The sequence below is a fragment of the Pleurodeles waltl genome, chromosome 4_2 (assembly GCF_031143425.1).
Source record: "Pleurodeles waltl isolate 20211129_DDA chromosome 4_2, aPleWal1.hap1.20221129, whole genome shotgun sequence".
NCBI lineage: Eukaryota > Metazoa > Chordata > Amphibia > Caudata > Salamandridae > Pleurodeles > Pleurodeles waltl.
The window spans coordinates 1071250011-1071390092 of NC_090443.1; the positions used below are offsets into that span (position 1 = coordinate 1071250011).

Here is a 140082-nt window from a genome sequence, read left to right on the forward strand (position 1 = left end):
GTTTGCAATGGAGGCCGGTGTCAGGGATGCATTGTGCACCTGAGGCGGTGTCATTTTTGATGAGCACCGAGGCTGTGGTGCAGAATTGTAGCATTATTGTTGAGGCTGCAGTCAACGAGGGATGCAAGGAGCTGCAGCCCGAAAAAGTGTTGCGCAGGGTGGTTCCGAAGGCAATGCACCAGTCCCAAGATGCGGCGATGTTTAGTCTGTTGCGCTGGTTCTGATCCTCGCAGCAGTGCCAATGCATTGGTTCTGCTCTTGCAGCAGAGGATGTGTTGGTTCCAATGCAGTAACACCTTAGGCCCACTTCCAAGGATCCAGTATTGGGGTGGCACCACTTGGCAGGGCAGACTCACAGATGGCAGAATCCAGGTGCAGAAGCAGGGTGGTTGGAAGTCGTTTATGTCCCTGAGACTTCAGATCAGGAGGTCAGCCAGCTTTCTCTTGGTGTCACACTGGGTTCAACTGATGCAGGTCAAGTCCTTCACACCCAGGCTGTGGAAGAGCAGGCAGCAGGGCAGCACAGCCGGTCAGTGAGTCCAGCAAAACAACAGCACAGCAGAGTGGCAGTCCTTCAGCAGCACAGCAGTCCTTCTTCCTGGCAGAATATTCACAGGTGATTTGGTGGTGTGTCAAACGTCCAGTAATTATACCCAGTTGGTCCTTTGAAGTACGGGAGACTTCAAAGATAGGCCTTTTAAGTGCAAAGAGGTTGTACCCTTTCTCCCCTGGCTCCAGACTTACCACAGAGGGTTCGGCAGGTCTTTGTGTGGGGACAGGGCACAACATATTCAGGTATAAGTGAGACTGTGTCCAGCTCCCCCCTCCCATCTTCCCAGGATGGCCCATCAAGTCACACCTAAGCTCCCATTGTATGTGGGCGTCTAGAGGGAATACACAAAGCCCAGCATTCACCCTTGCCAAACAAGTGATCAGAGACAGGCACTATGCACCAAATAGCTAAAGTCAGAAAATGCCAACTTTCTAAGTGTGGCATTTTCAGAATTGCAATTTAAATCTGACTTTACTATAAGTTGTGATTTTAAATAGTGATTCCAGAGACATCAAACTTGAAAAATGTATCTCTTCCAGATTGCAAATTACACTTATAAAATGTAATAAGGTAATCCCAATGCTATCCCATTGAAGAGACAGGCCTTGCTGTAATAAAAATACTTTGGACGTTTTTCACTAACAGGACATGAAAAACTTAAACAGACATGCCCTTCCTTTTAAATATGTTGCACCCTGCCCTCTGGGTTGTCAAGGAACTATCTTAGGGGTGACATATGTATAAAAAGGGAAGGTTGGGGCCCGACAAAAGGGTTATTTTGCCAGGTGAACATGGCAATGTAAAACGGCACACACAGGCTCTGCAAAGGCAGGTTAAAGGGCTTCTTAAGTGGGTGGCTTTATCAGTGCTGCAGGCCCACAGGTATCATTACATTTACAGGCCATGGGCACATGTAGTGCACTTTATTAGGGACTTATCAGTAAATTAAATATGCCAGTTGGGGAGAAGCCAATATTGCCCTGTTTAGGGAAAAGAGCACAAGCACCTTAGCACTGGTTAGCAGTGGTAAAGTGCACAGAGTCCTAAAGCCCGGAAAAACGAGGTCAGAACAATGGAGGAGGTAATCAAACATTTGGGGGAGGAGACTGTGATAGGGTCTTACCATGGAGGACACTGTCCATCAATGTTATAACATGACGTCAGACCAGTCAGGGAAGTGCTTTAGAAATAGTATACTATTTATTCTGTTGTTTTTTTTAAATGGCTGTGGTCTGCCTGTTTTTATTGTCTTTTCCTTGTGTTTCACTTTCTCACGTTGTGCCTTTTTCCTAGGTCCTCTGCTTCCTTCCGTTTCCATTGATCCGCGGGCTCTGGGAGTAAAGGGAAAACAAGAAGGACAGGGTCAGGTAAGTGTTGTAGGAGGCTGGACTGGCTTGTAGTGAGTACCAAGGGGTACTTGCACCTTGCACCAGGCCCAGTTATCCCTTATTAGTGTATAGGGTGTCTAGCAGCTTAGGCTGATAGATAATGGTAGCTTAGCAGAGCAGCTTAGGCTGAACTAGGAGACGTGTGAAGCTACTACAGTACCACTTAGTGTCATATGCACAATATCATAAGAAAACACAATACACTGTTATACTAAAAATAAAGGTACTTTATTTTTATGACAATATGCCAAAGTATCTTAGAGTGTACCCTCAGTGAGAGGATAGGAAATATACACAAGATATATATACACAATAGCAAAAATATGCAGTATAGTCTTAGAAAACAGTGCAAACAATGTATAGTTACAATAGGATGCAATAGGGAAACATAGGGATAGGGGCAACACAAACCATATACTCCAAAAGTGGAATGCGAACCACGAATGGACCCCAAACCTATGTGACCTTGTAGAGGGTCGCTGGGACTATTAGAAAATAGTGAGAGTTAGAAAAATAACCCTCCCCAAGACCCTGAAAAGTGAGTGCAAAGTGCACTAAAGTTCCCCTAAGGACAAAGTAGTCGTGTTAGAGGAATAATGCAGGAAAGACACAAACCAGCAATGCAACAACTGTGGATTTCCAATCTAGGGTACCTGTGGAACAAGGGGACCAAGTCCAAAAGTCACAAGCAAGTCGGAGATGGGCAGATGCCCAGGAAATGCCAGCTGCGGGTGCAAAGAAGCTTCGACTGGACAGAAGAAGCTGAGGTTTCTGCAGGAACGAAAAGGGCTAGAGACTTCCCCTTTGGTGGACGGATCCCTCTCGCCTTGGAGAGTCGTGCAAAAGTGTTTTCCCGCCGGAAGGACGCCAACAAGCCTTGCTAGGCGCAAATCATGCGTTTGGCGTTTTTTGGACGCTGCTGGGGCCCAGGAGGGACCAGGAGGTCGCAAATTGGACCTGAAGAGAGAGGGGACGTCGAGCAAGACAAAGAGCCCTCACTGAAGCAGGTAGCACCCGGAGAAGTGCCAGAAACAGGCACTACGAGGATGCGTGAAACGGTGCTCGCCGAAGTTGCACAAAGGAGTCCCACGTCGCCGGAGACCAACTTAGAAAGTCGTGCAATGCAGGTTAGAGTGCCGTGGACCCAGGCTTGGCTGTGCACAAAGGATTTCCGCCGGAAGTGCACAGGGGCCGGAGTAGCTGCAAAGTCGCGGTTCCCAGCAATGCAGCCCAGCGAGGTGAGGCAAGGACTTACCTCCACCAAACTTGGGCTGAAGAGTCACTGGACTGTGGGGGTCACTTGGACAGAGTCGCTGGATTCGAGGGACCTCGCTCGTCGTGCTGAGAGGAGACCCAAGGGACCGGTGATGCAGCTTTTTGGTGCCTGCGGTTGCAGGGGGAAGATTCCGTCGACCCACGGGAGATTTCTTCGGAGCTTCTGGTGCAGAGAGGAGGCAGGCTACCCCCACAGCATGCACAAGCAGGAAAACAGTCGAGAAGGCGGCAGGATCAGCGTTACAGAGTTGCAGTAGTCATCTTTGCTACTATGTTGCAGGTTTGCAGGCTTCCAGCGCGGTCAGCGGTCGTTTCCTTATCAGAAGGTGAAGAGAGACATGCAGAGGAACTCGGATGAGCTCTTGCATTCGTTATCTGAAGTTTCCCCAGAGACAGAGACCCTAAATAGCCAGAAAAGAGGGTTTGGCTACTTAGGAGAGAGGATAGGCTACTAACACCTGAAGGAGCCTATCAGCAGGAGTCTCTGACGTCACCTGGTGGCACTGGCCACTCAGAGCAGTCCAGTGTGCCAGCAGCACCTCTGTTTCCAAGATGGCAGAGGTCTGGAGCAACCTGGAGGAGCTCTGGACACCTCCCAGGGGAGGTGCAGGTCAGGGGAGTGGTCACTCCCCTTTCCTTTGTCCAGTTTCACGCCAGAGCAGGGCTAAGGGGTCCCCTGAACCGGTGTAGACTGGCTTATGCAGAATTGGGCACCTCTGTGCCCAACAAAGCATTTCCAGAGGTTGGGGGAGGCTACTCCTCCCCTGCCTTCACACCATTTTCCAAAGGGAGAGGGTGTCACACCCTCTCTCAGAGGAAGTTCTTTGTTCTGCCATCCTGGGCCAGGCCTGGCTGGACCCCAGGAGGGCAGCTGCCTGTCTGAGGGGTTGGCAGCAGCAGCAGCTGCAGTGAAACCCCAGGAAGGGCAGTTTGGCAATACCAGGGTCTGTGCTACAGACCACTGGGATCATGGGATTGTGCCAACTATGCCAGGATGGTATAGAGGGGGCAATTCCATGATCATAGACATGTTACATGGCCATATTCGGAGTTACCATGGTGAAGCTACATATAGGTAGTGACCTATATGTAGTGCACGGGTGTAATGGTGTCCCCGCACTCACAAAGTTCAGGGAATTGGCTCTGAACAATGTGGGGGCACCTTGGCTAGTGCCAGGGTGCCCTCACACTAAGTAACTTTGCACCTAACCTTTACCAGGTAAAGGTTAGACATATAGGTGACTTATAAGTTACTTAAGTGCAGTGTAAAATGGCTTAGAACTAACGTGGACGTTATTTCACTCAGGCTGCAGTGGCAGGCCTGTGTAAGAATTGTCAGAGCTCCCTATGGGTGGCAAAAGAAATGCTGCAGCCCATAGGGATCTCCTGGAACCCCAATACCCTGGGTACCTCAGTACCATATACTAGGGAATTATAAGGGTGTTCCAGTAAGCCAATGTAAATTGGTAAAATTGGTCACTAGCCTGTTAGTGACAATTTGAAAGTAATGAGAGAGCATAACCACTGAGGTTCTGGTTAGCAGAGCCTCAGTGAGACAGTTAGGCACCACACAGGGAACATTTACATGCACACCTATGAGCACTGGGGCCCTGTGTGACAGGGTCCCAGTGACACATACATATAGGCCACAAACCTATGAGCACTGGGGTCCTGACCAGCAGGATCCCAGTGACACATAACAACCATACTGAAAACATAGTGTTTTCACTATGAGCACTGAGGCCTGGCTATCAGGATCCCAGTGAGACAGTGAAAACATTGACAAACACCCTGACATACACTCACAAACAGGCCAAAAGTGGGGGTAACAAGGCTAGAAAGAGGCTACCTTCTCACACAACCCCCCCCCAAACGAAGGACAATAAGGCTAACCTTGGCCAGTTGAGACTTTATTGTCTAAGTGGTGATAAGTAGAGAGTAGCTCTGCAATAGACTGGTTACTCCCTTTATCATCCACTATATGGTTACTTCCCTGTGGGGATGTAAACCACCCTGTTTGAAGTTTTTTAGCTAAGCAACAATGTGAAGATGTATTTTCAGAGTTTCTATCAGTAAGTTTTAGTTTAGAGCAGTGGGAATTGTCCACTGAACCTATTTGTAGTGATGGAAATGTCAGACAGGGATGCTGTCTCAGAAAAGCCATAGCTGGGCAAAAACTTTGTCCATCTGGCTGGAAGAGAGAACAGGGATGCTGTTTCTCTTGAGTTGGAGCAGGGCAGGGATGCTGTCCTATGAGCTCCACACTAGGGCAGGGATGCTGTTCTAAGTGTTGTGAGGTAATGCAGGGTTTCTGCACTAAAGTTTCTCTGGGAGGGTTGGAGGGATGCTCCATGTTAACTAAAATGGTGCTGTTTTTCTCACCAATGTTAGTTATCCCACAGAGAGGTACTTCCACCTCAGGGAGTCCAGCTTTGCCAGCTGATGATTCCCTTGGAACAGGTGCCACCCCAGGAGAGGTTTCTCCCACCACAGGAATAGTATCCTGAATGGTAGGGTGGTTAGGGGATACTGTGATACCCTTTTTACCTGTTGATGGAGAGGGATCCTCAGTTTTCAGGCCTTCTCTCCTTTGCTTTTTCATTTCACTTGAAATGAGAGGGAACAATTCCTCAGGGATGCCCAGCATGGCTGCATGGGCATAAAACTCTACATCAGCCCAACCTGAGGCCTCTAGGTCATTACCTAAGAGACAGTCTACAGGTAAGCTAGGTGATACCACCACCTGCTTAGGGCCAGTAACTCCACCCCAACTAAACTGAATTATAGCTAAGGGAAGAAACTTAGTGGAGTTATGGACATCAATAATTTTATACTGTTGTCCAATGATGTGTTGATCAGGGTGCACTAGGTTTTCAGTCACCAAAGTGATACTGGCACCTGTGTCCCTGTAGGCCAAGGCCTCAACACCATTTATTGAAACTGTCTGCCTGTACTTATCCATTGTAAGGGGACAAGCAGCCAGTGTGGCAAGGCCAATGCCACTAGGTGTGACAGAAACTGTCTTGGGACTGACTACCCCAGTTTCTATGATGGACCCATAAGTGAACCCAACTACACCCTTTGCTTGACTGTTGCCAGCAGTCCCACCACTAGTACCACTACTGCTAGGGGCACTAGAGCTTGATGTATTAGTGGTGGTAGGCTCAGGGGGTTTACCTGGACAGGACTTATCCCCTGGCCTATGGCCTCTGTTTTTACACACAAAGCACCAAGGCTTTTTAATGTGTGCAGGTTGGGAAGAAGAGGAAGAATTTGTTTTATCCCCACCCTCTGAAGAGTGTTTAAGATTTGAAGTGGGATCTTTGGTTTTACCCTTATCCCCATGCTTATCTTGAGATTTTTCACCATCTTTCTTCTTATTGCCATCTTTGTCACCCCCTGTATGAACTTTTCTGTTCACCCTTGTTCTGACCCATTTGTCTGCCTTCTTTCCCAATTCTTGGGGAGAGGTCAGATCAGAGTCTACCAGGTACTGGTGCAACAAATCAGACACACAATTATTAAGTATATGCTCTCTCAGGATTGTGTTATACAGGCTTTCATAATCAGTAACTTTACTGCCATGTAACCACCCCTCCAAGGCCTTCACTGAATGGTCAATGAAATCAACCCAGTCTTGTGAAGACTCCTTTTTGGTCTCTCTGAACTTTAACCTGTACTGTTCAGTGGTTAAGCCATAACCATCCAGGAGTGTATTCTTAAGAACTTGGAAATTATTAGCATCATTTTCTTTCACAGTAAGGAGCCTATCCCTACCTTTTCCACTAAATGATAGCCATAGGATAGCAGCCCACTGCCTTTGAGGGACATCCTGTACAACACAGGCCCTCTCAAGTGCAGCAAACCACTTGTTAATGTCATCCCCCTCCTTATAAGGGGGAACTATCTTGTGCAGATTCCTGGAATCATGCTCTTTTGCAGGATGACTATGGGGAATACTGCTGCTGCCACCATGGGTATCTAAACCCAACTTCTGTCTTTCCTTCTCTAATTCAAAAGACTGTCTATCCAAATCCAGCTGTTGCTTTTTAAGCTTCAGTCTGGTTTGTTCCACCCTCAACTTATTGAGTTCCCTCTCTAACATTCTGTCATCAGGGTTGGTGGGAGGGACATTCCTAGAAACAGAGCTATGATGGGAATGAACAGAAGGAGACCTGTCCCTTACAGAAGCCACCCTAACAGCTTGGTTAACAGAAACATTACTACCAGTATGGTGAGAATAAATGTTTTTGCTATGATGTGAGACAACACTATTTATTTGGTGTGGCTCATCATCATTACCATCTATGCTAGATTGTCTAGTAATGGGCAGGCTAGGAAGTTTCTTTCCTGAATCTTTTCCTGGGGGAGTCCCTGAATCAGATTGGGAACTATTAGGTACTTTTTCAACAGATGGGGCACCTATGGCCTTATCCTGTTCTCTAAGCATGTTAAGTAACAGTTCCAAGGAAGGATTCTTCCCTACACTCAAACCTCTCTCTATACAGAGACTCCTTGCTCTTTTCCAGCTAAGGTTGTCATATGCAAGTTTGGACAGATCAACACTTTGGCCTGTGCCAGACATTTTTTAGAGAGAGTTAAAGTGATAGAAAAAGAGAAAAAAGTTTTCAGAACTTTTTGGAAAGACAGAAAAAACTTTTTAAACTTTTAAGAACTTTTTGAAAGTTTAGAAGTACTTTTCAGCACTTAGAAAAGAGTGAAAAGAGGAAATGCAAAACTTTTTGGCTATGTGTATATACACTGACCTTGTTTTGTATATTTTTCTCTTATGAAAAGTACAATGACAAGAGTGGTAAGTAGTCTCAAGCACTTATCCCACCACTGCACAACCAATGTAGGAGGCTGGACTGGCTTGTAGTGAGTACCAAGGGGTACTTGCACCTTGCACCAGGCCCAGTTATCCCTTATTAGTGTATAGGGTGTCTAGCAGCTTAGGCTGATAGATAATGGTAGCTTAGCAGAGCAGCTAAGGCTGAACTAGGAGACGTGTGAAGCTACTACAGTACCACTTAGTGTCATATGCACAATATCATAAGAAAACACAATACACTGTTATACTAAAAATAAAGGTACTTTATTTTTATGACAATATGCCAAAGTATCTTAGAGTGTACCCTCAGTGAGAGGATAGGAAATATACACAAGATATATATACACAATAGCAAAAATATGCAGTATAGTCTTAGAAAACAGTGCAAACAATGTATAGTTACAATAGGATGCAATGGGGAAACATAGGGATAGGGGCAACACAAACCATATACTCCAAAAGTGGAATGCGAACCACGAATGGACCCCAAACCTATGTGACCTTGTAGAGGGTCGCTGGGACTATTAGAAAATAGTGAGAGTTAGAAAAATAACCCTCCCCAAGACCCTGAAAAGTGAGTGCAAAGTGCACTAAAGTTCCCCTAAGGACAAAGTAGTCGTGTTAGAGGAATAATGCAGAAAAGACACAAACCAGCAATGCAACAACTGTGGATTTCCAATCTAGGGTACCTGTGGAACAAGGGGACCAAGTCCAAAAGTCACAAGCAAGTCGGAGATGGGCAGATGCCCAGGAAATGCCAGCTGCGGGTGCAAAGAAGCTTTGACTGGACAGAAGAAGCTGAGGTTTCTGCAGGAACGAAAAGGGCTAGAGACTTCCCCTTTGGTGGACGGATCCCTCTCGCCTTGGAGAGTCGTGCAGAAGTGTTTTCCCGCCGGAAGGACGCCAACAAGCCTTGCTAGGCGCAAATCATGCGTTTGGCGTTTTTTGGACGCTGCTGGGGCCCAGGAGGGACCAGGAGGTCGCAAATTGGACCTGAAGAGAGAGGGGACGTCGAGCAAGACAAAGAGCCCTCACTGAAGCAGGTAGCACCCGGAGAAGTGCCAGAAACAGGCACTACGAGGATGCGTGAAACGGTGCTCGCCGAAGTTGCACAAAGGAGTCCCACGTCGCCGGAGACCAACTTAGAAAGTCGTGCAATGCAGGTTAGAGTGCCGTGGACCCAGGCTTGGCTGTGCACAAAGGATTTCCGCCGGAAGTGCACAGGGGCCGGAGTAGCTGCAAAGTCGCGGTTCCCAGCAATGCAGCCCAGCGAGGTGAGGCAAGGACTTACCTCCACCAAACTTGGGCTGAAGAGTCACTGGACTGTGGGGGTCACTTGGACAGAGTCGCTGGATTCGAGGGACCTCGCTCGTCGTGCTGAGAGGAGACCCAAGGGACCGGTGATGCAGCTTTTTGGTGCCTGCGGTTGCAGGGGGAAGATTCCATCGACCCACGGGAGATTTCTTCGGAGCTTCTGGTGCAGAGAGGAGGCAGGCTACCCCCACAGCATGCACAAGCAGGAAAACAGTCAGGAAGGCGGCAGGATCAGCGTTACAGAGTTGCAGTAGTCATCTTTGCTACTATGTTGCAGGTTTGCAGGCTTCCAGCGCGGTCAGCGGTCGTTTCCTTATCAGAAGGTGAAGAGAGAGATGCAGAGGAACTCGGATGAGCTCTTGCATTCGTTATCTGAAGTTTCCCCAGAGACAGAGACCCTAAATAGCCAGAAAAGAGGGTTTGGCTACTTAGGAGAGAGGATAGGCTACTAACACCTGAAGGAGCCTATCAGCAGGAGTCTCTGACGTCACCTGGTGGCACTGGCCACTCAGAGCAGTCCAGTGTGCCAGCAGCACCTCTGTTTCCAAGATGGCAGAGGTCTGGAGCAACCTGGAGGAGCTCTGGACACCTCCCAAGGGAGGTGCAGGTCAGGGGAGTGGTCACTCCCCTTTCCTTTGTCCAGTTTCACGCCAGAGCAGGGCTAAGGGGTCCCCTGAACCGGTGTAGACTGGCTTATGCAGAATTGGGCACCTCTGTGCCCAACAAAGCATTTCCAGAGGTTGGGGGAGGCTACTCCTCCCCTGCCTTCACACCATTTTCCAAAGGGAGAGGGTGTCACACCCTCTCTCAGAGGAAGTTCTTTGTTCTGCCATCCTGGGCCAGGCCTGGCTGGACCCCAGGAGGGCAGCTGCCTGTCTGAGGGGTTGGCAGCAGCAGCAGCTGCAGTGAAACCCCAGGAAGGGCAGTTTGGCAATACCAGGGTCTGTGCTACAGACCACTGGGATCATGGGATTGTGCCAACTATGCCAGGATGGTATAGAGGGGGCAATTCCATGATCATAGACATGTTACATGGCCATATTCGGAGTTACCATGGTGAAGCTACATATAGGTAGTGACCTATATGTAGTGCACGCGTGTAATGGTGTCCCCGCACTCACAAAGTTCAGGGAATTGGCTCTGAACAATGTGGGGGCACCTTGGCTAGTGCCAGGGTGCCCTCACACTAAGTAACTTTGCACCTAACCTTTACCAGGTAAAGGTTAGACATATAGGTGACTTATAAGTTACTTAAGTGCAGTGTAAAATGGCTGTGAACTAACGTGGACGTTATTTCACTCAGGCTGCAGTGGCAGGCCTGTGTAAGAATTGTCAGAGCTCCCTATGGGTGGCAAAAGAAATGCTGCAGCCCATAGGGATCTCCTGGAACCCCAATACCCTGGGTACCTCAGTACCATATACTAGGGAATTATAAGGGTGTTCCAGTAAGCCAATGTAAATTGGTAAAATTGGTCACTAGCCTGTTAGTGACAATTTGAAAGTAATGAGAGAGCATAACCACTGAGGTTCTGGTTAGCAGAGCCTCAGTGAGACAGTTAGGCACCACACAGGGAACATATACATGCACACCTATGAGCACTGGGGCCCTGTGTGACAGGGTCCCAGTGACACATACATATAGGCCACAAACCTATGAGCACTGGGGTCCTGACCAGCAGGATCCCAGTGACACATAACAACCATACTGAAAACATAGTGTTTTCACTATGAGCACTGAGGCCTGGCTATCAGGATCCCAGTGAGACAGTGAAAACATTGACAAACACCCTGACATACACTCACAAACAGGCCAAAAGTGGGGGTAACAAGGCTAGAAAGAGGCTACCTTCTCACACAACCCCCCCCAAACGAAGGACAATAAGGCTAACCTTGGCCAGTTGAGACTTTATTGTCTAAGTGGTGATAAGTAGAGAGTAGCTCTGCAATAGACTGGTTACTCCCTTTATCATCCACTATATGGTTACTTCCCTGTGGGGATGTAAACCACCCTGTTTGAAGTTTTTTAGCTAAGCAACAATGTGAAGATGTATTTTCAGAGTTTCTATCAGTAAGTTTTAGTTTAGAGCAGTGGGAATTGTCCACTGAACCTATTTGTAGTGATGGAAATGCCAGACAGGGATGCTGTCTCAGAAAAGCCATAGCTGGGCAAAAACTTTGTCCATCTGGCTGGAAGAGAGAACAGGGATGCTGTTTCTCTTGAGTTGGAGCAGGGCAGGGATGCTGTCCTATGAGCTCCACACTAGGGCAGGGATGCTGTCCTAAGTGTTGTGAGGTAATGCAGGGTTTCTGCACTAAAGTTTCTCTGGGAGGGTTGGAGGGATGCTCCATGTTAACTAAAATGGTGCTGTTTTTCTCACCAATGTTAGTTATCCCACAGAGAGGTACTTCCACCTCAGGGAGTCCAGCTTTGCCAGCTGATGATTCCCTTGGAACAGGTGCCACCCCAGGAGAGGTTTCTCCCACCACAGGAATAGTATCCTGAATGGTAGGGTGGTTAGGGGATACTGTGATACCCTTTTTACCTGTTGATGGAGAGGGATCCTGAGTTTTCAGGCCTTCTCTCCTTTGTTTTTTCATTTCACTTGAAATGAGAGGGAACAATTCCTCAGGGATGCCCAGCATGGCTGCATGGGCATAAAACTCTACATCAGCCCAACCTGAGGCCTCTAGGTCATTACCTAAGAGACAGTCTACAGGTAAGCTAGGTGATACCACCACCTGCTTAGGGCCAGTAACTCCACCCCAACTAAACTGAATTATAGCTAAGGGAAGAAACTTAGTGGAGTTATGGACATCAATAATTTTATACTGTTGTCCAATGATGTGTTGATCAGGGTGCACTAGGTTTTCAGTCACCAAAGTGATACTGGCACCTGTGTCCCTGTAGGCCAAGGCCTCAACACCATTTATTGAAACTGTCTGCCTGTACTTATCCATTGTAAGGGGACAAGCAGCCAGTGTGGCAAGGCCAATGCCACTAGGTGTGACAGAAACTGTCTTGGGACTGACTACCCCAGTTTCTATGATGGACCCATAAGTGAACCCAACTACACCCTTTGCTTGACTGTTGCCAGCAGTCCCACCACTAGTACCACTACTGCTAGGGGCACTAGAGCTTGATGTATTAGTGGTGGTAGGCTCAGGGGGTTTACCTGGACAGGACTTATCCCCTGGCCTATGGCCTCTGTTTTTACACACAAAGCACCAAGGCTTTTTAATGTGTGCAGGTTGGGAAGAAGAGGAAGAATTTGTTTTATCCTCACCCTCTGAAGAGTGTTTAAGATTTGAAGTGGGATCTTTGGTTTTACCCTTATCCCCATGCTTATCTTGAGATTTTTCACCATCTTTCTTCTTATTGCCATCTTTGTCACCCCCTGTATGAACTTTTCTGTTCACCCTTGTTCTGACCCATTTGTCTGCCTTCTTTCCCAATTCTTGGGGAGAGGTCAGATCAGAGTCTACCAGGTACTGGTGCAACAAATCAGACACACAATTATTAAGTATATGCTCTCTCAGGATTGTGTTATACAGGCTTTCATAATCAGTAACTTTACTGCCATGTAACCACCCCTCCAAGGCCTTCACTGAATGGTCAATGAAATCAACCCAGTCTTGTGAAGACTCCTTTTTGGTCTCTCTGAACTTTAACCTGTACTGTTCAGTGGTTAAGCCATAACCATCCAGGAGTGTATTCTTAAGAACTTGGAAATTATTAGCATCATTTTCTTTCACAGTAAGGAGCCTATCCCTACCTTTTCCACTAAATGATAGCCATAGGATAGCAGCCCACTGCCTTTGAGGGACATCCTGTACAACACAGGCCCTCTCAAGTGCAGCAAACCACTTGTTAATGTCATCCCCCTCCTTATAAGGGGGAACTATCTTGTGCAGATTCCTGGAATCATGCTCTTTTGCAGGATGACTATGGGGAATACTGCTGCTGCCACCATGGGTATCTAAACCCAACTTCTGTCTTTCCTTCTCTAATTCAAAAGACTGTCTATCCAAATCCAGCTGTTGCTTTTTAAGCTTCAGTCTGGTTTGTTCCACCCTCAACTTATTGAGTTCCCTCTCTAACATTCTGTCATCAGGGTTGGTGGGAGGGACATTCCTAGAAACAGAGCTATGATGGGAATGAACAGAAGGAGACCTGTCCCTTACAGAAGCCACCCTAACAGCTTGGTTAACAGAAACATTACTACCAGTATGGTGAGAATAAATGCTTTTGCTATGATGTGAGACAACACTATTTATTTGGTGTGGCTCATCATCATTACCATCTATGCTAGATTGTCTAGTAATGGGCAGGCTAGGAAGTTTCTTTCCTGAATCTTTTCCTGGGGGAGTCCCTGAATCAGATTGGGAACTATTAGGTACTTTTTCAACAGATGGGGCACCTATGGCCTTATCCTGTTCTCTAAGCATGTTAAGTAACAGTTCCAAGGAAGGATTCTTCCCTACACTCAAACCTCTCTCTATACAGAGACTCCTTGCTCTTTTCCAGCTAAGGTTGTCATATGCAAGTTTGGACAGATCAACACTTTGGCCTGTGCCAGACATTTTTTAGAGAGAGTTAAAGTGATAGAAAAAGAGAAAAAAGTTTTCAGAACTTTTTGGAAAGACAGAAAAAACTTTTTAAACTTTTAAGAACTTTTTGAAAGTTTAGAAGTACTTTTCAGCACTTAGAAAAGAGTGAAAAGAGGAAATGCAAAACTTTTTGGCTATGTGTATATACACTGACCTTGTTTTGTATATTTTTCTCTTATGAAAAGTACAATGACAAGAGTGGTAAGTAGTCTCAAGCACTTATCCCACCACTGCACAACCAATGTAGGAGGCTGGACTGGCTTGTAGTGAGTACCAAGGGGTACTTGCACCTTGCACCAGGCCCAGTTATCCCTTATTAGTGTATAGGGTGTCTAGCAGCTTAGGCTGATAGATAATGGTAGCTTAGCAGAGCAGCTAAGGCTGAACTAGGAGACGTGTGAAGCTACTACAGTACCACTTAGTGTCATATGCACAATATCATAAGAAAACACAATACACTGTTATACTAAAAATAAAGGTACTTTATTTTTATGACAATATGCCAAAGTATCTTAGAGTGTACCCTCAGTGAGAGGATAGGAAATATACACAAGATATATATACACAATAGCAAAAATATGCAGTATAGTCTTAGAAAACAGTGCAAACAATGTATAGTTACAATAGGATGCAATGGGGAAACATAGGGATAGGGGCAACACAAACCATATACTCCAAAAGTGGAATGCGAACCACGAATGGACCCCAAACCTATGTGACCTTGTAGAGGGTCGCTGGGACTATTAGAAAATAGTGAGAGTTAGAAAAATAACCCTCCCCAAGACCCTGAAAAGTGAGTGCAAAGTGCACTAAAGTTCCCCTAAGGACAAAGTAGTCGTGTTAGAGGAATAATGCAGGAAAGACACAAACCAGCAATGCAACAACTGTGGATTTCCAATCTAGGGTACCTGTGGAACAAGGGGACCAAGTCCAAAAGTCACAAGCAAGTCGGAGATGGGCAGATGCCCAGGAAATGCCAGCTGCGGGTGCAAAGAAGCTTTGACTGGACAGAAGAAGCTGAGGTTTCTGCAGGAACGAAAAGGGCTAGAGACTTCCCCTTTGGTGGACGGATCCCTCTCGCCTTGGAGAGTCGTGCAGAAGTGTTTTCCCGCCGGAAGGACGCCAACAAGCCTTGCTAGGCGCAAATCATGCGTTTGGCGTTTTTTGGACGCTGCTGGGGCCCAGGAGGGACCAGGAGGTCGCAAATTGGACCTGAAGAGAGAGGGGACGTCGAGCAAGACAAAGAGCCCTCACTGAAGCAGGTAGCACCCGGAGAAGTGCCAGAAACAGGCACTACGAGGATGCGTGAAACGGTGCTCGCCGAAGTTGCACAAAGGAGTCCCACGTCGCCGGAGACCAACTTAGAAAGTCGTGCAATGCAGGTTAGAGTGCCGTGGACCCAGGCTTGGCTGTGCACAAAGGATTTCCGCCGGAAGTGCACAGGGGCCGGAGTAGCTGCAAAGTCGCGGTTCCCAGCAATGCAGCCCAGCGAGGTGAGGCAAGGACTTACCTCCACCAAACTTGGGCTGAAGAGTCACTGGACTGTGGGGGTCACTTGGACAGAGTCGCTGGATTCGAGGGACCTCGCTCGTCGTGCTGAGAGGAGACCCAAGGGACCGGTGATGCAGCTTTTTGGTGCCTGCGGTTGCAGGGGGAAGATTCCATCGACCCACGGGAGATTTCTTCGGAGCTTCTGGTGCAGAGAGGAGGCAGGCTACCCCCACAGCATGCACAAGCAGGAAAACAGTCGAGAAGGCGGCAGGATCAGCGTTACAGAGTTGCAGTAGTCATCTTTGCTACTATGTTGCAGGTTTGCAGGCTTCCAGCGCGGTCAGCGGTCGTTTCCTTATCAGAAGGTGAAGAGAGAGATGCAGAGGAACTCGGATGAGCTCTTGCATTCGTTATCTGAAGTTTCCCCAGAGACAGAGACCCTAAATAGCTAGAAAAGAGGGTTTGGCTACTTAGGAGAGAGGATAGGCTACTAACACCTGAAGGAGCCTATCAGCAGGAGTCTCTGACGTCACCTGGTGGCACTGGCCACTCAGAGCAGTCCAGTGTGCCAGCAGCACCTCTGTTTCCAAGATGGCAGAGGTCTGGAGCAACCTGGAGGAGCTCTGGACACCTCCCAGGGGAGGAGCAGGTCAGGGGAGTGGTCACTCCCCTTTCCTTTGTCCAGTTTCACGCCAGAGCAGGGCTAAGGGGTCCCCTGAACCGGTGTAGACTGGCTTATGCAGAATTGGGCACCTCTGTGCCCAACAAAGCATTTCCAGAGGTTGGGGGAGGCTACTCCTCCCCTGCCTTCACACCATTTTCCAAAGGGAGAGGGTGTCACACCCTCTCTCAGAGGAAGTTCTTTGTTCTGCCATCCTGGGCCAGGCCTGGCTGGACCCCAGGAGGGCAGCTGCCTGTCTGAGGGGTTGGCAGCAGCAGCAGCTGCAGTGAAACCCCAGGAAGGGCAGTTTGGCAATACCAGGGTCTGTGCTACAGACCACTGGGATCATGGGATTGTGCCAACTATGCCAGGATGGTATAGAGGGGGCAATTCCATGATCATAGACATGTTACATGGCCATATTCGGAGTTACCATGGTGAAGCTACATATAGGTAGTGACCTATATGTAGTGCACGCGTGTAATGGTGTCCCCGCACTCACAAAGTTCAGGGAATTGGCTCTGAACAATGTGGGGGCACCTTGGCTAGTGCCAGGGTGCCCTCACACTAAGTAACTTTGCACCTAACCTTTACCAGGTAAAGGTTAGACATATAGGTGACTTATAAGTTACTTAAGTGCAGTGTAAAATGGCTGTGAACTAACGTGGACGTTATTTCACTCAGGCTGCAGTGGCAGGCCTGTGTAAGAATTGTCAGAGCTCCCTATGGGTGGCAAAAGAAATGCTGCAGCCCATAGGGATCTCCTGGAACCCCAATACCCTGGGTACCTCAGTACCATATACTAGGGAATTATAAGGGTGTTCCAGTAAGCCAATGTAAATTGGTAAAATTGGTCACTAGCCTGTTAGTGACAATTTGAAAGTAATGAGAGAGCATAACCACTGAGGTTCTGGTTAGCAGAGCCTCAGTGAGACAGTTAGGCACCACACAGGGAACATATACATGCACACCTATGAGCACTGGGGCCCTGTGTGACAGGGTCCCAGTGACACATACATATAGGCCACAAACCTATGAGCACTGGGGTCCTGACCAGCAGGATCCCAGTGACACATAACAACCATACTGAAAACATAGTGTTTTCACTATGAGCACTGAGGCCTGGCTATCAGGATCCCAGTGAGACAGTGAAAACATTGACAAACACCCTGACATACACTCACAAACAGGCCAAAAGTGGGGGTAACAAGGCTAGAAAGAGGCTACCTTCTCACACAACCCCCCCCCCAAACGAAGGACAATAAGGCTAACCTTGGCCAGTTGAGACTTTATTGTCTAAGTGGTGATAAGTAGAGAGTAGCTCTGCAATAGACTGGTTACTCCCTTTATCATCCACTATATGGTTACTTCCCTGTGGGGATGTAAACCACCCTGTTTGAAGTTTTTTAGCTAAGCAACAATGTGAAGATGTATTTTCAGAGTTTCTATCAGTAAGTTTTAGTTTAGAGCAGTGGGAATTGTCCACTGAACCTATTTGTAGTGATGGAAATGCCAGACAGGGATGCTGTCTCAGAAAAGCCATAGCTGGGCAAAAACTTTGTCCATCTGGCTGGAAGAGAGAACAGGGATGCTGTTTCTCTTGAGTTGGAGCAGGGCAGGGATGCTGTCCTATGAGCTCCACACTAGGGCAGGGATGCTGTCCTAAGTGTTGTGAGGTAATGCAGGGTTTCTGCACTAAAGTTTCTCTGGGAGGGTTGGAGGGATGCTCCATGTTAACTAAAATGGTGCTGTTTTTCTCACCAATGTTAGTTATCCCACAGAGAGGTACTTCCACCTCAGGGAGTCCAGCTTTGCCAGCTGATGATTCCCTTGGAACAGGTGCCACCCCAGGAGAGGTTTCTCCCACCACAGGAATAGTATCCTGAATGGTAGGGTGGTTAGGGGATACTGTGATACCCTTTTTACCTGTTGATGGAGAGGGATCCTGAGTTTTCAGGCCTTCTCTCCTTTGTTTTTTCATTTCACTTGAAATGAGAGGGAACAATTCCTCAGGGATGCCCAGCATGGCTGCATGGGCATAAAACTCTACATCAGCCCAACCTGAGGCCTCTAGGTCATTACCTAAGAGACAGTCTACAGGTAAGCTAGGTGATACCACCACCTGCTTAGGGCCAGTAACTCCACCCCAACTAAACTGAATTATAGCTAAGGGAAGAAACTTAGTGGAGTTATGGACATCAATAATTTTATACTGTTGTCCAATGATGTGTTGATCAGGGTGCACTAGGTTTTCATTCACCAAAGTGATACTGGCACCTGTGTCCCTGTAGGCCAAGGCCTCAACACCATTTATTGAAACTGTCTGCCTGTACTTATCCATTGTAAGGGGACAAGCAGCCAGTGTGGCAAGGCCAATGCCACTAGGTGTGACAGAAACTGTCTTGGGACTGACTACCCCAGTTTCTATGATGGACCCATAAGTGAACCCAACTACACCCTTTGCTTGACTGTTGCCAGCAGTCCCACCACTAGTACCACTACTGCTAGGGGCACTAGAGCTTGATGTATTAGTGGTGGTAGGCTCAGGGGGTTTACCTGGACAGGACTTATCCCCTGGCCTATGGCCTCTGTTTTTACACACAAAGCACCAAGGCTTTTTAATGTGTGCAGGTTGGGAAGAAGAGGAAGAATTTGTTTTATCCCCACCCTCTGAAGAGTGTTTAAGATTTGAAGTGGGATCTTTGGTTTTACCCTTATCCCCATGCTTATCTTGAGATTTTTCACCATCTTTCTTCTTATTGCCATCTTTGTCACCCCCTGTATGAACTTTTCTGTTCACCCTTGTTCTGACCCATTTGTCTGCCTTCTTTCCCAATTCTTGGGGAGAGGTCAGATCAGAGTCTACCAGGTACTGGTGCAACAAATCAGACACACAATTATTAAGTATATGCTCTCTCAGGATTGTGTTATACAGGCTTTCATAATCAGTAACTTTACTGCCATGTAACCACCCCTCCAAGGCCTTCACTGAATGGTCAATGAAATCAACCCAGTCTTGTGAAGACTCCTTTTTGGTCTCTCTGAACTTTAACCTGTACTGTTCAGTGGTTAAGCCATAACCATCCAGGAGTGTATTCTTAAGAACTTGGAAATTATTAGCATCATTTTCTTTCACAGTAAGGAGCCTATCCCTACCTTTTCCACTAAATGATAGCCATAGGATAGCAGCCCACTGCCTTTGAGGGACATCCTGTACAACACAGGCCCTCTCAAGTGCAGCAAACCACTTGTTAATGTCATCCCCCTCCTTATAAGGGGGAACTATCTTGTGCAGATTCCTGGAATCATGCTCTTTTGCAGGATGACTATGGGGAATACTGCTGCTGCCACCATGGGTATCTAAACCCAACTTCTGTCTTTCCTTCTCTAATTCAAAAGACTGTCTATCCAAATCCAGCTGTTGCTTTTTAAGCTTCAGTCTGGTTTGTTCCACCCTCAACTTATTGAGTTCCCTCTCTAACATTCTGTCATCAGGGTTGGTGGGAGGGACATTCCTAGAAACAGAGCTATGATGGGAATGAACAGAAGGAGACCTGTCCCTTCCAGAAGCCACCCTAACAGCTTGGTTAACAGAAACATTACTACCAGTATGGTGAGAATAAATGCTTTTGCTATGATGTGAGACAACACTATTTATTTGGTGTGGCTCATCATCATTACCATCTATGCTAGATTGTCTAGTAATGGGCAGGCTAGGAAGTTTCTTTCCTGAATCTTTTCCTGGGGGAGTCCCTGAATCAGATTGGGAACTATTAGGTACTTTTTCAACAGATGGGGCACCTATGGCCTTATCCTGTTCTCTAAGCATGTTAAGTAACAGTTCCAAGGAAGGATTCTTCCCTACACTCAAACCTCTCTCTATACAGAGACTCCTTGCTCTTTTCCAGCTAAGGTTGTCATATGCAAGTTTGGACAGATCAACACTTTGGCCTGTGCCAGACATTTTTTAGAGAGAGTTAAAGTGATAGAAAAAGAGAAAAAAGTTTTCAGAACTTTTTGGAAAGACAGAAAAAACTTTTTAAACTTTTAAGAACTTTTTGAAAGTTTAGAAGTACTTTTCAGCACTTAGAAAAGAGTGAAAAGAGGAAATGCAAAACTTTTTGGCTATGTGTATATACACTGACCTTGTTTTGTATATTTTTCTCTTATGAAAAGTACAATGACAAGAGTGGTAAGTAGTCTCAAGCACTTATCCCACCACTGCACAACCAATGTAGGAGGCTGGACTGGCTTGTAGTGAGTACCAAGGGGTACTTGCACCTTGCACCAGGCCCAGTTATCCCTTATTAGTGTATAGGGTGTCTAGCAGCTTAGGCTGATAGATAATGGTAGCTTAGCAGAGCAGCTAAGGCTGAACTAGGAGACGTGTGAAGCTACTACAGTACCACTTAGTGTCATATGCACAATATCATAAGAAAACACAATACACTGTTATACTAAAAATAAAGGTACTTTATTTTTATGACAATATGCCAAAGTATCTTAGAGTGTACCCTCAGTGAGAGGATAGGAAATATACACAAGATATATATACACAATAGCAAAAATATGCAGTATAGTCTTAGAAAACAGTGCAAACAATGTATAGTTACAATAGGATGCAATGGGGAAACATAGGGATAGGGGCAACACAAACCATATACTCCAAAAGTGGAATGCGAACCACGAATGGACCCCAAACCTATGTGACCTTGTAGAGGGTCGCTGGGACTATTAGAAAATAGTGAGAGTTAGAAAAATAACCCTCCCCAAGACCCTGAAAAGTGAGTGCAAAGTGCACTAAAGTTCCCCTAAGGACAAAGTAGTCGTGTTAGAGGAATAATGCAGGAAAGACACAAACCAGCAATGCAACAACTGTGGATTTCCAATCTAGGGTACCTGTGGAACAAGGAGACCAAGTCCAAAAGTCACAAGCAAGTCGGAGATGGGCAGATGCCCAGGAAATGCCAGCTGCGGGTGCAAAGAAGCTTCGACTGGACAGAAGAAGCTGAGGTTTCTGCAGGAACGAAAAGGGCTAGAGACTTCCCCTTTGGTGGACGGATCCCTCTCGCCTTGGAGAGTCGTGCAGAAGTGTTTTCCCGCCAGAAGGACGCCAACAAGCCTTGCTAGGCGCAAATCATGCGTTTGGCGTTTTTTGGACGCTGCTGGGGCCCAGGAGGGACCAGGAGGTCGCAAATTGGACCTGAAGAGAGAGGGGACGTCGAGCAAGACAAAGAGCCCTCACTGAAGCAGGTAGCACCCGGAGAAGTGCCAGAAACAGGCACTACGAGGATGCGTGAAACGGTGCTCGACGAAGTTGCACAAAGGAGTCCCACGTCGCCGGAGACCAACTTAGAAAGTCGTGCAATGCAGGTTAGAGTGCCGTGGACCCAGGCTTGGCTGTGCACAAAGGATTTCCGCCGGAAGTGCACAGGGGCCGGAGTAGCTGCAAAGTCGCGGTTCCCAGCAATGCAGCCCAGCGAGGTGAGGCAAGGACTTACCTCCACCAAACTTGGGCTGAAGAGTCACTGGACTGTGGGGGTCACTTGGACAGAGTCGCTGGATTCGAGGGACCTCGCTCGTCGTGCTGAGAGGAGACCCAAGGGACCGGTGATGCAGCTTTTTGGTGCCTGCGGTTGCAGGGGGAAGATTCCATCGACCCACGGGAGATTTCTTCGGAGCTTCTGGTGCAGAGAGGAGGCAGGCTACCCCCACAGCATGCACAAGCAGGAAAACAGTCGAGAAGGCGGCAGGATCAGCGTTACAGAGTTGCAGTAGTCATCTTTGCTACTATGTTGCAGGTTTGCAGGCTTCCAGCGCGGTCAGCGGTCGTTTCCTTATCAGAAGGTGAAGAGAGAGATGCAGAGGAACTCGGATGAGCTCTTGCATTCGTTATCTGAAGTTTCCCCAGAGACAGAGACCCTAAATAGCCAGAAAAGAGGGTTTGGCTACTTAGGAGAGAGGATAGGCTACTAACACCTGAAGGAGCCTATCAGCAGGAGTCTCTGACGTCACCTGGTGGCACTGGCCACTCAGAGCAGTCCAGTGTGCCAGCAGCACCTCTGTTTCCAAGATGGCAGAGGTCTGGAGCAACCTGGAGGAGCTCTGGACACCTCCCAGGGGAGGTGCAGGTCAGGGGAGTGGTCACTCCCCTTTCCTTTGTCCAGTTTCGCGCCAGAGCAGGGCTAAGGGGTCCCCTGAACCGGTGTAGACTGGCTTATGCAGAATTGGGCACCTCTGTGCCCAACAAAGCATTTCCAGAGGTTGGGGGAGGCTACTCCTCCCCTGCCTTCACACCATTTTCCAAAGGGAGAGGGTGTCACACCCTCTCTCAGAGGAAGTTCTTTGTTCTGCCATCCTGGGCCAGGCCTGGCTGGACCCCAGGAGGGCAGCTGCCTGTCTGAGGGGTTGGCAGCAGCAGCAGCTGCAGTGAAACCCCAGGAAGGGCAGTTTGGCAGTACCAGGGTCTGTGCTACAGACCACTGGGATCATGGGATTGTGCCAACTATGCCAGGATGGTATAGAGGGGGCAATTCCATGATCATAGACATGTTACATGGCCATATTCGGAGTTACCATGGTAAAGCTACATATAGGTAGTGACCTATATGTAGTGCACGCGTGTAATGGTGTCCCCGCACTCACAAAGTTCAGGGAATTGGCTCTGAACAATGTGGGGGCACCTTGGCTAGTGCCAGGGTGCCCTCACACTAAGTAACTTTGCACCTAACCTTTACCAGGTAAAGGTTAGACATATAGGTGACTTATAAGTTACTTAAGTGCAGTGTAAAATGGCTGTGAACTAACGTGGACGTTATTTCACTCAGGCTGCAGTGGCAGGCCTGTGTAAGAATTGTCAGAGCTCCCTATGGGTGGCAAAAGAAATGCTGCAGCCCATAGGGATCTCCTGGAACCCCAATACTCTGGGTACCTCAGTACCATATACTAGGGAATTATAAGGGTGTTCCAGTAAGCCAATGTAAATTGGTAAAATTGGTCACTAGCCTGTTAGTGACAATTTGAAAGTAATGAGAGAGCATAACCACTGAGGTTCTGGTTAGCAGAGCCTCAGTGAGACAGTTAGGCACCACACAGGGAACATATACATGCACACCTATGAGCACTGGGGCCCTGTGTGACAGGGTCCCAGTGACACATACATATAGGCCATAAACCTATGAGCACTGGGGTCCTGACCAGCAGGATCCCAGTGACACATAACAACCATACTGAAAACATAGTGTTTTCACTATGAGCACTGAGGCCTGGCTATCAGGATCCCAGTGAGACAGTGAAAACAGTGACAAACACCCTGACATACACTCACAAACAGGCCAAAAGTGGGGGTAACAAGGCTAGAAAGAGGCTACCTTCTCACAAGTGTTTCTTGTTTTATTTGGGTTTCTTTCTTTCTTTATCTTTACCGCTATAGTAGTTTGTGCATGCAAAAGGGGTAAGTGGTTCTTTATGTGCTACTGATCATGCTCTGATATCACCGAGTCTGTGCTTATTACTTGTGTTTCTCAGTCTCTCACTTACCTTAGTGTTCCCCAGGAGATGTTTTCCTTCACCTCATTGCCTAGTCAGGCGTGTCTTGGCCCTTCCGCCTCTTTCCTCCTTTGCCCCCCCCTAATACTGGCCCCAGATGACCGTGCAAGCAGCCACATACCTGGTCAAGCCACGTCCCTCTTGGGACGCGGCGGGCCCCTCCACATTTCCCAGATCTTTTTGCATCAGCCTGCTCCTTCTCTGCTTGTTCTTTGTCTCCATGGCAGCTCTCCTTTGTCGGCTCGGTCTCCAGATCCCGGCCATCTCTTCCTCGGTTTGCCTCTTCCTTCCCCTTCCTCACATCTTGTCCTCCCGCTCCACCTTCCGCCTCCGAGTTCTCTCTCTCTCCTGCAACGTCAGCCCACCCTCCTATGCGTGCCGACAGCTCTCTCTTGTTCGTCCCCCTGGGGCACTGGAGGGACGGATCGGGGCTCTTCTTCCTGCTTCTGCCCTCTTCCTCTGATGGCTCCCTGCCACAGACACTGACGCGTAGGCTCTCATTATTCTAATGAAACTGCTGGATTTTGAGCAGCAGAATTGCCCGCGGTGTGGGAGACTAAGGGGGTCATTCCGACCCTGGCGGTCCATGACCGCCAGGGCCGGGGACCGCGGAAGCACCGCCAACAGGCTGCCGGTGCTTCCTGGGCCATTCTGACCGCGGCGGTAAAGCCGCGGTCAGAAAAGGGGAACCGGCGGTTTCCCGCCGGTTTACCCCTGGCCCAGGGAATCCTCCCGCCATGGGGATTCCGACCCCCTTCCCGCCATCCCGTTCCTGGCGGTTTTTACCGCCAGGAACAGGATGGCGGGAACGGGTGTCGTGGGGCCCCTGGGGACCCCTGCACTGCCCATGCCACTGGCATGGGCAGTGCAGGGGCCCCCTAACAGGGCCCCATAATGATTTTCAGTGTCTTCTTTGCAGACACTGAAAATCGCGACGGGTGCCACTGCACCCGTCGCACCCCAGCAACTCCGCCGGCTCCATTCAGAGCCGGCTTCATCGTTGCTGGGTCTTTCCCGCTGGGCCGGCGGGCGGCCTTTTGGCGGTCGCCCGCCGGCCCAGCGGGAAAGACAGAATGGCCGCCGCGGTCTTTTGACCGCGGTGCGGTCATTCGGCGGTAACCGCATGGCGGGCGGCGGTAGGTTGGAATGACCGCCTACGTCTAACCCACTGCGGGTGACACCTGCCGCTCCAATCCAGGTTTTGCTCCTGCTAACTAGCAGTGCCTCATCTCCATCCAGGGATAGGGATGACTGGGCAGCCGAGCACATGACATACTTGGCTTCTCAGGGAAGTCGTGGTCACTCAGGTCTCATCCGGTTCTCTCATTCACAGTTCAGTCTCATATATAAATGACATACAGAGGCAGTATATGTTTCAATAATGCGTTTAAGAAAATGACTGCATCTTAGATAGCAAATCATGAGCTGCAATAACCAGGACAACACAACATGACAGTATTAGAATTGTGACCAGGAGAGTGAAGCATTAAAACAATGCTAATATATTGTCACTACAATCAGTGGACTAATTCCTACCTAGGCTTAGGATAGAGCACAGCATGTTAAGCTCTAAATCTGCCCTTCAGGTTCCCCCGGGAAGACATCAACCCCCATACCTGAGCAAAGGCCTGCAGTCTGCGTTAAAATCTGTAGTGAAGCATTCGGTAATCAGCATACAGTCGTGGTTCCCTGGCTGCAATCTCCCTCTAACGTGTAAGGGACTAGGAAGTGTTTTTATAACACAGCTGATGTTCTGAGAAAATGTCCCTATGTAAGGATGTGTATTTTCTATGAATGTTGGAGACTAAACTCCTACCACGTTCACCGGCAGTGTACCGTGCTGTAGCCTTGTAAGAAGCACAGAGTGATCAAGAATGTCTTGTTTGAGAACAGAGTGCTGGCCTAGGCAAAAACAGTTAGATAGACGAGAATAAAACAAGACTGTAAAAATGGTTCTTGTAACAATAATAAGACGAGGCTGAATAAAATATATCTAGGTTAAAGTGCACAGCAGCCTAGTGTGTTAAAATAACGTGCATGGAGCTATGAACCATGAAACCATGAAAATGGGGAGATCTACCCAACTCCTTGGGAGTTCTCTTCACTAAGGCGGAAGACCGTGGAGAGACCATCAGCATTGGCATGGTCTAACCCCGGACGGTGCTCCACTGTAAAGTCCATTCCCTGTAAGGAGATGGACCACCTCAACAGTTTGGGATTTTCACCCCTCTTCTGCATGAGCCATCTAAAGGGCCTGTGGTTTGTCTGAACCTGGAAGTGAGTCCCAAACAGGTAGGGTCTATACTTCGCCAGTGCCCAGACCACAGCAAAAGCTTCTCTCAATCGCTCTCCACATCTGTTGAATTAGTCTCCTCCTAAAAAAGATTATGGGTTGATCTAGGCCCTCTTCATTCAACTGTGCTAAGACCGTCTTATGCCATACTCTGAAGCGTCCATCAATCAAATAATTTCTTAAGCGCACTACTCTCCCGTTAAGGTCTCAAGCCGCTGGGGAGGAAAGGGCAGGTTACTTCTCGAAAAGCTATGTTTTTAGGTGCTTTTTGAAGGTTAGGAGGTACTGGGTCTTGCGTAGGTTGGTGGGGAGGGAGTTCCAGGTCTTGGAGGCGAGATGGGAGAAGGATCTGCCGCTGGAGGTGGTGCGTTGGATGCGGGGTACGGTAGAGAGGGCGAGGTCGGTGGAGCGGAGCTGGTGAGTTGGTATGTGGAAGTTTACTTGTTCATTGAGATAGGCCGGTCCAGTGTCGTGGAGGGCTTTGTAAGCGTGGACGAGGACCTTGAAAATAATCCTTTTGTTGATGGGCGACCAGTGTAGGGATCTGAGGTGGGTTGATATGTGTTTGTGGCGAGGGAGGTTGAGGATGAGCCGTGAGGCTGCGTTCTGGATTCGCTGGAGTTTTCTTTGACGTTTGGCTGTGGTCCCTGCGTAGAGGGCGTTTTCGTAGTCTAGTCTACTGCTGATAAGGGCATGGGTGACTGTTCTTCTTGTTTCTAAAGGTATCCATTTGCAAGTCTTGCGTAGCATGCAAAGGGTGTTGAAGAAGGAGGATGATATGGCGTTGATTTGCTGGGTCATTGTAAGGAAATGCCTCCTTGGCATGGTTACCCCCTAACTTTTTGCCTTTGCTGATGCTAAGTTTTGATTGAAAGTGTGCTGGGTCCCTGCTAACCAGGCCCCAACACCAGTGTCGTTTCCCTAAATTGTAACTTTGCTTCCACAATTGGCACAGCCCTGGCACTCAGATAAGTCCCTCGTAACTGGTACCCCTGGTGCCAAGGGTCTTGATGCCAGGGAAGGTCTCTAAGGGCTGCAGCATGTCTTATGCCACCCTGGGGACCCCTCACTGAGCACATGCACACTGCCTCACAGCTTGTGTGTGCTGGTGGGTACAAAATGACTAAGTTGACATGGCACTCCCCTCAGAGTGCCATGTCAACCCCACACTGCCTGTGGCATAGGTAAGTCACCCCTCTAGCAGGCCTTACAGGCCTAAGGCAGGGTGCACTATACCACAGGTGAGGGCATATGTGCGTGAGCACTATGCCCCTCCAGTGTCTAAGCAAAATCTTAGACATTGTAAGTGCAGGGTAGCCATAAGAGTATATGGTCTGGGAGTTTGTCAAACACGAAGTCCACAGTTCCATAATGGCTACACTGAAATCTGGGAAGTTTGGTATCAAACTTCTCAGCACAATAAATGCACACTGGTGCCAGTGAGCAATTTATTGTAATATACACCCAGAGGGCATCTTAGAGATGCCCCCTGAATACCAATCCGACTTCTAGTGTAGGCTGACCAGTTTCTGTCAGCCTGCCACACACCAGACATGTTGCTGGCCACATGGGGAGAGTGTATTTGTCAATCTGTGGCCAGCAACAAAGCCTGTACTGGGTGGAGGTGCTTCTCACCTCCCCCTGCAGGAACTGTAACACCTGACAGTGAGCCTCAAAGGCTTACCCCTTTTGTTACAGCGCCCCAGGGCATCCCAGCTAGTGGAGATGCCCGCCCCTCCCGTCACTGCCCCCACTTTTGCCGGCAAGGCTGGAGGAGATAATGAGAAAAACAAGGAGGAGACACCCACCAATCAGGACAACCCCTAAGGTGCCCTGAGCTGAGGTGACCCCTACCTTTAGAAATCCCCCATGTTAGTTTTGGAGGATTCCCCCAATAGGATTAGAGATGTGCCTCCCTCCCCATTGGGAGGAGGCACAAAGAGGGTGTAGCCACCCTCAAGGACAGTAGCCATTGGCTACAGCCCTCCCAGACCTAAACACACCCCTAAATTCAGTATTTAGGGGCACCCCAGAACCTAGGAACCTAGATTCCTGCAACCTGAAGAAAGAAGAAGTACTGCTGCCCTACAAGCCTGCAGAGACAACGGACGACGACACCTGCTTTGGCCCCAGCCCTACCGGCCTGTCTCCAACTTCAAAAACCTGCAACCAGCGACGCATCCGACAGGGACCAGCGACCTCTGAAGCCTCAGAGGACTGCCCTGAACTAAAGGACCAAGAAACTCCTGTGAGCAGCGGCTCTGCTCAAAACCAGCAACTTCTTTGCAACAAAGAAGCAACTTCCAAAGACTTCGCGTTTCCCGCCGGAAGCATGAGACTTCACACTCTGCACCCGATGCCCCCGGCTCGAGATCCAGAGAACAAACACCCCAGGGAGGACTCCCCAATGACTGCGAGCCTGTGAGTAGCCAGAGACGGCCCCCCCTGAGCCCCCACAGCGACGCCTACAGAGAGAATCCAGAGGCTCCCCTTGACCACGACTGCCTGTAACAAAGGACCCGACGCCTGGAACCAGCACTGCACTTGCAGCCCCAAGGATCTGAAGGAACCAAACTTCAGCGCAGGAGTGACCCCCAGGCGACCCTCTGCCTAGCCCAGGTGGTGGCTGTCACGAGAAGGCCCCCCTGTGCCTGCTGCGCCGCTAGAGTGACCCCCAGGTCCCTCCATTGATTTCTATCTGAAACCCGCCACCTGCTTTGCACACTGCACCCAGCCCCCCTGTGCCGCTGAGGGTGTGTTTTGTGTGCCTACTTGTATCCCCCCCAGTGCTCTACAAAATTCCCCTGGTCTGCCCCCCGAGGACGCAGGTACTTACCTGCTGGCAGACTGGAATCGGAGCACCCCTGTTCTCCATAGGCGCCTATGTGTTTTGGGCACCTCTTTGACCTCTGCACCTGACCGGCCCTGAGCTGCTGGTGTGCTAACTTTGGGGTTGCCTTGAACCCCCAACGGTGGGCTGCCTATGCCCAGGAACTGAGACTTGTAAGTGTTTTACTTACCTCACAAACTAATCTTTACTTATTTCCCCCAGGAACTGCTGATTTTTGCACTGTGTCTACTTTTAAAATAGCTTATTGCCATTTTAACAAAGACTGTATATGATATTGCTTTTACTCAAAGTTCCTAACTTACCTGTATGAAGTACCTTGCATTTTATGTGTAGGCCGGTTTGTTGCAGGGCCTACTCTGCCTTACATCCTTCTGTTCAAGTCATTCCCTCTGGGGAACGGACCCACTTCCACAGTGACAGGACATAGTCTGAATTGCCTCTTGTCTGTGTCTTTACCCATTCTCTCTATTTTGGGGTTAGCTCTGGAATTCGCCACAAGGCCCTGGACCGGCTCACCTTGTTCCTCTCCGAAAGAACCCAAAGAGTTTGCCTCCCTCCTCTCCGGTCTTCAGCCACCAAGATCATCTGTGGGGTCCCCCAAGGATCTTCCCTCAGTCCCACCCTCTTCAACATCTACATGGCTCCTCTCGCCAACATCCTCCGTCCCCACGGCATCACTATCATTTCATAAGCTGATGACACCCAGCTAATCAAAGGAGCTAAGTTACAGGCTTCTTTGGGTTCAGGGTGCCTGTCTGCTGTGTTAGAGTGGGGGTTTAATACATCTTGTAGTAAACACCCTTCTTCCACTCTTTCTTCTGTTAACTGAGGAGCCACCCACTCACGTTTAACAGTTGCCTGACTAGCCAGGACTTCTTGTGGGTCAGGTTGGACCTTACGAGTGCCACTTTTGGAGCTCTCCCCTACTGGAGCAGAATCTCTTTGGCTTGCTGGAACCTTGGCTAAAGGTTGTCCACCCTTCCTACTCTGTTTTCTTTTTCTTCTGGGGCCTACTTGCAGTTTCTGCAGGGGTAGCACCTCCAGAATCCTTGGGAGAGGACTGGCACTGGACCAGTTCCTCTCTTGGGCTCTGACTAACCTCTGGGTAGTCATTTCCAAGGAGACAATCAAGTGGGAGGTCTGTACTAACTATCACCCTTCTCCAGCTAAACGTCCCACCCACTTCTATAGGCACAAATGTCACAGGCCAATCAGTGACCCTGTCTGGGCTAACTCTTACTCTGGCAGTCTCACCTGGGATGTACTGGTTTGAGAACACCAGCCTGTCATGCACAATAGTGTGACTGGCACAAGTGTCTCTCAGGGCAGTGGCTGGGATTCCATTCACCAGTAGGTGGTGGAAGTGTCTACTTCCCTCTGGAATCTCCAACTCACCTGTTGGGCCCTTTTTCCAGTTGAAGGCTATGAAGACCTCCTCATCTGAGGAGTCATCCCCAATGGCTACACTGGTCACCCCTGGGATTTTGCTAGGGGGTTTGTTTTTGGGACAAGAAGTGTCCTTGGTGTGGTGCCCTGTCTGTCTACAATTTTGGCACCATGCCTTAGTGACATCCCAGTTCTTAATCTGTGACCCACCTTTGTTTTGGGTTGTGTCTTGGGGCCTACCCACCTGGTTTGGTTTTAGGGGGCCTACAGAGGACTCTTTTTTTTGTTTCTAGTGTCACCCACTTTCTCCTGGGGAGGCTTTGTAACCCATTTCTTTTGGTCACCCCCAGTGGAAGTTTTGGTTACCCTAGTCTTGACCAAGTGGACTGCCTTCTTTCGCAATTCTTGGGAAGAAATTGGACCTAGGTCTACCAGATATTGCTGCAACTTTTCAAATTCATCCTCCTGTTCACTAATTTCCTCATCTGAAGGATTAACCTCAGAGGGGTGGTCCCTTTAGAACTGCCAAAAGCTCCTGGAGCTGTATTTTGGTAGGGTTGGATCCAGTCTGTATTTTTTTTAGCTTACAGAGAGTCCTTATCTCTGGCATCCTTATATGCAGGTAAGGTGTGAGGTTGAGTTCCACCACCATCTCATCTGTGCTAGACATTATTGTAGGAGGCTGGCCTGGCTTATAGTGGGTACCTTGTGGTACTTACACCTTGTGTCAGGTCCAGTTATCCCTTATTAGTAGGTTAGAGGTGTTCTAGCAGCTTAGGCTGATAGAAGGTAGCTATAGCCGAGCAGCTTAGGCTGAACTAGGAGACATGCAAAGCTCCTACTATACCACTTATATCATATAGCGCTATATCATAAGAAAACACAATACTCAGAGTTAATAACAATAAAGGTACTTTATTTTAGTGACAATATGCCAAAAGTATCTCAGAGGATATACTCCCTTAGGAGGTAAGTAATATACACCAAATATATAGACACAAACCAAACTCAGGTAAGTAACAGTTAGAAAAGTAGTGCAAACAATGTAGAACACAATAGAATAAAATAGCGTGAAATAGGTCTAGGGGCAACACAAACCATATACTCTAAAAGTGGAATGCGAACCACAAATGGCCCCCTGGCCTAGTGTAGTGTGTAGAGGGTCGTCGGGAGTGTAGGAAAACACTAAGGGTGTCCAAGATACCCCACCCCAAAACCCTGAAAAGTAAGAGTAAAAGTTACCCTACTACCCAAGAAAGACAGTAATTTCGAGATAGGGGATTCTGCAAGGACAACAACTGACTGCGGACCTGGGGACCTGTAAAGGAAGAGGACCAAGTCCAAGAGGCACGCAAGTGTCCAGGGGGGGCAGGAGCCCACTAAACCCCAGATGAAGGTGCAAAAGGGCTGATCTGTGCCCTTCAAAGCATTTCAGGAGGCCAGAAGAGGCTACTCCTCTCAGGCCCTTAACACCTATTTCCAAAGGGAGAGGGTGTAACACCCTCTCTCAGAGGAAATCCTTTGTTCTGCCTTCCTGGGACTGGGCTGCCCAGGCCACAGGGGGGCAGAAACCTGTCTGAGGGCTGGCAGCGGCGGTAGCTGCAGAGAAAACCCCAGAGAGTTAGTTTGGCAGTACCCGGGCTCTATGCTGGAGCCCCGGGGATGCATGGAATTGTCACCCGAGGTATTGGGGTGACAATTCCATGATCCTAGACATGTTACATGGCCATGTTCGGACTTACCATTGTGACGCTACATATAGGTATTGACCTATATGTAGTTCACGCGTGTAATGGTGTCCCCGTACTCACAAATTCCGGGGAATTTGCCCTGAACAATGTGGGGGCACCTTGGCTAGTGCCAGGGTGCCCTCACACTAAGTAACTTTGCACCTAAAGTTCACTAAGTGAGGGTTAGACATATAGGTGACTTATAAGTTATTAAGTGCAGTGTAAAATAGCTGTGAAATAACGTGGACGTTATTTCACTCAGGCTGCGGTGACAGTCCTGTGTAAGAATTGTCTGAGCTCCCTATGGGTGGTAAAAGAAATGCTGCAGCCCATAGGGATCTCCTGGAACTCCAATTCCCTGGGTACCTAGTACTAGGGGATTATAAGGATGTTCCAGTGTGCCAATGAGAATTGATAAAATTAGTCACTAGTCTGCAGTGACAATTTCAAAAACAGAGAGAGCATAAACACTGAGGTTCTGGTTAGCAGAGCCTCAGTGATACAGTTAGGCACCACACAGGGAACACATACAGGGCATACTTTATGAGCACGGGGGTCCTGGCTGGCAGGATCCCAGTGACACAGGCAAAAACAAACATACATACAAGTAAAAATGGGGGTAACATGCCAGGCAAGATGGTACTTTCCTACACTGGGTATCTAATTAATGAATGTAGTACGGCTTGCTGTGCCTGGGTCTGTAATTAATGATGATGGTTTACTTGGCAGTGCATGGGTCCGTTATGTATGAGACTGGTTCAGCTAGAAGTGCCTGGCACGTACATGAAAATCCGGGCAGTGCATAAATCAGTAAGTAATTGACCTGGTGCCCTCTGCAGTGCCTGGGTGTGCCAGTAAAGAACCAGCTGTCAGTGCCTGGGTGTTCTTAATAAACATGGTTCGGAAGACAGTGCCAGTGTCTGTTATTAACAAACAAGGCTGAGCTGGCAGTGCCTGGGTCTGTAATTAACGAATATGATTCGGCTGGCAGTCCCTGGGCCTACAATTAATGAACATGGTTCGGCTGACAGTGCCAGGGTATACTAATAATGAACCTAGGGCCATATTTATACTTTTTGATGCAAAACTGCGCTAACGCAGTTTTGCGTAAAAAAAATTTGCGCTGGCTAACGCCATTCTGAAGCGCCATGCGGGCGCCGTATTTAATCAATGACGTTAGCCGGCGTTAGCCGCCGGCGCTGCCTGGTGTGCGTGGAAAAAAACGACATACACCAGGCAGCGCCGGCGTAGGGGGATATGGGGCTTGGGCGTCAAGAAATGGGGCAAGTCAGGTTGAAGCAATTTTTTTGCCTCAACCCGATTTGCGCCATTTTTTTTCACTCCCAACCCCCATAGAAATGACTCCTGTCTTAGCAAAGACAGGAGTCATGCCCCCTTCCCCAATGACCATGCCCAGGGGACTTCTGTCCCCTGGGCATGGTCATTGGGCATAGTGGCATGTAGGGGGGCACAAATTAGGCCCCCCTATGCCACAAAAAAAACACTTTACCTGAACTTACCTTAATGTCCCTGGGATGGGTCCCTCCAGCCTTGGGTGTCCTCCTGGGGTGTGCAAGGGTGACGGGGGGTCCCTGGGGGCATGGGAGGGCACCTCTGGGTCCTTCAGAGCCCATAGGTCCCTTAACGCCTGCCTTTTGCAGGCCTAAAAAACGGTGCAAAAGTGGCCGTACGTCATTTTTTTTGACCCGCCCACTCCCGGGCGTGAATTTTGCCCGGGAGTATAAATCCGACGCACATGCCTCGGAGTCGATTTTTTAGACATTAACGCCTACCTTACGCAAACTCCATGGACTTTGGCGCTAGACGCGTCTAACGCCAAAGTATAAATATGGAGTTAGTTTTGCATCGAAATTCCGTCAAAAAAAAACAACGCAATTCCGGCGCAAACGGAGTATAAATATGCCCCCTAGTTCATCTGGCAGTGCTAGGGTTTGTTATTAACGAACCTGCTTCAGCTGGCAGGACCAGGGTGTGTTTTCAATGAACTTGGCACGCTTGGCAGTGCCAGGGTGTGTTATTAATTAACCTGCTTCGGCTGGCAGTGCCAGGGTTTGTTATTAACGAACCTGATTCAGCTGGCAGGACCAGGGTGTGTTTTCAACGAACTTGGCACGCTTGGCAGTGCCAGGGTGTGTTATTGATGAACCTGCTTCGGCTGGCACTGCCAGGGCTTGTTATTAATGAACTTGGCACTCTTGGCAGTGCCTGGGACTGTTATCAATGGACATGGCTCTGCTAGCAGTGCCTAGGACTGTAATTGAGGAGTTTCGTTGGGCTGGCCATACCTGGGGTACCACCCCCCTGGGCCCTGCGTCGTCCAGCCGGAGCCGACTCTGCTGAGAGAACATATCCAAATCTCCCTGGTTAGCCTAGCTAATGCCTCAGAGTCCTAGCCTGCAGCCAGCGCGCATGCGCAGCACTGTTCGGACTGAACTACGCATGCGCACTCTCAATGAGTTACTCCTACACAGCCTCAAGAGTACAGTGCGCGTGCGCAGCATATTTCCGGAATACACTGCGCATGTGCATCCGAGGCCTACTAGTTTACTGCGCAGGCGCAGTTTCTGGCACAGTCGTGCTCGCTGCGGAGTTACGTATCCGGAAAAGAAAGTTTTCGAAAATGACGCATTATGCGTCTTGTAGTTAACACGTCCCCTGGTTTCTTAGGACAGACACCGACTGACGGGGTCAGGGACGGAGGGCATCAGTACCCTCACAGAGTTAGAAGAGAGGGACTGTGTCTGCTCACAGTGTATGTGCTCTGGTAGGTCACTTCCGTCTTGAGTCTGGGACGAGGGAGGGCTTCAGTAGGAAACGGCGACGTCACTTCCGGCCCCACTCTTTGTGTATTACCGGCTTCCGTGGGGGTGCGGGTCTGTTCATGTCCATAGCCTGGAGGTGTCTTCACAGGGGTCCCCTCGGTGTTTACCACCCAGCCCCTGGAGGAGGAGAGAGCCTGGGGGTGTCTGCCCCACCCAGGAGGAGGAGAGAGCCTGGGGGTGTCTGCCCCTCCCCAGGAGGAGGAGAGAGCCTGGGGGTGTCTGCCCCACCCAGGAGGAGGAGGAGAGAGCCTGGGGGTGTCTTCACAGTGGTCCCCTCGGGTACCGGCTCCCAGACTGCTGGAAGTCACCCCACCCCTCCCCAGGAGGAGGAGAGAGCCTGAAGGTGTCTACCCCACCCAGCCCTAGGTGGAGGAGAGAGCCTGGAGGTGTCTGTCCCACCCCAGGAGGAGGAGAGAGCCTGGAGGTATCTGCACAAGGATCCTCTCAGGTACTGGCTCCCAGACTGCTATAAGTGTTTCCCACCCCAGCCCCAGGAGGAGGAGAGAGCCTGGGGGTGTCTGCCCCACCCAGGAGGAGGAGAGAGCCTGGAGGTGTCTACCCCACCCAGGAGGAGGAGAGAGCCTGGGGGTGTCTACCCCACCCAGGAGGAGGAGAGAGCCTGGAGGTGTCTGCCCCACCCAGGAGGAGGAGAGAGCCTGGAGGTGTCTGCCCCACCCAGGAGGAGGAGGAGAGAGCCCTGAGGTGTCTACCCCACCCTGCCCCAGGAGGAGGAGAGAGCCTGGGGGTGTCTGCCCCACCCCTGGAGGAGGAGAGAGCCTGGGGGTGTCTGCCCCACCCAGGAGGAGGAGGAGAGCGCCTGGGGGTGTCTGCCCCACCCAGGAGGAGGAGGAGAGAGCCCTGAGGTGTCTACCCCACCCTGCCCCAGGAGGAGGAGGGAGCCTGGAGGTGTCTGTCCCACCCAGGAGGAGGAGGAGAGAGCCTGGAGGTGTCTGCCCCACCCAGGAGGAGGAGGAGAGAGCCCTGAGGTGTCTACCCCACCCTGCCCCAGGAGGAGGAGGGAGCCTGGAGGTGTCTGTCCCACCCAGGAGGAGGAGGAGAGAGCCTGGAGGTGTCTGCCCCACCCAGGAGGAGGAGGAGAGAGCCCTGAGGTGTCTACCCCACCCTGCCCCAGGAGGAGGAGGGAGCCTGGAGGTGTCTGTCCCACCCCTGGAGGAGGAGAGAGCCTGGGGGTGTCTACCCCACCCAGGAGGAGGAGAGAGCCCTGAGGTGTCTACCCCACCCAGGAGGAGGAGAGAGCCTGGAGGTGTCTTCACAGTGGTCCCCTCGGGTACCGGCTCCCAGACTGCTGGAAGTCACCCCACCCCTCCCCAGGAGGAGGAGAGAGCCTGGGGGTGTCTGCCCCACCCCACGAGGAGGAGAGAGCCTGGAGGTGTTTGCCCCACCCCAGGAGGAGGAGAGAGCCTGAAGGTGTCTACCCCACCCAGCCCTAGGTGGAGGAGAGAGCCTGGAGGTGTCTGCCCCACCCAGGAGGAGGAGAGAGCCTGAAGGTGTCTACCCCACCCACCCCAGGAGGAGGAGAGAGCCTGGGGGTGTCTGCCCCACCCCAGGAGGAGGAGAGAGCCTGGAGGTGTATACTCCACCCTGCCCCAGGAGGAGGAGGGAGCCTGGAGGTGTCTGTCCCACCCCAGGAGGAGGAGAGAGCCTGGAGGTATCTGCACAAGGATCCTCTCAGGTACTGGCTCCCAGACTGCTATAAGTGTTTCCCACCCCAGCCCCAGGAGGAGGAGAGAGCCTGGAGGTGTCTACCCCACCCAGCCCCAGGAGGACGAGAGAGCCTGGAGGTGTCTGCCCCACCCCAGGAGGAGGAGAGAGCCTGAAGTTGTCTACCCCACCCAGCCCTAGGTGAAGGAGAGAGCCTGGAGGTATCTGCCCCACCCAGGAGGAGGAGAGAGCCTGGAGGTATCTGTACAGGGTTCCTCTCAGGTACTGGCTCCCAGACTGTTATGAGTGTTTACCACCCCAGCCCCTGGAGGAGGAGAGAGCCTGGCTGTTTCTGCACAGGGATCCCCTCCAGTACCGGCCCCCAGACTGTTAGAAGTATTTATGACCTTTCCACCCCAGCTCCAGCAGGAAAAGAGAGCCTGGAGAAGTCTGCACCACCCATGCTTAGGTAGGAGACTGTCACCTCTGTCTGATTTGTTTGTAGAAATAAACTGAATGAACCTGGAAGCAATCTGTGCCAGGAACTGTGCTGAGCCAGCCGTTTCTATCCAGGGCTGTGAGGCCTCCATTCCAGCCCTAGGGGAAGAGACCCTGGGTGGGCTGCACCGTGGAATGGAGTGAGGTAGAGTAGCATACAGTAGAGTGGCGTTGAATACAGTGGCATTGTGTGGAGTGGGGCAGACTAGCACTGTGTGTAGGGGTGTAGAGAAGAGTGGTGCACAGAGTTCAGTTGCATAAGTAGAGGGACATAGAGTGGTACAGAGTAGAGTGTGTAGTGCACTGGGGTAGAGTGCATTCACATAGACTAGAGTGATGTGTTGTGGAGTGTGGTGGTATAGAGTGCAGTGGCTTAGGCGTGGTATATAGTGCAAAGTAGAGTGGAGGGTCTCTCAGAAGTCAACAAGAACCACTATGCTAGAGGACTTGTAAATGGAAATAAGTACAGTTGACCACTTTGGCGTTGCAAAATAAGGGCAAGTTACAGTACAATGGTAACATCACAAGGGCCTCTGTTACAGCAGCCAAAAGGAATTCCTAACCAGCTCTTCCCAGGGCTTCCCACGTTTAGAGGGATGCACGCCTGGGGTTCAGAGAGACTCTGCAGCATAGCGCTGCCAATGAGACAGGAGGAGGCGTGCTGAAGGAGAAACACAGCAGAATGTTTCAAGTTCAGAAGAAGTCTCTTGAAAGCATGAATACATCTCAGGGCACAGAGGAAGGGTTAACAGGCTTGAATATTATTAAACAGTACAGGGGACCTAATATTGTGACAATGCACCATCGGCACAGCCAGGAAAGATGACCTAAAAGGGCAAGGATATTAAGAACCAGAAAAATAAAGAGCAAATCTGCCAAAATATGGTGAAAGGAGACAAGGGTGGGTGGTTAGAGGCTAAGAAGCCATTGAAGAAAGTGCTTTAAGTGACCACCTATCTGTTTCAGGAGCAGAAATGAGAGGGTGTGGTAGTTGTTGGGTCTGCTGCTTCACATTGCCTATGAATTACTGTTAGAAATGGGGTCCCTAGTTGGCAGTCGGTTTGCACCCTGTCCAAGTATGGACCCTCACTCTAGTCAGGATAAGGGGGATACCCGCTCAGATAACTCCTGCTCACCCCCTTGGTAGCTTGGCACGAGCAGTCAGGCTTATCTCAGAAGCAATGTTTAACACAGTGAAAACACTACGAAAGGACACCGCTCCAGTTTTAGAAAAATAGGCAATATTTATCTATTTAAAACAATACCAAATACGATAAAAATCCAACGTACAGTAATAAAAATATGAATTCTGCAAGATTTACTCAAAAATACAGTTCCTTGAAGTCAATAGTTCCACCTGAGGCTATCACTGCATTGTGATCAACAAAACCAACAGTTCAGGCCGGCCGCTGCGTCCCAGGCAGGCTATGGTGTCGGTAAGACCTGCAAACAGTACCTTGGTTTCGTAGGGCGTTGTGATCCTCACGGTGAGCTCCAGAGAGCGGCGTCGCTGACGTCCCGGTGTCAGTTCCAGAGTCGGTGCAGGAGTCGTCAGGTCCTTGAAGTCACATTCATTGCGATTGTACTCCGGGTTGATGAAGTCAGGAGCGCTGGCGTGGATGGCGTCAGGGCTGTGGTGCGAGGCGGGGCGCTTCGACTTGCGGTCCCCAAGGTCACGGTGCAGGCAGCGGCTCGGTGAACGTGTCGAGCGGTGTCGGTGAGACCAGGACTGCGGTGTGAAGTGGGGCGGTACAACGTGCAGTCGTTGTTGCAGAAGCGCTGTCGGTAGGCCCAAGCCAGCAGTGTGGGACGGGACGGTGCTTTGTGACCCTCACAAGCGGTGTCCACAGGCCAAGGTGCAGACAGTGATGCCGGGTGACGAAACTGGAGTTGATGGTGCTGCAGTCGGTGGACCGGGGCTGCAGTGTGGGACGGTACGGTGCTCCGTGCTCCTTACAAGCAGTGTCCATAGGCCACGGTGCAGGAAGCGGCGCCGGTATCAGCAGGAGCGACGTTGTCGGGGAGGCCCAGGCTGCGGCGTGAGCAGGCGATGCTGGAGTGCGGGCCCACAGGTAACGGTGCGAGCAGCAACTTGGTGAAGTCTGATGACGGCATCGGTGAGACCAGGGTCGCAGTGCGAAGAGAGGCCATGTGACTCCGTGCGGCGTCGGCAGGTCACGGTGCAGGCCGGCATCAGCGGTGTTGCAGTGGTTTCTCCTCTTGAACAGCACTACACACAGTTCCCAGTGCTGCAGGTTGAGGAAACTGAAGTCTTTGGTGTCCCTGAGACTTCCAACAGTAGGTGAGCTCTACTCCAACCCCTTGGAGAACTCTCTCAAGCAGGACACACATCAAAGTTCACCCTTTGCACTCTTTTCAGGCAGAAGCAGCAACTGCAGACCAGTCCAGCAAAGCAGCACAGCAAAGGGACAGTAGTCCTCCTCCAGCTCTTCAGCTCTTCTCCTTGGCAAAGGTTCTTCTTGATTCCAGAAAGATTCTACAAATTTGGGGGTTTGGGTCTTCTTCTTATACCCCTCTCTGTCTTTTGAAGTTGGCAGACTTCAAAGCAAAGTCTCAAGTGTTTGTGAGATCCTTCCTTGTCCAGGCCAGGTCCCAGACACACACCTGGGGGTCAGAGACTGCATTGTGTGAGGTCAGGCACAGTCCTTTCCGGTGTGAACGATCACTCCTCCCTCCCCTCTAGCTCAGAATGCTCATCAGGATATGCTGGCTACACCCCAGCCCCCCTCTGTGTCACTGCCTAGAGAGGTGCAAAATAGCCCAACTGTCAAACTGACCCAGACAGACAATCCACAAACAGGCAGAGTCACAGAATGGTTTTAGCAAGAAAATGCCTACTTTCTAAAAGTGGTATTTTCAAACAGACAATTTAAAAACCAACTTCACTAAAAATGTATTTTTAAATTGTGAGTTTAGAGACCTTAAACTCCACATTTGAATCTGCTCTCAAAGGGAATCTGCACATTAAGGATATTTAAAGGCATCCTCCATGTTAACGTATGCGAGAGAGATAGGCCTTGCACAGTAAAAACCGAATTTGGCAGTATTTCACTGTTGGGACATATAAAACACACTAGTATATGCCCTACCTTAAACATACACTGCACCCTGACCCTAGGGCATACTTTAGGGGTGCCTGACATGTAGTAAAAGGGATGGTTTAGGCCTGGAAAGTGGGTACACTTGTCAAGTCGAATTGGCAGTTTGAAACTGCACACCCAGACACTGCAGTGGCTGGTCTGAGCCATGGTTACAGGGCTACTAATGTGGGTGGCACCACCAGTGCTGCAGGCCCACTAGTAGCATTTGATTTACAGGCCCTGGGCACCTCTAGTGCACTTTACTAGGGAATTACCAGTAAACCAAATATGCCAACCATGGAAAACCAATCAACAGTACAATTTCCATAGGGAGCTCTTACACTTTATCACTGATTAGCAGTGGTAAAGTGTGCAGAGACAATAAACCAGCAAAAACAGATCTGAAAAAATAGGAGGAAGAAGGCAAAAAGTTTGGGGATAACCCTGCAAAAGGGCCATTTCCAACAATTACTAATGCCTTTTTTGTCATCATCTCTTATTGCTAGTGCCATGATTAGTTTAAAGAGATATTGCGTATTCTACACCGTTCATTGTCTTCTTATGGATTATTCTAGTCCTTTCCTAGGTTAATGTAAGAAATTGGAGTATTAGTTGAAAGAACACTCCTCAAATAAGAATCACAATCCTTATTAGGGTTCACCAAAAATGCCATTAAATAAACCTGTGCTTAACCTTTGGCCTGCTTAGTACAAAGCAACTATGCATAATTTGGAAGCAATCTGTAAAGTATTTATCCAGTACCAAAACAGTAATAAAGTGAAAAAACAACACAAGAAAGATCCTAAGCCAATTTAGACAAGCATTGATAAAGCCAATAGGTTTTGCTTATGCAAGAGCTATTGGCTTTGCCAATGTCTTTTAGCCTTGTTGTAGAGTAGAGTGGACTGGTTTAGAGTAGAGTGGAATGGCGTAGAATACACTGGCATGGAGTAGATTGGAGTGGAACAGACGACTGGAGTGGCTTGGCATAGTGTAGAGTAAAGTGGCACTGTGTGGAACGGGGTGGCTTAGAGTGGAGTGGTGCAGCGTAAAGTACAGTGGTGCAGGGTGGAATGCAGTTGCATAGAGTGCAGTAAAGTACAGTGGTGCTGGGTACTGCGGTATAGAGTGGTGCTTAGTAGCGTGCAGTGGCACAGAGTGGTGCAAAGTAGAGTTGAGTGGTACAGTGGCACAGAGTTGCAGTGGTGCAGATTTCAGTGGTGCAGATTAGAGTGCAGTGGAACTGAGTCAAGTGCAGTATCATAGAGTGTAGTGGCATAAAGTAGAGTACCATTGTCTGGAGTGCAGTAGAGTGGCGTACACTATAGTGGAGTAGTGTAGAGTGCCGTGGCATAGAGTAATGCAGCCTATAGTAGAGTGGGATAGAGTGCAGCTGTATAGAGTAGAGTGCAGTGGCAGAGCACAGTAGAGTGATGCACCGTGCAGAGAGTCCAGTAGATTCCCAATTGGTTGACAGTGGCAGAAGTAAATAACACTAATGCTTTCTATGGTGGTAGTGTGGGCGAGCAGTTAGGCATTTTCAGAGGATGCTGCTAAGCATTTGTTGAACTCATAGAGGCAATAAATGTGACACTCAAAGAATAAATCCAAGACCCATTTAGAAAAAGAACACTTCTTTTTATAAATATTTTAAAACCAAAAACGTTGCAAACGAGTAAGTACTGATTGCGTGTTTAAAAGTTACAGCTAAGTAAAGAGTTCAAACCTGTGCGTCTGTACGCATAGTGAAATCCAATGGAGAGAAAAGCCAACAGTGCATAAAGGTAAGCACCATTAGTTTTGGGGGTTCACGTTCTGGAATCAAAGATGTAGGGGCCCAATGTCCACAGTACAACCAGCAGTTTGTCGGGAGCTCCTCAAATTCCACAGAGAGCAGGGGGCTGGTGTGGTTGTAGCTGGGCGCTATATAGGAGAAGGGGGGGGTCATTAAAAAACAAGCTGCACAGAGGAAACAAGTCAGAGAGCTCCAATCAGGGACTTGGGTCGCAAGGGATGTTAGAGCAAGGGGGCACAGCCGGGTGACCTGGACTCATGCCGGGCAGCAGAGTGGATAGGGCGGATGGGCTCTGTGCAAAAGTGCTCCTCCTGGTCAGGGTCAAGCCAGCTGGCAGGCAAAATCAGGACAGCTGGGTTGCTCACAAGGTGGGTCTCAGTGATGCTGACGTCCTGCGATGGCTGCTTGGTCCTGGTGCTTAAAGAATCCCGACTAGACTCTCGCTCTTGGTGCTTGGTTCAGGGCTTCCAGTACCCCGAGGATTGGTGCTGCATGGCTCTGGTTGGGTTCTGCTGTCATCACAATTGGTGGGGGGACAGTCCTGGTCCTCCATAGCATGAGTACCTACCCCTGGTAGTCTGGTGTCGGTTGGGGCTGGAGAGCTGCAAAGCGGTGGACCAAACTCTGCTTCTTTGGTGCCTGCGGGCTGCAGGAAAGTAGCGCCTCTACTCTAAGGGAGACTAGTGGTGGTTTTGAAGTGCTGGCTGGCTGAGGCTTTGGTAGTTACCCAGCTTGTGGGACAAGTCACTGCAATTGTCTAGAGAGGTGTGTAAGGAAATGCCTCCTTGGCATGGTTACCCCCTGACTTTTTGCCTTTGCTGATGCCAAGTTATGATTGGGAAGTGTGCTGAGGCCTGCTAACCAGGCCCCAGCACCAGTGTTCTTTCCCTAAACTGTACCTTTGTCTCCACAATTGGCACACCCTGGCATTCAGGTAAGTCCCTTGTAACTGGTACCCCTGGTACCAAGGGCCCTGATGCCAGGGAAGGTTTCTAAGGGCTGCAGCATGTCTTATGCCACCCTGGGGACCCCTCACTCAGCACAGGCACACTGCTTGCCAGCTTGTGTGTGCTGGTGGGGAGAAAAAGACTAAGTCGACATGGCACTCCCCTCAGGGTGCCATGCCAACCTCACACTGCCTATGGCATAGGTAAGTCACCCCTCTAGCATGCCTTACAGCCCTAAGGCAGGGCGCACTATACCACAGGTGAGGGCATAGGTGCATGAGCACTATGCCCCTTCAGTGTCTAAGCAAAACCGTAGAAATTGTAAGTGCAGGGTAGCCATAAGAGTATATGGTCTGGGAGTCTGTCATACACGAACTCCACAGCACCATAATGGCTACACTGAAAACTGGGAAGTTTGGTATCAAACCTCTCAGCACAATAAATGCACACTGATGCCAGTGTACATTTTATTGTGAGATACACCCAGAAGGCATCTTAGATATGCCCCCTGAAAACATACCCGCCTTCCAGTGTGGGCTGACTAGTTTTGCCAGCCTGCCACACACCAGACATGTTGCTGGCCACATGGGGAGAGTGCCTTTGTCACTCTGTGGCCAGGAACAAAGCCTGTACTGGGTGGAGGTGCTTCTCACCTCCCCCTGCAGGAACTGTAACACCTGGCGGTGAACCTCAAAGGCTCACCCCCTTTGTTACAGTGCCACAGGGCATCCCAGCTAGTAGAGATGCCTGCCCCTCCGGCCACTGCGCCCACTTTTGGCGGCAAGGCTGGAGGAGATAATGAGAAAAACAAGAAGGAGTCACTCCCCAGTCAGGACAGCCCCTAAGGTGTCCTGAGCTGAGGTGACTGACTTTTAGAAATCCTCCATCTTGCAGATGGGGATTCCCCCAATAGGATTAGGGATGTGACCCCCCTCCCCACCGGGAGGAGGCACAAAGAGGGTGTAGTCACCCTCAGGGCTAGTAGCCATTGGCTACTAACCTCCCAGACCTAAACACACCCCTAAATTGAGTATTTAGGGGCCCCCAGAACCTAGGAAGATAGATTCCTGCAACCTGAAGACGAAGAAGGACTGCTGAGCTGAAGGCCTGCAGAGAAGATGGAGACACCAACTGCTTTGCCCCCAGCCCTACTGGCCTGTCTCCCCACTTCAAGAAAAACTGCAACAGCGACGCGTCCCCCAGGGTCCAGTGACCTCTGAACCCTCAGAGGACTACCCTGCATCTAAAAGGACTAAGAACTCCAGAGGACGCGGCCCTGTTCCAAAGAAACTGCAACTTTGCAACAAAGAAGCAACTTTTAAAGACCACACGTTTCCCACCGGAAGCGTGAGATTTTCCACTCTGCACCCGACACCCCCGTCTCGACCTGCGGAAAACTAACTCTACTGGGAGGACTCCTCGGCGACTGCGAGCCCATGAGTAGCCCCAGAGTTGACCCCCCTGAGTCCCCACAGCGACGCATGCAGTGGGAATCCAGAGGCTTCCCCTGACCGCGACTGCCTGCTTCAAGGAACCAGACGCCTGGTAAAGACACTGCACCCGCAGCCCCCAGGACCTGAAGGAACCGAACTCCAGTGTAGGAGCGACCCCCAGGTGGCCCTCTTCCTAGCCCAGGTGGTGGCTACCCCGAGGAGCCCCCCCCCCTGCCTGCCTGCACCGCTGAAGAGACCGCTGGGTCTCCCATTGAAACCTATTGCAAACCCGACACCTGTTTGCACACTGCAACCGGCCGCCCCTGTGCCGCTGAGGATGTACTTTCTGTGCCTGCTTGTGTCCCCCCCGGTGCCCTACAAAACCCCCCTGGTCTGCCCTCCGAAGTCGCAGGTACTTACCTGCTGGCAGACTGGAACCGGGGCACCCCTATTTCCATTGAAGCCTATTTGTTTTGGGCACCTCTTTGACCGCTGCACCTGACCGGCCCTTAGCTGCTGGTGTGGTAACTTTGGGGTTGCCTTGGACCCCCAACGGTGGGCTACCTTGGACCCAACTTTGAACCCTGAAAGTGCTTTACTTACCTGTGAACCTAACAAATACTTACCTCCCCTAGGAACTGTTGATTTTTGCACTGTGTCCAATTTTAAAATAGGTTATTTCCAAAACTGTACATGCTATTGTGATGATTCAAAGTTCCTAAGATACCTGAGTGAAATACCTTTCATTTAAAGTATTGTTTCTAAATCTTGAACTTGTGGTTCTTAAAATAAACTAAGAAAATATATTTTTCTATATAAAAACCTATTGGCCTGGAATTGTCTTTGAGTGTGTGTTCCTCCCTTATTGCCTGTGTGTGTACAACAAATGCTTAACACTACCCTCTGATAAGCCTACTGGTCGACCACACTACCACAAAATAGAGCATTCAAATTATCTCTTTTTGCCACTATCTTACCTCTAATGGGGACTCTGTGCACACTATTTCTTACTTTGAAAGAGCCAACTTCCTACAAGGTGCAGGCAGTGTTTTGCACCAAAATGTCCACAGCTCTTCTGCTGTTCTCATCAGACAGTGCCTCTTCTTTGTCTGTCTTCTCTTGATCTGTCGAATCTGAATCTTGGGTTCAGAGGTGCCACCTAAATCACAATTTAGGGGCATTACAGGGAGTGCTAGGCAGCAGCCAATGGGTTGCCTACCTTTGGGGTGACTACACCCTTTATATGACCACTTCCATTGGGAAGTGGGCATAACCCTATAACAGTACTTTAATCCAAAACAAGATGGGGGGATTTAAAAAGAGGTGTCCACATCAGCTGGTCAACCTTAGGGGTGGGATTAGCCTAAGATGGGCACCCCCCCTAATCGTATTAATTTTCCCACCTGTCTTGCAAAAAGTGGGTCAGGATAGGAGGGTGATCATCTCTGCCATCTGGAGAGACTTGGGTCACATCACAAAAGAGGCTTGGCCTTTGAAGCTTTCCACCCTGAAATGTCCATCCTGCCTGGCAAAGGTGATAACACCTCCACCCAGAGCAGGCTTTTGTTCCTGGCCTATGGGAGTGCTGGCTTTCACCTAAGGAAGTTAGAAATCTGTCTAGGATGTCTACACTGGTTTAAACCAGTCAGTTAAGTTACTAGCGACCAGGTAGGTTTTTAGAGGGCTTAGTGCATGTATTAATAAATCCATCACTTCAGTAAGTGTTTATTAATACAAGATTTTTGATCTGAAACATCCCTGGTTTCAGTGAAGCATCATGTGGCTGGGGAACTCATAATGGCTTCCCTATTCACTTACTATGTCTAGGAATTAACAACGAGATAATGGGGGCATATCTGCTCATTGTAGGAGGCTGGCCTGGCTTGTAGTGGGTACCAGAGGTACTTACACCTTGTGCCAGACTGGTGTCACATGCACAATATCATAAGAAAACACAATACACAAAAGTACTAAAAATAAAGATACTTTATTTTTATGACAATATGCCAAAAGTATCTCAGCGAGTACCCTCAGTATAAGGATAAGAAATATACACAAGATATATGTACACAAACCAAAATTATGCAGGTTATAGCAAGAAAAGTAATGCAAGCAGTGTAAAGTTACAATAGATTGCAATAGGAGCACATAGGTATAGGGGCAACAGAAACCATATACTTCAAAAGTGGAATGCGAACCACGAATGTACCCCAAACCTATGTGATTTGTAGAGGGTCACTGGGACTGTAAGAAAACAGTGAGGGTTAGAAAAATAGCCCACTCCAAGACCCTGAAAGGTAGGTGTAAAGTGCACCTACTACCCCCAGAGAGCAAAGAAGTTGTGATAGGGGGATTCTGCAGGAAGAACAAACACCAGCAATGCAACAGTGGATTTCCGGACCTGAGTACCTGTAAGACAAGGGGACCAAGTCCAATAGTCGCAACAGTGTCGAGAGTGGGCAGGAGCCCCGGAAATGCCAGCTGAGGGTGCAAGGAAGCTGCCACCGGTTGGAAGAAGCTTGGCGTTCTGCAAGAAAGAAGAGAGCTAGGGATTTCTCCTTTGGAAGATGGATGTCCCACGTCACGATGAAGCTTGCAGAGGTGTTCCCACGCAGAAAGACCGCAAACAAGCCTTGCTTGCTGCAAGGGTCGGGGTAAAGGTTTTTGGGTGCTGCTATGGCCCAGGAGGGACCAGGATGTTGCCACTTGGAGGAGGAGGAGACAGAGGGGGCGCCCAGCAACTCAGGGAGCACTCACAGAAGCAGGCAGCACACGCAAAAGTACCTGAACAGGCACTCGGAAGGAAAGTGAACCGGAGTCCACGCGAAGTCACAAAAGTGAGTCCCACGATGCCGGAGGACAACTCAGAAGGTTGTGCACTGCAGGATAGAGTGTCGGGGACCCATGCTTGGCTGTGCACGAAGGAAATCCTGGAAGAGTGCACAGGAGCCGGAGCAGCTGCAAATCACGCAGTACCCAGCAATGCAGTCTAGCGTGGGGAGGCAAGGGCTTACCTCCACCAAACTTGGACTGAAGAGTCACTGGACTGTGGAAGTCACTTGGACAGAGTTGTTGAGTTCCAGGGACCACGCTCGTCAGGATGAGAGGGGACCCAGAGGACCAGTGTTGCAGTCTTTTGGTGCCTGCGTTAGCAGGGGGAAGATTCCGTTGACCCACGGGAGCTCCTGGTGCCAGGAGGAGGCAGGCTACCCCCAGAGCATGCACCACCTGGAAACAGTCGAGAAAGCCGGCAGAATGCGGCGATACAAGGTTGCTAGTAGTCGTCTTGCTACTTTGTTGCAGTTTTGCAGACGTCCTTAGCAGTCAGCGGTCGATCCTTTGGCAGAAGGTGAAGAGGGAGATGCAGAGGAGCTCTGGTGAGCTCTTGCATTCGTTATCTAAAGAATTACCCAAAGCAGAGACTCTAAATAGCCAGAAAAGGAGGTTCGGCTACCAAGGAAGGAGGATTGGCTACCAAGAGAGGTAAGAGCCTATCAGAAGGAGCCTCTGATGTCACCAGCTGGCACTGGCCACTGAGAGCAGTCCAGTGTGCCCCCAGCACCTCTAAATGCAAGATGGCAGAGGTCTGGGACACACTGGAGGAGCTCTGGGCACCTCCTCTGGGAGGTGCAGGTCAGGGGAGTCTTCACTCCCCTTTCCTTTGTTCAGTTTCGCGCCAGAGCAGGGCTGGGGGATCCCTAAACCGGTGTAGACTGGCTTATGCAGAGATGAGCACCAGCAATTTGCCCATTAAAGCGTTTCCAGAGGCTGAGGGAGGCTACTCCTCCCCAGCCTTCACACCTATTTCCAAAGGGAGAGTAACACCCTCTCTCAGAGGAAATCCTATGTTCTGCCCTCCTGGGCCAGGGCTGCCTGGACCCCAGGAGGGCAGAAACCTGTCTGAGGGGTTGGCAGCAGCAGCTTGGCAGTTCCCGGGTACTATGCTAGAGACCCGGGGATCATGGAATTGTCCCCCCAATGCCAGAATGGCATTGGGGGGACAATTCCATGATCTTAAACATGTTACATGGCCATGTTCGGAGTTACCATTGTGACGCTATACATAGGTAGTGACCTATGTGTAGTGCACGCGTGTAATGGTGTCCCCGCACTCACAAAGTCCGGGGAATTTGCCCTGAACAATGTGGGGGCACCTTGGCTAGTGCCAGGGTGCCCACACACTAAGTAACTTTGCACCTAACCTTTACAAGGTAAAGGATAGACATATAGGTGACTTATAAGTTACTTAAGTGCAGTGGTAAATGGCTGTATTTCACAGCCATTTACCACTGCACTTAAGTAACTTATAAGTCACCTATATGTCTATCCTTTACCTTGTAAAGGTTAGGTGCAAAGTTACTTAGTGTGTGGGCACCCTGGCACTAAAGGTGACGTTATTTCACTCAGGCTGCAGTGGCAGGCCTGTGTAAGAATTGTCAGAGCTTCCTATGGGTGGCAAAAGAAATGCTACAGCCCATAGGGATCTCCTGGAACCCCAATACCCTGGGTACCTTAGTACCATATACTAGGGAATTATAAGGGTGTTCCAGTATACCAATGTGAATTGGTAAATTTAGTCACTAGCCTGTTAGGGACAAATTTGGAAGTAAAGAGAGAGCATAACCACTGAGGTTCTGGATAGCAGAGCCTCAGTGAGACAGTTAGTCATAACACAGGTAACACATTCAGGGCACACTTATGAGCACTGGGGCCCTGGCTGGCAGGGTCCCAGTGACACATACAACTAAAACAACATATATACAGTGAAAAGTGGGGGTAACATGCCAGGCAAGATGGTACTTTCCTACATAGAGGTAGCCTAAGACTGTGGAGGACCCACCAAAACTGCTGCGTTCAAGGTTTGAGTCAGTACTCGAGCCCATATCACTTATCATGAATATATAGGTCTAGTGGTATACCGTCTGTTCCTAGGGCATTTTTCTTGGAGAGTTCTTGAATACCCTCCCTGACTTCCTATAGTGTGAATACCAGCTCGGAGGAACCACCCTCCAAATCTTCTCCACTGCCATCGTTATTGAGGGGGACACTACAATAGGTACCCTCTAAGTGAGAGACCTTAGACTAATACACTAATAAGGGATACCTGGGCCTGGTGCAAGGTGTAAGTACCCCTTGGTACTCACTACACGCCAGTCCAGCCTCCTACACTCTATGATTGTTCCTGTATTCAACAAGCATTTGCAATTCAATAAGTTGCACATTTGTGAGAGTTATAAATGCCAAATTGCACTTTTCTTGCCACAAAAATTGGTCAACCCTGCCTCATAATTTGGTCCTTTCCTACCACATAATTCCATTGGCCCTGCATATACCTAAAGCACTTCCTTTTACCTTCTTCCTCTCTCTGCAGCAACCACCCAATCATTTTATTTTTCCAATACTTGTTCTCTCAGTGCAAAAGGAAGCTGCTGTCATTTTCTCTCCTAGTGACACTGATACTAAAAATAGGAAAGGGCACATGAAACTTTGATACTTTCTGTTGATGTCTTGGGTTGAGTGGTCCAGATAAAGTAACTATCCTTTTTTTTTATTTATTTTTTTATATATAAACTTCTTTTAATTGAGTTTGTATCAGGATCCACCAAGATAACAGAGAGAAAAATACATTGCAATTCCAAACTTTGTCTTGAATAACTTCCCCAGTGGTTCCCAGAGAAAGCAACAATGAGACTAGGTAGCTATGCAAATTCATTCAATAGGTGATTCAAGAACAGATTTACCCATGATTGTCTAAAAAGAATTCACCCCAGTTCGAGGACATTTCTTTACCACTTCCTTTTCTACTAGCATATCTCATTTCTTGATTTCTGACTTGCATCATTTTGCTCCGCCATTCTTGAGCGGTGGGAGATAACTCAGAACGCCAGTTTCTTAACAAGAGAGATCTGGCAATCACAGTGGCGATAAAAACGAGTTTCTCCCACCTGGAAGGGAGCCTTGCCTCGGGGTCGAAGCCTAAGCACATCAACCGGATACTGGGAGTTATAATGACCTGAGCCATAGTTATTAGCATCCTGAATATTCCATCCCAGTATTCCTGTATACATCGACATGTCCCAATCACATGTATCCAACCCGCCACCCCTACTGCCTTACAGCGAAAATAGAGATCAGGACAGCTGGGCACCACACGGGATAAGGCTTGCCGGGTTCGATATAATAGCCATTTACTAAACAATATCATTCTATGCCAGTTCGCACCTCTGAGAAATTTAGGTGATTAATTCTCTCCCAGCACTCACTTGAAAGATCAAAGTCCTCCTGACGAGCCCATTTTCTTTGTGCCTTTGCCCCAAGATCGACCTAATCCCTGTCTACCAATAACCTTCTCCACGACCCGGCACTCCTTATTCCAGGAGGATCCACCAATTCTGAGACTAACGCCTGGGCATTAATGATTAAATTGATATCGAGGTCCCTTAGACTGTGTAGCATAGTATTATAGGATCCCACCAAAAGAAAGTCATTTTTGACAACCATCTGGATGTTTTCAGGAGTTTCCCTGTTGTCATTGATGCGAAAATCCACGATTTTACTAAATCCTGCATGCCCCCACCTTCTTACTAAGTCTGCATTGAGCTGAGCGCCAGAGCGTAACATGAACTGTGTAAGAGGGGTGTAGAAAAGCAAATATAGGATTGAATACTTTCTAAAAAAAAAAAATGTGATTTTCTCTTAAAGAGCCATTTAAGAATCTTATAGCAAACTTTTTGGGGAGATTTCGCCAAAAGTGCTGGATTCCGAATATCGTGCTCCCTACATATTAACTCACGAAAGTCATTAGAGAATGTACAACCTACAGATTGTTCTGCTTTAAAACTAGTTAAATAATGCGCAAAAAAGGCAAAGTAATAATCTTTAAAATTGGGCAAAGCTAACCCCCCCCTTTTCTTTTATCCGCATATAATGTGCTTAATGCAGCTCGAGCCTTCTGATTTTGCCAAATAAATGGGTGAAACATATACTTTAGCTTTGTGTTAAAACACACGGGGTGGCAGAGAACAGAAAATTAAATAATGGTAAAACTGACATTTTGTTCAATGCAATTCGACCTAATTTAGAAAGGGGGAGAGGCCTCCATCGGGCAAGCAAAGCCTGAGTTTTCTAGAGCAACGGGCATAAATAAGGTCACGCAGGTCTCCTATATCGGCTGAAAAATAAACCCCAAGTTATCTCTTTGGCCTCGCATTCACACAATGTCTTAATTCAGGGAGCAGTTTAATAGAAGAGGTGCCACACAGAATAATATCGGTCTTACTCATATTAATCTTGTAGCCACAAATTTGCTCAAATTTGGCAAAAACATTAAAAGCCGCTTCCTGGGAAGTACGTTCTTCATCTTAAAACATAATGATATTGTCAGCGTAGAGTTTAATCTTCCCCATTGACTCTAAAGGGGGTTGAATCTGACTATTTTGTCTAATTTTAATGGCTAAGGGCTCAATGAAGAGAGCAAAAAGTATAGGAGATAAAGGGCAACCCTGCCGAGTCCCCCGTTGTACTTGAAGTTGACCAACACATGTGGAATTAATAATAATATTAGCTTCATATTTTGAATACAACCTTTGAATTAGTGCAGAGACCTGAGAGGGCACATTATAGCTAGACAGTACTGCGAAGAGTGTATCCCATACAACCAAATCAAATGCGTTTTCCGCATCTAATAAAAGAACGATGGCAGAAATCTTATTCGAGGCAAAATAGTCAAGGTCCTCAGCCACAAAATGTGTATTAGTTGCAAGTTGCCGACCAGCTATGAACCCGTTTTGATCGGGATGCACCAGTTTATTGACGACCCCGTTGAGCCTATTAGCCAAAAGTTACGTAATAATTTTATAATCTGTATTTAGCAAAGAGATTGGATGATATGCATTAGGATCTTCCCTGTTCTTATTCTGTTTGGGAAAACTAACCAAATTCCCTGAGTGCCAAGAATTGGGACTCTGTTCGCCTCTAAGTAGGACATTAATTAAAGACAAAAAATCGTCAATGAATGCTTTAATGAAAGCTTTATAAAATTCAGCCGGAAAGCCATCAGGTCCACAAGCCTTCCCCGTAGGGAGGTTCTTGACAACCTCAAGGAGTTCTAACTTCGTAAACGGCTGTATTAGAGCATCGCTGTCTTCTTCTGTAAGACTAGGGATATCCAGCTTCCCCAAGAATTCCTTAATAGATCTAGGGTCAGTATCCTGAGCATGGCTGTAAATTCGCCTATAATGCTCTAGCATAATTTCATCCACAATTCTGGGGTCAGTATGTCTAACCCCGGTGATAGGGCATCTCAAGGCATGTATGATATTACTAGCAATTCGATCCCGAGCCTGCCATGCCAAAAATTTGCCTGTGAAATTACTCTCTTCATATACCTTTTGTTTATAAGTCTGATATCCTATATCACCCTTCTTGAGAAAATTGTTGGCCAGTGTCTTTTTAGCTAATTCAAAAGACTTTCTATTGTTTTCCGAAGGGGCATGTAGGTAAGCAATTAAACACCTTTGCACTGCCTCATCCAGAGCCCTGGCTTGTTGTCTCTGAGAAGATTTGTCTGCTGCCTCTTTGGCGATTACCAAGCCCCTGAAGAAGGCCTTAACTAAATCCCAGATTATAGCCGGAGTTGAAGATCCCTGATTACGTTTGAAAAATTCACTTATTTCGTTCTTAGAAATCTGTACCCATCCCTCATCTTGAAGAAGCTGCTGGTTAAAGACCCACCTTCTAGTCTGAAACTTGGGGACTTCCGAATAAAGAAACACTTCCATCACCAGGGAGGCATGGCCTGTTTGTGGGGGCTGCCCATCGCCAGTACCAGTTGCAAAAAATGTGGGCATTACGTTCGATGATTTATTGTCTTTCAAGTTACAGATTAATCATTTGGTCAAGGTCTGTTTTTGCACACTAAAAATTCTTAAGAAATGTCTTCATCTTTTGGACGTCCGGTCGTACTGGCTTTGGTCACTTCTAGACTGGACTACTGTAACTGTTTGCTGCTCAATGCTAATAAATCCTCTTTGGATAAATTGCAGTCTATTCAGAATGCGGCGGCCCGTCTAACTTTAAACATGCCCCATTCTACCTCTGCTGCTAGGTTTGTGACATCTCTTCATTAGCTCCCAATTAGGAAGAGAATCATGTTTAAAACACTCTGCCTTACGCATAAAGCACTTCAGTCGTTGGGATGTGATTATTTGAAATCCATCTTGTTGTTTTACCAACCTCCGAGACTCCTGAGATCTGCTTCTAAATTTACGATCAAGGTCCCACGCTGTAAAAAAGCGAGATGGGGAGATCGCGCTTTTTCCCACTCTCTATGCGACAAATACGGAACCATTTGCTCTTTCGGAAGTACCTTAAAACCAGGCTTTTTGCAAACTAATTATTAGTGATAATCTGGATTTGTTTTTCTGCATTTATGGTCTGCATAGCGCTTCGATGCTTCCACCGGAATGCGCTCTATAAATAATCTAATACAATACAATCTAATACAATACAATACAATAAGCCAGAGTGCCGCACTGACTGAGTCTTAAAGTGCAATGTTTAAGATATCAGAAAAAAATCAATGCGAGAGGTGCTTTTGAACCGGGTTGAGATGCACGTATTCTCTCTCTCATGGGGGGCATTCATTCTCCAAGGATCACACAGCATCAACACTTTGACATAGTCTTTAAAGATTTTGGCAACTCTAGGCTTTTGTTGTTTCTTACCCCTAACAGTGGTATCCAAAATTTGAGCCTGAAGAAAGTTAAAATCCCCTCCAATAATAATTTTACCTGATAATTGCAAAAGGGACTGGAACAATCCTACAAAAGGAGCTGGATCATCTAGCAAGGGTGAATAAAAGCTAACAAAGACAAATCTTTCTTTGGCAATTAAACAGTGCACCCAGCACCATCGTCCTTCAGGGTCGCAAAGAAAGTCAAGCAGCTGTGCATTGAGGCCTCTAGCTAGAAAGACCTCAGCGCCTCTATGGGCTGCTGAGGCTGCGGCAACCATCTTAAAATCGTCCATCTCTTTAAACATGTGGAAGCCCGAAACTTTTTTAACTGGGAAATGAGTTTCCTGTAAAAGAATAACCGAGGGATTTAGGGCAGCTACCCTTTCTTCGATTACATACCTTTTCCTGCGATTATTTTACTTTTTTGACATTTCAGGAAACTATTATTAATGAAAAATTCAACCTTGCCATCGAGTTCTCATAGAAAATCTAAGAGGAAATAAATGATCTAAACCTAGTCCAATTAACATCAACCCCCTCTATAACCTTAGCCATTCTGAAATACACGTAGCTACTATTTAGTGTGGAAAACCAGGATCCTGCACCCCTTATCAACCCTCCCTCCACCCACCCCCAACCCACACACCCACCCTTGGGTGGCCCAAGCCAGGGGCCTTCCCGTCTGAGCAATCCGGGGCCACCCTTTTTTAATCGGGTTCCTTGACATGGCGCCCTACACCATAGACTCAAAAAGGACTGGAGTATAAGTACCATAAAGACGTATTTGATTTACACTCTATGAAATCCATCTTTCTGAAGCAGCATTTCCCCTCTCAGTGCCAGGTCTATCCTCCTTCCCTTAATCATATTTCCCACCATCCCCTTACCCCCTGCCCCGACTGCTTCTGAATTGAATGCAACAAAGTCTTAGCAGCATCAGCTGTATTAATTAAATTAGAATGTCCCTGAAAAAACACTTTAAGTTTAGATTGCTGTGCAAGTCCTGCCGGAGCACCGGCTTTTTGGAATGCCGGAATCATCCCTTTCAATTCTCTCCTCCGATGTGCAGCCGCCACAGACATATCTGAAAAAATTTTGAAGGCGAAATCGCCAGGAACCTGATGCACTTTACTCTTAGTTGCTTGTTGAAGAATGCGTTCCTTGACATGAAAATCACCAAAATTGACGAGGATAGTTCAAGGATACTTTGCATGGTGTGACTGTACTGCGGGAACCCAGTAGGCCCGCATGATGGTAAGATCCAAATGTTTATTGACTGGTTCAGAGAGAACATGCTGCAGGATAAGGTCCGTGATTAAGTTTGTGACAGTTTGTCCATTTTCACCCCCCTCCAGGAATTCCTGTAAATCTCAATTTTGATCTACGTGAGCAATTCTCAGCATCATCTAGCTGGATCTGTAAGTCTAACAAATCAGCTTGACATTTTGCCACTGACGGTTCCACAGAGATGCGAGCATCCTCCAGGTCATATACTCACTGTTCAATCTCCTTAATGCGTGAGTTAAGTTGCTGTATATTACTCAAAATTAAATTCATTTGCGATTCCGTTCTCTGATTTGCCTCGTTTTGCGAAATTTATAAGGCTTTTAACTCAGATAAGATCTGAAGGAGCAAATTTTCCAAAAGGATATCGGAGCTTGCCTGGTCTCTTGGTGCATGAGAGAACAAGCCCATTTGAAAGTTCTGCTGATCCTGGGCCGATTCAGGGGGTCCATTAACGGAGGAGTTCGAGGGGGGCCCGGCTGTAGTGCTTATCCCTGATGCAGAAATTGACTTGCAGGACTCGCGAGAGAGATCAAGTAGAGAGCTTCTTTGCCTGAGGAGCAGAGGCAGAGTCACTAGTCCATGCAGGAGCACTGCCCTTTTGGCCCTTCACCAGTCCAGAAAACATAGGATAGAGTATTTTGGAGCCTGCGCCCATATCCAGAGCCCAACTGTGAGTAACTTCGGCGTTACATCTCAAGGCTGATTGATTCAGAGGTGGGCTAGCCTTATTAAGTGACTGTAAATTTAAATCCAATTCCAAGTCCGGGCTCCTAGCCTCTGCCAGCGGAGAGTCAGAACCAGCATTTTGCGAGCTAGTCATAGAGAGCGATAAGCTGTGAGGAGAAGTATCCCTAAGAGCTAAATCGATAGTCGGTGGAGGGACGGTATTTGAAGACAAATCCATATTCAGGTGATTGTCGGATGGGGCTGGGCGCTTTGTTTTAGCAGTGCGAGCAGCTTTAGGAGCCCTAGAAGCAGGGCGTCCTTTTCTCTAAAGATAGTGCGGAGATCGGGGCATTATACAGCGCTGCTCCTTGCCCTTACAAGCGACATGCAGCCCCCTTCCTCTCCCCACCTGCGCAACAGGCTTCTGAAAAAGAAAACTGGCCTTGCGCCAATTTGTGCTAGAAAAAAGTTTTTTCCGGGGGTCAATGTCCTTTTAACCAACTGCTTTCCAGCACTCACAATGTGTAAATGCGCAAAAAATTTACAAAAATGTACTGCACCAACACCAGACAGTGCTCACAGCAGAGTACCTTATTTCATGTCCAGTTTGAGAAAGAAAGGGAAAACTTCCCTCAGTGAAAAAGAGTAATGCAGTCCATAGCCCCCACCTCACCTCCGTTTCCAGTCCTCCTCGCCAGAGAACGGAACTCCAAACGTGCAGTCTCAGGCCTCTTCGGGCCTGCAAACAGATTCCACTGACAGCCAGAAGTATCCGAGGGAGAATTCTCAAAATGGAACGCGGCAAACAGCGGGGGGAAAGGAATCCGAAGCCTCCTAGGCGAACTGTCTTTCCGTGTTTCAATAACGCGGCGCCGGCATAAACGCGTCTGCCTTCAAGCGCGCGTCCTTCCTGAGCCGGTGTTCAGCTGCGGAGCATGACGAGAGCTCCTACGCGGCCGGCCTGCCTCCCATAAATGCCAACTATCCTCTCTTAATTTAAAATGATTTTTGTATTTTGGGGGAACTCAATGTCAAAAAAGAGGGTGATGAAATGTCTCCAATTCATGAAACAGGAAGAAATATTTAATGGAATCTCACAACGAGTAATTTTAGAATGAGGAAGAGGATATATTAGTGTTCTCAAGTAATAAAATTCCGGCATTAAAAAATAAATATGAAGTGTAAGCTAACTGAATGCCTTTGCAGGCCACAAGACTATATATATATATATATATATATATATATGGAGTCACAAGATGACATAGTCGAGTTCAACACTGAGGATACATTCCTTGGATTACACTTGTGGAACCAGCTGTGGGAGAAAGCTGCTTTCAGCCAACTTGAAAGGGAAGGTACCCGGCTCCAGAAGGCAGTAAAATATACCATCTCCTGGGTGCCCTGAGTAAGTTAGGCAGCTGCTATTCAGAACCATCACCCTCTCAGACCCACCCACCCTCATGAAGTGTCAGGCTGATTCCCTAATTACATCAGCCACGGATTGAAGTTCACAAGCGCGCTACCCGTAGCCCAGCAGGAGAGGCCTAATGAAATCTCCCACTACATCCCCAACAGTGCTCAGAGAGACTGCTGAACAGTGTATGACAGAAAACCGAGTCCGAACAAAGCGGGCAAATGAAACCCTCAACCCACTATGCTCTAGACTAGTCTCTGAAGCAAGGCACAGCGTTCAGCGGTCTCCTACTGTCAGCTACAACATGCTCTTCTGCATACTTTTCTGCGTCCCCCAAATGCGCTTCCGCCATGTCTGCCACTGAGACAAGCAGGAAATGCAGTGATGGGAGGGAGGTGGTGGGGAAATGGTGCAGTGGGCTGAGGAAAAAGAAATAACATGTTTTTAGTATTTAATGCGATTTACGGACTGTGCTGGTCTCACGCCCTCCAGATTGTGGTGAGAGAGGCACTACAAAACCTCCGATCGAGTTGCCATGTATGAAGCTTCAAAGCTCCATGGAGCGCGAAGGGAAGAGACAAAAGACATTTTTTAAAGTTCGCCCACACAAAAGTATAGCTCTCTATGAAACTTCAGAGTGGCATGGCTGCCATGGAGCGCAAAGGAGAGACAAAAGAAACAATGTGACGTACCGGATAGTCATGCATGCAATTTGTATTTGGTCCTCGGCAAGCATACTGTAACCCGCGCACGGCCCATCCTTCTAGGCTTCATGCATTTAACCTCGCCTTTTGACCGGATTAATAGCGATCCATGGGCGGTGGATGGGGATATAGTATATTTTTTAAGGGACATCTGGCTAAACACCATGGCCTCAGGCGTTACTCTAGAGATCTGAAATGTACCCACTGTTTTAACATCGAGAGAGGGTTGAGACGGGGGTGCATTATGGCCTCTATATTTTTTTTATATATATATTTTTTTTAAAGATCTCGGCTAGACAGTGCATGCGCTGTCTCGAAGATACATGTAGCTTTCAATCTGTGGGCTTCAGCTCACCCGTTTGCTCACTCCATTGTTGCTCTTGTATCCTTTGTGCGCCTTTGTCCATGGCAAGCATGGTCATGCCTCTTCTTGTGTTTAGCCACCGCCAACCCAGAGATTGACCCAAGTACTTATGTCCTTCCACCCCTCCCATCTTAGGAGCTACTTTCTTTTTTTGTGTTTGGGCATTAAACACAAGTGCTCCTGTTTTTCCAAGCTCTGTCCAATCTGCCCCAACCCCGTTGCTTCTTTTCCTTTACAGATCCGTTTTGTTATTCACCTTATCATGCAATTTCTGTTCCATTCTGTAACTTACTTACGGCGATTCATTAGTTTAAAAAATAAAATAGATACTGACATTCCACTTGACAAGCTGGCATTTTTCGCCACTCACTCTGCGCTTCGCTGCACCATTTCTGTAAGCAGGGCTGTATCTGTTTTCCTTCCTTTATTTACACAACTTATTACTATCTCGAAATCACGCAATATAGGTGTTTAAAATAACTATCAATACATTTAGTGGCATGAGAATATCAAAGTAATTTTATAAAAAAATGTCTTTACAGGCTCATAGGAACAGTGTAGCAGCATGAGGTTTCTGTTCGCCAGTGCGTGTGATATACCGCAAAAGTTTTGTCTCATTCAACTTGTAACTACAATGTTTATTCCCACATTCCCCATTCCGCAAGCTCCACTGCTCTGTTTCGGTAAATAGCTCTAAATCTTGTTCTTATCTGGTCACAAATGCTGCAGCTCCTTTCAGTCGATGTGGGCGATAAAATGCTGAGCTGGTGGGTGCTAAGCAGATGGCTATTTATTTCTGCATCTGCAGACCATGTTTCTGCATTAATATCCAGTTACATTCCATTTGTTACACAATAGATTACCATACCGAAATCATGCAAAATAGATAGGCGTTTATAATAATTAACAATCCATTTACTGGCATAACAATATGAAAGTAATTTTATAAAATAATATCTCTCTACAGACTCTTAATCAGGGTCCTAAACACATTACAATTTACCCAAACCTGGTAATACTCTCTCCCAGACACCTTTCAGTTATGAAATCAGCCTGCATTTACAGTGGCTGTCGTAAACAGTGTATAACAGACAGCAGGTAACCAGCTTATCGGTCATTTAGCACTGCTTCATTAAGTAAAAAGTCTACTATCTGGGAGTCCACATTATAACCTGTTGAAGGTGCTCCTTCCCTAGCTAAAGATGCTAAAGAATTGAAGGAATCATTATGGACAACCTCCCGTCTGGGAGGCAAGAAAGGTGAGGCAGTCGGATTCAAGGCTGAAGTGGTAGAAAAGTCAGTATTATGCTCACTTTCAAGCCCCCTTCTAGAAATGCTAGGCCTTCGCGGAGAAAGCAGACAAGATTGCTTCATGTGTATCTCTGTCCGTGTTCGGGGGGGAAGTTGTCACATCAGTTATCATGTCAGGAAAAAGTACTTTTCTTCTGTTTTTCCTACTAATCTGTTGATTTAATTTCTTCGATCTCTTATTTCCCTTCTTAAATCCATCTCCCAAGGAAAGTGTAGGAGGAGAAACTATGGGCCCACTCTTTTGGATGGCAGTTCTTTCAAAGATGGGGAATACCTTCAATGGGGGCTGGTTGATCTGTGCAGATTGATTGCCCTTCGACAGAGAAGTATCAAAGATAAATAGAATAAAGTCCACAGGACTAACCGAAAATGTTTTTGCCTCACTGGGACGGTTTCAATGGGCTCCTCCAGTATGAGTGCTTGCATCCTCACACGGGCGCTCCCTTAGGGGTGCCCTGGGGGTCACGCAAGAAGACCTCTGATCTTTAAGAAGTAGCAAAGAGGCATCATTAGTCTGAATAGGATCTAAGATTTCACCCCCCCCCTTTTATCTTTAGTCATCGCCATAAAAATTGCTGTTACAGAGTCAAGAATACAATCTGAGCCACCTACAGATTTCTCCAGGAGCTTTAAGATTGATGCAAGAAGGTTTTCTAAATTAAACAGAGAGGCTGAAAGCCTAGCCTCAGATTCCGGAGGTTGAATGGGCTGGATTCCACTGACTTCGAAGGCCGGCGTCGCTGACAAATGAGAATGGGGGTACAATGAATCTTGTAACGAGGGTGTGCTATTAAACAACTGCAAGCCAGTTGACGTCGGTAGACATTTGGACCTGGAGTCCACGGGCAGAGAAGAGAGATCATTAGCCTGAGGGCTGTATCTCTGAAATAAATCTGGATCCAGATCCGGCAGCGTAAAGTCACACGCTGTTGATAAAATGGCACCACTCTCCTGGAAACTTCTAGGAGCCATGTCAGCTAGAGAAAGAGGACTGACTGACCAGGCAGATGTGGAGGAGGAGGGGGGACAAAACTGTGGCCCCGGCAGACTCCGAGCAGGCCGAACATTCTCTACAGCTGCAAGGGACATCGAAAGGCCCTGTTCCAGGACCTTGACTCCTCTTTTCTGACTTACTTCCACCTGAAATGATTCCCTTGAAAACTCCCTTGAGGGCCCCTTAGAGGACTCTGTGACAGAAGTAGAGTTGGAGAGGGCTTCACCATTTGTTTCCTGGAATAAGGTATTCTTTTCCCCAGAAGGTAAATAGTTGCTCCTGCGACTGACCCTTCAGCAGGAGTATAGGATTAGCCTTGTTCCATATGGGGATGGATTTAGTTTTTAAGCAAGATCTTCCTAGGAGCAGACGGCCTGAAGAAAGCTTCTTCATGGTCATCATTAAATCTACCCCCACTGGGGGCACAAAAAGGCAAGTGATTTGCAGTTCGTGTAAAGCAAACAAAGTCAAACCTGTTCAGCTGCCGCCCTCTTCACCAGCTTCTTCACCCGCTGACCCAGCCTGGCCCAGCTTAATGGAAAAGAGTCCTGGCTCCTACTCGGGCACAAGCCTCAAGGGACTACGCAGCAATATAACCCCCACTGCAACTGTTTTTCAGTGCTCCGGAGTATTTAACCCCCAACTCCTAGAAGTGCCGCTCCTTTTGCTTTAGCCGAACACCACCTCACTTCAGCCCCTAACTCTGGTCTCTTGGAGAGCCGCCAGGAAAGGACGCTGCAGCTGCCCACTTTCCACATGAACTCCCCCGACTCTGAAGGCCCCAACTGATTTATCACCTGGTTCTCGGGATGTTTCAGGGCTGTTTTCAGGGCTGTTTCAGGGGGCGTCTAGACGCAGCATCCAGGGGCACAGAGGGTGCACCCCCTACGTCCTTCCTGAACTGTGGGGGTGGTCTCAGTTGAAAGTTACAGCTTTTCTGGTTCTTGTCTGGTGCTTTCTGGTGCTTTCCAGGGTCAAAATGTGCCACAAAACCAGCCACACCTCTGCAGCGCCTCCACAGTGCCTCCACCTCGGCTCCTCGCCCTCCAAATGATCTCCTTGACAGGGCGGCAGGTGGTCGAGGTGTTCAAAGCGGCAGGACAAAGGTACACCCCCCCACCCCCCCATATGGCCCCTGGCGGGGGGCAGAACCTAGGCCTTACGGAGCCCTTACTCGCAGAGCCCCCACCCCACACTGCGGGTCCCTGCAGCAAAGCAGTTGGGCGGCAAGGTGGCAGGGCAGCACGGGGAGACAGCCCCCCGGCCAGCTTGCCGCACTCACGGGCCGCTCTCAGACTGCTCCCCCCCTCGCGGGATCCTGCAGCGGAATGGTAGGGCAGCAAGGTGACAGGGCAGCGCAGGGGGGCGGTGTTCTGCTTTCCTACTTATCTCATATCAGAGCTTACAGAACCACTCTGGAATGCACTTCTGAGTTTAAAGAAGACCTTTATTGTTGTTAATTCTTCCACACCCACAAGTTCTTGAGAGACAAATTAATAGATTTCAAGCACACAAAGTAGTCGCAGCAAGAAAACAAAATATATCACAGTTCTTCTCAGTTGCAATGTACACAGCGGATATATATTATATGATTACAGTAGCAAAGCATAAAAATCCAAATTCATCACCGTATGAGCAAGTAGGACCTATCTTCAGCTTCATCTTTCTGGGGTCTGCAAGTTGATGACTCTGGTCAACTGCGAGAAAGAGATTATCTACCCACACGGGAGACTGGCAACTGACGCCTAGTTCCAGCCTGAAGTCAAGCAGATTTGAATCTAACTCACTGTAGCCCCGAGTCATCATTACAAAAGCGTGCCCCCTCCTCTCAGACTCGGAAAAACTACGCAAGCCTTTGGAGACTGGCCAGATCTCCTAGACTTCTCCTCTTCCCAAACCTTAGCCGAAAGGAAAACACCAAATGTACTCTCTCTTATCAGGTCTAGTCTGATGAGAAGAAAACAGCTTGGTTCATCTTGTGGAAAAACACAGACATCTAATGTCTCAACTGCAATGTCTAACTCCACGTTAAAACCAATAAACAGCTAACCTAAATATCAAATGTAATGTCTAATGTCATGTCAAATCCAATAGGCAGCTGAGCTGAATAGAAAATGTAATGTCTAATATCATGTCAAAGCCAATAGGCAGCTAAGCTGAATACAGAATGTAATGTCCAATATCATGTCAAAGCCAATAGGCAGCTAAACTGAATACAGCATGTCAAAGCCAATAGGCAGAATACAGAATGTAATGGCTTGTATCATGTCAAAGCCAATAGGCAGCTAAACTGAATACAGCATGTCAAAGCCAATAGTCAGAATACAGAATGTAATCGCTAATGCCATGTCAAAGCCAATAGGCAGCTAAACTGAAAAAAACATATAATGTGCTACTGGTGAACATTGAGCAACTAATATGCGCAGTGGTGAAACACAAAGTCATTGGTCAAACACAATTAATAGCATCACATTCCACCCTATGACCAATGAATTTTTGTTTCACATATCTCGTTTCAAACAAAAACAAAAAAAAACATCAGCACAAAAAAAACATTATCAGCAAATCAGATTTGAATGATCAAAGCAATCACTGTAAAGCAATGGAAGTGGATTAACATATAGATCTCATAACCTTTCACATCAGATACATCTACACAGAAAAGACTGAAACTTTTATACTCGGAATGAGATTATAGTGTCTCTAAAATAGCAATTTGATGTAGCATGAGTTCTACTCATGTAAAGGTGCACGGTCCACCTGAAAGGTTTGCTGGAATGTAAGCGAAAGTCAGAGTTCCACACGAAAAAACACAGACAGTTAACTGTTAAGGTTGCTTAGTTCCAGTGGAAGAATGCAATCAAACAAGTTGAACTTGAACTGAAGGTGCCATTTGCGCAAAATGTATCCATGGTGCTCGTACTTTACTCAGTCAGGTTCAAGTTGGGGGTTCGGTCCCTTCCCCGACCCCACACGCACACACCCGAAGGGGGACCACACAGCACACTCAGGGACAGTGGCGAAACATGGTAGGATCTGCAAAAGAAAAAAGTATGACTTTTCTTGCAAATATCATTTGTCATTTGAAATGTACCCTTCCTCTTCCTTTCCATGTTTTATAATCAGCAGGATGTTTTTAGGGCCCTTTGTTATAATTTCTGCAGGTTCTGGAGGGTCATCTGGGGCTTCAACCCACACCTCAGCACTGAAGTTTTCATCTGCTGCACCACAGCTTCCCTTTTCTTGCACTGTCAGAAGGGCTGGGGCAGACTCCTTCTTTACAAAACCTCCATTCACTGCACTTTTGACAAGTTGGGCCATTCTGTCTCCAATTTGTATGAATGAATCAGATTCTTTTCTAGTTATCAGCATAATTTTGATTTCTCCTTGGTAATCTGCAGCAATCATTTCCCCTAAAACCTGATCAATTTGCCATATCTGTCCTGGTAACTTTCCTCTCCCCAACTGCTCTGTGACTGCTTGTGGGACAGATTTCTCTTGTGAGTGCTGCACAGTTTTTATCAAATCTAGGGGAATGTACATCTCTCTCATCTCTGCCCACCTGTAAGTGGATTTTTCTCCCAGCTGTTCACATTTCTGGTGCACCCACTTAGCCATCCCCACTAAGTCAGAATTCTGGGTGTACACTTCTCTCTCTGAATTTTTCTCTTTAACATCTGCAAGGGAATTGAACCAGTTAGGTACAAGCCATGTGGAAAACCAAACGGCTAAACCATTGGCAATGAACCAAGAATCTGTGTGAAAATGACACATCTCACGCAGCTCTTGCTTTAAAATCTGACACACATTGTACAACACTGTTCCTTCTCCTGTGCCAGAAAACAACATTTCAGTCAATGAATCATTAGTCAAACAAACATGCTTTTTATCCTCAGGGGACACAAATTCAAATGGTGCACTCAATTTCACTGGTGACTCTTTTACCTGTGGTACGCTAGCCCTGTCTTGCAGGTACCAGATCCAGTGTATGATCCTAGCTAGGGGCACTATTTTCTTCCCCTGTTCCTGATTTACATGTAAATCAGTGTTTCCCTCTTGCACTGCGCAGAAACCTAAAGTCATTATTTCATTTGCCAAATCACAAGTGCACAGTTGGATATAAATTTTCCTAGTGACCATATACCAAAGTGTCTCTTGCTTAGTGCAAACAGTAAGAAACTCTAAAATCTTTTGTTTTACTTGCACATTTTGCGATGGTACCTCGTAAATCACATTCTGAGCTCTGTTCTCCGTCTTATCAGTTAAGAAATGCACTTCAATTGCCAAAAAACCTGGCTCACAGGGAGGCTCAGAGTGGCTCACAACTGTCTTAACCCCCTCATTACTGGAATGGGAAAAGACAGATTCTTCTAAAACACCAGTTTTATAGATTTCAGCATTATCTTGCATTAATGTGTTCTGGCTAATTTGCTCACGTAAATTCTTATTTTCATGTTCCAGCTGCCTACATTTCTCCTGCATTTTTCTGTAAGCAGATAAAAGTATCCAAACCCTTCTGTCAAAAACAAAAGGAACATCATTGCTTCCAAAAGGCACATTTTCTAAATATGCTTTATCACAGAAAGAAAACATGTTTCTCACAACACCATCAGGCAGTTTAACTACACGTGCATTTTCAAACATGGTCTGCCGTGCTTCTGTAATTCTCTAAACAACCAAAAACAATTACACTTTTAAATTGTGCACGTAGAAATCTATAACTCGACTTTCAAGACTGCTGACTACGTCAAAATGTTCTGCTTTCCTACTTATCTCATATCAGAGTTCACAGAACCTCTCTGGAATGCACTTCTGAGTTCAAATCTCCACACAGGCTCTGGTAGATACTGAGGCAGATTCTCCATGGTTTGGGTCTCGTCCACTGCCCATATTTCTTTATGTACATGATGCTGTCTTAATGGCCCAAACAGCAAGGGGCTTGCAGGTCATGTGGGACACTTTTGCAGCATTCATGGTTAATCTGGATTTTTTGGGGTATATAGTTTGATTCATCTTTGAGCTGGATGCCTGCTGCTGAACAGGAAAAAAAAAACAGTTCTATTAGGGCAAATCCTGCGGTTTTTAATTGTGCATCCAGGTTGGGCAGAAGACCTATTGGGAAATTATTTCAGGTTTACCATGCCAAATGTGTTTCAAAGTTGTGTATGGGAGTGAGATTTTGGGGTATACTAAGCTCACCCGACTGCAGTCAAAAACTTTTTTTTTAAGACTACTTTTATGTGTCCCCCCAAAGTGTCAGCCTTTGAAGGACATCAGCAACTGAGAGTAGGTTATGTTACCGATATAATGGCTCTCCGTCCACTTCTTCTTTGGGTAGATGTTTGGATGAGGAACAAAACAAAGCTGAATAGAGAAATACTGAGAGATTGCCTTGCCCTTGATTACTGCCATCATATTCCTTGGCACAAGCACATTAAAAAAAGCCCTGCAGAACTTAGCCTTTGTCACAAGTGGATTAGAGACAACTTAATGAGGCTAAGGATCTCTGTAAGAGAAGATGTTGCCCTTAAGATGCCTAGGGGCACGCAGATATATTTTGTTGAAAATAGTTCAAACAATGGTGCCCTACTTATTAGTTGTAAAGAGTAATTACAGTCGTTTTTTACTCAATAGATTCAGGCTGTATCTTCTGCACCAATTATTGGCTTTTCCAGAGGGCAGGAAAGATGTTTACAAGCTTGATGTTGGCAGCTGCGATAATGTGTCTCCACAGGACACTTTGTATTTCGTAATGTTTTATAAGTTCTATGCTGTATCTAGGCTATATTGAGGAAGGCATATTTAATTCCTTTGTTAAAAATGTGCTGAGTTTACTCAAGTGCAACAACAAATGTTACCTGCAGATATTATTTTTAACGTTGCTTTAAAAAACTGCCTTGAGACTAAGAAAGAGCAGGGATTGATTAACCTATGTGGCGGGATTTTAATTCAGGGTTCATGATGGTTGGTGTGTTTTTATTGCATGTATTTTATTTAATTATAATGCATTTTTATTGGAGATTGTACCTTTTTATTCAAATTTGCTGCTTTTATGGTTTGTACAAAGAGTAAAGCTTGTTGATTGATTGACAAATTGAGGCAAGTCTAGGTGTGAGCTACATTTGCATTTGAAGCTCAGGAAGGGACTGTGCAAAGCCCTCTCAGGCCATCCTACTCAAGGGGGAAAACACCTCACCACACCCGAACTGTTTGTCCACTCTCCGGGAGCAATCCACAGCCAACCACAGGGAAGTCATTCAACAGTGAAGTCATTCTGACAGAAAGGCCCTTTTGGATTGGGCAGAGAAATGGCAACTTTCTAAACTACAATTTCAAAAATAGTGCTATTAAGTTAGATTTTAAACTACTATTAAAATGGGTCCTCAGATCCTTTTTCTAATTGCTCGCAAACTAGAACTAAGCATTATAAGTTGTTACAATGTAAGCAAGTTTTTATGGGAGAGCCAGCTTTGTTACAGTGATAAACTGTTGGTACATATAAAACATTAAATATAAATGTCCTACTTTTTCATTTTCATGCACCCTGCCCTCTGGACATTTAGGGCTTATCTTAGAGGTGACTTGTAAGTACTAAAAAGGAAGGTTTCGCCACGACAAAGGCTTATTTTGCCAGGTCGAAATGACAGTTTATGACTGCATACCCAGGCTGCAGAGATAGGCCTGGAGACATGCTTTACAGTGCTACTTCAATTTAATTTATAGACCCTAGATACATGTAGTACCATGTACTAGGGGCATTTGTGTAAATTAAATGTGCCAGTTAGGTATATGTAACTTTTACCATGTTTAAAGGGGGGAGCATATGCACTTCACTGGTTAGTAGGAGTAAAGGGTGTAGAGTCCTATGGCCATCAAAAACTAGTTCAGCAAAAGAAGGCAAAAATCTATAGTGACCCTTCTGAAAGGTAAATTTCAAACAGGCATTTTTTTAATAGTTCAGCCTTTTTTTATAGTTGACTTGGTGTTGTCACTTTCTTCCTGATGCCCTCTCTCTAGGTTGGTGCACTGGGTAGAAGAAAGAAGTAAAGTCTTTGACCTAAAAACACAAATGGGCTATTGTATTTTGGTATGGTGGGGGTGAGTGTAGGGACTTCTGCAGCTCACATATATGGTGCCTTTATTCCATATTTTGCAAGAGTATGATTACCTAGTGAGGTTCTAACAAACCAATGGAACAATTTATGTTTCAGTTTGTGACACTGATATATAAAAGACTAAATATTCATAACATTAAAAAGTTTGTTTACCACCTACAGACCTGGGGCCTGGTTGAATGCTTTAATAAAACCATAAAGTTGATGTTACAAAAGTGCTGTTGCCCTGGATGGGAGAGACTCAGAGGAAATTATATTCTTAATTTTGTTAACTCTTAAAGGAGTTCCTCAGACCTCCACAGTCTTTTCTTCATTCAAGATCATGTCTGGACAACAACCTAAAACAATTTTAGATGTAACCTTTAATGAATGGACTGAACCATAAGACAGAAAGATCTTCCTAATTGAGTATGTGATTACTCTGAATATTTGCCTACAGTCTTAGCTATAAGGTAGCATCAGAACATTTGCAGAAATCCCAACAGGTACAGGAAAAGAAATATAATAAAGGTGTCTGCAAGAATACCTTAAAATGAGAGATGAAGCCTTCTTCCATTGCCTACATGTGAAAAAAATGTTTGTGCCAAGTGACGTGCGATACAAAGTGAAAACGTAGGCACCCTCACTTAGACTTGCCCAACCTGATCAATGAAACCCTTTCCAAAATGCATCATATGAATTTACTTTAAGCAATACGAAGAACCAGAGATGGAGAGACTAGTGGGTACAGTGGAGAGAACGCCTCAAACTGACAAGAACATGTTTCCTGTTTGTAATTCCAGTACCTGGAAAGGCTTAGTAGGTAAGACGTATTTCAAAGAGAGATAGCATCAAGACGTGAAACGGTTATAGGGCGGATTGAAACAATGTGTTTTCGTCCTTACCTGATCGTGCACCCTTTTTACAATATAACCTCGAAACATCCCCTGGCACCATGGTAAGGGTTCAGCTATTTCGTATCCCAGGGGCAAAACTAAAAGTTGTGAGAGATTAAACCAATACAGTGTTTTTTTTGTGCAGCAAATTGAACATTTTAGAAGCAAACAGTCACCCACAACTGTTTAGTACCAAAGGTAGATGGGTTTCTCTGGTTCAATATAGATTTTTGGAAAGTTAATAAAATGTGTATCCAGTGCCTCGGGTAGATAAGCACTGAGAACAGTTAGATGATGCAAGATACATCAGTGCCTTATATCTAACCAAAGGGAGCTGACAAGTACTACTGAGGGAGAATGACAAACATAGAACCACCTTCTTTACCTCCTTTGATCTGTTTCAATTCTGGTCACTACTTTTAGTTTACATGGGAGCTCTTCCGCCTCCCAGCTGCTCACGGATGACAGTCTTGTACCATTTCAGGCTAATTCTATGGTGTTGGACCTGGCTTTTTGACAGGGTCATCCCCAAACTTTTTGCCTTCCTCCTTTTCTTTTTCTGACCTCATTTTTGCTGGTTTTTAGACTCTGCGCGCTTTACCACTGCTAACCAGTGCTAAAGTGCATATGCTCTCTCCCTTAAAACATGGTAACCCTGAATCATACCTGATTGGACTATTAATTTACTTATAAGTCCCTAGTAAGGTGCACTTTATGTGCATAGGGCTGGTAAATTAAATGCTACTGGTGGGCCAGCAGCACTGGTTGTGCCACCCACTTAAGTAGCCCCTTTTCCTTGTCTCAGGCCTGCCATTGCAAGGCCTGTGTGGGCAGTTTCACTGCCACCTCGACTTGGCATTTAAAAGTACTTGTCAAGCCTAGAACTCCCCTTTTTCTTCATATAAGTCACCCTTAATGTGTGCCCTAGGTAACCCCTAGAGCAGGGTGCTGTGTAGGTAAAAGGCAGGACATGTACCTGTGTAGTTATATGTCCTGGTAGTGTAAAGCTCCTAAATTCGTTTTTACACTAATGTGAGGCCTGCTCCCTTCATAGGCTAACATTGGGGCTGCCCTCATACACTGTTGAAGTGGCAGCTACTGATCTGAACGGAGCAGGAAGGTCATATTTAGTATGGCCAGAATGGTAATACAAAATCCTACTGACTGGTGAAGTCGGATTTAATATTACTATTCTAGAAATGCCACTTTTAGAAAGTGAGCATTTCTTTGCACTTAAATCCTTCTGTGCCTTACAATCCACGTCTGGCTGGGCTTGGTTGACAGCTCCTTGTGCATTCACTCAGACACACCCCAAACACAGGGTACTCAGCCTCACTTGCATACATCTGCATTTTGAATGGGTCTTCCTGGGCTGGGAGGGTGGAGGGCCTGCTCTCACACAAAGGACTGCCACACCCCCTACTGGGACCCTGGCAGACAGGATTGAACTGAAAGGGGACCTGGTGCACTTCTTAGCCACTCTTTGAAGTCTCCCCCACTTCAAAGGCACATTTGGGTATAAAACAGGGCCTCTGCCCTACCTCATCAGACACTTGCTGGAGAAGAAACCGGAACCAGAAACTACATCCTGCCAAGAAGAACTGCCTGGCTGCTCAAAGGACTCACCTGTCTGCTTTCTACAAAGGACTGCTGTCTTGCTGTTGCCCTGCTGCCTTGCTGAACTCTTGTCTGGCTGTGAAAGTGCTCTCCAAGGGCTTGGATAGAGCTTGCCTCCTGTTCCTTGAAGTCTCAGGACCAAAAAGACTTCTTCCTTTCACTTGGACGCTCCGTGCGACGAAAATTTCGACGCACAGCTTGTTTCGCGGCAAGAAAAACGCCGCACACCGACGCTGATCAACGCGACGCTGATCAACGCGACGCTCTCGGGACGATCGAGACTTCGACGCACAACCTCGCAAGGACAACGCCGCCCGACTTTCCAGGAGAAATCGACGCGACGCCTACCGTGAACGCGAAACTTTGACGCACGGCCTCGCAAGGACAACGCCGCCCGACTTCCGAGGAGAAATCGACGCGACGCCTGCCGTGAGATCAACATTTCGACGCACAACCTCGCAAGGACAACGCCGCCCGACTTTCCAAGGAGAAATCGACGCGACGCCTACCGTGAGATCGAAACTTCGACGCGCAGTCCCGCAGAACGACGCGCAGCCGGAAAAACAAGGAGGAGAATCCACGCACAGACCCGGGACATCTGGTAATCCCCGCGATCCACGAAAAGAGACTGTCTGCGCGCCGGAAAACGACGCCCGACTTCCCCGCGTGGAAAAGAACGACGCAAGTCTTTGTGTGCTGAGGAGAAATCGACGCACACACCCTTTTTCCACGCATCTCTTTTCCTGTGGCCCTCTGAGGAGATTTCCCACCAGAAACCAGGTACTTTGTGCTTGAAAGACACTTTATTGCATTCTAAAGACTTAAGACACTTTATATCACTTCCCTGTGATATTTCTACAATTATCCTGATAAATATTATATATTTTTCTAAACACTGTGTGGTGTATTTTTGTGGTGCTATATGGTGGTATTGTATGATTTATTGCACAAATACTTTACACATTGCCTTCTAAGTTAAGCCTGACTGCTCGTGCCAAGCTACCAGAGGGTGGGCACAGGATAATCTTGGATAGTGTGTGACTTACCCTGACTAGAGTGAGGGCTTTTGCTTGGACAGAGGGTAACCTGACTGCCAACCAAAAACCCCATTTCTAACATTGGTGATCAGCGGTGAGGATAGGACTTGTATTTGTGCAGTGACATACAGTAGCTAAGTATTTCACTACCTACCCACAGTTGAAGGTCAACTTGGTTTTTATCTCTTTTTGAAAACCTGATTTTTTCCTGACAATTTTCAAAAACTAAATCCTCACTCAACATGTCTCTGACTGGGTCTCAGACAGGAGACTTTGACCTAGTCCAGTTGGATGCATATACGGTCAAACAACTAAGAGGATTCTGCAGGGCATTGAGGGTACCCACCCAAGGGGCCTCCAGAAAGGAGGACTTTCAAGTGGCGCTGAGGGCCTGGGCAGAAGCCCATTTAGAGGATGATGAGGAAGAGGAGCCAGAAAATGGCACCTCAGAGGAATTTTCACTATCTGTGGATGGTGTTACCACTGCAATTGTGCCCCCTTCCAGACCAGGGAGCAGTGTCTCTATGCAAAGCCTGACCGCAGAGGAAAGGAGAGAGGAAAGGGAGTTCCAATTGCAAATGGCAAAACTGAAAATTGAGGCTCAACAGGAGGAGAGAAGGGCAGAGAGAGAAGCCAAACAAGCTGAGGCTGAAAGAGCAGCCCAACAGATTGAAGCTGAAAGGGCAGCCAAACAAGCGGAAGCTGAAAGAGCAGCCAAACAGGTGGAAGCTGAAAGAGCTTTGGCTGAAAAGAAACTATTGTTGGCTCATGAACTGAGTCTCAAGGAGCTGGAGATCAAGGCAAGACAGTCTGAATCCAGCAATAATGGTGGCAGCATACTGACAGGACCTGCTGGAGAAAAGAAGGTTCGTATACCCAAAAATGTGGTGCCCAGTTTTGTGGTGGGAGATGACATAGATAAATGGTTAGCTGCTTATGAAGTTGCACTAAGGGCTCATGAGGTTCCTGAAGGGCAATGGGGGGTAGCTATGTGGGGTTATGTACCACCATTGGGGAGGGATACACTCCTCACATTGGATCAACCTGATCAAAACACATACCCACTTCAGAAAGCCACTTTACTTGCCAAGTTTGGGCTGACCCCTGAGGGATACCGTCAGAGGTTCAGGGACAGCACCAAACAAACCACACAAACATGGGTAGATTTCTTTGACTTCTCCAGTAAGGCACTGAATGGATGGGTGCGGGGCAACAAAGTAGCTGATTATAAAGGGTTATATGACTTGATTCTGAGAGAGCATATGCTTAATACTACTTTTACAGAGTTGTGCCAGCACTTAGTGGATAGTAAGCTGACTGATCCCAGGAAGCTTGCTGAGGAGGCGGACCTCTGGGCAAGCACCAGAGTGTCCAAAAAGGTATCTGGGAGTGACCCCGAGAAGGGTAGTTCCGGTTCCCCCCAACAAAGTGAGGGGGAGGTTAGAAATGACCCAGACGAGTCCCAGAGTAAGGGGGGAAAAAAGGGTTCCCATACCTCATCTGAGAAACAGGGTGGGGGTTCTGGTGGGCAGTGGCCCAAAGCATCCCATTCCCAACCCCGCTGCTTTGAGTGTTCCCAGATAGGACACAGGAAGGGGGACTCTGTCTGTCCAAAGAACTCACCCAATATTGGGACCTCTACAGGGGTGGCCCATGTGGCCTTAGGGGAATGTAGTCCCCAGGGGCAGGTCGTAGACCATGCCTTCATCTCCTTTAGTTGGGAGGTGGACTCAGAGGGTAAACTGGTGACCCCTGAGGGTGGGAGTCGTCACTTCCACCAGGTGGGAGTGAATGGGATCCCAGTCACCGCTCTGAGAGACACAGGGGCTAGTCTTACCATGATTGTGGAGAGACTAGTGTCACCAGAGCAGTACACCGGACAGGTGTGTAGAGTGACTCCAGCCATTGGGGAAGATTTCTTCCGCCCCATGGCCCGGGTGTCCCTAGAGTGGGGTGGGGAGGTGACCCAGAGGCGGGTCATAGTTAGTCCCCAGCTGCCCATTGACTGCATTCTGGGGAATGAGTTTCCCTTAGTGTCAGGAGAGCTGAGAGGGCCAACCCCCAAGGGTGCCCTAACAGTTCAGATGTCTGGCAGTACCACTCCCCAGAGGAGGATATGTAAGCCCCGATGGGGAGGCACGGGGAGGAAGGACTCACCCCTGCCCTCTGTTCAGCCTCAGAGTACAGACCCTGGGCTGAGGGACCAGTATCAGGGACCCACCCCTGGCCTGGTGAGAGTGGAGAAGGGGTGCAAGACCCCTGGGGTTACTACCCCCCATTCTGGGATGCTTCAGGAATCCCTTGGGAGCTCCCTACCAGCCCCCCAGTTGGAGGAGAAGCTCAGCCAACGGCCCCCCTCAGGGTCTCCACCTAGCGGTGGATGGTCAGGGGCCTGGCTCATAACACTGACAGCTGTCAGTGGCATCTGTTGGTTTCTGTCCTTGTGGGCAGAGTTTTCCCTGGGTTGGGGACAGAAGTCAGACCCAAGGAATGGAATGGGCCACATCACTTTGTTGGCCATGGTGATACTGTCTGCATACTGGGATGCATCTGTAAGCAAATTAAAGTTAGGAGCTGTACAGATGGGGTCCTCAGGTGATGAGAAGGGTTCCCCATGGGCCAGATCAGTGGCCCCAGAGAGTATAGACAAAGAAGCCTCACTGAGTTCAGAAAGGCGTAGAACTGGCGAGTGCCCCTGCAGTACTGGGCCATTGTCCATGTTCTATCGCCTTAAGCAGGGAAGTCCATCAGAGTGTTGATTAGTCTACCCTGGCTTTAGGCTGGGAGGGGGTCATGTTGGACCTGGCTTTTTGACAGGGTCATCCCCAAACTTTTTGCCTTCCTCCTTTTCTTTTTCTGACCTCATTTTTGCTGGTTTTTAGACTCTGCACGCTTTACCACTGCTAGCCAGTGCTAAAGTGCATATGCTCTCTCCCTTAAAACATGGTAACCCTGAATCATACCTGATTGGACTATTAATTTACTTATAAGTCCCTAGTAAGGTGCACTTTATGTGCATAGGGCTGGTAAATTAAATGCTACTGGTGGGCCAGCAGCACTGGTTGTGCCACCCACTTAAGTAGCCCCTTTTCCTTGTCTCAGGCCTGCCATTGCAAGGCCTGTGTGGGCAGTTTCACTGCCACCTCGACTTGGCATTTAAAAGTACTTGTCAAGCCTAGAACTCCCCTTTTTCTTCATATAAGTCACCCTTAATGTGTGCCCTAGGTAACCCCTAGAGCAGGGTGCTGTGTAGGTAAAAGGCAGGACATGTACCTGTGTAGTTATATGTCCTGGTAGTGTAAAGCTCCTAAATTCGTTTTTACACTAATGTGAGGCCTGCTCCCTTCATAGGCTAACATTGGGGCTGCCCTCATACACTGTTGAAGTGGCAGCTACTGATCTGAACGGAGCAGGAAGGTCATATTTAGTATGGCCAGAATGGTAATACAAAATCCTACTGACTGGTGAAGTCGGATTTAATATTACTATTCTAGAAATGCCACTTTTAGAAAGTGAGCATTTCTTTGCACTTAAATCCTTCTGTGCCTTACAATCCACGTCTGGCTGGGCTTGGTTGACAGCTCCTTGTGCATTCACTCAGACACACCCCAAACACAGGGTACTCAGCCTCACTTGCATACATCTGCATTTTGAATGGATCTTCCTGGGCTGGGAGGGTGGAGGGCCTGCTCTCACACAAAGGACTGCCACACCCCCTACTGGGACCCTGGCAGACAGGATTGAACTGAAAGGGGACCTGGTGCACTTCTTAGCCACTCTTTGAAGTCTCCCCCACTTCAAAGGCACATTTGGGTATAAAACAGGGCCTCTGCCCTACCTCATCAGACACTTGCTGGAGAAGAAACCGGAACCAGAAACTACATCCTGCCAAGAAGAACTGCCTGGCTGCTCAAAGGACTCACCTGTCTGCTTTCTACAAAGGACTGCTGTCTTGCTGTTGCCCTGCTGCCTTGCTGAACTCTTGTCTGGCTGTGAAAGTGCTCTCCAAGGGCTTGGATAGAGCTTGCCTCCTGTTCCTTGAAGTCTCAGGACCAAAAAGACTTCTTCCTTTCACTTGGACGCTCCGTGCGCCGAAAATTTCGACGCACAGCTTGTTTCGCGGCAAGAAAAACGCCGCACACCGACGCTGATCAACGCGACGCTCTCGGGACGATCGAGACTTCGACGCACAACCTCGCAAGGACAACGGCGCCCGACTTTCCAGGAGAAATCGACGCGACGCCTACCGTGAACGCGAAACTTTGACGCACGGCCTCGCAAGGACAACGCCGCCCGACTTCCGAGGAGAAATCGACGCGACGCCTGCCGTGAGATCAACATTTCGACGCACAACCTCGCAAGGACAACGCCGCCCGACTTTCCAAGGAGAAATCGACGCGACGCCTACCGTGAGATCGAAACTTCGACGCGCAGTCCCGCAGAACGACGCGCAGCCGGAAAAACAAGGAGGAGAATCCACGCACAGACCCGGGACATCTGGTAATCCCCGCGATCCACGAAAAGAGACTGTCTGCGCGCTGGAAAACGACGCCCGACTTCCCCGCGTGGAAAAGAACGACGCAAGTCTTTGTGTGCTGAGGAGAAATCGACGCACACACCCTTTTTCCACGCATCTCTTTTCCTGTGGCCCTCTGAGGAGATTTCCCACCAGAAACCAGATACTTTGTGCTTGAAAGACACTTTATTGCATTCTAAAGACTTAAGACACTTTATATCACTTCCCTGTGATATTTCTACAATTATCCTGATAAATATTATATATTTTTCTAAACACTGTGTGGTGTATTTTTGTGGTGCTATATGGTGGTATTGTATGATTTATTGCACAAATACTTTACACATTGCCTTCTAAGTTAAGCCTGACTGCTCGTGCCAAGCTACCAGAGGGTGGGCACAGGATAATCTTGGATAGTGTGTGACTTACCCTGACTAGAGTGAGGGCTTTTGCTTGGACAGAGGGTAACCTGACTGCCAACCAAAAACCCCATTTCTAACATATGGCATATCTAGATAATATCTCATCTAAAACCCTGGCTTAACACCTAGAGGCACCTCTGTCATGCGGGCAGTTCCAATAGTTAATCCTGCCAAATGCACACTAGCCACATCCCAAATTCTGTTTTGAGTTATACAATTGTTGTTACGGTTGGACCCATGTGAAGAAAATTGAGGCTCTTTGCCTATGTGCCAGACCACAAAATGAAAGGGAGGTGCAAATTGTTCACCTATAATGTACCATTTAACTTCTCTGTTATAGAAAATGGTCCCTAATCTAGTCCCTTGGGGACCTGATCAAGAATAGGCTTTTACATCCCTGCGACAGGGACTTGCATCTGATTCCAGTCTTGCACTGTGATGACGTTTCACTGCTCTTTATCCTTTACTGATGCGTCAGGGACAGGACTTGGGCCTGTTTTTCTTCAAGACTTTGAGACTGGGTGTCATCCTATTTTGTACATCAGTCGAAAATTGCATCCACATAAATTGACTTATGCGATCATTGAAAAGTAGTGTCTGCTGATGCAGTGGGTGTTTGAAGCTCTTAAATAGTACTTGTTTGCCTGTCACTTATCAGTAGTCCCTGAACATGTTTCTTTGATGTAGATTTTGTGTCGTAACAATACTAACCATGGGGTATTGAGATGTTTACTGGCACTTGAGCCTTTCTCCTTTTACCGATTAATTTTCTTGGCAAGTTGCATGGGCTGGCAGATTTTCTATCCTGCCTTCATGCATCCGCTGGAGTGTGGGCATATGTTATCAAGAAGAAATAAACATGCCAGCTCACACTCTTGAAGTACTTGCTGTATGCCAGTCCGGTTCACTTGGCTATGCTGCTTGACACTGGGTGATTTCTGTCACATGAGAAAGTTACTGCAGTTGTTACCATGGCCTGATTCCTTTGGAGAGGACACGTTCTCCTGCGACAGCACATCAGCGAATCAGTACCCATAACAAATGCAACTGAAAACAAAAACCTATGGCACACTATTCATCCTTGGTGGTCCTGTGAGAAAAGGCAGAGATGCAAGACCTGCATTTCTCTACATCTGGGGGTGGGTGGAACCTACAGCAGTGGGGTTGCAAGAAACGCAGAACCCGTCATACTCTGTACTGACCAAAATACTGTCTGTGGAGTTGCTCTACGTTTAAAAGGGAGGGAGACTACTTAGCTGAGCTTTTCACCACCCAAACACAGCCGTGGGTAAAGAGGATGGGAGGAGGAGTTCCCTATATAATGCAACCTCCAAAATTAGAAATCCCTAACTTTTGTGGCAAAGGAAGATGCAGAGATGCCCCGCGGGAAATGACATGCCTATTGAAAGGCAACTTTAGAGGCAAACTGTTTTTTTTCTGTTGAAATTGTTGTACACATGAAGGAGCTTTTCCTGTATGTCTGAACTTAGAGATATTACCTGTTATATTTAATATCTTACTACAAATTGAGTTATGTGAAAAAAAGACACTCTTGAAATAATGAGAACAATGTAATAATTGATTCCATTCTCATGATCTCTCTACCAACTGCCAATGTTTTTCTCCACAGGCTGAAGTATGAATGTTGACATGTTTCACTAAGTTTGACATGTTCCCAACAATGCTGCTGTATAACTTTACTAAATGGTCATCCCTGTTTCAATGTCTTAATCATATCTTGCCAGCATTTTTGCTTGATGTTTTTGAAATGCTTATAGTGTTTTGGGTAATATTGTTTCCCGTTTTATTTTTGTCCTTAGATAGCTTTTAAATACAGTTGTTTTACACACCGTAAACTGCAGCGTTACTTTGCTGCTTATAATCTTGGCTTAGATTACAAATAGAAGTGGAAATTTTATACTCAACAAGCTAAAGAAGTATAGACTCTTCTAACTATGATTTGAAATGTTTTTGCATTTTAACAGAGTCGGCCCATGAAGATGATGATGAGTAAAAGAAAAAAAGTCTGAAGTACTGACCACATCCGAGGTCTACTTGAAGAACCAGGGCTAATAATCTTAAGTATAAAGATCAGAAGAATTCAGTGAGAGCCAGAGGAATCCATACATGGACAGATTTATCTCAGAGAGTAAGACAGCCTAATTTTGTGGATGCAAGAGCCTGAACGGTACCATTAGCTTCTGAAGCTGAAAGAAAATAAAATCACCAGGGCATTGACAGTCTGTGCAAAAGGGTATCCAAAAAACAACTATAGTCTGTTTTGGTGTGAGCTGCTTATCACAGTGCCTAAAAGTTTGAAGTCCTAAAATCAGTGCTGATTCCAGTTTGGGCCATATTTATGACATAATTCTGATGGTGTAGAAACCATCAACCCTAAACCAAATACTGACACTTAAAAAAAAAAGACCCTTTTTCATAGAATGAGGGACATTATCACTTTCTTTGCTCACTAATAGATGAGTCTTATTCTTTCAGGTTTTAACTAAAAAAAGCTTGTTCGGACACAAACACTGTAAAGTTGTTTAAATTGTTTAAGAGCAGTTCAACTCTTGATGTTAAATTTGCAAGCACACCTCAGAAATACCATAGTAAGTAGCCATTAAATATATATCTGTTGTTTTTTATCATCAGTTATGAACCATCTGCAGAAACAGCCAATATATGTTTCCAAAAACATACAGAAACCAGAGACCCGGAATGCGAAAGAAAAAACGTACACATGCAGTGAATGTAAGAAAGGCTTTAATTTCCCATCTCAATTAAAGCAACACGAACTAACACACACAGGAGAGAAACCATACACATGTCGTGAATGTGGCAAAAAATTTAACAACTCATCAAACCTAAGGGCCCATCAACAAATTCACACTGGAGACAAACAATACATTTGCAGCGAATGTGGCAAGAGCTTTAAGCAAGCATCAGGGCTAAATCTCCATCGGGGAACACACATTGGACCAAAACCATACCAGTGCACTGAATGCGAGAAAAGCTTTAACAGACCCTCACACTTAAGGACCCATCAACGAACACACACTGGAGAAAAACCATACAAGTGTAGTGAATGTGGAAAGAGCTTTATTAGTGTATCATACTTATCCATTCATCAGCGAACACACAGTGGAGAAAAGCCATATAAGTGCAGTGAATGTGGAAAGAGCTTCAGTGACCCTTCAGCATTAAGGCACCATCATTGGACACACGTATTAGAAAAACCATACAAGTGCAGTGAATGTGGAAAGAGCTTTATCACTTTATCATACCTAACCGTTCACCAGAGAACACACACTGGAGAAAAACCATACAGGTGCATCGAATGTGGGAAGAGCTTTAAAGACCAATCAAACTTAAGATGGCATCATCGGACACACACTGGAGAGAAACCATACAGTTGCACAGACTGTGGGGCTAGTTTCATTAGATCATCACACCTAGCTGCTCATAGGAAAACACACACTGGAAAAAAACCTTATTGGTGCAGTGAATGTGGAAATTGCTTTAGTGAACAATCTGACTTAAGAATTCATCAGCGTACACACACAGGAGAAAAACCATACAAGTGCAGTGAATGTGATAAGCGCTTTACTAGTTCATCACACCTTGCTACTCATAAGAGAATACACACCGGAGAAAAACCGTACAGTTGCAGCGAATGTGGGATGAGCTTCAGTGATTCTTCAGCATTAAGATCCCATCGCCGAATACACACAGGAGAGAAACCTTTCAAGTGCAGTGAATGTGGGAAGAACTTTATCGCAGCATCACAGTTAAAACGCCACCAGCAAATACACTCTGGAGAAAAGCCATACCAGTGCAGTGAATGTGGGAAGAGCTTTATAAGAGCATCAAATCTGAAGGCTCATCAGCGAACACACAGCAGAGAAAGAGTATAAAGTAGGAAGAACTTTACTCAGTTTTTTTTTAACTAAGATAAAACCATCAAACACAAAATAGTAAAAAAATAAATTATGCAGGTGCCTTGATTGTGAAAGATGTACACCCACTACTTCGACCCCCTCCATTGGGGTGGGGGTTGTCACTGTATTCCCAGCACAGCATTGTGAGCCCTACACATCAGGTTAGTTTTTACTAACGTTTACATTGGGAGTCACTATACAACAGTGGGCCTTCCACAAATGTATGTGTATATGGAATAGGGTTAATGGAATAAAGCTATCTAATTGTGTGTGAGTGTGTGTATTTATATAAAAATATATACACTGAAAAAAACAAAGGTTACAGAAACGTTATAGTTAGGTTCTGAATTTCCTCGCACAAAGCCAAAGTAATTTAACAGTTATAGTTATGGTTAACTCAAGTCACTATAACTCGCACCCTAAGTTAACTATAATTTGTGCCCCTGCCATGTACAGTTTTCTCATCAATAATTTTATTGCAAATGTTGCAGTAATAATATCACAGAAGTTATCATCAATGATGTAATATGCATAGTAATTAGCTGTGCATGGTTCAGCTGCAAGGTATAGTTACCTTAGGCCGCGAGTTATAGGTACTTAAGTTAACTATAACTCCTGAATTTCTATGGTTTTGTGCGAGGAAATTCAAAACCTAACTATAACATGCCTATAACCTATTGTTGTTTCAGTGAATTTCTATGTTTTTTTTAGCACACACAGATGTAAATATAAGTAGCACTGCCCATAGCCAGGCCCATTGACCAACCCTCCTGCATGCACCCTAAGCTACACACTGCCTTTCGCTGTGTGCAGCATGAGGTTGGATGCAGTGGGTGTTTTTTTTTTTTCCCTTCAATCTTTTTCTGGAACCCAGGTTCCACCAGTGGAACGGCAGTTCCTGATCTGGGGTTCTGCCCGTAGATCCGTGGTTCTGCAGATCAGACAAAAAAAAAATAATTGGGCAATTTTGTGCCTGTCCTATGGGGTCGGGATACCTGTATCCTGACCCTTGGTGTGTTTTTGCACTCTCCTTTTCCCACCACCATGTTGATGCGATAAACAAAATGGCGGTCACAACTTTTCCATCAGGTTGCAACCAGCCAATCAGGGCCTTGCTTTTCCCCCGGATCCTCAAATCCGGGTCCAGATCTGCGGAGGATCTGTGTCCCTATATATCTATATTTTTGAAACTGAATGGATTTGCACCAAACCACAAAAAGCGTGATCTGCGCAACAGGATCTAGCTTCCTGACAAAAATGGTGTCATTCCATTCAGAGGTTTGGGCTGTAGGCATGTCTAAAGATCCTATGGAAGAATGAATGGGAAAAACGTGGTTTAAGACCCCTCTTTTTTCTCGACCCCTGCTTGACGGATCACCCCGAATCTTTCAAGTCAGCCACTCAACCGACCAAAGTATAAGTTTTGAACATTTTGTGAAGATTCATCAAGCGGCGCCTCACCTAACTATAACTTACGCCCCCTGCAATGCACTTTTTATGACCCCCCATATTACATCACTCTTTCCATAGTGACCTCACTGATGATGTGTCAAATGACATCACTGATGACATCATCCACTGTCAGTTTTTTGTAAAAGTTTCTGAGACCTAAACATATATAACAATCTACTGTATATGTTCAATTAGTGTTTGTGCTTTACTAATAAGTGATAGTATTTCTCACATATGTCATCTATGTGACTGTATCGGTGTGTCAGTGAGTACATGGGTATGCCACTGGGTATATAATTGGCTGTATGGTTGTGTAACTCGGTTTCTGAGTAGCTCTATAGGTTTTGTCAGTGGCTGTTTAAGTGTGAGAACGGCTGTGCGTTTTTTGGGGTGTGTCAGTGATTGCATGGGTTTGTGAGTAGATGGGTGTGTGGTTGGTTGTACGGATGTGTCAGTGGGTATGTGAGTTGTATATAAGTTTGAGTGGGTATGTAGCTGTATCAGTGTGTGACTAGGAGTTTGAATAGCTAGGTTTGTGAGTTTGTGGGTGGATAAGTGGGTGAATCAGTGTTTGAGTGCGTGGCTGTGTTTGTATGGGTGTGTGAGTGGTTGTATGTATGTTAGTGCTATGTGGGTGGGCATGTGCATGATAGTATGGCTTTGTGAAGTGGGTGTGTGAGTGGTTTTGTAGATGGATGAGTGGATGTATGGATATGTAAGTGGGGGTATGAATGGTTGTGTGTGAGTTGGTGTGTCACTGGATGTTTGATTTGTTACATTGTTTTGTGAGTGGTTGTGAGTTATGTGGAGGATGTCATCAGTGATGTTACAGACTATGTAATGAGTGATGTGATATGCAAGGTCATAAGCAGTGCATTTTGGGGCTGAATTTGTGTGGTTTTGTATGTTGCAATGTTAGCCTAACTATAACTGCAATGTAACCTTTGTTTTGTAAAAATTATTATTATTATTATTATTTTTTACTTAACGGGGGTTGGCCGCAGTCTGTGGCCAACTCCCTTTTTATCATCACCACAGCATGAGGAAAAGACAAGGGGAAGACACTCAAAAATATGCAAAAAAACAAAACAAAATTGAAGGTACACTAAAATGAAGCAAAAAGCAGGGAGAAACAGTGAAAACAAGGGAAAAGCAAGCAGAAGATACACAAACCACAGAGGAAAAAGCAAGGAGAAAGTGGCAATGAGAGAATAACAAAGAGAAAGCACTGAAAAACGATGGAAAAAGGAAAGGGAAAGCAGTAAAAATAAGAGAAAAGCAGAGGGACGGCACATCAAATATGGGGAAAAAGCAAGGAGAAAGAAGTTAAAACACGTGAAAAGCAGGGAGAGGAGACTCAAAAACAGGTAAAAAGCAATGTGGAATAAGTGAAAATGAGGAAAAGCAAGTAGAATGTACTTAAAAAGCTAAGGGAAAAGCAAAGAGAAAGCAGTAAAAACGTAGGAAAAGTAACCAGAAAGCACTGAAAAAATTAGTTAAAAATCAAGGTGAAAGCTGTGAGAATGAGGGGGAAAAACAAGAATAAAGACAAAAAAAACAAGGTAAAGGAAGGATTAAGCAGTGGAAACATAAATGAAAACCTAGTAAATACATTCCTTTTTAAAAAAAAAAGTCTGATCCACTGTTCCTCTGTAGTACCGTAAGTATAGACGGGATGGGCTCTGTGAATTTTGTTCTGCTTTGACAAATATGTTTTGTTAAATTCAGCTATATAGGTGCCTCTATTTTAAATAATAATGGCATCAGGGTCAACATATTTGAAAATGTATAAATGGTATCCTATATTAGTTTTTTTAGGAAGTTAATCATTTTACGAGGTTGGCAACTTCGCAAATTTGTGGACTGAATTTGTGAATTCACTCAGCGGCACAAAACCTGTCTTTTATATGGGATTCATTTTTACCACAAGCATTTAAATTGAAGACACTCCCAATAGCAGTTATTTCTCTGCTCCACCTTGATGGAGCAACATCTTATTCTACTAGCTCCTTATTCGAAAGAGACATACCTGGAGATAGTGCTCCAGCTCCATTGGAAGATCCGCAGCTTATTCCTGATGAAGAGGAGGAAATACCATCACCACCAAAAAAAACAAAGTTAAGTTAGGCAATTCTTCACTATCCCATCAGGGAGAAAGAAAGTCTGCGCAAAGTATAGTGCATTATATTCAGGAAGCAGTTGCTCCTCTGCACTGCAAAAGAGTACAGTCATGGCATGCGTAGCATGTGGAAGCACATCAAGACCATACAGGCACTTGTTTACCATTGCATTCTATGAGAGTGAGCTAGGACATTGGGAGGCGCTGCATGTTCTTCAATTCTGAATGAACAACATCTGCTCTAGAAGTCACTATTACTGCCATCTGTCCGGAGCTCGAAGGCATGGTTACGCACTGTGCAGAGTGCCACCAACATTTTCTGGTGTTGCAATTTTTTTTTATACTGTTAAGAAACACTGGTGTTATTTTTTTCTCTCAGTTTTTGTTCCTCCTTTTCCGTTATATTGTTTTTGGACACTTATGGAAGTTGGTTGTTTCCAGTTCATATTTTTTATTTTTTGCAAGTTGTTTATTTTTTTGCTGAAAAATAATAAAAAGGAACATATAAAAAAAAAAAACTTGTTCAAAAACTTTTTTTAAAAAAAGGTTCTTGTTAGAACCGCCATTTGATCAATGAAAGAGCTGACTATGGTTCAGTGTATGTTGTCAGCTCTATCAGTGTATGCTTCAGTGTGCCTTAGTATGTCAGCATGTGTGTCTGTGTGTGCCAGGGTGTCAGTGTAGCAGCAGTGTGTGTCTCTGTGTTAGCGTATGCACAATTGTGAACTTGAGTGTGTTTGTGTATGTATCAGTGTGTGCATAGATGTTTTAGTGTAGACTTCAATATCTCTCTGGATATGTAAGTGTATGTATGAGTATATACCTGGTGTATCAGTATGTGCCTGCCTGTATCAGTGTATGCATGATTGTCTATCCACGTTTGTCAGTACTTGTTGAGTGTATGCATGGGTATGTCACTATGCATGAGTGTGTTTTTGGGTGTCAATGTATGCATTAAAGTGTGCCAGGGTATGCCAGGGTATGCGTGTGTATTTGGATCATCAGTGTATGTATGAGTGTATGACTGGGCTTGTCAGTGTCTGCATGAATATATGCCTGGGTGTGTTAGTGTGTACCTAGGTGTGTTATTGTATGTATGACTGTGTACCTAGGTGTCTCAGTGTATACATGATTGTGTGTTTGGTGATGTCAGTGTATGTATGAGTGTATGCCTGGGTGTGTTAGTTTATGCGTCAGTGTGTGCCTGGATGTATCAGTGTATGAATGATTGTGTACCTGAGTTTGTCAGTCTGTGTAGTAGTGTATGCCTGGGTGTGTCACTGTATGCATGTGTATGCGCCTGGGTGTCTCAAAGTATACACGAGTATGCCTGGGTGTGCCAGCGTATGCATATGTGTGTACCTGGGTGTGTCAGTGTATGCAGGAGTGTGTTTTTTGGGCGTGTCAGCCTATGCATGTGTGTGCCTGGGTGTGTCAGTGTATGCGTCAGTGTGTACATGGAAGTCTCAGTGTATGTGTCAGTGTGTGCCTGGGTATGTAAGCATATGCATGAGTGTGTTTCTGGGTGTGTCTATGCATGAAAGTGTTCCTGGGTATGCCAGTGTGTGCCTGGCTGTGGTTTTGTATGCATAAGTGTGAGCCTGGATGTCTCAGTGTATGACTCTGTGTTCCTGTGTGTGTCAGTGTATGCATGAGTGGATGTCAGTGTATGGGCGAGTGTGTGCCTAGATATGTCAGTGTATACATGAGTGTCTGCTTGGGTGTGTTAGTGAATGCAATTCTGTGTACATGGGTGTATTCATGAGTGTATTGCTTGTATCAGTGTGTGTCTGGGTGTGTTAGACTATGCTGTAGCTGCCAAATTTGGTTTTCACTGTTGCAAGGCCTTTCTATCTCATAGGTTAACATGGGGGCTGCCTTTAAATATCCTTAAAGTGCAGTTTCCCTTTGAGAGCAGATAGAAATTGGAGTTTGGGGTCTGTGAACTGACAATTTAAAAATACATCTGTTAGTTAAGTTGTTTTTTAGATTGTTAGTTTGAAAATGCCACATTTAGAAAGTAGGTATTTTCTTGCTTAAACCATTCTGTGACTCTGCCTGTTTGTGGATTCCCTGTCTGGGTCAGACTGAGTTGGGCCGTTTGTGAATCTACTCTAGACAGTGACACAAAGTGAGCTGGGGCATAGCCTGCATATCCTGATGAGCCATCTGGGCTAGAGTGGAGGGAGGAGTGGTCACTTACACCTGAATGGGCTGTGCCTGCCCTCACACAGTGCAGTCTCCAACCCCCTGGTGTGTATCTGGGGCCGGGCCTGGGAAAGGCAGGATCCTGTAAACAACACACTTTTTTTAATTTTTTTAAGTTGGGCAACTTCAAAGGCAGAAAGGGGTGTAAGTAGTGGACCCAAAGCCCCAGACTTTAGATTTCTTCAAGATTTGCTTCTGGAACCAGAGGAACCTCTGCCAAGGAGAAGAGCTGAAGCGAAGTGCTTCTGCCTGGGAAAGGGGAGAAAGACTGGACTTTGTGGTATATTCCTGTTTGAGAAGAATCTCCAAGGCCTCGGACTGAGCTTGCCCCCTGTTCTGAAGTCTCAAGGCCATCAAAGTCTTCCTCTGCCAGCACCTGGATTCTCTGCTGAGACTCCTGCCCTGCCAAGTGGTACCTAATCCAGTTCCTGGGCCCTTGAAAGGAGTAGCTGGTTGAAAAACCAAGAAAAAACGACTCTGGATCGATGATGCTGCTGAATCCCATGCCGCCTGCAACCAAAGCCTTGGTCCTTGCTGGAGTCTGACGACCCCGCAGACCCGACTCAGCTGCAGCCTCGCTGAAGTCTGCGACTCCGTGGAAGTTGCTGCACCACGTTGTGACCGCACAACATCAACTCTACCGGAAGTCCGCTGATCCAACGTTTCGCACTGACGCTGCCACACCCCTACCGGAGCAAGGTCCGATGCCTCTTCGTGACACCTTTGCTCCGCAACACCACAACAGACGCTGCCTCGGATCCAGCGTCGCCACAATCCCCGACGCCATGCACCGGCTTGTTTCCTCATTTTCAAAACGTACTGTACCTGGGAGTCCGTGTGACAACGTTACCACCGTCATTGACGGATTGTTTGGAACTACTCTGTTACGCCGTCGTGATATCACCTCATTGAAGCATTTGTGGGGGGCGTGGCCAAGATGGCGGCCGGAGCGGACGCTTGAGAAAAGAGCTCCGCTCGCGGCCCTCCTTCTTGCCGAATATCCTGGTCCCTGGTTCCCGGTCGGCCATAAAATGCTGAGGCTACCCCCCCAGTGCCGGGGGCAGCCCTCAAGGACACAGAAGTAGCTGCGGATGGCCCCGTGATCAACTGCTGGATTCGAGGAAGCAAGACGCGCCTGGTGCTGTGGATCGGGAGGTGAGGCGGCCCTCCCGCGGCCGGCGAGACGTGGGCACGGCGGTCGGGTCGCCCCGTTCGGCTTCCCCGTGGGATCGCCGGGGGGGTCGAGGGCTGTTGGGCCTGGACTGCGGTGGGCCCTGGGAGCGGGCCTGCTGGCTGGGGCGCGGCCTGGGGGACGCCGCGGCTTCCGGTTCGGCCGCGCTCCATCGGAGCAACAAGAAACACGGGGGGCGCGCGGCAGTGAGCGAGCCCCCCCTGATATGGCTTAGCATCCCTACAGCTCCACGTGGACCCCCTACCAAGAACTGGTAGCAGCGTCGTGCGGTGACGCTGCGGCGAGAGCACTGGGCGGTGTTTCCTTGCGGGGTCGGGCCTTGGACGTGTCGGCGCCAGGAACGGGCGTCTGGCTCGCCCTGGCACTCCGCCCTTGATCTGTGGAGGCGGCCGGCGGACGCGTGCTCGGGTGGAGTGGGGGCCCCGGCGTGCCTTTGGTGGAGTGTACCGGACCGGCTGAGGGGACCTTCGGCCTCTCCTCCCGTGCAGAGCACTGGGCCAGCGACAACGACCCTCAAGCACCAGCACCCAGCACAGAAGATAAAACAGTAGGAAGCAGAGGCGGAGGAGTGGGAAAGAAAGGAAGAAGGAAAAAATTTACAAAAAATAAAATAAAAATACATAAATAAAAAAGAGAGGAGGAGCCAATAAAATCAGAATAAAGGAAAAAAAGAAATAAAAAAGAGAAAAAAAAAAAAAAGAATGAAAAAAACAAAAACAGGAAGAAGATAAAGAAATTGAAGCAAGTAGATTGTGAGCGCTGGCACAGAATAAATTAAACGCACATAAAACAACCACGTTGGGTCACTAAAGTATCAAGCCACATGCAAATAAGTGAAAAACCCAACGCACCTGTACCAGGCCAGTGGCATTCAGCTCTCTGCCTTGCAACGAGGAGGGCCTCAGTCAACAAATTAACATACTAACTCCTAATATCCCTGAAAATAAGCAACCACGCCTGGACCACTGATAACGCTAAAATCACCCACTTTGACGTGCGTGGCTCTGCTTCGCCCCACCAGTACACATAGCTGATTTCATACGGCATAATTCTCCCCGGTCGCATAGTGGTCACAATGGTCAAGCCTAAGCATTCCAAAACAGGGACTTCTGCGGAGGGAGAAACCCCCCCCTCCATGGGCCAACTGGACATGCAAAAGGCAACGCAACTTCAACTGAGCGAGACGCTACGCGCACACTCCCAGCAATTTGATAAAATTATGCAGGCAATTATGGAAACCAAAACTTCGCTAGAAGGGAAAATTGATGCCGCAGTGCTGGAGGTCTCCCTACTCCGAGCTGACCACCGCAAACTGTCTGACAGAGTGCATAATGCTGAACTGTCGCTAGAAACGGTTCACCCGGAAATGAAAGACATGAAAAGCAAATTCAAACAGATGGAAACTGAGTTGGCACAGCTACAACGCCGAGCTGAAGAAGCAGAGGGGCGCTCAAGACGTAACAATATCAGATTCATTGGCATCCCAGAACGATTGGAACTACCCAAAGCCGAGGATTTCTTAGAAAACTGGCTGAAAGAAATAATGAAAACTCAGGATGCCACAAAATCACCAATGATAGAAAGAGCCCACAGAATACCGGGCAGACCCCCTCGGCCTGGAGCGCCACCCCGACCCATGATAGCTAGATTTCTTAACCACAGAGACAGAGATTCTGTTCTTCAACACTTTAGATCTTCCAGTCAAATCAGCTTGGAAAATAATAACATATCTGCATACCCGGACTATACGCTGGAAGTACAACGTAGAAGAGCAACCTTTGTAAAGATCAAACAATTCTTGCGACAAAATAATATAACTTATTCTCTCATGTTCCCAGCCCGCCTGCGTATCACCATAGATGAGAAAACGCTCATATTCCCTACCCCAGAGGATGCATGGACTTGGATTCACGCCAAAGGTTTGATCAGCCCGCCAACGGAAAAGACAACAACTGAGGACTGGATAACACCCAGCTCCAGGAGGAAAAAAAAACAAAGCAAGACCACATTGCGCCCAACGAAATCGCAAATGGAATCAGAGCAAGCTCAAATATTAAGGGAAACTAGCTCCTTCACTCGACCACAATCCAAAACCCGAAGTGACACAGATGCTACAGACAGCGGATCCCCAGGAGGGGAATCAAGTGCATCCTCCTCCTTCCTACTGGCCGGCCCTGACCTCACACCGCGCGTTGCGGATGATCTCTAGACCTCGTGAGGGAATATGAACTGCGCCACAGACATGAGTCCGGCGTTGGGACACGCGACCTCCCGCCCTTATGCGGCCTAGAGCGGTGCTTGGTGGTTTCTTTGGGATGGGATCTGGCCGCTAGCTTCCTTGACTGGGACTAACAGGGTAACCAAAGCGGTTGTACTTACAATTTGGACCGAGCAGGGACAAAATTATCCTGGAGACGGGTCGGTTCCCGCCCGGCTATACCAAAACCACGCTCTCCGACAACCAAGTCACTCCCGAATGGAACTTAACTTCGCAGTTTGCAGTTTAGGCACCAGTTGTGCCATTATGTTTATCTCCGGGCTTTACCCGAAATATCCTTTTGCCTATTATTTCTTTTGCTCTCATTTTTATTATTCTCTTTTGATAATGTTGTTTTGTAGGACTGGGGGGGCTGGCGGGCGGGCGCTGGTGGCGGAGGGGAGACGTGGGTGGGCGGCGCGCACTAGACTAACAGCAGTCTCTGGACGCGTCACGGGATCGACCCAACTGTACAAAAAAATAGATGTGCAACAACCTAACTTAACATGACAAAAAAGGAACCAACATATAATATAATGACGTGGAATGTTAAGGGTATGGCGGGCATAAGAAAGCGCAATAGGATACACGCGCACCTAAAGCGTCACAATATTCATATAGCCATTCTCCAAGAAACGCACATTACCCCTGTAGATATTCCCTGGTTGGAAAGAAAGTGGGGCGGGCAGGTCCACGGGTCGGGAAATTCATCATACGCAAGAGGGGTTTTGATATGGATAGCCCCGGGGGTCCCGTACACTGTGCGGCGCGGCGTTTTTGACATAGAGGGCAGATACATACATTTAACAGGCCACTTAGATGGGGAACCAGTAACACTGAACGGACTGTACGTCCCGAACGTCGGACAAAGTGAATTCCTACACAAAACAATCTCACACTTCTCAAACGACCTACCCTCTACATGTATCTGGGGCGGGGATATGAACTGCGTTCCACATATAGATACGGATAGATCACACCCCCCCATAGCAGCCTCCCAAGCAATCAAAAATTCGCAGATGCTGCGTCAATGGATGGTAGACCACCGTCTCATAGATACCTGGAGGCATATACACCCCCATGATCGCGAATACTCATACTACTCCCCAGTACACCTCCTCCACACTCGCATAGACCTTATCCTCATCTCCCAAGACATCACCCACAAGATCACTAGCGCTGATTACACCGCTAGGGTAATCTCAGATCACTCCCCTCTCATCGCTCATTTCAGATGGGGCAGCCCGCGCGCATGCATCCCAACTTGGCGCCTCCAGACCCGATTGTTACAAGACCCCCCTTTCCGAGATGAATTAGCCATACACATATCCTCTTACTTCATCCAAAACAAGGGGACAACGGGCTCTAGATCAACAGAATGGGACGCACATAAGGCAGTCATACGAGGAACATGCATCTCAGCAACAGTCGGCGCGCGTCAAACACTAGCACGTGAGCTTAGTAACTTAGAAAAGGAAGTACATTCTTTTGAGAAAGACTTCGCCAGGGGCGAGATTACACACACAGAACTAGCTGGAAAGCGCGCACAATGGTACGAAGCTGATAGACGACTAGGTCTGTTTGACCATCGACACTACATAGCTCGTAACCACGCAGAGGGTGACAGATCGGGTAAATTACTGTCATGGCTCATACACAATGGTGGCCGGAAATCCCCCATAGGAGCCATCCGATTAGAAACAGGACTAATAGTAAATGCACAGGCCGATATTAACCTAGCCTTTAAGGAGTATTACAGCACACTATACAAAGCTCCCGTCCCCCCACCCGAAACATCACTGAGCGAGTTTTTTACTGATATCGAGCTGAAACAACTAACGACCGCTCAGGTTGCAGACCTGGAAAGACCAATTGATATCAATGAGATACAGCAGGCCCTAAAACAATTGCCGCATGGCAAAGCACCAGGCAACGATGGACTGCCTATTGAATACTATAGCATGTTCCCGACTCAAACACAAACCCCATATCTAGAGATGCTGACGGAGGCGCTAGAGCGTGGACAATTACCAGACACATGCCGTGAAGCGCTGATAGCAGTGCTACCTAAGCCGGGGAGAGACCCATTGGATGTACGTTCATATAGACCACTATCACTACTGAACACAGACTGTAAGCTACTCGGTAAACTGCTAGCCAACCGTTTGCTCCCATGTATGCCGGACCTGATACATCACGACCAGGCTGGATTTATACCTGGCCGGAGCACATTTAGCAATATCCGAAACTTATTGCGCCTTATGGCGAACTCACGAACGGATGACTATGCTCAAGTGGCAGTATCACTGGACATAGAAAAAGCATTTGACACGCTGGGTTGGCCCTTCTTGATGGAGACGTTGCGCCGTATGGGCTTCGGTCGAACATTCATCAGATGGATAGAGGTACTCTACACTAACCCTTCTGCAAGAGTCAAAACGGGCGACACGATTTCGCAACCGTTTAAAATAGAGAGAGGAACCAGGCAGGGCTGCCCATTATCCCCGCTTTTATTCGCCCTCGCAATCGAACCCTTAGCAGCTCACCTACGAGCGGTAGCCCCTGCATGGGGCATCCGAGACGACCACACACACCGTATAGTGTCGCTATATGCAGACGATGCACTTATTTTCTTACGAGATCACCAAAAATCCCTACCTGAAGTGCTGAAGTTACTGCACAGGTTTGGCACGTTGGCCGGACTCAAGGTAAATTGGTCTAAGTCGTGCATATTCCCTATGTGTCCTGTCCCTGAAGCACACAGATTATCCTCCAACCCTGGCGAACTGAAATGGTGTTACACCACTTTCAAATACTTGGGTGTAAACATATATCACGACGCACGAGATCTCAGGGACGGCAACTTGGGGCAGGCGATTCGATCCATTAGAGGCTCCCTGCCCTTCTGGTGCTCACTCCCTCTATCACCATTGGGCAGAGTAGCCATAGCGAAGATGGTGATCCTGCCCCGATTGTTGTACTTCTTCATGGCCCTCCCACTGACTCTCCCAGCCTCTTTCTTTAAACCTCTGAATAGCCTATTAATAAATCTCATATGGGGCAACGGCAGACGCCGAGTGGCACTAACAAAATTATACCACCCACTAACAATGGGTGGAATGGGAGCGCCTAGATTCGAAATGTACTACGCAGCTTCCCAGTTACAATGGATCTCATCCTGGCTAAGCCGTCCAGACGGAGCTGAATCACAGATGATCCACTCGTCTTTGGGGAACAGGGGCTTAATACAATACTTGATGAATCGCGAATCCCCCAAACACCCACGCAACATACTACTGAAAATTGCGCACTGGATATGGGGCCACCATGTGATCATGAACAATAAAACACCACAATATTCCCCCAGGCTTCCATTTTTGGCCATCTCGAAAATAGCCAACATAGCAGCTAGAGTTGGCCTGAACAGTTGGCCAGAAAAGGGAATACGCACCATCGGCGACATCTATAGTGAAGGACGCCTCCTAACTTTCAATACACTAATTGATAAATATGAACTGGGGCGCGGAAGCTTTATAGCATATGGAGCTGTACGCCAGACACTACGGTTTTGCTGGGGCAATGAAAACTCAGAACCAAATATCTCCCCTAGATTGCATGAGTTGCTAGGTAGCATAGAAGATTCAATAAATGTGTCAAGAGCATACATAATCTTAACTTCTTGCGCTGAAGATAAACAAGTACAATCAAAGAACAAGTGGGATGCAGTGCTAGCAGAGCCTCTACCACAACCCGCTTGGAATCAGGCGTTGACAATGACAAAAGAAGTATCACGCAACCCGCGTTTTCGTTATACCCAGTTTAATTATTTACATCAAACATATTTATCACCTCATCGAATAACCCGTATTTTCCCCCACTCAAAGCAAACATGCCCTAGATGCGCCACTCCCGAAGCCACCTTTTACCACATGACCTGGGAATGCCCCCCAATCCGGAAAGTATGGGAAGACATAATAGTACTGCTTGTTGATTGGACAGCTGTTGAAATGTCCCCCACCCCGGAGCTGTGTTTGCTGGGTGTAGGTCCAAGCCTTAAAAGACGGAAACAAACCCTAAGATGCATAGCGCTGGCACTGGTGTTGTACAGACGCCTCATAGCCATGCACTGGAAGGCACCAGCCGCGCCGAGCATTGAACAATGGCGATCGGAGCTGCGGCGTTGGGCCAGGGCCGAAGCCGACACGCTTCAGCTCCTATCAACAAAGGGTGTTCTGGTCAAAGGTCTTGACACCTGGAACTCTTTCGTAGCAATAATAGAAAGAAAAGATGACGAACGCCCGCCCTGAATGATCCCCCCAACGAACATTAAAATCTGCATTTTATAGTCCTAAATAGCTGTAACCCCCCAGTGATAGCGCGCAACCACCCTTCATCAGGCTCGAATCAGAATGTCAAATAGAGGAAGGCGGACAGGAGCTGGGAGAGACAACATGAAATTGTATAACCTAACAGGCGGTAACCAACTAGCAATAACACCAGCACACAAAGGGACGCATGACCCAATGCTCGCGCGCGTGCCTTCCTTTCCTCCTCTGCCCCTGCTTCCTCCGTCTTGGGGGCCCCCCTCGGCCTTTATCCCCCCCCACAGTATTTCCCCTCTTTTTCTTTCTTTATTTTCTCTTTTCTGTTTTTTTTTTTTCTTTCTTTCCAATGCAACAGGATGCTTTAATATGATGCCCAGTCAGGACTATTCCCCCCCCTGCTCCAGCCCGTGGCAACACGTTCTCTCTGGCTCTGGCAGTGGCGCGGAAGTGGGCGAAGTACAACATAGCCCAGTCATGGTACATAAGCCGTCTAGGGTGATGTGATGAACGAACCTGTTGCAAATGTTATTCTTATTGACAGCTTTCACTTGTGTAATTTTGTTGTGTGATAATAAATAATAAAAACACATTTAAAAAAAAAAAAAAAAAAAAAAAAATTGAAGCATTTGTGTTTCTAAGCGCTATATTGAAGTTTAATCTTTAAAAATTCATAATTTGCCTGTGTATGTTAGATTTTTGTCATTTTGGTCTTTTTTGTCTTCAGAAGAATATTGGAAATTTTTCTATTTTGTAGTATTTTCACTGTATTACTGTGTGTGTTGGTACAAATACTTTACACGTTGTCTCTGGGTTAAGGCTTTCTGCTCGTACCAAGCTACCAAAGGGGTGAGTTGAGGTTAACTGGGTGTGTTTCTCCTTTCCCCTGACTAGGGTGAGGGTCCTTGCTTGGACAGGGGATAACCTGACTGCCAACCAAAGACCCCATTTCTAACACATGGTGTGTCAGTGTATGCACCAGTGTGTGCCTGAGTATCGTTTGGATGTATTATGAATGGTGAAAGATATAATTGGTTGCTGTAATAAATGGTTCCATTGATCTGTCAAAAAAATAGAGAAAACATAAATAGAAGTTAATTGTACGTGTTAGAAATTTGCTAAATAAAACTTAAGTTTCTGAAATATAAACGGTCATGTTAATAATAAAACGCTGCACATTTGTACCACTGTAAAGCAATTATACATATAATTTAAGCATTGTATTTTCCCTTTTTTACTGTTTTAAACTTCCATACTTTTACATCATAATGTGTTGTATCGAGAATCATCATTGAACAATGGTGAAAAAACAATCATAGATTGTAGAATAAAACCCAGAACTGCACATTCTTTTACTGATGATTAGCGACACTATGTATTGCACTCACTACAATTAATTAACCGATTGTTTTAGCTATACTTATTGAACTAATGTAAATAAACCTATGGGAAAGATAAGTGTTGTTTATTATGAATGTTACAATACAATTAATATCTATAAGGCGACTAGCATATGAGAGCCTTATAAAGACATATCCCCTGATAGGCCGTATGATGTCATGAAAACTGGTAATACATAAACTAGAAGTAGACTATTTCGCTTTACCAATTCTAATTCTTTTTGTAACTTTGTAGGCCATGTTGCAATATCTGTTTCATTGTGGTGGTGTTCTCGTTCTATTGTGTTCATCCAGTTTCAGTTGTTAAATACGAAATGTGGTATCTAGAGGTAATAGTAACTCCTTTCTTAAAAGATGAAAATCTTAGTACAGTATTTTTCTCCATAAAGCAATTTTTTTTTTCCTGGTTTTTAGGCCCATATTTATACTTTTTGACGCACAACTGCGCCAACGCAGTTGTGCGTCAAAAATTTTACTGCCGGCTAACGCCATTCCAACGCGCCATGTGGGCGCCTTATTTATGGAATGACGTTAGCCGGCGCTGCAGACTGGTGTGCGTAAAAAAAAATGACTCACACCAGGCAACGCCGGCGTATGGGAAAATGGGGGTTGTGTGTCAAAAAATGGGGCAAGTCAGGTCTGAGGCAAAATTCAGGCCTCAAACCGGATTTGCGCCATTTTTTTTTACGCCCAACCTCCATTGACATGACTCCTGTCTTAGCAAAGACAGGAGTCATGCCCCCTTGCCCAATGGCCATGCCCAGGGGAACTTATGTTCCCTGGGCATGGTAATTGGGCATAGTGGCATGTAGGGGGGCCCAAATCAGGCCCCCCATGCCACAAAACAAATTCGGAAAAAAATACTTACCCGAACTTACCTTTACTTTGCTGGGACGGGTCCCTCCATCCTTGGGTGTCCTCCTGGGATGGGCAAGGGTGGCTGGGGGTGTCCCTGGGGGCAGGGGAGGGCACCTCTGGGCTCCTCCCGAGCCCACAGGTCCCTTAACGCCTGCCCTGACCCAGACGTTAAAAAATGGCGCCCATCAGGCTGTGGGCCGTTTTTTAAGGCCCACCCACTCCTGTGTGTCAAAATGACGTCAGAGTATAAATAAGGGGCACAGGCCTTAAAGTCATTTTTTGGAAGGGAACGCCTACCTTGCATATAATTAATGCAAGGCTGGCTCCCCTTTCCAAAAAATGACGCACATGGTGGAATTTTGACGCCCGCGGGGTCGGACGTCAAAGTATAAATATGGGGCCGGGTTTGCGCCGATTGTGCGTCAACATTTTTTACGCACATTTGGCGCAAACAGAGTATAAATATGCCCCTTAGTGTGGAATGACTGTTTGCAATTTTCTGGAATCTGTAGTGTATCATTGCACAATTAACTGTATATTAGTATTTCAAATTCCTTATATAGACATCATCTCTGGTAGGCTGTATGATGTCATAAGTAGTTGCTTTAGAAGTGTACCAAGTATATTGTTTTATTTTTCAGTTGTAGTCTTCATTAAAACTTGTGTTCAAGAAAAAGAAGATAGGAATTTAAGGTTGCTGTAGTTACATTCTGTCCATCCAGTTGCAGTTTTTAAATAGATGGTGTAGTGCCAAATATAATAGTTATGCCATCATGGAAAATAATAGCCATTGAGGTATATGTTTTTCCAGAAATAGATATTTGTCCTGCTTTAAAATATGTAATTTTTGTTTCCTCTTTACTTCCATCTGTTGTTCTCTTTCTTACACTTCTTCTCAACAACATCACTACAGTCCTTCAAAAGCTTTTGCTTTGAACAGACAGATTTTTCATAAACTGGATACTTCCCTAAAAGAGGAGCATGAACACTTCTCAATCGGTTGTACTCTTACACGCAAATTCAATTGACATTTACTTTGCTGTCATCAAAGTCTACCAGAAACAAACTGGACAATGTTCTAACCCGTGATAAGGTTACATACGACATACCTTCCTTAAACACAGTAGCACCAATATTGATGAATGTGCATCTACACTTAAAGCTTGAGATTTAGGGGTCAGGCAGTTTTTTCTGCTGGGGACGTTTTCAGGGCTCAGGGTTAGGGCCGGGTTGTTTTTTGGGGCTCAGGGTTAGGACTGGGTTGTTTTTTTAGGGTTAGGGCTGGGGCTGTTTTCAGGGCTAGGGTCATGTTTTAGGGCTTAGGGTTAGGGCTCAGGCAGTTTTTAGGGTTGGGGATGGTTTAAGGGCTCAGGGTTAGGGCTGGGTTGTTTTTTGGGGCTCAGGGTTAGGGCTGGGTTGTTTTTTAGGGCTTAGGGTTGGGTTTTTTAGGGCTCAGGGTTAGGGCTAGGTTGTTTTTTAGGGTTAGGGCTGGGGTCGTTTTCAGGGCTAGGGTCATGTCTTAGGGCTTAGGGTTAGGGCTCAGGCAGTTTTTAGGGTTGGGGATGGTTTAAGGGCTCAGGGTTAGGGCTGGGTTGTTTTTTGGGGCTCATGGTTAGGGCTGGGTTGTTTTTTAGGGTTAGGGCTGGGGTCGTTTTCAGGGCTAGGATCACATTTTAGGGCTTAGGGTTAGGGCTCAGGCAGTTTTTAGGGTTGGGGATGGTTTAAGGGCTCAGGGTTAGGGCTTTTTTTTTTTAGGGCTCAGGGTTAGGGCTGGGTTGTTTTTTAGGGCTCAGGGTTAGGGTTGGGTTTTTTAGGGCTCAGGGTTAGGGCTAGGTTGTTTTTTAGGGTTAGGGCTGGGGTCGTTTTCAGGGCTAGGGTCATGTCTTAGGGCTTAGGGTTAGGGCTCAGGCAGTTTTTAGGGTTGGGGATGGTTTAAGGGCTCAGGGTTAGGGCTGTTTTTTTTTAGGGCTCAGGGTTAGGGCTGGGTTGTTTTTTAGGGCTCAGGGTTAGGGTTGGGTTTTTTAGGGCTCAGGGTTAGGGCTAGGTTGTTTTTTAGGGTTAGGGCTGGGTCGTTTTCAGGGCTAGGGTCATGTCTTTGGGCTTAGGGTTAGGGCTCAGGCAGTTTTTAGGGTTGGGGATGGTTTAAGGGCTCAGGGTTAGGGCTGTTTTTTTTAGGGCTCAGGGTTAGAGCTGGGTTGTTTTTTAGGGCTCAGGGTTAGGGTTGGGTTGTTTTTTAGGGCTCAGGGTTAGGGCTGGGTTGTTTTTTAGGGTTAGGGCTGGGGTCGTTTTCAGGGCTAGGGTCATGTCTTAGGGCTTAGGGTTAGGGCTCAGGCAGTTTTTAGGGTTGGGGAAAGTTTAAGGGCTCAGGGTTAGGGCTGGGTTGTTTTTTGGGGCTCAGGGTTAGGGCTGGGTTGTTTTTTAGGGTTAGGGCTGGGGTCGTTTTCAGGGCTAGGATCACGTTTTAGGGCTTAGGGTTAGGGCTCAGGCAGTTTTTAGGGTTGGGGATGGTTTAAGGGCTCAGGGTTAGGGCTGGTTTTTTTTAGGGCTCAGGGTTAGGGCTGGGTTGTTTTTTAGGGCTCAGGGTTAGGGTTGGGTTTTTTAGGGCTCAGGGTTAGGGCTAGGTTGTTTTTTAGGGTTGGGGCTGGGGTCGTTTTCAGGGCTAGGGTCATGTCTTAGGGCTTAGGGTTAGGGCTCGGGCAGTTTTTAGGGTTGGGGATGATTTAAGAGCTCAGAGATAGGGCTGGGTTGTTTTTTTAGGGTTAGGTCTGGGGCCGTTTTAGGGCTTGGGTCATGTTTTAGGGCTTAGGGTTAGGGCTCAGGCAGTTTTTAGGGTTGGGGATGGTTTAAGGGCTCAGCGTTGGGGCTGGTTTGTTTTTTGGGGCTCAGGGTTAGGGCTGGGTTGTTTTGTAGGGTTAGGGCTGGGGCCGTTTTCAGGGCTAGGGTCATGTTTTAGGGCTTAGGGTTAGGGCTCAGGCAGATTTTAGGGTTGGGGATGGTTTAAGAGCTCAGCGTTGGGACTGGGTTGTATTTTGGGTCTCAGGGTTAGGGCTGGGTTGTTTTTTTAGGGTTAGGGCTGGGGCTGTTTTCAGGGCTAGGGTCATGTTTTAGGGCTTAGGGTTAGGGCTCAGGCAGTTTTTAGGGTTGGGGATGGTTTAAGGGCTCAGGGTTAGGGCTGGGTTGTTTTTTGGGGCTCAGGGTTAGGGCTGGGTTGTTTTTTAGGGCTCAGGGTTAGGGTTGGGTTTTTTAGGGCTCAGGGTTAGGGCTAGGTTGTTTTTTAGGGTTAGGGCTGGGGTCGTTTTCAGGGCTAGGGTCATGTCTTAGGGCTTAGGGTTAGGGCTCAGGCAGTTTTTAGGGTTGGGGATGGTTTAAGGGCTCAGGGTTAGGGCTGGGTTGTTTTTTGGGGCTCATGGTTAGGGCTGGGTTGTTTTTTAGGGCTCAGGGTTAGGGTTGGGTTTTTTAGGGCTCAGGGTTAGGGCTAGGTTGTTTTTTAGGGTTAGGGCTGGGGTCGTTTTCAGGGCTAGGGTCATGTCTTAGGGCTTAGGGTTAGGGCTCAGGCAGTTTTTAGGGTTGGGGATGGTTTAAGGGCTCAGGGTTAGGGCTGGGTTGTTTTTTGGGGCTCAGGGTTAGGGCTGGGTTGTTTTTTAGGGTTAGGGCTGGGGTCGTTTTCAGGGCTAGGATCACGTTTTAGGGCTTAGGGTTAGGGCTCAGGCAGTTTTTAGGGTTGGGGATGGTTTAACGGCTCAGGGTTAGGGCTTTTTTTTTTTAGGGCTCAGGGTTAGGGCTGGGTTGTTTTTTAGGGCTCAGGGTTAGGGTTGGGTTTTTTAGGGCTCAGGGTTAGGGCTAGGTTGTTTTTTAGGGTTAGGGCTGGGGTTGTTTTCAGGGCTAGGGTCATGTTTTAGGGCTTAGGGTTAGGGCTCAGGCAGATTTTAGGGTTGGGGATGGTTTAAGGGCTCAGGGTTAGGGCTGGTTTTTTTTTAGGGCTCAGGGTTAGGGCTGGGTTGTTTTTTAGGGCTCAGGGTTAGGGTTGGGTTTTTTAGGGCTCGGGGTTAGGGCTAGGTTGTTTTTTAGGGTTAGGGCTGGGGTCGTTTTCAGGGCTAGGGTTATGTCTTAGGGCTTAGGGTTAGGGCTCAGGCAGTTTTTAGGGTTGGGGATGGTTTAAGGGCTCAGGGTTAGGGTTGTTTTTTTTAGGGCTCAGGGTTAGGGCTGGGTTGTTTTTTAGGGCTCAGGGTTAGGGTTGGGTTTTTTAGGGCTCAGGGTTAGGGCTAGGTTGTTTTTTAGGGTTGGGGCTGGGGTCGTTTTCAGGGCTAGGGTCATGTCTTAGGGCTCAGGGTTAGGGCTCAGGCAGTTTTTAGGGTTGGGGATGATTTAAGAGCTCAGAGATAGGGCTGGGTTGTTTTTTTAGGGTTAGGGCTGGGGCCGTTTTAGGGCTTGGGTCATGTTTTAGGGCTTAGGGTTAGGGCTCAGGCAGTTTTTAGGGTTGGGGATGGTTTAAGGGCTCAGCGTTGGGGCTGGGTTGTTTTTTGGGTCTCGGTTAGGGCTGGGTTGTTTTTTTAGGGTTAGGGCTGGGGCTGTTTTCAGGGCTAGGGTCATGTTTTAGGGCTTAGGGTTAGGGCTCAGGCAGTTTTTAGGGTTGGGGATGGTTTAAGGGCTCAGGGTTAGGGCTGGGTTGTTTTTTGGGGCTCAGGGTTAGGGCTGGGTTGTTTTTTAGGGCTCAGGGTTAGGGTTGGGTTTTTTAGGGCTCAGGGTTAGGGCTAGGTTGTTTTTTAGGGTTAGGGCTGGGGTCATTTTCAGGGCTAGGGTCATGTCTTAGGGCTTAGGGTTAGGGCTCAGGCAGTTTTTAGGGTTGGGGATGGTTTAAGGGCTCAGGGTTAGGGTTGTTTTTTTTAGGGCTCAGGGTTAGGGCTGGGTTGTTTTTTAGGGCTCAGGGTTAGGGTTGGGTTTTTTAGGGCTCAGGGTTAGGGCTAGGTTGTTTTTTAGGGTTGGGGCTGGGGTCGTTTTCAGGGCTAGGGTCATGTCTTAGGGCTTAGGGTTAGGGCTCAGGCAGTTTTTAGGGTTGGGGATGGTTTAAGGGCTCAGGGTTAGGGCTGTTTTTTTTAGGGCTCAGGGTTAGAGCTGGGTTGTTTTTTAGGGCTCAGGGTTAGGGTTGGGTTTTTTAGGGCTCAGGGTTAGGGCTAGGTTGTTTTTTAGGGTTAGGGCTGGGGTCGTTTTCAGGGCTAGGGTCATGTCTTAGGGCTTAGGGTTAGGGCTCAGGCAGTTTTTAGGGTTGGGGATGGTTTAAGGGCTCAGGGTTAGGGCTGGGTTGTTTTTTGGGGCTCAGGGTTAGGGCTGGGTTGTTTTTTAGGGTTAGGGCTGGGGTCGTTTTCAGGGCTAGGATCACGTTTTAGGGCTTAGGGTTAGGGCTCAGGCAGTTTTTAGGGTTGGGGATGGTTTAAGGGCTCAGGGTTAGGGCTTTTTTTTTTTAGGGCTCAGGGTTAGGGCTGGGTTGTTTTTTAGGGCTCAGGGTTAGGGTTGGGTTTTTTAGGGCTCAGGGTTAGGGCTAGGTTGTTTTTTAGGGTTAGGGCTGGGGTCGTTTTCAGGGCTAGGGTCATGTCTTAGGGCTTAGGGTTAGGGCTCAGGCAGTTTTTAGGGTTGGGGATGGTTTAAGGGCTCAGGGTTAGGGCTGTTTTTTTTTAGGGCTCAGGGTTAGGGCTGGGTTGTTTTTTAGGGCTCAGGGTTAGGGTTGGGTTTTTTAGGGCTCAGGGTTAGGGCTAGGTTGTTTTTTAGGGTTGGGGCTGGGGTCGTTTTCAGGGCTAGGGTCATGTCTTAGGGCTTAGGGTTAGGGCTCAGGCAGTTTTTAGGGTTGGGGATGGTTTAAGGGCTCAGGGTTAGGGCTGTTTTTTTAGGGCTCAGGGTTAGAGCTGGGTTGTTTTTTAGGGCTCAGGTTTAGGGTTGGGTTGTTTTTTAGGGCTCAGGGTTAGGGCTGGGTTGTTTTTTAGGGTTAGGGCTGGGGTCGTTTTCAGGGCTAGGGTCATGTCTTAGGGCTTAGGGTTAGGGCTCAGGCAGTTTTTAGGGTTGGGGAAAGTTTAAGGGCTCAGGGTTAGGGCTGGGTTGTTTTTTGGGGCTCAGGGTTAGGGCTGGGTTGTTTTTTAGGGTTAGGGCTGGGGTCGTTTTCAGGGCTAGGATCACGTTTTAGGGCTTAGGGTTAGGGCTCAGGCAGTTTTTAGGGTTGGGGATGGTTTAAGGGCTCAGGGTTAGGGCTGGTTTTTTTTAGGGCTCAGGGTTAGGGCTGGGTTGTTTTTTAGGGCTCAGGGTTAGGGTTGGGTTTTTTAGGGCTCAGGGTTAGGGCTAGGTTGTTTTTTAGGGTTGGGGCTGGGGTCGTTTTCAGGGCTAGGGTCATGTCTTAGGGCTTAGGGTTAGGGCTCGGGCAGTTTTTAGGGTTGGGGATGATTTAAGAGCTCAGAGATAGGGCTGGGTTGTTTTTTTAGGGTTAGGGCTGGGGCCGTTTTAGGGCTTGGGTCATGTTTTAGGGCTTAGGGTTAGGGCTCAGGCAGTTTTTAGGGTTGGGGATGGTTTAAGGGCTCAGCGTTGGGGCTGGTTTGTTTTTTGGGGCTCAGGGTTAGGGCTGGGTTGTTTTGTAGGGTTAGGGCTGGGGCCGTTTTCAGGGCTAGGGTCATGTTTTAGGGCTTAGGGTTAGGGCTCAGGCAGATTTTAGGGTTGGGGATGGTTTAAGAGCTCAGCGTTGGGACTGGGTTGTATTTTGGGTCTCAGGGTTAGGGCTGGGTTGTTTTTTTAGGGTTAGGGCTGGGGCTGTTTTCAGGGCTAGGGTCATGTTTTAGGGCTTAGGGTTAGGGCTCAGGCAGTTTTTAGGGTTGGGGATGGTTTAAGGGCTCAGGGTTAGGGCTGGGTTGTTTTTTGGGGCTCAGGGTTAGGGCTGGGTTGTTTTTTAGGGCTCAGGGTTAGGGTTGGGTTTTTTAGGGCTCAGGGTTAGGGCTAGGTTGTTTTTTAGGGTTAGGGCTGGGGTCGTTTTCAGGGCTAGGGTCATGTCTTAGGGCTTAGGGTTAGGGCTCAGGCAGTTTTTAGGGTTGGGGATGGTTTAAGGGCTCAGGGTTAGGGCTGGGTTGTTTTTTGGGGCTCATGGTTAGGGCTGGGTTGTTTTTTAGGGCTCAGGGTTAGGGTTGGGTTTTTTAGGGCTCAGGGTTAGGGCTAGGTTGTTTTTTAGGGTTAGGGCTGGGGTCGTTTTCAGGGCTAGGGTCATGTCTTAGGGCTTAGGGTTAGGGCTCAGGCAGTTTTTAGGGTTGGGGATGGTTTAAGGGCTCAGGGTTAGGGCTGGGTTGTTTTTTGGGGCTCAGGGTTAGGGCTGGGTTGTTTTTTAGGGTTAGGGCTGGGGTCGTTTTCAGGGCTAGGATCACGTTTTAGGGCTTAGGGTTAGGGCTCAGGCAGTTTTTAGGGTTGGGGATGGTTTAACGGCTCAGGGTTAGGGCTTTTTTTTTTTAGGGCTCAGGGTTAGGGCTGGGTTGTTTTTTAGGGCTCAGGGTTAGGGTTGGGTTTTTTAGGGCTCAGGGTTAGGGCTAGGTTGTTTTTTAGGGTTAGGGCTGGGGTCGTTTTCAGGGCTAGGGTCATGTCTTAGGGCTTAGGGTTAGGGCTCAGGCAGTTTTTAGGGTTGGGGATGGTTTAAGGGCTCAGGGTTAGGGCTGGGTTGTTTTTTGGGGCTCATGGTTAGGGCTGGGTTGTTTTTTAGGGCTCAGGGTTAGGGTTGGGTTTTTTAGGGCTCAGGGTTAGGGCTAGGTTGTTTTTTAGGGTTAGGGCTGGGGTCGTTTTCAGGGCTAGGGTCATGTCTTAGGGCTTAGGGTTAGGGCTCAGGCAGTTTTTAGGGTTGGGGATGGTTTAAGGGCTCAGGGTTAGGGCTGGGTTGTTTTTTGGGGCTCATGGTTAGGGCTGGGTTGTTTTTTAGGGTTAGGGCTGGGGTCGTTTTCAGGGCTAGGATCACATTTTAGGGCTTAGGGTTAGGGCTCAGGCAGTTTTTAGGGTTGGGGATGGTTTAAGGGCTCAGGGTTAGGGCTTTTTTTTTTTAGGGCTCAGGGTTAGGGCTGGGTTGTTTTTTAGGGCTCAGGGTTAGGGTTGGGTTTTTTAGGGCTCAGGGTTAGGGCTAGGTTGTTTTTTAGGGTTAGGGCTGGGGTCGTTTTCAGGGCTAGGGTCATGTCTTAGGGCTTAGGGTTAGGGCTCAGGCAGTTTTTAGGGTTGGGGATGGTTTAAGGGCTCAGGGTTAGGGCTGTTTTTTTTTAGGGCTCAGGGTTAGGGCTGGGTTGTTTTTTAGGGCTCAGGGTTAGGGTTGGGTTTTTTAGGGCTCAGGGTTAGGGCTAGGTTGTTTTTTAGGGTTAGGGCTGGGTCGTTTTCAGGGCTAGGGTCATGTCTTTGGGCTTAGGGTTAGGGCTCAGGCAGTTTTTAGGGTTGGGGATGGTTTAAGGGCTCAGGGTTAGGGCTGTTTTTTTTAGGGCTCAGGGTTAGAGCTGGGTTGTTTTTTAGGGCTCAGGGTTAGGGTTGGGTTGTTTTTTAGGGCTCAGGGTTAGGGCTGGGTTGTTTTTTAGGGTTAGGGCTGGGGTCTTTCAGGGCTAGGGCTCAGGCAGTTTTTAGGGTTGGGGAAAGTTTAAGGGCTCAGGGTTAGGGCTGGGTTGTTTTTTGGGGCTCAGGGTTAGGGCTGGGTTGTTTTTTAGGGTTAGGGCTGGGGTCGTTTTCAGGGCTAGGATCACGTTTTAGGGCTTAGGGTTAGGGCTCAGGCAGTTTTTAGGGTTGGGGATGGTTTAAGGGCTCAGGGTTAGGGCTTTTTTTTTTTAGGGCTCAGGGTTAGGGCTGGGTTGTTTTTTAGGGCTCAGGGTTAGGGTTGGGTTTTTTAGGGCTCAGGGTTAGGGCTAGGTTGTTTTTTAGGGTTAGGGCTGGGGTCGTTTTCAGGGCTAGGGTCATGTCTTAGGGCTTAGGGTTAGGGCTCAGGCAGTTTTTAGGGTTGGGGATGGTTTAAGGGCTCAGGGTTAGGGCTGTTTTTTTTTAGGGCTCAGGGTTAGGGCTGGGTTGTTTTTTAGGGCTCAGGGTTAGGGTTGGGTTTTTTAGGGCTCAGGGTTAGGGCTAGGTTGTTTTTTAGGGTTAGGGCTGGGTCGTTTTCAGGGCTAGGGTCATGTCTTTGGGCTTAGGGTTAGGGCTCAGGCAGTTTTTAGGGTTGGGGATGGTTTAAGGGCTCAGGGTTAGGGCTGTTTTTTTTAGGGCTCAGGGTTAGAGCTGGGTTGTTTTTTAGGGCTCAGGGTTAGGGTTGGGTTGTTTTTTAGGGCTCAGGGTTAGGGCTGGGTTGTTTTTTAGGGTTAGGGCTGGGGTCGTTTTCAGGGCTAGGGTCATGTCTTAGGGCTTAGGGTTAGGGCTCAGGCAGTTTTTAGGGTTGGGGAAAGTTTAAGGGCTCAGGGTTAGGGCTGGGTTGTTTTTTGGGGCTCAGGGTTAGGGCTGGGTTGTTTTTTAGGGTTAGGGCTGGGGTCGTTTTCAGGGCTAGGATCACGTTTTAGGGCTTAGGGTTAGGGCTCAGGCAGTTTTTAGGGTTGGGGATGGTTTAAGGGCTCAGGGTTAGGGCTGGTTTTTTTTAGGGCTCAGGGTTAGGGCTGGGTTGTTTTTTAGGGCTCAGGGTTAGGGTTGGGTTTTTTAGGGCTCAGGGTTAGGGCTAGGTTGTTTTTTAGGGTTGGGGCTGGGGTCGTTTTCAGGGCTAGGGTCATGTCTTAGGGCTTAGGGTTAGGGCTCGGGCAGTTTTTAGGGTTGGGGATGATTTAAGAGCTCAGAGATAGGGCTGGGTTGTTTTTTTAGGGTTAGGTCTGGGGCCGTTTTAGGGCTTGGGTCATGTTTTAGGGCTTAGGGTTAGGGCTCAGGCAGTTTTTAGGGTTGGGGATGGTTTAAGGGCTCAGCGTTGGGGCTGGTTTGTTTTTTGGGGCTCAGGGTTAGGGCTGGGTTGTTTTGTAGGGTTAGGGCTGGGGCCGTTTTCAGGGCTAGGGTCATGTTTTAGGGCTTAGGGTTAGGGCTCAGGCAGATTTTAGGGTTGGGGATGGTTTAAGAGCTCAGCGTTGGGACTGGGTTGTATTTTGGGTCTCAGGGTTAGGGCTGGGTTGTTTTTTTAGGGTTAGGGCTGGGGCTGTTTTCAGGGCTAGGGTCATGTTTTAGGGCTTAGGGTTAGGGCTCAGGCAGTTTTTAGGGTTGGGGATGGTTTAAGGGCTCAGGGTTAGGGCTGGGTTGTTTTTTGGGGCTCAGGGTTAGGGCTGGGTTGTTTTTTAGGGCTCAGGGTTAGGGTTGGGTTTTTTAGGGCTCAGGGTTAGGGCTAGGTTGTTTTTTAGGGTTAGGGCTGGGGTCGTTTTCAGGGCTAGGGTCATGTCTTAGGGCTTAGGGTTAGGGCTCAGGCAGTTTTTAGGGTTGGGGATGGTTTAAGGGCTCAGGGTTAGGGCTGGGTTGTTTTTTGGGGCTCATGGTTAGGGCTGGGTTGTTTTTTAGGGCTCAGGGTTAGGGTTGGGTTTTTTAGGGCTCAGGGTTAGGGCTAGGTTGTTTTTTAGGGTTAGGGCTGGGGTCGTTTTCAGGGCTAGGGTCATGTCTTAGGGCTTAGGGTTAGGGCTCAGGCAGTTTTTAGGGTTGGGGATGGTTTAAGGGCTCAGGGTTAGGGCTGGGTTGTTTTTTGGGGCTCAGGGTTAGGGCTGGGTTGTTTTTTAGGGTTAGGGCTGGGGTCGTTTTCAGGGCTAGGATCACGTTTTAGGGCTTAGGGTTAGGGCTCAGGCAGTTTTTAGGGTTGGGGATGGTTTAACGGCTCAGGGTTAGGGCTTTTTTTTTTTAGGGCTCAGGGTTAGGGCTGGGTTGTTTTTTAGGGCTCAGGGTTAGGGTTGGGTTTTTTAGGGCTCAGGGTTAGGGCTAGGTTGTTTTTTAGGGTTAGGGCTGGGGTTGTTTTCAGGGCTAGGGTCATGTTTTAGGGCTTAGGGTTAGGGCTCAGGCAGATTTTAGGGTTGGGGATGGTTTAAGGGCTCAGGGTTAGGGCTGGTTTTTTTTTAGGGCTCAGGGTTAGGGCTGGGTTGTTTTTTAGGGCTCAGGGTTAGGGTTGGGTTTTTTAGGGCTCGGGGTTAGGGCTAGGTTGTTTTTTAGGGTTAGGGCTGGGGTCGTTTTCAGGGCTAGGGTTATGTCTTAGGGCTTAGGGTTAGGGCTCAGGCAGTTTTTAGGGTTGGGGATGGTTTAAGGGCTCAGGGTTAGGGTTGTTTTTTTTAGGGCTCAGGGTTAGGGCTGGGTTGTTTTTTAGGGCTCAGGGTTAGGGTTGGGTTTTTTAGGGCTCAGGGTTAGGGCTAGGTTGTTTTTTAGGGTTGGGGCTGGGGTCGTTTTCAGGGCTAGGGTCATGTCTTAGGGCTCAGGGTTAGGGCTCAGGCAGTTTTTAGGGTTGGGGATGATTTAAGAGCTCAGAGATAGGGCTGGGTTGTTTTTTTAGGGTTAGGGCTGGGGCCGTTTTAGGGCTTGGGTCATGTTTTAGGGCTTAGGGTTAGGGCTCAGGCAGTTTTTAGGGTTGGGGATGGTTTAAGGGCTCAGCGTTGGGGCTGGGTTGTTTTTTGGGTCTCGGTTAGGGCTGGGTTGTTTTTTTAGGGTTAGGGCTGGGGCTGTTTTCAGGGCTAGGGTCATGTTTTAGGGCTTAGGGTTAGGGCTCAGGCAGTTTTTAGGGTTGGGGATGGTTTAAGGGCTCAGGGTTAGGGCTGGGTTGTTTTTTGGGGCTCAGGGTTAGGGCTGGGTTGTTTTTTAGGGCTCAGGGTTAGGGTTGGGTTTTTTAGGGCTCAGGGTTAGGGCTAGGTTGTTTTTTAGGGTTAGGGCTGGGGTCATTTTCAGGGCTAGGGTCATGTCTTAGGGCTTAGGGTTAGGGCTCAGGCAGTTTTTAGGGTTGGGGATGGTTTAAGGGCTCAGGGTTAGGGTTGTTTTTTTTAGGGCTCAGGGTTAGGGCTGGGTTGTTTTTTAGGGCTCAGGGTTAGGGTTGGGTTTTTTAGGGCTCAGGGTTAGGGCTAGGTTGTTTTTTAGGGTTGGGGCTGGGGTCGTTTTCAGGGCTAGGGTCATGTCTTAGGGCTTAGGGTTAGGGCTCAGGCAGTTTTTAGGGTTGGGGATGGTTTAAGGGCTCAGGGTTAGGGCTGTTTTTTTTAGGGCTCAGGGTTAGAGCTGGGTTGTTTTTTAGGGCTCAGGGTTAGGGTTGGGTTTTTTAGGGCTCAGGGTTAGGGCTAGGTTGTTTTTTAGGGTTAGGGCTGGGGTCGTTTTCAGGGCTAGGGTCATGTCTTAGGGCTTAGGGTTAGGGCTCAGGCAGTTTTTAGGGTTGGGGATGGTTTAAGGGCTCAGGGTTAGGGCTGGGTTGTTTTTTGGGGCTCAGGGTTAGGGCTGGGTTGTTTTTTAGGGTTAGGGCTGGGGTCGTTTTCAGGGCTAGGATCACGTTTTAGGGCTTAGGGTTAGGGCTCAGGCAGTTTTTAGGGTTGGGGATGGTTTAAGGGCTCAGGGTTAGGGCTTTTTTTTTTTAGGGCTCAGGGTTAGGGCTGGGTTGTTTTTTAGGGCTCAGGGTTAGGGTTGGGTTTTTTAGGGCTCAGGGTTAGGGCTAGGTTGTTTTTTAGGGTTAGGGCTGGGGTCGTTTTCAGGGCTAGGGTCATGTCTTAGGGCTTAGGGTTAGGGCTCAGGCAGTTTTTAGGGTTGGGGATGGTTTAAGGGCTCAGGGTTAGGGCTGTTTTTTTTTAGGGCTCAGGGTTAGGGCTGGGTTGTTTTTTAGGGCTCAGGGTTAGGGTTGGGTTTTTTAGGGCTCAGGGTTAGGGCTAGGTTGTTTTTTAGGGTTGGGGCTGGGGTCGTTTTCAGGGCTAGGGTCATGTCTTAGGGCTTAGGGTTAGGGCTCAGGCAGTTTTTAGGGTTGGGGATGGTTTAAGGGCTCAGGGTTAGGGCTGTTTTTTTAGGGCTCAGGGTTAGAGCTGGGTTGTTTTTTAGGGCTCAGGTTTAGGGTTGGGTTGTTTTTTAGGGCTCAGGGTTAGGGCTGGGTTGTTTTTTAGGGTTAGGGCTGGGGTCGTTTTCAGGGCTAGGGTCATGTCTTAGGGCTTAGGGTTAGGGCTCAGGCAGTTTTTAGGGTTGGGGAAAGTTTAAGGGCTCAGGGTTAGGGCTGGGTTGTTTTTTGGGGCTCAGGGTTAGGGCTGGGTTGTTTTTTAGGGTTAGGGCTGGGGTCGTTTTCAGGGCTAGGATCACGTTTTAGGGCTTAGGGTTAGGGCTCAGGCAGTTTTTAGGGTTGGGGATGGTTTAAGGGCTCAGGGTTAGGGCTGGTTTTTTTTAGGGCTCAGGGTTAGGGCTGGGTTGTTTTTTAGGGCTCAGGGTTAGGGTTGGGTTTTTTAGGGCTCAGGGTTAGGGCTAGGTTGTTTTTTAGGGTTGGGGCTGGGGTCGTTTTCAGGGCTAGGGTCATGTCTTAGGGCTTAGGGTTAGGGCTCGGGCAGTTTTTAGGGTTGGGGATGATTTAAGAGCTCAGAGATAGGGCTGGGTTGTTTTTTTAGGGTTAGGGCTGGGGCCGTTTTAGGGCTTGGGTCATGTTTTAGGGCTTAGGGTTAGGGCTCAGGCAGTTTTTAGGGTTGGGGATGGTTTAAGGGCTCAGCGTTGGGGCTGGTTTGTTTTTTGGGGCTCAGGGTTAGGGCTGGGTTGTTTTGTAGGGTTAGGGCTGGGGCCGTTTTCAGGGCTAGGGTCATGTTTTAGGGCTTAGGGTTAGGGCTCAGGCAGATTTTAGGGTTGGGGATGGTTTAAGAGCTCAGCGTTGGGACTGGGTTGTATTTTGGGTCTCAGGGTTAGGGCTGGGTTGTTTTTTTAGGGTTAGGGCTGGGGCTGTTTTCAGGGCTAGGGTCATGTTTTAGGGCTTAGGGTTAGGGCTCAGGCAGTTTTTAGGGTTGGGGATGGTTTAAGGGCTCAGGGTTAGGGCTGGGTTGTTTTTTGGGGCTCAGGGTTAGGGCTGGGTTGTTTTTTAGGGCTCAGGGTTAGGGTTGGGTTTTTTAGGGCTCAGGGTTAGGGCTAGGTTGTTTTTTAGGGTTAGGGCTGGGGTCGTTTTCAGGGCTAGGGTCATGTCTTAGGGCTTAGGGTTAGGGCTCAGGCAGTTTTTAGGGTTGGGGATGGTTTAAGGGCTCAGGGTTAGGGCTGGGTTGTTTTTTGGGGCTCATGGTTAGGGCTGGGTTGTTTTTTAGGGCTCAGGGTTAGGGTTGGGTTTTTTAGGGCTCAGGGTTAGGGCTAGGTTGTTTTTTAGGGTTAGGGCTGGGGTCGTTTTCAGGGCTAGGGTCATGTCTTAGGGCTTAGGGTTAGGGCTCAGGCAGTTTTTAGGGTTGGGGATGGTTTAAGGGCTCAGGGTTAGGGCTGGGTTGTTTTTTGGGGCTCAGGGTTAGGGCTGGGTTGTTTTTTAGGGTTAGGGCTGGGGTCGTTTTCAGGGCTAGGATCACGTTTTAGGGCTTAGGGTTAGGGCTCAGGCAGTTTTTAGGGTTGGGGATGGTTTAACGGCTCAGGGTTAGGGCTTTTTTTTTTTAGGGCTCAGGGTTAGGGCTGGGTTGTTTTTTAGGGCTCAGGGTTAGGGTTGGGTTTTTTAGGGCTCGGGGTTAGGGCTAGGTTGTTTTTTAGGGTTAGGGCTGGGGTCGTTTTCAGGGCTAGGGTTATGTCTTAGGGCTTAGGGTTAGGGCTCAGGCAGTTTTTAGGGTTGGGGATGGTTTAAGGGCTCAGGGTTAGGGTTGTTTTTTTTAGGGCTCAGGGTTAGGGCTGGGTTGTTTTTTAGGGCTCAGGGTTAGGGTTGGGTTTTTTAGGGCTCAGGGTTAGGGCTAGGTTGTTTTTTAGGGTTGGGGCTGGGGTCGTTTTCAGGGCTAGGGTCATGTCTTAGGGCTCAGGGTTAGGGCTCAGGCAGTTTTTAGGGTTGGGGATGATTTAAGAGCTCAGAGATAGGGCTGGGTTGTTTTTTTAGGGTTAGGGCTGGGGCCGTTTTAGGGCTTGGGTCATGTTTTAGGGCTTAGGGTTAGGGCTCAGGCAGTTTTTAGGGTTGGGGATGGTTTAAGGGCTCAGCGTTGGGGCTGGGTTGTTTTTTGGGTCTCGGTTAGGGCTGGGTTGTTTTTTTAGGGTTAGGGCTGGGGCTGTTTTCAGGGCTAGGGTCATGTTTTAGGGCTTAGGGTTAGGGCTCAGGCAGTTTTTAGGGTTGGGGATGGTTTAAGGGCTCAGGGTTAGGGCTGGGTTGTTTTTTGGGGCTCAGGGTTAGGGCTGGGTTGTTTTTTAGGGCTCAGGGTTAGGGTTGGGTTTTTTAGGGCTCAGGGTTAGGGCTAGGTTGTTTTTTAGGGTTAGGGCTGGGGTCATTTTCAGGGCTAGGGTCATGTCTTAGGGCTTAGGGTTAGGGCTCAGGCAGTTTTTAGGGTTGGGGATGGTTTAAGGGCTCAGGGTTAGGGTTGTTTTTTTTAGGGCTCAGGGTTAGGGCTGGGTTGTTTTTTAGGGCTCAGGGTTAGGGTTGGGTTTTTTAGGGCTCAGGGTTAGGGCTAGGTTGTTTTTTAGGGTTGGGGCTGGGGTCGTTTTCAGGGCTAGGGTCATGTCTTAGGGCTTAGGGTTAGGGCTCAGGCAGTTTTTAGGGTTGGGGATGGTTTAAGGGCTCAGGGTTAGGGCTGTTTTTTTTAGGGCTCAGGGTTAGAGCTGGGTTGTTTTTTAGGGCTCAGGGTTAGGGTTGGGTTTTTTAGGGCTCAGGGTTAGGGCTAGGTTGTTTTTTAGGGTTAGGGCTGGGGTCGTTTTCAGGGCTAGGGTCATGTCTTAGGGCTTAGGGTTAGGGCTCAGGCAGTTTTTAGGGTTGGGGATGGTTTAAGGGCTCAGGGTTAGGGCTGGGTTGTTTTTTGGGGCTCAGGGTTAGGGCTGGGTTGTTTTTTAGGGTTAGGGCTGGGGTCGTTTTCAGGGCTAGGATCACGTTTTAGGGCTTAGGGTTAGGGCTCAGGCAGTTTTTAGGGTTGGGGATGGTTTAAGGGCTCAGGGTTAGGGCTTTTTTTTTTTAGGGCTCAGGGTTAGGGCTGGGTTGTTTTTTAGGGCTCAGGGTTAGGGTTGGGTTTTTTAGGGCTCAGGGTTAGGGCTAGGTTGTTTTTTAGGGTTAGGGCTGGGGTCGTTTTCAGGGCTAGGGTCATGTCTTAGGGCTTAGGGTTAGGGCTCAGGCAGTTTTTAGGGTTGGGGATGGTTTAAGGGCTCAGGGTTAGGGCTGGGTTGTTTTTTGGGGCTCATGGTTAGGGCTGGGTTGTTTTTTAGGGCTCAGGGTTAGGGTTGGGTTTTTTAGGGCTCAGGGTTAGGGCTAGGTTGTTTTTTAGGGTTAGGGCTGGGGTCGTTTTCAGGGCTAGGGTCATGTCTTAGGGCTTAGGGTTAGGGCTCAGGCAGTTTTTAGGGTTGGGGATGGTTTAAGGGCTCAGGGTTAGGGCTGGGTTGTTTTTTGGGGCTCAGGGTTAGGGCTGGGTTGTTTTTTAGGGCTCAGGGTTAGGGTTGGGTTTTTTAGGGCTCAGGGTTAGGGCTAGGTTGTTTTTTAGGGTTAGGGCTGGGGTCGTTTTCAGGGCTAGGGTCATGTCTTAGGGCTTAGGGTTAGGGCTCAGGCAGTTTTTAGGGTTGGGGATGGTTTAAGGGCTCAGGGTTAGGGCTGGGTTGTTTTTTGGGGCTCATGGTTAGGGCTGGGTTGTTTTTTAGGGCTCAGGGTTAGGGTTGGGTTTTTTAGGGCTCAGGGTTAGGGCTAGGTTGTTTTTTAGGGTTAGGGCTGGGGTCGTTTTCAGGGCTAGGGTCATGTCTTAGGGCTTAGGGTTAGGGCTCAGGCAGTTTTTAGGGTTGGGGATGGTTTAAGGGCTCAGGGTTAGGGCTGGGTTGTTTTTTGGGGCTCAGGGTTAGGGCTGGGTTGTTTTTTAGGGTTAGGGCTGGGGTCGTTTTCAGGGCTAGGATCACGTTTTAGGGCTTAGGGTTAGGGCTCAGGCAGTTTTTAGGGTTGGGGATGGTTTAACGGCTCAGGGTTAGGGCTTTTTTTTTTTAGGGCTCAGGGTTAGGGCTGGGTTGTTTTTTAGGGCTCAGGGTTAGGGTTGGGTTTTTTAGGGCTCGGGGTTAGGGCTAGGTTGTTTTTTAGGGTTAGGGCTGGGGTCGTTTTCAGGGCTAGGGTTATGTCTTAGGGCTTAGGGTTAGGGCTCAGGCAGTTTTTAGGGTTGGGGATGGTTTAAGGGCTCAGGGTTAGGGTTGTTTTTTTTAGGGCTCAGGGTTAGGGCTGGGTTGTTTTTTAGGGCTCAGGGTTAGGGTTGGGTTTTTTAGGGCTCAGGGTTAGGGCTAGGTTGTTTTTTAGGGTTGGGGCTGGGGTCGTTTTCAGGGCTAGGGTCATGTCTTAGGGCTCAGGGTTAGGGCTCAGGCAGTTTTTAGGGTTGGGGATGATTTAAGAGCTCAGAGATAGGGCTGGGTTGTTTTTTTAGGGTTAGGGCTGGGGCCGTTTTAGGGCTTGGGTCATGTTTTAGGGCTTAGGGTTAGGGCTCAGGCAGTTTTTAGGGTTGGGGATGGTTTAAGGGCTCAGCGTTGGGGCTGGGTTGTTTTTTGGGTCTCGGTTAGGGCTGGGTTGTTTTTTTAGGGTTAGGGCTGGGGCTGTTTTCAGGGCTAGGGTCATGTTTTAGGGCTTAGGGTTAGGGCTCAGGCAGTTTTTAGGGTTGGGGATGGTTTAAGGGCTCAGGGTTAGCGCTGGGTTGTTTTTTGGGGCTCAGGGTTAGGGCTGGGTTGTTTTTTAGGGCTCAGGGTTAGGGTTGGGTTTTTTAGGGCTCAGGGTTAGGGCTAGGTTGTTTTTTAGGGTTAGGGCTGGGGTCATTTTCAGGGCTAGGGTCATGTCTTAGGGCTTAGGGTTAGGGCTCAGGCAGTTTTTAGGGTTGGGGATGGTTTAAGGGCTCAGGGTTAGGGTTGTTTTTTTTAGGGCTCAGGGTTAGGGCTGGGTTGTTTTTTAGGGCTCAGGGTTAGGGTTGGGTTTTTTAGGGCTCAGGGTTAGGGCTAGGTTGTTTTTTAGGGTTGGGGCTGGGGTCGTTTTCAGGGCTAGGGTCATGTCTTAGGGCTTAGGGTTAGGGCTCAGGCAGTTTTTAGGGTTGGGGATGGTTTAAGGGCTCAGGGTTAGGGCTGTTTTTTTTAGGGCTCAGGGTTAGAGCTGGGTTGTTTTTTAGGGCTCAGGGTTAGGGTTGGGTTTTTTAGGGCTCAGGGTTAGGGCTAGGTTGTTTTTTAGGGTTAGGGCTGGGGTCGTTTTCAGGGCTAGGGTCATGTCTTAGGGCTTAGGGTTAGGGCTCAGGCAGTTTTTAGGGTTGGGGATGGTTTAAGGGCTCAGGGTTAGGGCTGGGTTGTTTTTTGGGGCTCAGGGTTAGGGCTGGGTTGTTTTTTAGGGTTAGGGCTGGGGTCGTTTTCAGGGCTAGGATCACGTTTTAGGGCTTAGGGTTAGGGCTCAGGCAGTTTTTAGGGTTGGGGATGGTTTAAGGGCTCAGGGTTAGGGCTTTTTTTTTTTAGGGCTCAGGGTTAGGGCTGGGTTGTTTTTTAGGGCTCAGGGTTAGGGTTGGGTTTTTTAGGGCTCAGGGTTAGGGCTAGGTTGTTTTTTAGGGTTAGGGCTGGGGTCGTTTTCAGGGCTAGGGTCATGTCTTAGGGCTTAGGGTTAGGGCTCAGGCAGTTTTTAGGGTTGGGGATGGTTTAAGGGCTCAGGGTTAGGGCTGTTTTTTTTTAGGGCTCAGGGTTAGGGCTGGGTTGTTTTTTAGGGCTCAGGGTTAGGGTTGGGTTTTTTAGGGCTCAGGGTTAGGGCTAGGTTGTTTTTTAGGGTTGGGGCTGGGGTCGTTTTCAGGGCTAGGGTCATGTCTTAGGGCTTAGGGTTAGGGCTCAGGCAGTTTTTAGGGTTGGGGATGGTTTAAGGGCTCAGGGTTAGGGCTGTTTTTTTAGGGCTCAGGGTTAGAGCTGGGTTGTTTTTTAGGGCTCAGGTTTAGGGTTGGGTTGTTTTTTAGGGCTCAGGGTTAGGGCTGGGTTGTTTTTTAGGGTTAGGGCTGGGGTCGTTTTCAGGGCTAGGGTCATGTCTTAGGGCTTAGGGTTAGGGCTCAGGCAGTTTTTAGGGTTGGGGAAAGTTTAAGGGCTCAGGGTTAGGGCTGGGTTGTTTTTTGGGGCTCAGGGTTAGGGCTGGGTTGTTTTTTAGGGTTAGGGCTGGGGTCGTTTTCAGGGCTAGGATCACGTTTTAGGGCTTAGGGTTAGGGCTCAGGCAGTTTTTAGGGTTGGGGATGGTTTAAGGGCTCAGGGTTAGGGCTGGTTTTTTTTAGGGCTCAGGGTTAGGGCTGGGTTGTTTTTTAGGGCTCAGGGTTAGGGTTGGGTTTTTTAGGGCTCAGGGTTAGGGCTAGGTTGTTTTTTAGGGTTGGGGCTGGGGTCGTTTTCAGGGCTAGGGTCATGTCTTAGGGCTTAGGGTTAGGGCTCGGGCAGTTTTTAGGGTTGGGGATGATTTAAGAGCTCAGAGATAGGGCTGGGTTGTTTTTTTAGGGTTAGGGCTGGGGCCGTTTTAGGGCTTGGGTCATGTTTTAGGGCTTAGGGTTAGGGCTCAGGCAGTTTTTAGGGTTGGGGATGGTTTAAGGGCTCAGCGTTGGGGCTGGTTTGTTTTTTGGGGCTCAGGGTTAGGGCTGGGTTGTTTTGTAGGGTTAGGGCTGGGGCCGTTTTCAGGGCTAGGGTCATGTTTTAGGGCTTAGGGTTAGGGCTCAGGCAGATTTTAGGGTTGGGGATGGTTTAAGAGCTCAGCGTTGGGACTGGGTTGTATTTTGGGTCTCAGGGTTAGGGCTGGGTTGTTTTTTTAGGGTTAGGGCTGGGGCTGTTTTCAGGGCTAGGGTCATGTTTTAGGGCTTAGGGTTAGGGCTCAGGCAGTTTTTAGGGTTGGGGATGGTTTAAGGGCTCAGGGTTAGGGCTGGGTTGTTTTTTGGGGCTCAGGGTTAGGGCTGGGTTGTTTTTTAGGGCTCAGGGTTAGGGTTGGGTTTTTTAGGGCTCAGGGTTAGGGCTAGGTTGTTTTTTAGGGTTAGGGCTGGGGTCGTTTTCAGGGCTAGGGTCATGTCTTAGGGCTTAGGGTTAGGGCTCAGGCAGTTTTTAGGGTTGGGGATGGTTTAAGGGCTCAGGGTTAGGGCTGGGTTGTTTTTTGGGGCTCATGGTTAGGGCTGGGTTGTTTTTTAGGGCTCAGGGTTAGGGTTGGGTTTTTTAGGGCTCAGGGTTAGGGCTAGGTTGTTTTTTAGGGTTAGGGCTGGGGTCGTTTTCAGGGCTAGGGTCATGTCTTAGGGCTTAGGGTTAGGGCTCAGGCAGTTTTTAGGGTTGGGGATGGTTTAAGGGCTCAGGGTTAGGGCTGGGTTGTTTTTTGGGGCTCAGGGTTAGGGCTGGGTTGTTTTTTAGGGTTAGGGCTGGGGTCGTTTTCAGGGCTAGGATCACGTTTTAGGGCTTAGGGTTAGGGCTCAGGCAGTTTTTAGGGTTGGGGATGGTTTAACGGCTCAGGGTTAGGGCTTTTTTTTTTTAGGGCTCAGGGTTAGGGCTGGGTTGTTTTTTAGGGCTCAGGGTTAGGGTTGGGTTTTTTAGGGCTCAGGGTTAGGGCTAGGTTGTTTTTTAGGGTTAGGGCTGGGGTCGTTTTCAGGGCTAGGGTCATGTCTTAGGGCTTAGGGTTAGGGCTCAGGCAGTTTTTAGGGTTGGGGATGGTTTAAGGGCTCAGGGTTAGGGCTGTTTTTTTTTAGGGCTCAGGGTTAGGGCTGGGTTGTTTTTTAGGGCTCAGGGTTAGGGTTGGGTTTTTTAGGGCTCAGGGTTAGGGCTAGGTTGTTTTTTAGGGTTGGGGCTGGGGTCGTTTTCAGGGCTAGGGTCATGTCTTAGGGCTTAGGGTTAGGGCTCAGGCAGTTTTTAGGGTTGGGGATGGTTTAAGGGCTCAGGGTTAGGGCTGTTTTTTTAGGGCTCAGGGTTAGAGCTGGGTTGTTTTTTAGGGCTCAGGTTTAGGGTTGGGTTGTTTTTTAGGGCTCAGGGTTAGGGCTGGGTTGTTTTTTAGGGTTAGGGCTGGGGTCGTTTTCAGGGCTAGGGTCATGTCTTAGGGCTTAGGGTTAGGGCTCAGGCAGTTTTTAGGGTTGGGGAAAGTTTAAGGGCTCAGGGTTAGGGCTGGGTTGTTTTTTGGGGCTCAGGGTTAGGGCTGGGTTGTTTTTTAGGGTTAGGGCTGGGGTCGTTTTCAGGGCTAGGATCACGTTTTAGGGCTTAGGGTTAGGGCTCAGGCAGTTTTTAGGGTTGGGGATGGTTTAAGGGCTCAGGGTTAGGGCTGGTTTTTTTTAGGGCTCAGGGTTAGGGCTGGGTTGTTTTTTAGGGCTCAGGGTTAGGGTTGGGTTTTTTAGGGCTCAGGGTTAGGGCTAGGTTGTTTTTTAGGGTTGGGGCTGGGGTCGTTTTCAGGGCTAGGGTCATGTCTTAGGGCTTAGGGTTAGGGCTCGGGCAGTTTTTAGGGTTGGGGATGATTTAAGAGCTCAGAGATAGGGCTGGGTTGTTTTTTTAGGGTTAGGGCTGGGGCCGTTTTAGGGCTTGGGTCATGTTTTAGGGCTTAGGGTTAGGGCTCAGGCAGTTTTTAGGGTTGGGGATGGTTTAAGGGCTCAGCGTTGGGGCTGGTTTGTTTTTTGGGGCTCAGGGTTAGGGCTGGGTTGTTTTGTAGGGTTAGGGCTGGGGCCGTTTTCAGGGCTAGGGTCATGTTTTAGGGCTTAGGGTTAGGGCTCAGGCAGATTTTAGGGTTGGGGATGGTTTAAGAGCTCAGCGTTGGGACTGGGTTGTATTTTGGGTCTCAGGGTTAGGGCTGGGTTGTTTTTTTAGGGTTAGGGCTGGGGCTGTTTTCAGGGCTAGGGTCATGTTTTAGGGCTTAGGGTTAGGGCTCAGGCAGTTTTTAGGGTTGGGGATGGTTTAAGGGCTCAGGGTTAGGGCTGGGTTGTTTTTTGGGGCTCAGGGTTAGGGCTGGGTTGTTTTTTAGGGCTCAGGGTTAGGGTTGGGTTTTTTAGGGCTCAGGGTTAGGGCTAGGTTGTTTTTTAGGGTTAGGGCTGGGGTCGTTTTCAGGGCTAGGGTCATGTCTTAGGGCTTAGGGTTAGGGCTCAGGCAGTTTTTAGGGTTGGGGATGGTTTAAGGGCTCAGGGTTAGGGCTGGGTTGTTTTTTGGGGCTCATGGTTAGGGCTGGGTTGTTTTTTAGGGCTCAGGGTTAGGGTTGGGTTTTTTAGGGCTCAGGGTTAGGGCTAGGTTGTTTTTTAGGGTTAGGGCTGGGGTCGTTTTCAGGGCTAGGGTCATGTCTTAGGGCTTAGGGTTAGGGCTCAGGCAGTTTTTAGGGTTGGGGATGGTTTAAGGGCTCAGGGTTAGGGCTGGGTTGTTTTTTGGGGCTCAGGGTTAGGGCTGGGTTGTTTTTTAGGGTTAGGGCTGGGGTCGTTTTCAGGGCTAGGATCACGTTTTAGGGCTTAGGGTTAGGGCTCAGGCAGTTTTTAGGGTTGGGGATGGTTTAACGGCTCAGGGTTAGGGCTTTTTTTTTTTAGGGCTCAGGGTTAGGGCTGGGTTGTTTTTTAGGGCTCAGGGTTAGGGTTGGGTTTTTTAGGGCTCGGGGTTAGGGCTAGGTTGTTTTTTAGGGTTAGGGCTGGGGTCGTTTTCAGGGCTAGGGTTATGTCTTAGGGCTTAGGGTTAGGGCTCAGGCAGTTTTTAGGGTTGGGGATGGTTTAAGGGCTCAGGGTTAGGGTTGTTTTTTTTAGGGCTCAGGGTTAGGGCTGGGTTGTTTTTTAGGGCTCAGGGTTAGGGTTGGGTTTTTTAGGGCTCAGGGTTAGGGCTAGGTTGTTTTTTAGGGTTGGGGCTGGGGTCGTTTTCAGGGCTAGGGTCATGTCTTAGGGCTCAGGGTTAGGGCTCAGGCAGTTTTTAGGGTTGGGGATGATTTAAGAGCTCAGAGATAGGGCTGGGTTGTTTTTTTAGGGTTAGGGCTGGGGCCGTTTTAGGGCTTGGGTCATGTTTTAGGGCTTAGGGTTAGGGCTCAGGCAGTTTTTAGGGTTGGGGATGGTTTAAGGGCTCAGCGTTGGGGCTGGGTTGTTTTTTGGGTCTCGGTTAGGGCTGGGTTGTTTTTTTAGGGTTAGGGCTGGGGCTGTTTTCAGGGCTAGGGTCATGTTTTAGGGCTTAGGGTTAGGGCTCAGGCAGTTTTTAGGGTTGGGGATGGTTTAAGGGCTCAGGGTTAGCGCTGGGTTGTTTTTTGGGGCTCAGGGTTAGGGCTGGGTTGTTTTTTAGGGCTCAGGGTTAGGGTTGGGTTTTTTAGGGCTCAGGGTTAGGGCTAGGTTGTTTTTTAGGGTTAGGGCTGGGGTCATTTTCAGGGCTAGGGTCATGTCTTAGGGCTTAGGGTTAGGGCTCAGGCAGTTTTTAGGGTTGGGGATGGTTTAAGGGCTCAGGGTTAGGGTTGTTTTTTTTAGGGCTCAGGGTTAGGGCTGGGTTGTTTTTTAGGGCTCAGGGTTAGGGTTGGGTTTTTTAGGGCTCAGGGTTAGGGCTAGGTTGTTTTTTAGGGTTGGGGCTGGGGTCGTTTTCAGGGCTAGGGTCATGTCTTAGGGCTTAGGGTTAGGGCTCAGGCAGTTTTTAGGGTTGGGGATGGTTTAAGGGCTCAGGGTTAGGGCTGTTTTTTTTAGGGCTCAGGGTTAGAGCTGGGTTGTTTTTTAGGGCTCAGGGTTAGGGTTGGGTTTTTTAGGGCTCAGGGTTAGGGCTAGGTTGTTTTTTAGGGTTAGGGCTGGGGTCGTTTTCAGGGCTAGGGTCATGTCTTAGGGCTTAGGGTTAGGGCTCAGGCAGTTTTTAGGGTTGGGGATGGTTTAAGGGCTCAGGGTTAGGGCTGGGTTGTTTTTTGGGGCTCAGGGTTAGGGCTGGGTTGTTTTTTAGGGTTAGGGCTGGGGTCGTTTTCAGGGCTAGGATCACGTTTTAGGGCTTAGGGTTAGGGCTCAGGCAGTTTTTAGGGTTGGGGATGGTTTAAGGGCTCAGGGTTAGGGCTTTTTTTTTTTAGGGCTCAGGGTTAGGGCTGGGTTGTTTTTTAGGGCTCAGGGTTAGGGTTGGGTTTTTTAGGGCTCAGGGTTAGGGCTAGGTTGTTTTTTAGGGTTAGGGCTGGGGTCGTTTTCAGGGCTAGGGTCATGTCTTAGGGCTTAGGGTTAGGGCTCAGGCAGTTTTTAGGGTTGGGGATGGTTTAAGGGCTCAGGGTTAGGGCTGTTTTTTTTTAGGGCTCAGGGTTAGGGCTGGGTTGTTTTTTAGGGCTCAGGGTTAGGGTTGGGTTTTTTAGGGCTCAGGGTTAGGGCTAGGTTGTTTTTTAGGGTTGGGGCTGGGGTCGTTTTCAGGGCTAGGGTCATGTCTTAGGGCTTAGGGTTAGGGCTCAGGCAGTTTTTAGGGTTGGGGATGGTTTAAGGGCTCAGGGTTAGGGCTGTTTTTTTAGGGCTCAGGGTTAGAGCTGGGTTGTTTTTTAGGGCTCAGGTTTAGGGTTGGGTTGTTTTTTAGGGCTCAGGGTTAGGGCTGGGTTGTTTTTTAGGGTTAGGGCTGGGGTCGTTTTCAGGGCTAGGGTCATGTCTTAGGGCTTAGGGTTAGGGCTCAGGCAGTTTTTAGGGTTGGGGATGGTTTAAGGGCTCAGGGTTAGGGCTGGGTTGTTTTTTGGGGCTCATGGTTAGGGCTGGGTTGTTTTTTAGGGTTAGGGCTGGGGTCGTTTTCAGGGCTAGGATCACATTTTAGGGCTTAGGGTTAGGGCTCAGGCAGTTTTTAGGGTTGGGGATGGTTTAAGGGCTCAGGGTTAGGGCTGGTTTTTTTTAGGGCTCAGGGTTAGGGCTGGGTTGTTTTTTAGGGCTCAGGGTTAGGGTTGGGTTTTTTAGGGCTCAGGGTTAGGGCTAGGTTGTTTTTTAGGGTTGGGGCTGGGGTCGTTTTCAGGGCTAGGGTCATGTCTTAGGGCTTAGGGTTAGGGCTCGGGCAGTTTTTAGGGTTGGGGATGATTTAAGAGCTCAGAGATAGGGCTGGGTTGTTTTTTTAGGGTTAGGGCTGGGGCCGTTTTAGGGCTTGGGTCATGTTTTAGGGCTTAGGGTTAGGGCTCAGGCAGTTTTTAGGGTTGGGGATGGTTTAAGGGCTCAGCGTTGGGGCTGGTTTGTTTTTTGGGGCTCAGGGTTAGGGCTGGGTTGTTTTGTAGGGTTAGGGCTGGGGCCGTTTTCAGGGCTAGGGTCATGTTTTAGGGCTTAGGGTTAGGGCTCAGGCAGATTTTAGGGTTGGGGATGGTTTAAGAGCTCAGCGTTGGGACTGGGTTGTATTTTGGGTCTCAGGGTTAGGGCTGGGTTGTTTTTTTAGGGTTAGGGCTGGGGCTGTTTTCAGGGCTAGGGTCATGTTTTAGGGCTTAGGGTTAGGGCTCAGGCAGTTTTTAGGGTTGGGGATGGTTTAAGGGCTCAGGGTTAGGGCTGGGTTGTTTTTTGGGGCTCAGGGTTAGGGCTGGGTTGTTTTTTAGGGCTCAGGGTTAGGGTTGGGTTTTTTAGGGCTCAGGGTTAGGGCTAGGTTGTTTTTTAGGGTTAGGGCTGGGGTCGTTTTCAGGGCTAGGGTCATGTCTTAGGGCTTAGGGTTAGGGCTCAGGCAGTTTTTAGGGTTGGGGATGGTTTAAGGGCTCAGGGTTAGGGCTGGGTTGTTTTTTGGGGCTCATGGTTAGGGCTGGGTTGTTTTTTAGGGCTCAGGGTTAGGGTTGGGTTTTTTAGGGCTCAGGGTTAGGGCTAGGTTGTTTTTTAGGGTTAGGGCTGGGGTCGTTTTCAGGGCTAGGGTCATGTCTTAGGGCTTAGGGTTAGGGCTCAGGCAGTTTTTAGGGTTGGGGATGGTTTAAGGGCTCAGGGTTAGGGCTGGGTTGTTTTTTGGGGCTCAGGGTTAGGGCTGGGTTGTTTTTTAGGGTTAGGGCTGGGGTCGTTTTCAGGGCTAGGATCACGTTTTAGGGCTTAGGGTTAGGGCTCAGGCAGTTTTTAGGGTTGGGGATGGTTTAACGGCTCAGGGTTAGGGCTTTTTTTTTTTAGGGCTCAGGGTTAGGGCTGGGTTGTTTTTTAGGGCTCAGGGTTAGGGTTGGGTTTTTTAGGGCTCGGGGTTAGGGCTAGGTTGTTTTTTAGGGTTAGGGCTGGGGTCGTTTTCAGGGCTAGGGTTATGTCTTAGGGCTTAGGGTTAGGGCTCAGGCAGTTTTTAGGGTTGGGGATGGTTTAAGGGCTCAGGGTTAGGGTTGTTTTTTTTAGGGCTCAGGGTTAGGGCTGGGTTGTTTTTTAGGGCTCAGGGTTAGGGTTGGGTTTTTTAGGGCTCAGGGTTAGGGCTAGGTTGTTTTTTAGGGTTGGGGCTGGGGTCGTTTTCAGGGCTAGGGTCATGTCTTAGGGCTCAGGGTTAGGGCTCAGGCAGTTTTTAGGGTTGGGGATGATTTAAGAGCTCAGAGATAGGGCTGGGTTGTTTTTTTAGGGTTAGGGCTGGGGCCGTTTTAGGGCTTGGGTCATGTTTTAGGGCTTAGGGTTAGGGCTCAGGCAGTTTTTAGGGTTGGGGATGGTTTAAGGGCTCAGCGTTGGGGCTGGGTTGTTTTTTGGGTCTCGGTTAGGGCTGGGTTGTTTTTTTAGGGTTAGGGCTGGGGCTGTTTTCAGGGCTAGGGTCATGTTTTAGGGCTTAGGGTTAGGGCTCAGGCAGTTTTTAGGGTTGGGGATGGTTTAAGGGCTCAGGGTTAGGGCTGGGTTGTTTTTTGGGGCTCAGGGTTAGGGCTGGGTTGTTTTTTAGGGCTCAGGGTTAGGGTTGGGTTTTTTAGGGCTCAGGGTTAGGGCTAGGTTGTTTTTTAGGGTTAGGGCTGGGGTCATTTTCAGGGCTAGGGTCATGTCTTAGGGCTTAGGGTTAGGGCTCAGGCAGTTTTTAGGGTTGGGGATGGTTTAAGGGCTCAGGGTTAGGGTTGTTTTTTTTAGGGCTCAGGGTTAGGGCTGGGTTGTTTTTTAGGGCTCAGGGTTAGGGTTGGGTTTTTTAGGGCTCAGGGTTAGGGCTAGGTTGTTTTTTAGGGTTGGGGCTGGGGTCGTTTTCAGGGCTAGGGTCATGTCTTAGGGCTTAGGGTTAGGGCTCAGGCAGTTTTTAGGGTTGGGGATGGTTTAAGGGCTCAGGGTTAGGGCTGTTTTTTTTAGGGCTCAGGGTTAGAGCTGGGTTGTTTTTTAGGGCTCAGGGTTAGGGTTGGGTTTTTTAGGGCTCAGGGTTAGGGCTAGGTTGTTTTTTAGGGTTAGGGCTGGGGTCGTTTTCAGGGCTAGGGTCATGTCTTAGGGCTTAGGGTTAGGGCTCAGGCAGTTTTTAGGGTTGGGGATGGTTTAAGGGCTCAGGGTTAGGGCTGGGTTGTTTTTTGGGGCTCAGGGTTAGGGCTGGGTTGTTTTTTAGGGTTAGGGCTGGGGTCGTTTTCAGGGCTAGGATCACGTTTTAGGGCTTAGGGTTAGGGCTCAGGCAGTTTTTAGGGTTGGGGATGGTTTAAGGGCTCAGGGTTAGGGCTTTTTTTTTTTAGGGCTCAGGGTTAGGGCTGGGTTGTTTTTTAGGGCTCAGGGTTAGGGTTGGGTTTTTTAGGGCTCAGGGTTAGGGCTAGGTTGTTTTTTAGGGTTAGGGCTGGGGTCGTTTTCAGGGCTAGGGTCATGTCTTAGGGCTTAGGGTTAGGGCTCAGGCAGTTTTTAGGGTTGGGGATGGTTTAAGGGCTCAGGGTTAGGGCTGTTTTTTTTTAGGGCTCAGGGTTAGGGCTGGGTTGTTTTTTAGGGCTCAGGGTTAGGGTTGGGTTTTTTAGGGCTCAGGGTTAGGGCTAGGTTGTTTTTTAGGGTTGGGGCTGGGGTCGTTTTCAGGGCTAGGGTCATGTCTTAGGGCTTAGGGTTAGGGCTCAGGCAGTTTTTAGGGTTGGGGATGGTTTAAGGGCTCAGGGTTAGGGCTGTTTTTTTAGGGCTCAGGGTTAGAGCTGGGTTGTTTTTTAGGGCTCAGGTTTAGGGTTGGGTTGTTTTTTAGGGCTCAGGGTTAGGGCTGGGTTGTTTTTTAGGGTTAGGGCTGGGGTCGTTTTCAGGGCTAGGGTCATGTCTTAGGGCTTAGGGTTAGGGCTCAGGCAGTTTTTAGGGTTGGGGAAAGTTTAAGGGCTCAGGGTTAGGGCTGGGTTGTTTTTTGGGGCTCAGGGTTAGGGCTGGGTTGTTTTTTAGGGTTAGGGCTGGGGTCGTTTTCAGGGCTAGGATCACGTTTTAGGGCTTAGGGTTAGGGCTCAGGCAGTTTTTAGGGTTGGGGATGGTTTAAGGGCTCAGGGTTAGGGCTTTTTTTTTTTAGGGCTCAGGGTTAGGGCTGGGTTGTTTTTTAGGGCTCAGGGTTAGGGTTGGGTTTTTTAGGGCTCAGGGTTAGGGCTAGGTTGTTTTTTAGGGTTAGGGCTGGGGTCGTTTTCAGGGCTAGGGTCATGTCTTAGGGCTTAGGGTTAGGGCTCAGGCAGTTTTTAGGGTTGGGGATGGTTTAAGGGCTCAGGGTTAGGGCTGTTTTTTTTTAGGGCTCAGGGTTAGGGCTGGGTTGTTTTTTAGGGCTCAGGGTTAGGGTTGGGTTTTTTAGGGCTCAGGGTTAGGGCTAGGTTGTTTTTTAGGGTTGGGGCTGGGGTCGTTTTCAGGGCTAGGGTCATGTCTTAGGGCTTAGGGTTAGGGCTCAGGCAGTTTTTAGGGTTGGGGATGGTTTAAGGGCTCAGGGTTAGGGCTGTTTTTTTAGGGCTCAGGGTTAGAGCTGGGTTGTTTTTTAGGGCTCAGGTTTAGGGTTGGGTTGTTTTTTAGGGCTCAGGGTTAGGGCTGGGTTGTTTTTTAGGGTTAGGGCTGGGGTCGTTTTCAGGGCTAGGGTCATGTCTTAGGGCTTAGGGTTAGGGCTCAGGCAGTTTTTAGGGTTGGGGAAAGTTTAAGGGCTCAGGGTTAGGGCTGGGTTGTTTTTTGGGGCTCAGGGTTAGGGCTGGGTTGTTTTTTAGGGTTAGGGCTGGGGTCGTTTTCAGGGCTAGGATCACGTTTTAGGGCTTAGGGTTAGGGCTCAGGCAGTTTTTAGGGTTGGGGATGGTTTAAGGGCTCAGGGTTAGGGCTGGGTTGTTTTTTGGGGCTCAGGGTTAGGGCTGGGTTGTTTTTTAGGGTTAGGGCTGGGGTCGTTTTCAGGGCTAGGATCACGTTTTAGGGCTTAGGGTTAGGGCTCAGGCAGTTTTTAGGGTTGGGGATGGTTTAAGGGCTCAGGGTTAGGGCTTTTTTTTTTTAGGGCTCAGGGTTAGGGCTGGGTTGTTTTTTAGGGCTCAGGGTTAGGGTTGGGTTTTTTAGGGCTCAGGGTTAGGGCTAGGTTGTTTTTTAGGGTTAGGGCTGGGGTCGTTTTCAGGGCTAGGGTCATGTCTTAGGGCTTAGGGTTAGGGCTCAGGCAGTTTTTAGGGTTGGGGATGGTTTAAGGGCTCAGGGTTAGGGCTGTTTTTTTTTAGGGCTCAGGGTTAGGGCTGGGTTGTTTTTTAGGGCTCAGGGTTAGGGTTGGGTTTTTTAGGGCTCAGGGTTAGGGCTAGGTTGTTTTTTAGGGTTGGGGCTGGGGTCGTTTTCAGGGCTAGGGTCATGTCTTAGGGCTTAGGGTTAGGGCTCAGGCAGTTTTTAGGGTTGGGGATGGTTTAAGGGCTCAGGGTTAGGGCTGTTTTTTTAGGGCTCAGGGTTAGAGCTGGGTTGTTTTTTAGGGCTCAGGTTTAGGGTTGGGTTGTTTTTTAGGGCTCAGGGTTAGGGCTGGGTTGTTTTTTAGGGTTAGGGCTGGGGTCGTTTTCAGGGCTAGGGTCATGTCTTAGGGCTTAGGGTTAGGGCTCAGGCAGTTTTTAGGGTTGGGGAAAGTTTAAGGGCTCAGGGTTAGGGCTGGGTTGTTTTTTGGGGCTCAGGGTTAGGGCTGGGTTGTTTTTTAGGGTTAGGGCTGGGGTCGTTTTCAGGGCTAGGATCACGTTTTAGGGCTTAGGGTTAGGGCTCAGGCAGTTTTTAGGGTTGGGGATGGTTTAAGGGCTCAGGGTTAGGGCTGGTTTTTTTTAGGGCTCAGGGTTAGGGCTGGGTTGTTTTTTAGGGCTCAGGGTTAGGGTTGGGTTTTTTAGGGCTCAGGGTTAGGGCTAGGTTGTTTTTTAGGGTTAGGGCTGGGGTCGTTTTCAGGGCTAGGGTCATGTCTTAGGGCTTAGGGTTAGGGCTCAGGCAGTTTTTAGGGTTGGGGATGGTTTAAGGGCTCAGGGTTAGGGCTGTTTTTTTTAGGGCTCAGGGTTAGAGCTGGGTTGTTTTTTAGGGCTCAGGGTTAGGGTTGGGTTTTTTAGGGCTCAGGGTTAGGGCTAGGTTGTTTTTTAGGGTTAGGGCTGGGGTCGTTTTCAGGGCTAGGGTCATGTCTTAGGGCTTAGGGTTAGGGCTCAGGCAGTTTTTAGGGTTGGGGATGGTTTAAGGGCTCAGGGTTAGGGCTGGGTTGTTTTTTGGGGCTCAGGGTTAGGGCTGGGTTGTTTTTTAGGGTTAGGGCTGGGGTCGTTTTCAGGGCTAGGATCACGTTTTAGGGCTTAGGGTTAGGGCTCAGGCAGTTTTTAGGGTTGGGGATGGTTTAAGGGCTCAGGGTTAGGGCTGGTTTTTTTTAGGGCTCAGGGTTAGGGCTGGGTTGTTTTTTAGGGCTCAGGGTTAGGGTTGGGTTTTTTAGGGCTCAGGGTTAGGGCTAGGTTGTTTTTTAGGGTTAGGGCTGGGGTCGTTTTCAGGGCTAGGGTCATGTCTTAGGGCTTAGGGTTAGGGCTCAGGCAGTTTTTAGGGTTGGGGATGGTTTAAGGGCTCAGGGTTAGGGCTGGGTTGTTTTTTGGGGCTCAGGGTTAGGGCTGGGTTGTTTTTTAGGGTTAGGGCTGGGGTCGTTTTCAGGGCTAGGATCACGTTTTAGGGCTTAGGGTTAGGGCTCAGGCAGTTTTTAGGGTTGGGGATGGTTTAAGGGCTCAGGGTTAGGGCTTTTTTTTTTTAGGGCTCAGGGTTAGGGCTGGGTTGTTTTTTAGGGCTCAGGGTTAGGGTTGGGTTTTTTAGGGCTCAGGGTTAGGGCTAGGTTGTTTTTTAGGGTTAGGGCTGGGGTCGTTTTCAGGGCTAGGGTCATGTCTTAGGGCTTAGGGTTAGGGCTCAGGCAGTTTTTAGGGTTGGGGATGGTTTAAGGGCTCAGGGTTAGGGCTTTTTTTTTTTAGGGCTCAGGGTTAGGGCTGGGTTGTTTTTTAGGGCTCAGGGTTAGGGTTGGGTTTTTTAGGGCTCAGGGTTAGGGCTAGGTTGTTTTTTAGGGTTGGGGCTGGGGTCGTTTTCAGGGCTAGGGTCATGTCTTAGGGCTTAGGGTTAGGGCTCAGGCAGTTTTTAGGGTTGGGGATGGTTTAAGGGCTCAGGGTTAGGGCTGTTTTTTTTAGGGCTCAGGGTTAGAGCTGGGTTGTTTTTTAGGGCTCAGGGTTAGGGTTGGGTTTTTTAGGGCTCAGGGTTAGGGCTAGGTTGTTTTTTAGGGTTAGGGCTGGGGTCGTTTTCAGGGCTAGGGTCATGTCTTAGGGCTTAGGGTTAGGGCTCAGGCAGTTTTTAGGGTTGGGGATGGTTTAAGGGCTCAGGGTTAGGGCTGGGTTGTTTTTTGGGGCTCAGGGTTAGGGCTGGGTTGTTTTTTAGGGTTAGGGCTGGGGTCGTTTTCAGGGCTAGGATCACGTTTTAGGGCTTAGGGTTAGGGCTCAGGCAGTTTTTAGGGTTGGGGATGGTTTAAGGGCTCAGGGTTAGGGCTTTTTTTTTTTAGGGCTCAGGGTTAGGGCTGGGTTGTTTTTTAGGGCTCAGGGTTAGGGTTGGGTTTTTTAGGGCTCAGGGTTAGGGCTAGGTTGTTTTTTAGGGTTAGGGCTGGGGTCGTTTTCAGGGCTAGGGTCATGTCTTAGGGCTTAGGGTTAGGGCTCAGGCAGTTTTTAGGGTTGGGGATGGTTTAAGGGCTCAGGGTTAGGGCTGTTTTTTTTTAGGGCTCAGGGTTAGGGCTGGGTTGTTTTTTAGGGCTCAGGGTTAGGGTTGGGTTTTTTAGGGCTCAGGGTTAGGGCTAGGTTGTTTTTTAGGGTTGGGGCTGGGGTCGTTTTCAGGGCTAGGGTCATGTCTTAGGGCTTAGGGTTAGGGCTCAGGCAGTTTTTAGGGTTGGGGATGGTTTAAGGGCTCAGGGTTAGGGCTGTTTTTTTAGGGCTCAGGGTTAGAGCTGGGTTGTTTTTTAGGGCTCAGGTTTAGGGTTGGGTTGTTTTTTAGGGCTCAGGGTTAGGGCTGGGTTGTTTTTTAGGGTTAGGGCTGGGGTCGTTTTCAGGGCTAGGGTCATGTCTTAGGGCTTAGGGTTAGGGCTCAGGCAGTTTTTAGGGTTGGGGAAAGTTTAAGGGCTCAGGGTTAGGGCTGGGTTGTTTTTTGGGGCTCAGGGTTAGGGCTGGGTTGTTTTTTAGGGTTAGGGCTGGGGTCGTTTTCAGGGCTAGGATCACGTTTTAGGGCTTAGGGTTAGGGCTCAGGCAGTTTTTAGGGTTGGGGATGGTTTAAGGGCTCAGGGTTAGGGCTTTTTTTTTTTAGGGCTCAGGGTTAGGGCTGGGTTGTTTTTTAGGGCTCAGGGTTAGGGTTGGGTTTTTTAGGGCTCAGGGTTAGGGCTAGGTTGTTTTTTAGGGTTAGGGCTGGGGTCGTTTTCAGGGCTAGGGTCATGTCTTAGGGCTTAGGGTTAGGGCTCAGGCAGTTTTTAGGGTTGGGGATGGTTTAAGGGCTCAGGGTTAGGGCTGGGTTGTTTTTTGGGGCTCAGGGTTAGGGCTGGGTTGTTTTTTAGGGTTAGGGCTGGGGTCGTTTTCAGGGCTAGGATCACGTTTTAGGGCTTAGGGTTAGGGCTCAGGCAGTTTTTAGGGTTGGGGATGGTTTAAGGGCTCAGGGTTAGGGCTTTTTTTTTTTAGGGCTCAGGGTTAGGGCTGGGTTGTTTTTTAGGGCTCAGGGTTAGGGTTGGGTTTTTTAGGGCTCAGGGTTAGGGCTAGGTTGTTTTTTAGGGTTAGGGCTGGGGTCGTTTTCAGGGCTAGGGTCATGTCTTAGGGCTTAGGGTTAGGGCTCAGGCAGTTTTTAGGGTTGGGGATGGTTTAAGGGCTCAGGGTTAGGGCTGTTTTTTTTTAGGGCTCAGGGTTAGGGCTGGGTTGTTTTTTAGGGCTCAGGGTTAGGGTTGGGTTTTTTAGGGCTCAGGGTTAGGGCTAGGTTGTTTTTTAGGGTTGGGGCTGGGGTCGTTTTCAGGGCTAGGGTCATGTCTTAGGGCTTAGGGTTAGGGCTCAGGCAGTTTTTAGGGTTGGGGATGGTTTAAGGGCTCAGGGTTAGGGCTGTTTTTTTAGGGCTCAGGGTTAGAGCTGGGTTGTTTTTTAGGGCTCAGGTTTAGGGTTGGGTTGTTTTTTAGGGCTCAGGGTTAGGGCTGGGTTGTTTTTTAGGGTTAGGGCTGGGGTCGTTTTCAGGGCTAGGGTCATGTCTTAGGGCTTAGGGTTAGGGCTCAGGCAGTTTTTAGGGTTGGGGAAAGTTTAAGGGCTCAGGGTTAGGGCTGGGTTGTTTTTTGGGGCTCAGGGTTAGGGCTGGGTTGTTTTTTAGGGTTAGGGCTGGGGTCGTTTTCAGGGCTAGGATCACGTTTTAGGGCTTAGGGTTAGGGCTCAGGCAGTTTTTAGGGTTGGGGATGGTTTAAGGGCTCAGGGTTAGGGCTTTTTTTTTTTAGGGCTCAGGGTTAGGGCTGGGTTGTTTTTTAGGGCTCAGGGTTAGGGTTGGGTTTTTTAGGGCTCAGGGTTAGGGCTAGGTTGTTTTTTAGGGTTAGGGCTGGGGTCGTTTTCAGGGCTAGGGTCATGTCTTAGGGCTTAGGGTTAGGGCTCAGGCAGTTTTTAGGGTTGGGGATGGTTTAAGGGCTCAGGGTTAGGGCTGTTTTTTTTTAGGGCTCAGGGTTAGGGCTGGGTTGTTTTTTAGGGCTCAGGGTTAGGGTTGGGTTTTTTAGGGCTCAGGGTTAGGGCTAGGTTGTTTTTTAGGGTTGGGGCTGGGGTCGTTTTCAGGGCTAGGGTCATGTCTTAGGGCTTAGGGTTAGGGCTCAGGCAGTTTTTAGGGTTGGGGATGGTTTAAGGGCTCAGGGTTAGGGCTGTTTTTTTAGGGCTCAGGGTTAGAGCTGGGTTGTTTTTTAGGGCTCAGGTTTAGGGTTGGGTTGTTTTTTAGGGCTCAGGGTTAGGGCTGGGTTGTTTTTTAGGGTTAGGGCTGGGGTCGTTTTCAGGGCTAGGGTCATGTCTTAGGGCTTAGGGTTAGGGCTCAGGCAGTTTTTAGGGTTGGGGAAAGTTTAAGGGCTCAGGGTTAGGGCTGGGTTGTTTTTTGGGGCTCAGGGTTAGGGCTGGGTTGTTTTTTAGGGTTAGGGCTGGGGTCGTTTTCAGGGCTAGGATCACGTTTTAGGGCTTAGGGTTAGGGCTCAGGCAGTTTTTAGGGTTGGGGATGGTTTAAGGGCTCAGGGTTAGGGCTGGGTTGTTTTTTGGGGCTCAGGGTTAGGGCTGGGTTGTTTTTTAGGGTTAGGGCTGGGGTCGTTTTCAGGGCTAGGATCACGTTTTAGGGCTTAGGGTTAGGGCTCAGGCAGTTTTTAGGGTTGGGGATGGTTTAAGGGCTCAGGGTTAGGGCTTTTTTTTTTTAGGGCTCAGGGTTAGGGCTGGGTTGTTTTTTAGGGCTCAGGGTTAGGGTTGGGTTTTTTAGGGCTCAGGGTTAGGGCTAGGTTGTTTTTTAGGGTTAGGGCTGGGGTCGTTTTCAGGGCTAGGGTCATGTCTTAGGGCTTAGGGTTAGGGCTCAGGCAGTTTTTAGGGTTGGGGATGGTTTAAGGGCTCAGGGTTAGGGCTGTTTTTTTTTAGGGCTCAGGGTTAGGGCTGGGTTGTTTTTTAGGGCTCAGGGTTAGGGTTGGGTTTTTTAGGGCTCAGGGTTAGGGCTAGGTTGTTTTTTAGGGTTGGGGCTGGGGTCGTTTTCAGGGCTAGGGTCATGTCTTAGGGCTTAGGGTTAGGGCTCAGGCAGTTTTTAGGGTTGGGGATGGTTTAAGGGCTCAGGGTTAGGGCTGTTTTTTTAGGGCTCAGGGTTAGAGCTGGGTTGTTTTTTAGGGCTCAGGTTTAGGGTTGGGTTGTTTTTTAGGGCTCAGGGTTAGGGCTGGGTTGTTTTTTAGGGTTAGGGCTGGGGTCGTTTTCAGGGCTAGGGTCATGTCTTAGGGCTTAGGGTTAGGGCTCAGGCAGTTTTTAGGGTTGGGGAAAGTTTAAGGGCTCAGGGTTAGGGCTGGGTTGTTTTTTGGGGCTCAGGGTTAGGGCTGGGTTGTTTTTTAGGGTTAGGGCTGGGGTCGTTTTCAGGGCTAGGATCACGTTTTAGGGCTTAGGGTTAGGGCTCAGGCAGTTTTTAGGGTTGGGGATGGTTTAAGGGCTCAGGGTTAGGGCTGGTTTTTTTTAGGGCTCAGGGTTAGGGCTGGGTTGTTTTTTAGGGCTCAGGGTTAGGGTTGGGTTTTTTAGGGCTCAGGGTTAGGGCTAGGTTGTTTTTTAGGGTTAGGGCTGGGGTCGTTTTCAGGGCTAGGGTCATGTCTTAGGGCTTAGGGTTAGGGCTCAGGCAGTTTTTAGGGTTGGGGATGGTTTAAGGGCTCAGGGTTAGGGCTGTTTTTTTTAGGGCTCAGGGTTAGAGCTGGGTTGTTTTTTAGGGCTCAGGGTTAGGGTTGGGTTTTTTAGGGCTCAGGGTTAGGGCTAGGTTGTTTTTTAGGGTTAGGGCTGGGGTCGTTTTCAGGGCTAGGGTCATGTCTTAGGGCTTAGGGTTAGGGCTCAGGCAGTTTTTAGGGTTGGGGATGGTTTAAGGGCTCAGGGTTAGGGCTGGGTTGTTTTTTGGGGCTCAGGGTTAGGGCTGGGTTGTTTTTTAGGGTTAGGGCTGGGGTCGTTTTCAGGGCTAGGATCACGTTTTAGGGCTTAGGGTTAGGGCTCAGGCAGTTTTTAGGGTTGGGGATGGTTTAAGGGCTCAGGGTTAGGGCTGTTTTTTTTTAGGGCTCAGGGTTAGGGCTGGGTTGTTTTTTAGGGCTCAGGGTTAGGGTTGGGTTTTTTAGGGCTCAGGGTTAGGGCTAGGTTGTTTTTTAGGGTTGGGGCTGGGGTCGTTTTCAGGGCTAGGGTCATGTCTTAGGGCTTAGGGTTAGGGCTCAGGCAGTTTTTAGGGTTGGGGATGGTTTAAGGGCTCAGGGTTAGGGCTGTTTTTTTTAGGGCTCAGGGTTAGAGCTGGGTTGTTTTTTAGGGCTCAGGGTTAGGGTTGGGTTTTTTAGGGCTCAGGGTTAGGGCTAGGTTGTTTTTTAGGGTTAGGGCTGGGGTCGTTTTCAGGGCTAGGGTCATGTCTTAGGGCTTAGGGTTAGGGCTCAGGCAGTTTTTAGGGTTGGGGATGGTTTAAGGGCTCAGGGTTAGGGCTGGGTTGTTTTTTGGGGCTCAGGGTTAGGGCTGGGTTGTTTTTTAGGGTTAGGGCTGGGGTCGTTTTCAGGGCTAGGATCACGTTTTAGGGCTTAGGGTTAGGGCTCAGGCAGTTTTTAGGGTTGGGGATGGTTTAAGGGCTCAGGGTTAGGGCTTTTTTTTTTTAGGGCTCAGGGTTAGGGCTGGGTTGTTTTTTAGGGCTCAGGGTTAGGGTTGGGTTTTTTAGGGCTCAGGGTTAGGGCTAGGTTGTTTTTTAGGGTTAGGGCTGGGGTCGTTTTCAGGGCTAGGGTCATGTCTTAGGGCTTAGGGTTAGGGCTCAGGCAGTTTTTAGGGTTGGGGATGGTTTAAGGGCTCAGGGTTAGGGCTGGGTTGTTTTTTGGGGCTCAGGGTTAGGGCTGGGTTGTTTTTTAGGGCTCAGGGTTAGGGTTGGGTTTTTTAGGGCTCAGGGTTAGGGCTAGGTTGTTTTTTAGGGTTGGGGCTGGGGTCGTTTTCAGGGCTAGGGTCATGTCTTAGGGCTTAGGGTTAGGGCTCAGGCAGTTTTTAGGGTTGGGGATGGTTTAAGGGCTCAGGGTTAGGGCTGTTTTTTTAGGGCTCAGGGTTAGAGCTGGGTTGTTTTTTAGGGCTCAGGTTTAGGGTTGGGTTGTTTTTTAGGGCTCAGGGTTAGGGCTGGGTTGTTTTTTAGGGTTAGGGCTGGGGTCGTTTTCAGGGCTAGGATCACGTTTTAGGGCTTAGGGTTAGGGCTCAGGCAGTTTTTAGGGTTGGGGATGGTTTAACGGCTCAGGGTTAGGGCTTTTTTTTTTTAGGGCTCAGGGTTAGGGCTGGGTTGTTTTTTAGGGCTCAGGGTTAGGGTTGGGTTTTTTAGGGCTCAGGGTTAGGGCTAGGTTGTTTTTTAGGGTTAGGGCTGGGGTCGTTTTCAGGGCTAGGGTCATGTCTTAGGGCTTAGGGTTAGGGCTCAGGCAGTTTTTAGGGTTGGGGATGGTTTAAGGGCTCAGGGTTAGGGCTGTTTTTTTTTAGGGCTCAGGGTTAGGGCTGGGTTGTTTTTTAGGGCTCAGGGTTAGGGTTGGGTTTTTTAGGGCTCAGGGTTAGGGCTAGGTTGTTTTTTAGGGTTGGGGCTGGGGTCGTTTTCAGGGCTAGGGTCATGTCTTAGGGCTTAGGGTTAGGGCTCAGGCAGTTTTTAGGGTTGGGGATGGTTTAAGGGCTCAGGGTTAGGGCTGTTTTTTTAGGGCTCAGGGTTAGAGCTGGGTTGTTTTTTAGGGCTCAGGTTTAGGGTTGGGTTGTTTTTTAGGGCTCAGGGTTAGGGCTGGGTTGTTTTTTAGGGTTAGGGCTGGGGTCGTTTTCAGGGCTAGGGTCATGTCTTAGGGCTTAGGGTTAGGGCTCAGGCAGTTTTTAGGGTTGGGGATGGTTTAAGGGCTCAGGGTTAGGGCTGGGTTGTTTTTTGGGGCTCAGGGTTAGGGCTGGGTTGTTTTTTAGGGTTAGGGCTGGGGTCGTTTTCAGGGCTAGGATCACGTTTTAGGGCTTAGGGTTAGGGCTCAGGCAGTTTTTAGGGTTGGGGATGGTTTAAGGGCTCAGGGTTAGGGCTTTTTTTTTTTAGGGCTCAGGGTTAGGGCTGGGTTGTTTTTTAGGGCTCAGGGTTAGGGTTGGGTTTTTTAGGGCTCAGGGTTAGGGCTAGGTTGTTTTTTAGGGTTAGGGCTGGGGTCGTTTTCAGGGCTAGGGTCATGTCTTAGGGCTTAGGGTTAGGGCTCAGGCAGTTTTTAGGGTTGGGGATGGTTTAAGGGCTCAGGGTTAGGGCTGTTTTTTTTTAGGGCTCAGGGTTAGGGCTGGGTTGTTTTTTAGGGCTCAGGGTTAGGGTTGGGTTTTTTAGGGCTCAGGGTTAGGGCTAGGTTGTTTTTTAGGGTTGGGGCTGGGGTCGTTTTCAGGGCTAGGGTCATGTCTTAGGGCTTAGGGTTAGGGCTCAGGCAGTTTTTAGGGTTGGGGATGGTTTAAGGGCTCAGGGTTAGGGCTGTTTTTTTAGGGCTCAGGGTTAGAGCTGGGTTGTTTTTTAGGGCTCAGGTTTAGGGTTGGGTTGTTTTTTAGGGCTCAGGGTTAGGGCTGGGTTGTTTTTTAGGGTTAGGGCTGGGGTCGTTTTCAGGGCTAGGGTCATGTCTTAGGGCTTAGGGTTAGGGCTCAGGCAGTTTTTAGGGTTGGGGAAAGTTTAAGGGCTCAGGGTTAGGGCTGGGTTGTTTTTTGGGGCTCAGGGTTAGGGCTGGGTTGTTTTTTAGGGTTAGGGCTGGGGTCGTTTTCAGGGCTAGGATCACGTTTTAGGGCTTAGGGTTAGGGCTCAGGCAGTTTTTAGGGTTGGGGATGGTTTAAGGGCTCAGGGTTAGGGCTGGTTTTTTTTAGGGCTCAGGGTTAGGGCTGGGTTGTTTTTTAGGGCTCAGGGTTAGGGTTGGGTTTTTTAGGGCTCAGGGTTAGGGCTAGGTTGTTTTTTAGGGTTGGGGCTGGGGTCGTTTTCAGGGCTAGGGTCATGTCTTAGGGCTTAGGGTTAGGGCTCGGGCAGTTTTTAGGGTTGGGGATGATTTAAGAGCTCAGAGATAGGGCTGGGTTGTTTTTTTAGGGTTAGGGCTGGGGCCGTTTTAGGGCTTGGGTCATGTTTTAGGGCTTAGGGTTAGGGCTCAGGCAGTTTTTAGGGTTGGGGATGGTTTAAGGGCTCAGCGTTGGGGCTGGTTTGTTTTTTGGGGCTCAGGGTTAGGGCTGGGTTGTTTTGTAGGGTTAGGGCTGGGGCCGTTTTCAGGGCTAGGGTCATGTTTTAGGGCTTAGGGTTAGGGCTCAGGCAGATTTTAGGGTTGGGGATGGTTTAAGAGCTCAGCGTTGGGACTGGGTTGTATTTTGGGTCTCAGGGTTAGGGCTGGGTTGTTTTTTTAGGGTTAGGGCTGGGGCTGTTTTCAGGGCTAGGGTCATGTTTTAGGGCTTAGGGTTAGGGCTCAGGCAGTTTTTAGGGTTGGGGATGGTTTAAGGGCTCAGGGTTAGGGCTGGGTTGTTTTTTGGGGCTCAGGGTTAGGGCTGGGTTGTTTTTTAGGGCTCAGGGTTAGGGTTGGGTTTTTTAGGGCTCAGGGTTAGGGCTAGGTTGTTTTTTAGGGTTGGGGCTGGGGTCGTTTTCAGGGCTAGGGTCATGTCTTAGGGCTTAGGGTTAGGGCTCGGGCAGTTTTTAGGGTTGGGGATGATTTAAGAGCTCAGAGATAGGGCTGGGTTGTTTTTTTAGGGTTAGGGCTGGGGCCGTTTTAGGGCTTGGGTCATGTTTTAGGGCTTAGGGTTAGGGCTCAGGCAGTTTTTAGGGTTGGGGATGGTTTAAGGGCTCAGCGTTGGGGCTGGTTTGTTTTTTGGGGCTCAGGGTTAGGGCTGGGTTGTTTTGTAGGGTTAGGGCTGGGGCCGTTTTCAGGGCTAGGGTCATGTTTTAGGGCTTAGGGTTAGGGCTCAGGCAGATTTTAGGGTTGGGGATGGTTTAAGAGCTCAGCGTTGGGACTGGGTTGTATTTTGGGTCTCAGGGTTAGGGCTGGGTTGTTTTTTTAGGGTTAGGGCTGGGGCTGTTTTCAGGGCTAGGGTCATGTTTTAGGGCTTAGGGTTAGGGCTCAGGCAGTTTTTAGGGTTGGGGATGGTTTAAGGGCTCAGGGTTAGGGCTGGGTTGTTTTTTGGGGCTCAGGGTTAGGGCTGGGTTGTTTTTTAGGGCTCAGGGTTAGGGTTGGGTTTTTTAGGGCTCAGGGTTAGGGCTAGGTTGTTTTTTAGGGTTAGGGCTGGGGTCGTTTTCAGGGCTAGGGTCATGTCTTAGGGCTTAGGGTTAGGGCTCAGGCAGTTTTTAGGGTTGGGGATGGTTTAAGGGCTCAGGGTTAGGGCTGGGTTGTTTTTTGGGGCTCATGGTTAGGGCTGGGTTGTTTTTTAGGGCTCAGGGTTAGGGTTGGGTTTTTTAGGGCTCAGGGTTAGGGCTAGGTTGTTTTTTAGGGTTAGGGCTGGGGTCGTTTTCAGGGCTAGGGTCATGTCTTAGGGCTTAGGGTTAGGGCTCAGGCAGTTTTTAGGGTTGGGGATGGTTTAAGGGCTCAGGGTTAGGGCTGGGTTGTTTTTTGGGGCTCAGGGTTAGGGCTGGGTTGTTTTTTAGGGTTAGGGCTGGGGTCGTTTTCAGGGCTAGGATCACGTTTTAGGGCTTAGGGTTAGGGCTCAGGCAGTTTTTAGGGTTGGGGATGGTTTAAGGGCTCAGGGTTAGGGCTTTTTTTTTTTAGGGCTCAGGGTTAGGGCTGGGTTGTTTTTTAGGGCTCAGGGTTAGGGTTGGGTTTTTTAGGGCTCAGGGTTAGGGCTAGGTTGTTTTTTAGGGTTAGGGCTGGGGTCGTTTTCAGGGCTAGGGTCATGTCTTAGGGCTTAGGGTTAGGGCTCAGGCAGTTTTTAGGGTTGGGGATGGTTTAAGGGCTCAGGGTTAGGGCTGGGTTGTTTTTTGGGGCTCAGGGTTAGGGCTGGGTTGTTTTTTAGGGCTCAGGGTTAGGGTTGGGTTTTTTAGGGCTCAGGGTTAGGGCTAGGTTGTTTTTTAGGGTTGGGGCTGGGGTCGTTTTCAGGGCTAGGGTCATGTCTTAGGGCTTAGGGTTAGGGCTCGGGCAGTTTTTAGGGTTGGGGATGATTTAAGAGCTCAGAGATAGGGCTGGGTTGTTTTTTTAGGGTTAGGGCTGGGGCCGTTTTAGGGCTTGGGTCATGTTTTAGGGCTTAGGGTTAGGGCTCAGGCAGTTTTTAGGGTTGGGGATGGTTTAAGGGCTCAGCGTTGGGGCTGGTTTGTTTTTTGGGGCTCAGGGTTAGGGCTGGGTTGTTTTGTAGGGTTAGGGCTGGGGCCGTTTTCAGGGCTAGGGTCATGTTTTAGGGCTTAGGGTTAGGGCTCAGGCAGATTTTAGGGTTGGGGATGGTTTAAGAGCTCAGCGTTGGGACTGGGTTGTATTTTGGGTCTCAGGGTTAGGGCTGGGTTGTTTTTTTAGGGTTAGGGCTGGGGCTGTTTTCAGGGCTAGGGTCATGTTTTAGGGCTTAGGGTTAGGGCTCAGGCAGTTTTTAGGGTTGGGGATGGTTTAAGGGCTCAGGGTTAGGGCTGGGTTGTTTTTTGGGGCTCAGGGTTAGGGCTGGGTTGTTTTTTAGGGCTCAGGGTTAGGGTTGGGTTTTTTAGGGCTCAGGGTTAGGGCTAGGTTGTTTTTTAGGGTTAGGGCTGGGGTCGTTTTCAGGGCTAGGGTCATGTCTTAGGGCTTAGGGTTAGGGCTCAGGCAGTTTTTAGGGTTGGGGATGGTTTAAGGGCTCAGGGTTAGGGCTGGGTTGTTTTTTGGGGCTCATGGTTAGGGCTGGGTTGTTTTTTAGGGCTCAGGGTTAGGGTTGGGTTTTTTAGGGCTCAGGGTTAGGGCTAGGTTGTTTTTTAGGGTTAGGGCTGGGGTCGTTTTCAGGGCTAGGGTCATGTCTTAGGGCTTAGGGTTAGGGCTCAGGCAGTTTTTAGGGTTGGGGATGGTTTAAGGGCTCAGGGTTAGGGCTGGGTTGTTTTTTGGGGCTCAGGGTTAGGGCTGGGTTGTTTTTTAGGGTTAGGGCTGGGGTCGTTTTCAGGGCTAGGATCACGTTTTAGGGCTTAGGGTTAGGGCTCAGGCAGTTTTTAGGGTTGGGGATGGTTTAAGGGCTCAGGGTTAGGGCTTTTTTTTTTTAGGGCTCAGGGTTAGGGCTGGGTTGTTTTTTAGGGCTCAGGGTTAGGGTTGGGTTTTTTAGGGCTCAGGGTTAGGGCTAGGTTGTTTTTTAGGGTTAGGGCTGGGGTCGTTTTCAGGGCTAGGGTCATGTCTTAGGGCTTAGGGTTAGGGCTCAGGCAGTTTTTAGGGTTGGGGATGGTTTAAGGGCTCAGGGTTAGGGCTGGGTTGTTTTTTGGGGCTCAGGGTTAGGGCTGGGTTGTTTTTTAGGGTTAGGGCTGGGGTCGTTTTCAGGGCTAGGATCACGTTTTAGGGCTTAGGGTTAGGGCTCAGGCAGTTTTTAGGGTTGGGGATGGTTTAAGGGCTCAGGGTTAGGGCTTTTTTTTTTTAGGGCTCAGGGTTAGGGCTGGGTTGTTTTTTAGGGCTCAGGGTTAGGGTTGGGTTTTTTAGGGCTCAGGGTTAGGGCTAGGTTGTTTTTTAGGGTTAGGGCTGGGGTCGTTTTCAGGGCTAGGGTCATGTCTTAGGGCTTAGGGTTAGGGCTCAGGCAGTTTTTAGGGTTGGGGATGGTTTAAGGGCTCAGGGTTAGGGCTGGGTTGTTTTTTGGGGCTCAGGGTTAGGGCTGGGTTGTTTTTTAGGGCTCAGGGTTAGGGTTGGGTTTTTTAGGGCTCAGGGTTAGGGCTAGGTTGTTTTTTAGGGTTGGGGCTGGGGTCGTTTTCAGGGCTAGGGTCATGTCTTAGGGCTTAGGGTTAGGGCTCGGGCAGTTTTTAGGGTTGGGGATGATTTAAGAGCTCAGAGATAGGGCTGGGTTGTTTTTTTAGGGTTAGGGCTGGGGCCGTTTTAGGGCTTGGGTCATGTTTTAGGGCTTAGGGTTAGGGCTCAGGCAGTTTTTAGGGTTGGGGATGGTTTAAGGGCTCAGCGTTGGGGCTGGTTTGTTTTTTGGGGCTCAGGGTTAGGGCTGGGTTGTTTTGTAGGGTTAGGGCTGGGGCCGTTTTCAGGGCTAGGGTCATGTTTTAGGGCTTAGGGTTAGGGCTCAGGCAGATTTTAGGGTTGGGGATGGTTTAAGAGCTCAGCGTTGGGACTGGGTTGTATTTTGGGTCTCAGGGTTAGGGCTGGGTTGTTTTTTTAGGGTTAGGGCTGGGGCTGTTTTCAGGGCTAGGGTCATGTTTTAGGGCTTAGGGTTAGGGCTCAGGCAGTTTTTAGGGTTGGGGATGGTTTAAGGGCTCAGGGTTAGGGCTGGGTTGTTTTTTGGGGCTCAGGGTTAGGGCTGGGTTGTTTTTTAGGGCTCAGGGTTAGGGTTGGGTTTTTTAGGGCTCAGGGTTAGGGCTAGGTTGTTTTTTAGGGTTGGGGCTGGGGTCGTTTTCAGGGCTAGGGTCATGTCTTAGGGCTTAGGGTTAGGGCTCAGGCAGTTTTTAGGGTTGGGGATGGTTTAAGGGCTCAGGGTTAGGGCTGTTTTTTTTAGGGCTCAGGGTTAGAGCTGGGTTGTTTTTTAGGGCTCAGGGTTAGGGTTGGGTTTTTTAGGGCTCAGGGTTAGGGCTAGGTTGTTTTTTAGGGTTAGGGCTGGGGTCGTTTTCAGGGCTAGGGTCATGTCTTAGGGCTTAGGGTTAGGGCTCAGGCAGTTTTTAGGGTTGGGGATGGTTTAAGGGCTCAGGGTTAGGGCTGGGTTGTTTTTTGGGGCTCAGGGTTAGGGCTGGGTTGTTTTTTAGGGTTAGGGCTGGGGTCGTTTTCAGGGCTAGGATCACGTTTTAGGGCTTAGGGTTAGGGCTCAGGCAGTTTTTAGGGTTGGGGATGGTTTAAGGGCTCAGGGTTAGGGCTTTTTTTTTTTAGGGCTCAGGGTTAGGGCTGGGTTGTTTTTTAGGGCTCAGGGTTAGGGTTGGGTTTTTTAGGGCTCAGGGTTAGGGCTAGGTTGTTTTTTAGGGTTAGGGCTGGGGTCGTTTTCAGGGCTAGGGTCATGTCTTAGGGCTTAGGGTTAGGGCTCAGGCAGTTTTTAGGGTTGGGGATGGTTTAAGGGCTCAG

General features: G+C 48.4%; 1 protein-coding gene across 5 annotated transcripts; it reads left to right on the forward strand.

The window, feature by feature from the left end:
• Positions 1–34607: 34607 nt before the first annotated feature.
• LOC138293788 (zinc finger protein 665-like) lies at positions 34608–80473 on the forward strand. 5 transcript variants are annotated; one of them, XM_069233129.1, is made up of 4 exons: positions 34608–36531; positions 36575–36903; positions 78252–78415; positions 78919–80473. In XM_069233129.1, the coding sequence occupies exons 3-4, from the start codon at positions 78394–78396 to the stop codon at positions 80178–80180; spliced, it is 1284 nt and encodes a 427-aa protein (XP_069089230.1). In that variant the 5' UTR covers positions 34608–36531; positions 36575–36903; positions 78252–78393; the 3' UTR covers positions 80181–80473. The 5 variants fall into 5 exon arrangements, with proteins under 5 accessions (XP_069089230.1, XP_069089229.1, XP_069089228.1 ...); XM_069233128.1 differs by having other exon boundaries at positions 34608–36243; positions 36404–36903; XM_069233127.1 differs by having other exon boundaries at positions 34608–36903.
• Positions 80474–140082: the final 59609 nt, after the last annotated feature.

Bases quoted from the DNA above. Each gene is read 5' to 3' on its own strand.
- LOC138293788 (XM_069233127.1), top strand. From the start codon at position 78,394: ATGGACAGATTTATCTCAGAGA. The intron at 78,416-78,918 runs GTAAGACAGCCT...TTTTATCATCAG, and splicing joins GGACAGATTTATCTCAGAGA to TTATGAACCATCTGCAGAAA.